Source organism: Hyaena hyaena, unplaced genomic scaffold (genome assembly GCF_003009895.1).
Source record: "Hyaena hyaena isolate Hyena2069 unplaced genomic scaffold, ASM300989v1 scaffold_285, whole genome shotgun sequence".
Classification (NCBI taxonomy): domain Eukaryota; kingdom Metazoa; phylum Chordata; class Mammalia; order Carnivora; family Hyaenidae; genus Hyaena; species Hyaena hyaena.
The window spans coordinates 63,666-188,870 of record NW_024080917.1 but is presented as its reverse complement, the minus strand read 5'-3'; the positions used below and the strand labels follow the sequence as shown (position 1 = coordinate 188,870).

At 57.2% G+C, this 125,205-nt stretch overlaps 12 protein-coding genes across 24 annotated transcripts in view; 8 read left to right on the top strand and 4 right to left on the bottom strand.

Annotated features, from left to right (window-relative positions):
• The first annotated feature begins 7,145 nt into the window (after positions 1-7,145).
• On the top strand, positions 7,146-18,081 carry LOC120241541 (glycine-rich protein DOT1-like). The gene is made up of 26 exons (XM_039246757.1): positions 7,146-7,212; positions 7,419-7,451; positions 8,275-8,304; positions 8,416-8,445; positions 9,064-9,099; positions 9,429-9,461; positions 10,050-10,103; positions 10,752-10,793; positions 11,172-11,231; positions 11,994-12,023; positions 12,097-12,129; positions 12,734-12,769; positions 13,410-13,439; positions 13,533-13,565; positions 14,425-14,460; positions 14,630-14,662; positions 14,741-14,776; positions 16,036-16,077; positions 16,193-16,225; positions 16,668-16,727; positions 16,812-16,841; positions 16,919-16,978; positions 17,131-17,235; positions 17,488-17,532; positions 17,631-17,684; positions 17,929-18,081. Exons 1-26 carry the CDS (start codon positions 7,146-7,148, stop codon positions 17,952-17,954), a joined length of 1,107 nt encoding a protein of 368 aa, XP_039102688.1. The 3' UTR covers positions 17,955-18,081.
• Positions 18,082-27,418: 9,337 nt separating this feature from the next.
• CLDN9 (claudin 9) lies at positions 27,419-29,296 on the top strand. Its single transcript, XM_039246808.1, has 2 exons — positions 27,419-27,484; positions 27,781-29,296. Exon 2 carries the CDS (start codon positions 28,267-28,269, stop codon positions 28,918-28,920), a length of 654 nt encoding a protein of 217 aa, XP_039102739.1. The 5' UTR covers positions 27,419-27,484; positions 27,781-28,266; the 3' UTR covers positions 28,921-29,296.
• A 536-nt stretch (positions 29,297-29,832) lies between these two features.
• CLDN6 (claudin 6) lies at positions 29,833-32,879 on the bottom strand. Of its 3 annotated transcripts, none has more exons than XM_039246647.1 (2): positions 32,563-32,879; positions 29,833-30,887 (listed from the first exon to the last, which is right to left on the bottom strand). In XM_039246647.1, the coding sequence occupies exon 2, from the start codon at positions 30,857-30,859 to the stop codon at positions 30,194-30,196; it is 666 nt and encodes a 221-aa protein (XP_039102578.1). In that variant the 5' UTR covers positions 30,860-30,887; positions 32,563-32,879; the 3' UTR covers positions 29,833-30,193. The 3 variants fall into 3 exon arrangements, with proteins under 3 accessions (XP_039102578.1, XP_039102575.1, XP_039102576.1); XM_039246644.1 differs by lacking the exon at positions 32,563-32,879 and adding an exon at positions 31,785-32,025; XM_039246645.1 differs by lacking the exon at positions 32,563-32,879 and adding an exon at positions 31,647-31,754.
• A 451-nt stretch (positions 32,880-33,330) lies between these two features.
• Positions 33,331-35,353, top strand: TNFRSF12A (TNF receptor superfamily member 12A). Its single transcript, XM_039246821.1, has 4 exons — positions 33,331-33,459; positions 34,227-34,331; positions 34,576-34,710; positions 34,796-35,353. Exons 1-4 carry the CDS (start codon positions 33,366-33,368, stop codon positions 34,849-34,851), a joined length of 390 nt encoding a protein of 129 aa, XP_039102752.1. The 5' UTR covers positions 33,331-33,365; the 3' UTR covers positions 34,852-35,353.
• A 276-nt stretch (positions 35,354-35,629) lies between these two features.
• Positions 35,630-37,125, bottom strand: HCFC1R1 (host cell factor C1 regulator 1). 3 transcript variants are annotated; one of them, XM_039246834.1, is made up of 4 exons: positions 36,847-37,125; positions 36,490-36,546; positions 36,251-36,376; positions 35,630-36,010 (listed from the first exon to the last, which is right to left on the bottom strand). In XM_039246834.1, the coding sequence occupies exons 1-4, from the start codon at positions 36,939-36,941 to the stop codon at positions 35,875-35,877; spliced, it is 414 nt and encodes a 137-aa protein (XP_039102765.1). In that variant the 5' UTR covers positions 36,942-37,125; the 3' UTR covers positions 35,630-35,874. The 3 variants fall into 3 exon arrangements, with proteins under 3 accessions (XP_039102765.1, XP_039102764.1, XP_039102766.1); XM_039246833.1 differs by lacking the exon at positions 36,490-36,546 and having other exon boundaries at positions 36,251-36,439; XM_039246835.1 differs by lacking the exon at positions 36,490-36,546.
• Positions 37,126-37,304: 179 nt separating this feature from the next.
• Positions 37,305-40,633, top strand: THOC6 (THO complex 6). Of its 4 annotated transcripts, none has more exons than XM_039246828.1 (13): positions 37,305-37,384; positions 38,518-38,633; positions 38,738-38,802; positions 38,894-38,997; positions 39,082-39,119; positions 39,203-39,251; positions 39,375-39,446; positions 39,537-39,639; positions 39,723-39,772; positions 39,863-39,925; positions 40,030-40,140; positions 40,231-40,365; positions 40,448-40,633. In XM_039246828.1, the coding sequence occupies exons 1-13, from the start codon at positions 37,346-37,348 to the stop codon at positions 40,526-40,528; spliced, it is 1,026 nt and encodes a 341-aa protein (XP_039102759.1). In that variant the 5' UTR covers positions 37,305-37,345; the 3' UTR covers positions 40,529-40,633. The 4 variants fall into 4 exon arrangements, with proteins under 4 accessions (XP_039102759.1, XP_039102761.1, XP_039102760.1 ...); XM_039246830.1 differs by lacking the exon at positions 37,305-37,384 and adding an exon at positions 37,478-37,627; XM_039246829.1 differs by lacking the exon at positions 37,305-37,384 and adding an exon at positions 38,105-38,124.
• Positions 40,634-40,705: 72 nt separating this feature from the next.
• BICDL2 (BICD family like cargo adaptor 2) lies at positions 40,706-48,824 on the bottom strand. Its single transcript, XM_039246827.1, has 10 exons — positions 48,758-48,824; positions 46,898-47,193; positions 44,100-44,315; positions 43,867-43,983; positions 43,645-43,791; positions 42,385-42,576; positions 42,144-42,293; positions 41,570-41,700; positions 41,228-41,348; positions 40,706-41,139 (listed from the first exon to the last, which is right to left on the bottom strand). Exons 2-10 carry the CDS (start codon positions 47,177-47,179, stop codon positions 40,975-40,977), a joined length of 1,521 nt encoding a protein of 506 aa, XP_039102758.1. The 5' UTR covers positions 47,180-47,193; positions 48,758-48,824; the 3' UTR covers positions 40,706-40,974.
• On the top strand, positions 47,963-57,042 carry LOC120241540 (vegetative cell wall protein gp1-like). Its single transcript, XM_039246756.1, has 3 exons — positions 47,963-48,037; positions 48,362-48,841; positions 56,986-57,042. The coding sequence occupies exons 1-3, from the start codon at positions 47,963-47,965 to the stop codon at positions 57,040-57,042; spliced, it is 612 nt and encodes a 203-aa protein (XP_039102687.1).
• Positions 57,043-65,307: 8,265 nt separating this feature from the next.
• On the top strand, positions 65,308-74,851 carry MMP25 (matrix metallopeptidase 25). The gene is made up of 10 exons (XM_039246845.1): positions 65,308-65,704; positions 66,092-66,224; positions 67,863-68,007; positions 68,086-68,378; positions 72,593-72,769; positions 72,880-72,964; positions 73,126-73,208; positions 73,944-74,096; positions 74,173-74,430; positions 74,580-74,851. The coding sequence occupies exons 1-10, from the start codon at positions 65,432-65,434 to the stop codon at positions 74,849-74,851; spliced, it is 1,872 nt and encodes a 623-aa protein (XP_039102776.1). The 5' UTR covers positions 65,308-65,431.
• A 4,841-nt stretch (positions 74,852-79,692) lies between these two features.
• Positions 79,693-82,991, top strand: IL32 (interleukin 32). 3 transcript variants are annotated; one of them, XM_039246611.1, is made up of 7 exons: positions 79,693-79,778; positions 79,871-79,913; positions 81,278-81,316; positions 81,460-81,516; positions 81,895-81,915; positions 82,076-82,135; positions 82,441-82,991. In XM_039246611.1, exons 2-7 carry the CDS (start codon positions 79,899-79,901, stop codon positions 82,771-82,773), a joined length of 525 nt encoding a protein of 174 aa, XP_039102542.1. In that variant the 5' UTR covers positions 79,693-79,778; positions 79,871-79,898; the 3' UTR covers positions 82,774-82,991. The 3 variants fall into 3 exon arrangements, with proteins under 3 accessions (XP_039102542.1, XP_039102544.1, XP_039102543.1); XM_039246612.1 differs by lacking the exon at positions 79,693-79,778 and adding an exon at positions 81,113-81,197 and having other exon boundaries at positions 79,891-79,913; XM_039246613.1 differs by lacking the exon at positions 81,278-81,316.
• A 3,809-nt stretch (positions 82,992-86,800) lies between these two features.
• Positions 86,801-90,484, bottom strand: ZSCAN10 (zinc finger and SCAN domain containing 10). The gene is made up of 5 exons (XM_039246632.1): positions 90,254-90,484; positions 89,749-90,016; positions 89,479-89,543; positions 89,236-89,293; positions 86,801-88,498 (listed from the first exon to the last, which is right to left on the bottom strand). The coding sequence occupies exons 1-5, from the start codon at positions 90,482-90,484 to the stop codon at positions 86,943-86,945; spliced, it is 2,178 nt and encodes a 725-aa protein (XP_039102563.1). The 3' UTR covers positions 86,801-86,942.
• A 5,493-nt stretch (positions 90,485-95,977) lies between these two features.
• The window catches only part of LOC120241539 (zinc finger protein 213-like), a 33,029-nt gene continuing 3,801 nt past the window's right edge, over positions 95,978-125,205 (top strand). The window contains exons 1-8 of one of the 4 annotated variants that reach the window (XM_039246753.1): positions 104,430-104,555; positions 104,937-105,062; positions 108,173-108,307; positions 111,044-111,257; positions 111,537-111,628; positions 112,010-112,130; positions 113,648-113,746; positions 114,014-114,658. In XM_039246753.1, coding sequence (XP_039102684.1) covers positions 108,251-108,307; positions 111,044-111,257; positions 111,537-111,628; positions 112,010-112,130; positions 113,648-113,746; positions 114,014-114,654 — 1,224 coding nt within the window. In that variant the 5' untranslated portion in view covers positions 104,430-104,555; positions 104,937-105,062; positions 108,173-108,250 and the 3' untranslated portion in view covers positions 114,655-114,658. Of the gene's footprint in view, positions 96,186-104,429; positions 104,556-104,936; positions 105,063-107,450; positions 107,557-108,172; positions 108,308-111,043; positions 111,258-111,536; positions 111,629-112,009; positions 112,131-113,647; positions 113,747-114,013; positions 114,659-123,820; positions 124,075-125,205 lie in introns of those variants that run through there. The other 3 variants (XM_039246754.1, XM_039246755.1, XM_039246752.1) reach the window with 3 other exon arrangements.

Genomic DNA, 125,205 nt, shown 5'->3' with positions numbered 1-125,205 from the left:
TCTCTCTCTCTCCTAGAAATAAATAAAACATTAAAAAAAAAAAATAAGTAAAATATAGTAATGATCTGAGCAGTCTGAAAGAACACACAAAGTGCAGTAGTCCCAAGGTGGTGTGCTGGGAGAGAGAGGGCTGTGGTGTTGCTATAATACAATAAATGTGATATAATATATAACAGAATATTATAATATATATTATATAATGTATAACATATATATATAATAGTAACAAAACCAAGAAAACAAAAGAGGAGGAATCCAATGTTGAGAGGAAGCCACAGTGTATCAAAAGATGCAGGGAGTGAGGGGCGCCTGGGTGGCTTAGTCGGTTAAGCATCCGACTTTCGACTTTCACTTAGGTCATGATCTCGCGGTTCGTCGGTTCGAGCCCCGCGTCGGGCTCTGTGCTGACTGCCAGCTCAGAGCCTGGAGCCTGTTGTTTCAGAGTCTGTGTCTCCCTGTCTCTCTGACCCTCCCCTGCTCACGCTGTCCCTCTCTCTCTCTCTCTCCTAGAAATAAATAAAACATTAAAAAAAAAAAAAAGATGCAGGGAGTGAATAAGTAACAGAAACCTGAGGGAACGCCAGTCCTCTGAAGTGCGCCCTTCAGTCCCTGGGGCAGTGAGGGGATAGGGAAGGGACCCCCAAATGACCACCTGACATCCCCTGGGGACCCTTCCTCTGCCGGTATTCACCCCAGCATTCCCATCTCCAGGGCTTCTCAAAGTGCAGAACAAAGGTGTCAGAACCCCCTGCTGGTTAGAAGTTCAGCCTCCAGGCCCAGTCTAGCATATTTGGGACACCCAGCACCTGCGTCTTTTTTTAAGTGTTATTAAAAAAAAATTTTTAATGGAGGGACACTTGGGTGGCTACGTCGGTTAAGCATCTGACCAACTCATGGTTCATGAGTTCGAGCCCCACGGCAGGCTCTATGCTCAGTGCAGAGCCCACTTTGGAACCTCTGTCCCCGCCTCTCTCTACCCCTCCCCTGCGGTTGCGCTCTCAAAATAATAAACACATTTTTCAATGTTTATTTATTATTTTGATAGAGAGAAAGCACGAGCAGGACAGGAGCAGAGAGGGAGACACAGAATCTGGAGCAGGCTCCAGGCTCCCAGCTGTCAGCACACAGCTGGGTCCCGGTAGCGGGACTCCAACCCGCCAACTGTGAGATCTGGACCTGAGTCAAAGTCAGGCACCTGAGGCAGGGAGCCGCCCAGGCGCCCCTCCAGACGCGCATCTTAAACCATTCTCGGGCCACCCCGATATCACTAAGATTCTAGTACCAGCGGCCTGGCCACACGGCTTTGGGGATGATGGGACGGGGAGGGGGAATCCAGCGTGGCCCTGACCAGGCCAGGCCTGGACGGCCTCTGGAGCGTTCAGGGGCCTCACCCGCTCACTGGGCCGCTCACACCGCTGACCACGGTCCGCCGCGCTAGACTGTGAGATCCTCCGGGGCAGGGCCACAGCTGATTCACCTCGGCGGACGGGGGCCAAGCCCGGCGAACAGTTGAACAGGCCGGCTGTCACGGGGGAGGGGCTGCCGATGAAAGGTGGGCCGGGCTTTTCCCGGGGAGGGACCGGTAAGGCGTGGGGGCGGGGGCAGTCACCGGGGAAGGCCGGGAGGGCTGTGGCAGTCCCCAGGAGCCGCGGCGGGGGCAGGGGGCGGGGCCGGCCCGGTGGGACGGGGAGGGGTCGAGGCCGGGTGGCTGAGGCGGGGAGCGGGGGAGGCTGACCGCGGCAGGGGCTGTCAGGGGGGCAAGGGCTGCCGGGAGGAAGTGCCGACCGAGGGCCCTCGGGACCGGTTCTGGGCTCACCTGGACGGGTGGGAGGGACGCGGTCCAGCAAGGTCCGAGATTCCGGGTCCGCAGAGGCCGCGGAAGCCCCCGGAGCAGTCAGGCAGGCGGGTGGGTCTGCGGTCGACGGCTCCCTACGTCTGACTGGAGGTCTCTCGGAGGGGAACGGCCCGTGAACGCGCGCAGAGCCGACTCGCGCCAAAAATTCCAAACCGGCCTCGAGGCCCCGCCCAGGAACGCCCAATTCCCCGCCCCCTCCCTGATGCAGCCCATCAGAGGCTCCCAGGCCGCCGGGGGCTCCGCCCCCGACGTCCCAGCGTGCGCGTCCCCGTGCCCTCGCCAGCTCCTCAGGTCGTGCCCTCTCATTGCGCAGGCGCGACGTCTCGCCGGTGGCCAGGGAACCTGTGGCGCGGTGAGGCCTCACTGCTGAGGCGTGGCGCGAGGTGTGAGCTGGGGAGTGGGCTTGTCCCGTTCGGTTCCCAGGATGGGGACACACCTCCGGACCCCAGTCCCGCACCCACGGCCGTCACTGAGCTGGCTTAGTTTTCTAGACTCTAAAAGAGGCGGTCTCTGCGGTTTGCCTCAGAGGTGCCTCAGGAGGCGGTCACTCCGGACAGGACGAGCCTGCGGGTCCCAGCGGGGTGGAGCGCCCTGGGCTCGCTGGCTCCCTGCTGCCTGCCGTGCACCGCACCGGGATGCTGGACGTTGTCCCCACCCCCGGGAAGCCCTCCAGGCAGGCCTCAGCCACCTCCGAGGCAACCCTAAATATTCTTTGGATTTGAGATTTGAGCTCAACTCCACCCTGCCTCCGCCCCTTCGTGGCCGGACAACCTTGGGGACCTACGGGGCCTTTCTCCTGCAAAAACTGAGCAGTGAAGCTTCCCGCACGGAGCTAGAGGTTTAAACCCGATGATCCCCTTCAAGTTCTTAGCAGGGAGCCCGGCGGAGCAAGCGCCGGTCCCTAACAATAGCGCGGCTCGGGGGTGCGCCTTCGTGGAGGGGAGTCACACTTCCAGGCCACCCTCTCTAGAACGTTCCCCAGCGCGTCGCGTCTCCTTTCCCACCTGAGTTTCGTGCTGCTCTTCCCTCTATCTGGAAGTCTCTCCTCTAGTTATTGGTATACTTGTTGACCACCCCCATTTTTCGGACAGGCTAGGGGTCCCAGCCCGCTGGGGTGGCTTCAGCGAACGCTCCAGTTTGTGGCCCAGCAGAGGAGGGCCTGGCCTCCCGGATTAGGTCCTTAGACCTAGAGCTTCTCTAGGGGCTGCACCCCCACCCACCTTCCATGCACCCTTCCTTTGTATTTGCGTCTCTGGCAGCCACAGCCCCTGTGACTCAGGCTGGATCCTTGTTAAAGGCCCCCAGCTTGTCCCCAGGAGGCCTGGGGAAGCAAGCAGGCCCCTCTCCAGCTGCCAGCCCCTCCTGCAGGAGCCTGGGCCCCAGGGCTTCTTCCAGCTGCCCAGTCTCCAAAGCCTAATCTGCAATGCCCTAAAAATAAATATTTTTTTAATTTGAAAATATACTTCCAATGGATATTTCACTCTGTGGAGGGACTATAACATGAAGTTAAGTACAGAGAATTGGTAAGAGCGTGGGCAGTGAAATAAGGAAAACTAGGGCTGTATCCTGCTTTGCCGCTCGAGCTGTGCTGTAATAAGCAAGTTGCTTTATGTCTCTGGATCTCTTTCCATGTGGAGAGATTAGTTCCTACCTCCTAGGGCAGGAGCACTAAATAAGAAAACGAATGTGAGGGGCACCTGGGTGGCTCAGTCAGTTAAGAATGGATTTCGGCTCAGGTCATGATCTAACGGTTGGTGAATTTGAGCCCTGTGTCAGGCTCCTTGCTGATGGTGCAGAGCCTGCTTGGGATTCCCTCTCTCTCTCTCTCTTTCTCTCTCTCAAAAAAAAAAATTTTTTTTAAAAGAAAGAAAATGAATATGAACAGCTTACCTCAAGGCTGAGCAAGTATACAGTAGGAGTTTACTCATTGTTTCATAATAACAGTAACATTCTGTCAACTGTATAGTGTTTTAGATTTCACAACGGCTGCCTGGGCCAAAGGGAAGTTCCTGGTGGAGAGGGACCACAAGTTTTCAGACCAAAGAACTTGGCTGGGGCTCCGGCCTGAGGAAGCCCTCCAACCCGTGCGCCCAGGGGTGGATTCCCCGCGTCCGGCCCAAATTCAGGTGAGTGCCGGCTTGAGCCCTGCGCCCCCGTGTGTCCCTTCGCCGCAACAGCATCGTCACCCAGACTCGCAGGGAAGAGTCACCCCTTGTCTGGGAAGCCACCTCAGAGATGGGGCCACAAAACAGGAATAACAACGTGACTTAAGAAAAGCAAGGAAATGATGGCCCCACGAGCAAACACGGCTACCCTAATGGAGAAGAGATTACGAGGGTGCTTCTGGGGAGGTGGCTACGTTGTTTCTTGATCTTGGTGCCAGCAGCAGTAGCTGGATTTTGTTTAAGTTTATGTATTTATTTTGGGAGAGAGAGCAGTTAGCAGAGGAGGGGCAGAGAGAGAGAATCCCAACAAGGTCCACGCTGTCACTGCAGACACCGACACAGGGGCTCAATCCCACAAATTGTGAGATCATGACTTGAGCCAAAATCGACATTCGGACCTTCAACCGACTGAGCCCCTCAGGCACTCCAGTAGCTGTTTGTTTTATGAGTATTTGTTATATGTATCTGTCCGCTGCACGCTAGGGTTTGCCCTACTTCACACTGGTATAGCTTTTAATAAACTGGCAGGTGAGTGGAGAGAGGGGGTTAACAGAGGTCAGCTTTGCACTGTGCAAGTGCCTAGGGGTGCCTGCAAAGGTGTCCTAGAGGGAGCCAGCGCAGGGATCCAGGCTAAAGGGCTGTCAGGTGGGGGGGCCGAGAGGGTGCCCTGAGGGGACTTCAGCACAGACGCGGGTTCAGAAGGAGCCTGCCCCCACCTCCAGCTGTCCTCCACAAAGTCCTACCCCGGCAGGTGCTGCTTTGAGCAGCTGGCTGCGGTCTATTGACAGGCTTTGCCATTTTAGGCGATACACTTCCTGGGCCTCTGCCTTGCACTTTCAACACCCAGCTGTCACCTTGCTCTGGGCCCTTAGCCCTGACGCCTGGAAGTTGTTCTTCTGCATAGAAGCTGGACTGCCATGTCCCCTCACATCTAGGAGCAAAGGTTACCCGAGGCTCGGGCTCCATCAGGGGCTCTCTCGGTCCCCGAGTGGTCCATTTGCTCTCAGGCCAGCCTGGCCTGGGTGGGGCTGGGGTGACTTGAGGGAACTGGATGCCTGGGGTGGGGGTAGCGGCATTGCCAGGGCCACGGGATGCCCAACTGGGTTCAGCCCTGGCACTGAGCAGCATCAAGCTGGCGCAAGGCCCCAGGCTGGCTGGCATTTTCCATGGGCCCATGCCAGCACGCAGGCAGCCTGGCAGTGGCTGTGGGTACCGGCATTCCCTTTGGCAGTAGCCCAGCGGGCACTCAGCCTGTACCTCCTGCACGGCCCCTCCTGGCCTGTGTCTACCTCATCCTGGGCCAAGCTCCCCTGGCACCCTATGGGGCGAGCCTTGTGCCTGGGTCAGTGTAGGGGCCCTTAGCTATACGGGCTCTGAAGCAGACACCTTGGGCCTAGACCGGCATAGGGCAGACAGAGCAATGCAGTGTCTGGGGTATGTGGGTCTGCTGCCCACCCAGCAGCGTGTGCTGTGACGGAGTGGAGGACTGGACCCAAGGAGGCCTGCAGACTGCCAGGCTTCGAATCACGGGGCCACTGCTTAGGAGTTATAGGATCTGGGCTAAATCCCTTCTCTCTGCCCATTTCCCCACTTGTAAAATGGGGAAGTAGCTCCCCTCAATTGCCCTGACATGGTGGAACCTTTCCTTTTAGAGGAGAGAGAACAGACTCAGGGAGATTGGAGTCTTGCTCCAGCTCCCCGGCTGTACCGGGGCACTGGGCTGCAGGGACCCCGTGGGAACAGAGGGGCCTTGTGCGTGTGGAGGGGGGAAGTGGGTGCCAGGGGCATGGCCATATGTGTGCATGGGAGCATGTGGGCAGGAGAGAAGGCAAAGAGGAAGGTGAGGCACAGGCACATCTCAGTGCTGGGGGTACTCCAGGGGTGTACCTCGTAAAAGCCCCGCCGTCCACTGAGGCTGGAGCTGGCTCCAGTGTGTATAGTGGTCTCAAAAGCCTTACAGCAAAAAGACCACTGTGTTTCCCGCTCCCCACTGCAGCCCCTCTCTGGGCCCCCACCCTGGCCCACTGTCCTCCTTAGCCAGAGGTGCCAAAAGGGACTGGCTGGGCAGGGGCCAGACCTTCAGACAGACAGGGTGTGGGGCCTTCTGGACTAGGACCCAGGGGGCCTGAGTCACTGCTGTCCCCAGCCAGCTCAGTGGGGTTCACTCCTGGCACTTCCCAGGTCTGTCTGTCCTGTCTTCCTGTGCTTGGCTCCCCACCAGGTCCACACATCCCAGCCTGGGCTCCACCCCAGGCCCACTCCCTAGAAACAGAGCGCTAACTGGCCCCTGGCACCCTTCTGGCGGTCCTGTGCCCATTCCACCTCAAGCAGTGTCCCCCACCCCTGTCAGCACCCCCAGGGGTGGAGTCATGGCTGCTGGAGCTGGCCAGGAGACAGGGGTGAAGCTGAGAGGGCCTCGTGCAGCGGGTGGGCCCCCACTGGGCCTTCAAGGAACAGTGAGGATCCCTGGACAGACTCCCTGGGTATCACTACCTCCTGTAGAAGGGAGGCAGCCTCTGGTGCCTTGTATGTGCAGCCTCTCGTGGAGACCAAGGGCCACCTCCTGCTGCGGTCCCCGAGTCTCCAGGGTTAGACAGGCAAAGGGCCTGGCTCGCCCTGTGGGCAAGCGGGCTGTCCTAGTCCCTGCACTGTTGCCTCTCCACACGCCTCGGGAACGCTGTGGTCTCTGCCCCCAGCTCTGTGCAGCACAGTAACTCATGCGGAGTCTCCCCTGCCTGCCACCCCCACATTTCTGGGCCTGGCTTTCCCTCCTCTCTCTGCCTGTATTAGGGCTAGGCCGGGGGTGCCTGCCTGCCCCTCGCCAGCTGCTGGGTGGGAATCTGAACCCCGGAGGCCTGGCGCCGGGGCCCGACCCTGACGGGTGGTGGAGCCCCAGGGGCCAGGTGGGGCCTGTCCTGGCTGTCAGCACCCATGATGGATGAGGGGTGGGGCAGGGAGAAGGCGAGGGCTTGGAGTCATGCCACAGAGAGCGGTGGGAGCTCGCCCCCTGGGGTCTGTCAGCAGAGCCTCTGCCACGCACAGCTGGGGGGCCTGGGTGAGAGCCCCACCCAGCAGGCATGTTTAAAGGCCCAAAGAATGTGTGCCCTCCTATTCCACTCGGCATCATGGGCACCTGGGCCTTCCCCGCAGCCCTTTTCCTGCTCTGCCTGACTTCTGAAAGCCTGCAAGGCGGTGAGGGTGGAAGATGGGCAGCTGAGGTCGCTGAGCTTGGGTTTGGGGGGCCTAGGCACAGTCCTGGGCCAGTGCTGGGGCTCCGGAGAGGGAGGTCTGAGTGGGTGAAGTCTGTCCTGGGCAGGGTTCAGGGATAGATGCCTGGGTCCTGTTCTTTCTCCATCTCTCGAGTCCGCACCCTGAGTCAGCACCTCCTTGCTCCCCAGGGCTACCTCCATTGTCTCCGGGCCTAGGGAAAGGTAAGTGGTCCCTCCTGGCATGGGGATCAAGGAAGAGGGCCTGGGTCTCTCCTCCAGGGGTCTCGGAGCTCTCTGGTGGGGGGAGAGCCCTAGATGTTCCCTACCTAGTTCTGAGATCCAGATGTGGGCCCCAAGAGGGCACACAGTCCCTCCCTGTCTTCATAGCACAGTCTTGTCCATGGTCAGCTCAAGTGCATGGAGCCAAGACACCCCACACCTTTGGAACAGGAATGAGATGGGGCGTGAGAACATCCCAGAGAAGGGGCTTGGAACCAGGTCTTCAAGGGGGGCAAGCTGGGACAGGGAAGTGGAAGCACAGCCTGGCAGTAAGACAGGCCAGAGGCCTGGAGGTGGGGTGAGGGGAGAAGACAAAGGGGCCCAGGGACTGTGGGAGAAGGGGAGGCAGAGTGTCACGGAAGGGTTTTCACTCCAGGGACCTGTGGGGTCTTAAGGGTGGGAGAAGGGGCTCCCTGCTGAGACCAGATGCACCTGAGATGCAGGATGGGAAGACAAGGAAGTGGGGCACCAAGAGCATGAGATTTCCAGGAAGGGAGGCATCCAGAGACTTCAGAGTCCGAATGGAGGGTAGAGGCGGACATGCCCCTGCGAAAGGTGCAGGGGATCTGCCCCCAGGGGTACAGCCCGAATACCTCCCTCCATGCCCCTGCTGCTGGCTCCTCACCTGGCTCTGTCCTTGCCCCTCCCTCAGAAGGGAAACTGAGGCTGAGAGAGGTTCCACTCTTGCTTGCAGAGCGGGAGGCTTGGCGTTCAGGTTCAGACCTTTTCCCCCTCCTAAGTTCACCCCCTTCTCCTCAACCCACAGGCTTAGGGAGCCCCAATGGCTACAGATCAGGTAAAGCTGGCTGAGAGGGTGGGCAGGGTGGGAGCAGCTATGTCCTCTGAACAAGCTCTTGGCCCCTCCTGGCCCCCCCCCCAGGCTCAACTTCTTATTTCCCCCACTCAGGCTACGGTCCCCCCAGTGGCCTGGGAGCAGGTGAGAGATGAACAAGTGGGATTTTGGGGGGAGAAGCAGCTGCCTCAAAATATGTGGGAACAGTTCTAACCCCCACCCTCACCCCAGGTAGAGAAGCAAACCAGGAACCCCTTGTGGCAGGTGTAGGGCTCCTCCTTTCCCTCCTGCATACATTTCCCCCCCAGGAATCCATCAAGACTGCTCTGGTGCCATCTCACCCGTGGACCCTGCCCTGGGCGCCCCCAGTCTTTCCTCTCCCTGCGTGTTCATGCTGCCCCCGCTGAGCTCCACTCCGGGGCGAGCAAGCCTGGCTCACTGCGTGTCCTCTGGGCCAGCTGGGAGTGGGAAGAGGGGAGTGGGCTCCAAGGCCCCCTTCCTGTGCACCAGCGATGCTGTCCACCCTCTCTGGGTTGGACTGACTGGAGCTGAGTTCCCATAGGCCTGCTCAGAATGACTGGTCGGAGGGAGCAGGGGCCCTGGGAGACCCTGAGGAAGAGGATCCTGGGTCCCTCATCTGTGCCCTGGGTCACCCCTGGCTTCAGTGGGGATGTTCAGCCTCGGAAGCCGGTGGGCCCTCACCAGCCCCAGCTGTGTCTCCCCACCTTTGTCTCACACCCGTGTCTCCATCTGTCCCTCCAGGATTTGGGAACGGGAATGGCCTGGGAGCCCAGCCAGGTGAGACTGCTGGGTTCACGGGGATTGGTTTTCTCTGCCTCCCTACTCGGCCCTGGGGGAAGGGCCAGGATTTTTTAAGGATTGAGGGGGCAGATAGGGAGCCTTCTGATTTGCTGTTTCTGGCTGGATCTCAGGGCCTTGTACCCCTACCCCAGCTAGGGCCCAACCTCCCCAGTTCATCCCTCCCTCTCCTGATGGGCCCTCCAGCTAAGAATGGCTACAGAAAAGGTAGAGGTGGGCCCAGCGTGATTGGGAGCCAGGGGCAGGATTCTAGAGGCACTCCTGAAATGGGATCCGAGAGCCTCACTTGATCGCCATCTCTGTCCCAGGCATTGGAGGGGGTGTGAAACCCCAGAAGCCAGGTGAGCCCCCCACCCTGTCTCTCCCCATTTCTGCCTTGCCCCCCCCGCCCAATTATTCCCTTATTTATTCCTGACCCCCTCCTGCCCTGTCTCCTCAGGGTTTGGGAACGGAAATGGGCTGGCAGCAGGGGCCTTTCCAGGTGTGGTCGCCCAGCCAGGTATGGGGGAGAAGAGGGATAGGGCTGATATGGGGTTGATGAGGCTGGGTCACCATCAGGAGTGTCTTCTCCCTGGGTCCCCCAAGCAGAAGTGGTGACTTACTGGAGGTGGAGGAGGACCATAGAGTTTCTGATGTCTGGCTTGGGGAGGGGACAAGGGCACTCTTGCTTCACCCCCACCTCAGCTGGGACCCCAGAAGCCCCTGCCTCCCCCGCAGCTCAGCATAGCTATGGAGCCCCAGGAAGAGGCTGGGTCGCTGGGATCCTCTCATCTACCACATCTTTCTCCCCAGGTTTTGGAGGTGGTGTGAAACCCCAGAAGCCAGGTGAGACACCCCTCCCCCCATGCCCACCCTTTTGTCCACATGGCTCTCTGTCTGGCTCCCTTTGAAGCCCAGTCCCCTCATTCCATCTGGCTCTGTGTCCCCAGCATATGGAAATGGACTGGTTGCTGGTGCCTTCCTGGGGCTCGGAGCCCAGCCAGGTGAGGACGGAGCCCTGGGAGGGAAAGGGGGCACAGGTAGAGCTGGAACCGGGGAATGAGTAGGGGAGAAAGTTGTGGGGAGAGGCTCAGCCTCTGTCTCTCCCCAGGCCTGTGAGGGGGATGCAACCTCAGAAGCCAGGGGAGGGGAGAGTAGCCCTCTCTACATGTCCCCAGCTTGGGCGCTGTCACCCTCTTAGGGGCTGCGCCCCTCACTGGGCTGCTGCTGCCACTCCTGTGGCATGAGCCGTGGTCTCGGGGAAGGCCTTTCAGACTTCCAGGCCCTTCTCAGGGCATGCTTCCTGCAAAGAACAATTGAGGGACACAGAGGTCCTGGGTGAGGGCAGCATAGAAGGCGGTGAGCCCACCCCCAGCAGCCACACTGGCCCAGCTCCAGCCCTGCCCTCCCTCTCTCCACAGGCCCTGTGGTTCAGGGACCAGGTAGGGGTGGGGGCCGGGAGCATATGTGTGTGTGTGGGGGGTGTGGTTCAAGGGAGCTCCAGGCTCCTTCACCTGGTCCCTGACCCTTTCTCAGGAGTTGGAGGGGGTGTGAAACCACAAAAGCCAGGTGAGCTGCACCGTGTCCCTATGTTCCAGTCTCCTTTCACCTGGCCTCCCAGCATCCCCTCACTCCCTCTTGCTCCTTCCTAGGGTTCGGCACTGGGAATGGGATGGGAGTTGGAGCCCAGCCAGGTGAGGGCGCCTGGGCTAAGCTGAGGCACTGAGGAAGAGCTAGGGGAGGTCAGGGGGGGGGGGGGGGGGGGGGGGGGGGGGGGGGCAGAAAATTGATTGCTGGGGGAAGAATGGGGTGGAGTGACGTCCATATGTGGCTCCAAGGCTCCAAATCGATCTCGCAGCTCAGAGTGGCTTTGGGCCTGGGATAGTGAGACGGGAGAGGTTGAAGCTGGGAGCCGGGGCTGGGCTTCTGGGTCCCTCATCTGCTAGCCTCTCCCCCAGGCTTTGGCGGGGGCAGAAAACCACAGAAGCCAGGTGAGCCCTGGTTTGTCTCCCTGTCAGGTAGCTCTGTCACGTTCCACATCCTTCTTACCCCCTCTTGTTCTGTCTCCCCAGGGTTCGGGAATGGGAATGGGCTGGGAGGCGGTGCCTTCCCAGGAGCAGGAGCACAACCAGGTGAGGGCCTGGAGCCATGAGTGTGGGGGTCCCTGAGGTGGCCCAGCCGTAGTTATGATTCGGGGGCCTGACCCTCATTCTGATGGAGGAGGAGGGGTCAGGCAGACACACAGACAGCCCCCCCCAATCTTCCCCATGCCCAGGGTAGGGGATGGCAGGGGGACTAAAGCCACAGAACCCACATGAGACCCACATGCCACCACCTCCCCCAGCCAGTGTGGCAGACAGCCAGGGGCTAGCCACGTGGGGGACAGGCCCCTCCAGAGCCTGAGCTGTGCTGGGAGAGGACCAGAAAGGAGCATCAATGCAACAGAGGCCAGGGTGCCCACCGGCAGGGAACCCGGAGCATTTGGGGAAGACGAGGCAAAGGCCAGGGAGAAGACTGCTGGCTGGGGCCTACTGAAACTTGTGGGTGCTTGAGCTGGGGCCTCCAGGAGGGGATGAGAGAGGTACAGGCCGTGGGGACAGCTCACAGGGCCAGGCAGCAGGAACGCACACTGAACGCCTGTGCTTTGGTGAGAGGAAGCGCTGTCAGAGTACCTTCCTGGCTGGTTAACGCACATGGTGGCAGTGATGCCCAACCAGATGGGACCCAAGCAGTGGGGTGACATTCAGGCTCCCCAGGAGGTTGGGCCCCAAGGGGAGGTCAGGGACTCAACGGGGTGGGTGTGGCAGTGAATTTAGAGCCACAGGGGACAGGCTTAGGGTGCGGGGGAGCCACAGAGGAGAGGTTATACCCAGAGCCCTCTTGCTTTCCACCAGGCCCTGCAACTCAAAACGGCTATGGACCAGGTAAGGGCGTCCCAGGCTCTGGGGACACCCAGAGACGGGGACTGGGCCCTCATCTGCTCCCTGTCTCCACCAGGCTTTGGAGGGGGTGTGAAGCCCCAGAAGCCAGGTGAGTCCTGCTCTGGTCTTCTCTGTATCCATGAACCCCCTGAAGCCAGAGCATCCCCCTACACCCTAACCACTCTCTGGATCTGGGAATGGCTGGGAGGCAGGGCTTCCCAGGGGTCTGGGGGAGAGAGGAGGGCAGGGGGCTGAGTTCCAGGTGCTGGGAGATGGAGAGATGAACTGTGACTGAGAAAGGCACGAAACCTCAGAGGCCCCGTGACGGGGAGAGGTGACCTCCCACCCCTTGCTTTGTCTCTGAGGCTGCCCCAGCTCTGTCCTGCCTCCTCCTGCACCCCTCCAAACACTGCCCCTCATCCCTACCCAGCTTTCCTGTCCCCGCCCCCCAGCACTTACGGCAGCCAGGAACCCAGGGAAGGCAGCCAGGTCTGGGTCCTGCGGGTTGGGAGAAAAGCAGGAGCTGGGGATGCATGGGGAGCATGAAGAGAGGTCTGGCGGGTCCACATCAGCCTCTGCCTCTCCAGGCCTAAGTGGGGGGGCGGTAAATCCCAGAAGCCAGGTGAACCTCACCCCTTCCTGTCTCTCTCCACCTCCCCCAAACCCTGGGCTCCCTGCCACCATTCATGCCCCCTGTCCATCGGTCTCCCCAGGATTCAGGAACGGCAACGGGCTGGGAGGCCAGCCAGGTGAGACTGGTAGGGCCCGGGGGGCGCAAGTCTGGGCGTCCTCTCCCGCCTCTCAGGGCCGGCAGGGCTGGGGACCGTTTAAGAGCAGTGGGGAGGGGGGGCGCCTGGGTGGCTTAGTCGGTTAAGCGTCCGACTTTCGCTTGGGTCATGATCTCGCGGTTTGTGGGTTCGAGCCCCGCGTTGGGCTCTGTGCTGACTGCCAGCTCAGAGCCTGGAGCCTGTTTCAGTCTGTGACTCCCTCTCTCTCTGACCCTCCCCTGCTCACGCTGTCTCTCTCTCTCTCNTCTCTGACCCTCCCCTGCTCACGCTGTCTCTCTCTCTCTCTCCTAGAAATAAATAAAAAATATTTAAAAAAAAAAAAAAAAAAAAAAAGAGCAGTGGGGAGGGGGGTTCCATCTTAGCCCAACCCCGGCCCTTCGCTCACCCCTCTAGTTGCAAGGGGTACAGAGCAGGTGAGGAGAGGAGGGCATGGGGGGCAGAGCTGCTCCTCACCCAGGCCCCATTCGGGGGCAGGGGTCCCGCCAGACTAGGAGAGGGGGGAGCTGACGATTGCATAGCAGTAGCAGGAGGCCGAGGAGGCCCAGGTTTCTGGCTTGGCCCCTGGCCCTTTTCCATGCCTGAGCCTCTCCCGTTCACACAGGCCCTGCAGTTCCCATCAGCTATGGACCAGGTAGGGAGGTGGCACTGGGGCGGACGCCCGGGCTGTGGAGGAGACGCCGGAGATGGCGAGTCGGTGGCTCACCTGGCCCCATCTCTTCTTCAGGCGCTGGTGAGGGCGGGAAGCAGCAGAAGCCAGGTAAAGCCTTTCTCTGCCCCGGCCTGGTGACACTGGGACTTACAGTAAGAAATAACTGGTTGCTCTCCGGTTCTGGCACAGAGCTCCTAAAAGCCTAGGATTTTCCTAAATGCCAAGAGCCTCGGAGGTGTTCTTTTGTTATTTTAACGAGTCACTCGGGGTGGGGGGGCCGGCTGCCAGGGGATCCCACTCTGTGATTGGGTCCCACTTTCAGTCCCACCCTTTGAGGTCTGGGGAGGAGGCCGGCCTGAAGATTGACAGTCGGTGATTTAACCCACCGGGCCTTTGTAAGGAAGCCTCCGTAAAAACCCAAAAGGCCGGGTCGGGAGAGCTTCTGGGTTGGTGACTACACGGAGGTGGGGGAGACTGGGGTGCTTGGAAAAGGTAGAAGCCCCCCAGGTCCCCCCACATGCCCTCAGCATCTCTTCCCTGCGCTGGTCCTGAGCTCTAGCCTTTCTAATAAGCCTGCACTCTAGAAAGTAAAACATTTTTCTGAGTTCTGTGAGCTGCTCTAGCAAATTAGACCCCAAGAGTTCGCTTTCTAGCCAATGGGCAGAAGCACAGGTGACCCCCTGGACTGGGGATGGTTCCTGAAATGGGGGGTGGGGCACTGAGCCCTTAACCTGTGGGATCTGACCCCATCTGCTGACACGTCTGCTGGCACTGGCTTCAGGACTGAGTCACACCCATACCGTCAGACACCCCGCTGGTGTTGGGAGAATTGTTTGGTGCTGGGGGGACACTCCAGAAAGAATTGGGACTGGGGTCAGAATCGGGCCCGCACCCCCCTCTATCCCCAGAAACTGTCCACTCCCCCGACTGCCCCATTCCCCCTCGAGACCTACATCCTGTCTCTCAGTTTACAGGAACGGGCTGGGAGCCAGAGTCTTCCCAGGTGAGGGGGCCCAGCCTGGTGAGGGAGCCAGGGGCAGGCCCCCGAGTGTTGACAGGGGCCAGGGGGGATGGAGGCAGGGGAGGAGGGGGCACAGGGCCCCGTGGGCTGCGGAAGAGAAGGAGCGGGGTGGGGCCCACCTGTCACTCAGCCTGTTTCTGTCTCTCCCCAGGCCTGGGAAGGGGCGTGAGCCTTCTGAAGCCAGGTGAGCCCAGCCCTGCCCCTCCTTGCCCGGGAGTCTGTGCACCCCAGCCCCTGCCCTCATACCTGCCTTTCCTCCCAGGATACGCTCCAGAGCCCGGCCTGCAGCTTCCAGCAGGTGAGTGCAGTGGGGCCTCAGGAGGGGGAGACAGGGCTCCTTCTTAGGAACCTGAGGTCTCAGGCCTCCTGTCTCTCCTGCAGCTCTGGGAGGGGGTCTGAAACCTCCGAAGCCAGGCAAGTGAGAGACCCCCCCCATCTCTATCCTGCACCTCTTCCTGCCTCCTTCCACAACCCTCCCCTACCCCAAAATTACTGCCCCTCACATCCCTGCTTTTTCTCTCCAGGATATGGCAATGGGATTGGGGTGGGGGCGCAGCCAGGTGAGGCTCCCAGGGCGGGGCTGGGGGTGCAGGGAGGTGCACGAGGAGGGAGGACGGAGGGATGTTGCTGGAAGGCAGAGGGTCTGGTGGGCCGACAACAGATGCCATGTTAGATGGCTGGACCACTTTGCCCCCTTAGCACTGCCGGAGCAGGGTTTTTCTGGCCTAGCCAGAGGCCTCCCCTTGAAAGCTGTGTCTGCTCTAGAAGTCACTGAAGGCTGGTGGCTTGGCCAGGCTGAGGCCAGGAGAGCAGCCTGGGATAGGTGCCATCTTGGGCTCACTGCCCTCCCCCCCCCCCCCCCCCCGCCCCATCTAGGACCCTGCAATGGGAGGGTCCCTCCACTGCTGCTCCCCAGGCCTCCCACTTCGGGCCCCAAATCTCAGCCCCCTCCCCCAGGGCAGAATGGCAAGTTCCCAGGTCAGTGTGGAGTGGGGTCTGGGGGGCACCAGGGGACACCTGGTCCCAGGAGGGGCTGGGTCTAGCTGGGCTGCTCACAAGCACCCTGCCCATTCTCCAGCTGAGCCCGAGCCCATCACAGACAACCACCTGCGGGAAAGCCTAAACTCTGGCCCTGAGACCCCATTATGGCAGCCCCACCCCCAGCCCTTGCACCAAGGGCAGGCCACCCACCGCATTCCTGACCCTCCCTGCCCTAAGCTCATTCCTGTCCCTTGGCTTTCTTCCTAGCACCAACTCCGGCCATCCAGTGGGGAATGAAACCTCAGAAAGCAGGTGCAAGTCTGTCTGCCCCGTGCCCGTGCCACTCAGGGTCACTCCATCATCCTTGTGCCCCAGGCTGCCTCAGCTGTTCAAGGCTCCTTAGGGAAAGAAGGTCCCTCCCAGAGTCTAAACGCTCAGTTTCTCTTGCTGCTTTCTAAGCCCATTTCTTCTGGGAGTAACTCTTCCTCCTCTTGAGAGCCCCTAAGGTCCATATTTGGCCTCCAGAGAGTTAGGGGAAATCTGGGTAGTCTCTTCTGATGTCCGTTCTCCTCACAGGATACCAGTCCCCGAATGGCTATGGAGCAGGAAGAGAACTGGGTGAGAAGGCCCTTCCCCTTCCTGCCCCTCCTGTCCCTAACTCAGGAAGAGTGGAGTCAAGAGACTTTGGCTGTCTCTGACCCCGCATCTCTACCCCCCACTTCCTCTCCCCCAGGCTTTGGCGGTGGCCTCAAGCCTCAGAAAGTCGGTGAGCCCTCCCCCGCCCCCACCCCGGTCCCCTGGGTGCAAGCCGATGCCTTCCTACGGCAAGCCCTCCTTGTTCCTGCCTCTTGCCACATCTGACTCTTTCCTGATCTCACCAGTGCACATTTACTCTGCACTAGGCCACAATTATGGCCAGAAGCAGGTGCCACCCTGTCTCTGGTGAGGGCAGAGTGGCAGACTGAGGCACAGTCCTGGGGTGGAAAGGGAAGCTGCCCAGGGCGAGGTCAGGAGAGGTTGCCAGAAGGTGGGACACCTGGGGTAGCACAGGGCTAGCTGGCTGGGGGTGGGGAGAGTGTGTGAGGCCCTCCCTGAGCTGCTTCTGAGTCAGTCTGTCTGTCTGCTGCCTCCTGTCTCTCCATGAGCTGGTTATCCTGGCCCCCTACTCCCAACACTCACCCAGTCTTTCTCCAACTTCTGTCTTGCAGGGTTTGGTTACGGGAATGGTCTGGGAGCTGGGGTCTTCCCCGAGGCGCACCCGCAGCCAGGTGCCTGGGGGTGCCGGGGTGGGGTAGGCTGGGGAGCGCTGGACTCGGGGGCCACTCCTGTCTCTGACCTTCTCCTTCCTTCAGGGTTCCCCACAGCCAATGGCTTTAGGAATGGTGAGTCTGTGGCAGAGTGCAGGTGACGGGGAGGGGAGACCCAGGGGCTGGGCAGGAATCACTCGGATCTCTTGCAGGGTATGGGGAAGAAGCACCAGTGTACCCCAAAGCAGCAGCTCCAGGCCCTGAAGGAAATGGTAGGAAATGAGTGTTTCGGGGGTGAACCCTGGCAAAGGCCATGGGGACGGCGCCAGGTGCGCAGGGGCGTCCGAGGCCCTGGGAGGCCTGCGGCATTCTGGATGTCCTGCCCTGCCGGGGACAGGTGCCCACAGCAGCTCCCCTTCTACAGGTCAGGCCGGGGCCCTCGGGGGCTCTTCTTGGCCCTCCATCCAGCCCTGGGCACTTGCCCTGAAGCCTGGATATGGCGCATACCCAGAGGTCAGGAGCCAGCCAGGTAATGGGAGCTGTGGAAGAGCATTGTGGGGTTGTCCCGGTGGCTGTAGGGAGCTGCGCCCTGGGCCAGGCCCACCCACAGCTCTGGAGAGAGGGAACAGGACAGGCCCGGGGGGATTAGGCAGGAACGGATGGGGCTGGAGGAGAGGCAGGTGGAGTAAGGGACCCTGAGCATGAACCTGGATGAAGTGACAGACTCCAAGTGAGGGTCACTGGGGACTCAGTGCTCCCACCTTCTGTCGTTTCCCCGCAGGAGCATACGGACAGCTGAGGCCAGGGCTAGGCCCTGGACCCTTCGGTGAGTGGCAGTCTCCCAGGGCCTGGGGTGAACCCGGGAGGGCAAGAGGGCTCTGAATTCCTCTGGTGACCTGGTGTCCTGGCTTGTCTGTGCCTCAGGCAGCCCCGAGGTGAAGAGAGGTGGCAGTGGCCCGCTGGGAAATGGCTATGAAGGTGAGAGGCATCACAATGGTCCTGGCCCCCACTCATCCTATGCCACCATTGTTGCCCCTCCAGACTGGCCTGGGGCTGTCGCTGGGACTGTGCCAGCCCTTGAGAGGGATGGCAGCCTCTCAGGTCACCTGGAGGTATCTGCTGAGCAACTGATCTTAGACACCAGAGGAGGAAGAGAGCTCAAGTCCCCTGGGAGGTGAGGAGGGAGGGATCCAGACCTCACCAGGGCCCTGCCTCCTCCCAGGCCACTGTTCCCTTGGAAAATGCTGAGCACCGAGGCCCTTCCACCGCCCATCCTGAGCGCCTCAGAACCACAGCCCGGTGTGGGTGAGGACGACCAGACGCTGGGGCTCGGCTTCTGGCCCGGGGTCTCCCGCGGGCTGAAAGTATCAATAAAGATGACGTGCTTCCCTGTTTGCCTCTCTGTGCCATGGTAGTGGGAATCACTGGCTGCGCTGGGGCGGCCCCGGCCAGCACCTCATTCAACCAACTCGTGAGCGGGACATCACTTTGTCACAGTTGAGCGAGGGGGGCCACCATCAAGTTAGGGGAGGTGTGCATTCTTTTTGTCTAAATTTATAGTCCATTTATTAGGTTTTTTTAATTGTTTTTATTTATTTCTGAGAGAGAGAGACCGCATGAACAGGGGAGGGTCAGAGAGAGAGACACACACAGAATCTGAAGCAGGCTCCAGGCTCTGAGCTGGCTGTCAGCACAGAGCCCGACACAGGGCTCGAACCCACAAATTGTGAGATCATGACCTGAGCTGAAGTTGGACGCTTAGCCCACTGAGGCGCCCCTAAAAATCTTAACCCTTGGCTTGCTTCTCAATGTTATTGTACTGATTAATTTTATAATTTGGATGTAAAACTCACTTCCACATTCTTTGACTGATGCTCAGGTTAAATTATGAATTTGACAGATCTGCCTTCCCCCTGAATATTTAGCATGCCTTACAAACCTGATGACCTCAATTCCCTTATATACTTTGATTTACGCACATAATCTCCTTGATCTACAAATCCAACCAATAACTTCTTCCTAAACTCTTGGAAATGAACAGATCAGACAGTTGATATCTCAGATTACTGAACGCTTTCAAACATCTTAAAAAGCCAGTTACTAATCCAGTATCAGTATTAGTGCTACTGGATTGTCTCTTTTTCTTATCGCACGATTACAAATTTTCTTGCGCAGAAATGCGGAAGCTAAGTACTCTTTTTGCCGGGCTCCAGAATGGAGGCTGCACAACTGGGGATTGACCTGCTATGCCGAACTGAACTTTTACTCAGAGGCAGGCCAGGCCCATCTCTCTGAGCCTCTGGGTCATGACGTTTTCCCCTTCTAAGCCCACACCTCTTGCAACCTGGTGAAGTTTTATCTGGACAATTCGAATTTCATGGGATTTGGCAACTTAGGAGGAATTATCATCTTTTCATGGCCTGATTTCCAAGAATGGGGTGTAGGTACAAACCAAAACTTGACTGCAGTACAAATAAGGCCTAAGGTTGATCAGCTTTTAGGAATTTCTGTAAACACTGGAATTCCAGCTTGATTTTTCTTAGCTAACCTCCTCTGATTTACTCTATTTGGGAATCCTAGACTTTTCCTTTTTCACAGAACTACTAATTTTTTAAAAATACCCAAATGGGGGGGCGGGGGAGGCAACTAGGTGTCTCAGTCAGTTAAGTGTCCAACTTCAACTCAGGTCATGACCTCACAGTTTCTGAGTTCGAGCCCTGCATCGGGCTCTAAGCTGACAGCATGGAGACTGCCTAGGATTCCCCCCCCCCTTCCCCTTCCCCTCCTCATGCTTTCTCTCTCTCTCTCTCTCAAATAAACATTAAAATAAAATATCCAAATAGTCTCCTCTTTCTCTACCCCAAGGTATAGACTAAATCACATCTTTTTACTTGTGTTCGAAAACCACAAGCTAAAAATGGAGCCACTTAGGCCAAGGCCCCAAAGGGGAGCTTGGTACCTTACCTAACTGCAGTTCCAACCTCCCCCAGAAACGTAGTCCTAACCGTCAGCCAGGGATTTTCTGGTCAGCACCACTGAGATAATGTCACATGGGCCCTCACCATCCCACCCAAAGGAAGATGAGGTAATCTACCTACTTCTCCCCCCTCTCCCCTCTAAGAGAAGGTGACCTTGCTGTTACAATATTTTCTTCTGCTAAACTCCTTTGCCTCACCCTCCTTCCTGTAGAACCCGTCCATTCTGCCCAACTCCTTTCAGACCCCTTGTACTGGGTGGATGGGATGGTGTCCAATTCATGAATCGTGTGAAGCCAGTTAGATCTTCAAAATTACTTGGTTGAATTTTTGTTTTTTTAACAGTAACACAGGATTAGAAGCTAACACCTGGGCCCAGGGGCGGCCCAGCAGACTCTCTGTGAAGGGAATGAGACAATCCTAACTCACCTAGGGATGTTTTTAAATATGATTTGCTTTTGTTTATTTTGAGAGAGAGTGAGCACGAGTGGGCGAGGGACAGGGGGAAGAGAGAGAGAATCTCAAGCAGGCTCCATGTTCAGCCAGGACCCATGAAGCTGAGATCATGACTCAAATGAAAAGTCAGTCAATCAACTGAGCCACTCAGGCGCCCTCTATATTCCAGCTTTAAAGAGAGTGACCATCCTCTTTTCTGATTGTCACCCATCTGTCATTCATACCATTTGTTGACAATACCGTAAATGCTACATGTCATCAAATTTCGTTTTTTAAAAAGTTTTAAAATATATTTATTTTGACAGAAAGAGAGAATTTCAAGCCGATTGCGTGGTCAGCACAAAGTTCCGCTCAGAATTCCCATCTCACCACCTGGGGACAGTATGACCTGAGCCAAAATCAAGAGTGAGACGCTTGAACAGCTGAGCCACTAGGCCACCCCTAAATTTTGGGTTTGAATTCTCTTTTCTTCAAGATAATTGAATGGAAATCTGCACTGGTCTTGACCCACGTCCAGGCGCCTCACTCTGGGACCGCTAAGTGCAAACTCCAAATCAGGGGAGCCAGTCTCGCCTCACTGGCCGCCCCGGGGTTGCGGCGGCTCAGCGGCTGCGAAGGCCAGGTGGGGGCGCCAACTGCGCGTGTGCAGCGCCTGGTCTCGGGGTGGGGCCAAGGGCACCGCGGGACACCGTGATTGGTTGAGACCGTGGGCGGGCTGGGAGAAGACGCCGACAGAGAGCGCTGCCGCCTCTGATTGGCTGCCAGGACTAGCTCGTTCCAGCCGGCGGGACGGACGCGAAGGCGGCCAGCGCACTGTCCCGCGATAGGCCGGGCGGCGCCCCGCGCGGTGCGTGGCCGCCCCGGGGGAGGGACGAGGTCGCTGCGGCGCAGCAACTGCCAAACTGGCGGCGCGGCTCCCCCGCTCCCGCTCGACCCCGCGGCTCGTCCGCGCCCGCGCCCACTCGCGGCTGGGCAGGTCCCGCACGTCGCTGTCGCTGACCCCGCCGCCCGTGCCGTCCCTGCCGCACCCGCCGCTGCCGGGCCTGCCGCCCGGCCTGAGCCCCACGCCGCCGCCGCCGCCCTCGGCGCTCGCCCTGGCGGAGCTGCCGCCTCTGCCCGCGCTTCCGCTGCGGCCCGAGCCGCTGGCCCCCTGGGGCCCCGGCGCGCACCTGGCGCTGCCGGAGCTGCCTCCCGAGGCCTGCGTGCCCGCGCCGCCCGCCGCCGCGCTCGCGCTGCAGCACCTGCCGCGCCTGCCCGCGCCCGCGCCGCCGCCCGCGCACCTGCCGCTGCCGCCGCTGCCCGAGGCCGCAGTCGCAGCCACGCCGGGGCCTGTAGGCGCGCGCGGCCGCCCGCCCCTGGTCGCCGAGCCGCCCCCGCCCCCGCTGCCGCCTCTGCCCGCGCGGCCTTCGCCCGCCAACCTGCTGGCGCCGCCCGCGCCCCCCGCCCCCTGGCTGCTGCCCGCCTTCCCCCCGCCGCCGCCGCCGCCGCCGCCGCGGACCCCGCCGCCCTACCTCTTCCTGTCGCCTCCCTGCTGATGGCCTGGCCTTTGCGAGGCCGTGGACCCCGAGGGGCTGCGGGCGGGTGAGTAGGCCGCCCTGCCTGGACACCAGGGCTGGACGCCCTTACCGCCGTCCCCGCTGGCGAATACGGGAAGCGTCGGTCAGAGCCTGGACCCGGGAAGCGCCAGGCAGGGTCAGAAGAGACACCCGGGTTTGGGGTGGAAGGAGCAAGTCTAAAAATAAATTTGTTTTAAGAATAGGGGCTCTGTTCCATTTCCCCTACGGCCCTGCAGCAAGCCTCTTGCCTGGTTATTTGAGAATGTAACTCATCCCTTGTGCAGATAAGTTGGCTGCTTATCACAGCCGGTGGGGATAAGGGGCACACAGCCCTTGGCCTGAGGAAATGGAAACAAGACTTTAAATCGTTCTGACTGGGTTTGCAACATGTCTCATTTTCCCTTATTAAACGAAGGGTTTGGGGCGCCTGGGTGGCTCAGTCGGTTAAGCGTCCGACTTCGGCTCAGGTCATGATCTCGGGGTTCCTGGGTTCGAGCCCCGCGCCGGGCTCTGTGCTGACAGCTCAGAGCCTGGAGCCTGCTTCAGATTCTGTGTCTCCCTCTCTCTCTGCCCCTCCCCTTCTCATTCTCTCTCTCTCTCAGAAATAAAACATTTAAAAAATAAATAAACGAAGGGTTTGGATGCCATCACTAGGGCCCTGACCCTCTGCATGCATGGGGCTTCTGGGAAACTTGCTGCCTTGCAAGTTTTGAGTCAAACGTTCTCTTATTTTTCAAATGTTTGTTTTTGAGAGACAGAGCATGAGGAGGGGAGGGGGAGGGAGAGAGAGGGAGACACAGAGTCGGAAGCAGCTCCAGGCTCTGAGCTGTCAGCAAGAGCCCCACGTGGGGCTTGAACCCACCAACAGTGAAATCATGACCTGAGCTGAAGTCTGATGCTTAGCTGACCCGTCCTTTGGGTCAAACTTTGGACCCCAATAGATGCAAGGCTTCTGCAGGCCTGGGTGCACCAGAATAGCAGTGGTGCTGATGGGCAGCCGATACTGGGCCCTGGAGCAGGGCATCACATGCAAGGGCTGGGTCATCCCCAGGGACAGGAATGCTCCCATGGTGAGTCATGAAAGGAAGCCCCTATTCTCTCCCCGTTTTACTTGCCCTCCCTCCACGCTGCCAGGTCCTCCCCAGCGTGTACAAGAGTTCCCTTTGTTATTCGGGCGGCTTGGGCTCAGGTAACCTGGCAGATGTCCTATCTCAATGGGCTCTTCTACAGCAGCTCAAGAGTGGTATCAGGAAGCCAACTTGACCTTGGGGGACCTCTGAGAGCCTGGAACCCGCTAGCAAGAAAGGGAGTATATGAATTGCCTGTGACTGCTTTAGCAAGTCACCACAAACCGAATGGCTTAAAATAAAAGGAATTTACCATAAGTTCAAAATCAAGGTATGGCAGGAGCCCTGCCAAGGCTCCAGGGAAGGGTCCTTCCTTGCCTCTCCGAGCTGCGGGTGGTCCCTGGTGTTCCTTGGTTTGTGGGCACATCCCTCCGGCCTCAGCCTCTGTCTTCACATGGCCTTATCGTGTGTCTGTGTCTTAAATCTTCCTCTTTTGACACCTGTCATTGGATGTAGGCCCATCATGAATACAGAATGATCTCATCTTGAGGTTTTTAATATTTTAATCACAGCTGCAAAGGCCTTTTTTTTTTTGAGTTTATTTATTTTGAGGGAAAGAGAATTCCAAGCAGGCTCTGTGCAGTCAGCACAGAGCCCGGCATGGGGCTCGATCTCAGGACTGTGAGATCATGACCAGAACCAAAATCAAGAGTTGGACACTTAACCGGCTGAGCCACCCAGGTGCCCCAAGACACTTTTTTCAAATAAGGCCAAATCCAGAGGTTCCAGGACTTAAGACCTGGACATGGTGTTGGGGGCCACCATGCAATCCATACAGGTGACATCGTCTTGCTGGGACGGCTGGCCCACCTCCAGAGCTGTCTTCCCAGCTTCCCTTATACTGTATTTGAAACCCTGTTTCTTGCTTGAGACTTGGTTTCCCTTGGAGTCCTGGGGCAGGAGCCAAAGTCACTGGTACCTTAATAATGACTCCCTTTCCCTTTCCCTGAATTCTGGCCGAGTTCCCGTGCCTGCTGGTTTCTCTCCACCCCCTTCACATCCTGGAGCCCTGCTCTCCCCTCCGCTGAGGATCGGATGGGAAGGACAAGACGGAATGTCCACTCTTTAAGAACACAGCAGTGAGGTGACGAGCAGCCCGTCCCTCAGAACTCCAGATGGATAACCGCTGACCGTTAGGACAGATAATAAAGTTAATTGCTACCCAATCCATGCAGTCCCACCAGGTTTACAAGGGAAACCGCCATGATGCTGTTCACAAAATACTCTCGTCCCAAGTCAGTGCCTACAGTGGTCCCCAGGGTGTGTGGGGTGCTGGCTGCCCGGGCGAATTCTTGTGGTGACCCTGGAGGCGGGCAAGGCAGGTTTCTTCCTTCATTTTACAGCCAGGAGAGCCCCCGGAGTTCACTGCAGTTGTGACTTGCCCATCGAGGTCTGCCCCGAGTTCGTTAAGCTGCCCCCAGCAGGTGATGAGCAACTGGTGCCTTCTCCCGGGACAGACACAGCGAAGGTGCCGCCGCGGGTGGAGGGTGGCTCCGGGGACAATCACACCCAGATGCGGTTCTCCACGCTTCTCCGCAGAGACTTCCCGGCACAGGGTACCTGCAGGAATGGGGAGAGGAGGCAGGGAGGACCTGGGCAGGGTGTGGGTGGGAGGGGGCGGGGGTGCTGCTGTGCTGCCTGGCTCAGCCTCCAGCACTGTGCTCTGGGATAGGAGCTGAGCCTTGGAGTTAGAGTCTGGGCTCCTTCGGGTTTGTCTTGTTTCTCTCAAGTACATGTGGCCAAGTTCTCATACCCCCCTCCCCCCTTGTTTCCAGGTCTGTAAAATGGGGGTAGTCACCCAGCGAGAACGACTATGGGACCTCGGGCTTCATCTGCGCCTTTTTGGTTCAGGGGCCAGTGGATCTGGCCTTTCCACGAACGAAGTCTGGGACCTTGGGCACCTCCCAGAGGTTGATGCTGCCCTTGGAGCCGTACATCCCCCGTGCCCACCCCCCTACTCTTCTTGGCACCAGGATGGCCCTCTGACCTTTAGTTCCCATCTTTGTCTTTGGGCCACACTTTTCCTCCAAAAGCCTGGGGCAGGTTAGGATTGAAGGTAGCCCACCCCCGCCCTTCCCCCATCTAACCCACCTGAGCGGCCCCACCCCGCCGCCCTCCCGGAGAACAATGATCGGGTCCAATTCTATGCCCCCAGAAGCAGTGAGCACTGGAGGCCACCCTCGTGCCTCAGTTTCCCTCCACAGTAGTATATTGGGGCAGTTTTCCCTCCCCCACCTCTTTCTCGGGTGGAGGCGAGGCGGTGGGGGTGGGGATTCCGGTGGCGGACTCGTTAAAGTGCCTTTGAGATGGTAACCAGGCCGAGGGAGTCCCCACCTCTCCATATCAATGGCATTCCGGCCCAGCTACAGTCCCTGCTGGGCCCCAACTTTAACCCTTTGGTTCCCAGATCCAACAGAGTCCGGGTGGACCTGGGGACCCAAGACCAGGCCTGAGTAAGGGCTGACGGTGGGGAGCGCCTTCCTACCAGGGTGCCCCCGGAATCGGAATCGTTCTTGCTGCTCACCCCTCTTGCAGGCGGTTCCCTCCGATCACCTCTGGTTGCCTTTCCCTGTTCTCGGACAGACCGTCCCACTTTTAACCTCCCCAAAAGCCTTGTGGGGGAGGTGCATTGTCTTCTAAAAAGCCAGGAGAGAGACTTAGGTGGGAGGAAGCTGAAGCTACCCTGGACCCCCAACACGGGTCTGGTTCTGTCCGATTGGTCTGGGGATGTCTTCAGCCTCTGAGCACTCACCTCCCATGCGTACGGGGCTTCTCTTTGCCTGACCTTTGACGTGTTGAGCCCAAGGAGAATTGGGGTTTAAAACAATTAGGGTCCTCAGTGCCACCTCCGGGCACATTGTGTGCAGCATCCCCCCCCCCCCCGCCCCCGCCTTCCGGCCATCAGGGGTTTAAAGCTGCCTGTGCAGCTGAGGGGGTCCTTGAGGCCAGGGCTGAATGCAGGCCGACCCGGCTCTCCAGGCAAACCAGCATGAGCAGGTCTCATTAAGTGACTTTCTCCGTTCCTAGAGAGAGGAAGGACCCCAGGCTCGGGCTGCCCAGGATGGAGGTGCGCGGGTGGCTGCTGGGCCCCTCAGATGCCTGGGCCCCTCTGCTACCTGGGCTCGCTGCGGCCTCCTGACACCTGCTTGAACCTGTGTGGCTGGATTCCTCAGGCCCTGAATGCTTGCCTCTATTTGTCCTTCTCAGCCACCCCTCCCCCTCCCCTTCTTACCTGCCACCCCTCCCCCCACACCCTGTGAAATCTAGGGCCCCAGGGCGGGATGAGCTGGACTGACAGCTCCACGATTCCCCAGGCCCATCGCAGCCAGCAGGGGGCTCTGGCCACTTGCACCCCCCAACTGCCCACCGTGTCCACTGGGCCACCAGGTAGGCCCCTCACAGGGGAGACCCTCCCGCCCCCGCCAAGCTGGCCCTGTGGGGAGGCACAGGGTGGAGGAAATCCTCGTCACCAGCATCTACCTTTCAGACCCCACTCATCGGGTGCTGGCCTCAGTCTCCATCTTAGGGGGAGGGGCTCTCAACCTTTTTTTGTTCACTGACCGTTTTGCAAATCTGATGAAAGTATAAACCTCTCTTCTAAAAAGTGCTAAAACCCATTCCCAGAAGAATGCACCCACTGGAAGTTAAAATCCGTTGTAAACGAAGTCCCACTGAACAGGTGAAGAGGCACCTACCTTTTGCCACTGCCAGGTGTGCGTGGGGGCCTCCCAGGTCCCCCCCCCCGTGGCCCTGCCAGCTCCAGCCTGGTCCCAGCACCCCCACCACGGGCGGTCAAGGGGTGCCCTCCCACGGGGCAGACCGGAGACGTGGAGGTGACAGGCCGCTCCAGGTGAGGGCCCAGCGCCACCTTGTAGGGTCCTCCCAGGCCCCAGGAAAGGGGGTGAAGGAAGGAATTTTCATCAGCGGCCCCCACGAGTTCCTAGCACTCTGGAAGAGGCTTGAAGGAGTTCATGGCCAACCCCCCCCCCCAAAACGAGGAGCTCTTGTTAGTGGGTCCCACGAGGTTTCTCACAGGGGTCTTTGTCCTAAGGAGGTTAAGGACCTTGACCTCCTATAATCTGCTCTAGTTGGGGGCAGGATTTGAACTGCAGTCTGTGGCTCCCAGGCTGCTTCCCACAAGAGGAATCACAGGCACTGAGGGAGGGGTCGTCATCCCTGCAGATGGTGAGCAGGGCTCACCTGGGCTTTGTCCCCTCGCCCTCCTCTGTGGTGTCTCCGACCGAGCGGTCACCTAGTCCTCACAGGAGAGACTCGGGTCCTGGGGCTTCACCCCCCATCCAGGGCTCCTGTCTCGGCTGCTCTTACCCCTTCACCCCACAGACCCCTGCATGCCCCTCCCCAACTTCCACAACAGATTCTTTCTTCTTTGCCACTAGAGACCTTCAGCAGCTCAGCTCGGCCCTCAGTTTCAGTATCGGGGGTGGGAAGGGCGCACCTGAGCTGAGGTAGAAGTGGGGGGGGGCGGTTTCTAGGCCGTTGCCTGGGCGATGCCACCTGAGCTGGGCGCCAGGCACCTGTTGCCCAGGGAACAGTGCGGGCGGGGCCCCTCCCTTGGGAGCAGCCAGGGCCACTGGGCTGAGACTGGAGACAGATCGGATTCCTGAAAGTCCCCGGCGGGCAGGGGGACAGGGGCGGGCTTAGGGGTGCACGATACTGGGGGATCTGGGTGTGTTTGCTACAGAAAATGAAACAGGGTCACAGAGAGCAAAGACAACGAGAAGGGGTGGCTGAGGGAGGAAGGCGGCTCAGGAAGGGCCGAACCGGTTACGTTTATTGCCCCTCCCCCGTTCCTTACTCCCCAGCTGGTCCTCAGTCTCCCCTTCCCTTTGGCCCTGTGTTCCCACGGCCCGGATGTTCTTTCCTCCCCCGCTCCTGGTCGCGGCCCCCTCCCCCCCCGCCAGGCTCCCCATCCCACCCCCGCCCCACCTTCTCCCTGTAGCTCCGGCTTCCCCAGTCTCAGCCCTGCTTCCCCTCCCCTGCCTCCGCCTCAAAACCCCGCCTGCATCTGGGAGCCGGCCGAGTCCCCAGCTGACACCCACAGCCGGTGTGCTGCTCGCTGTGAACCTGTGCTGCCTGCTGGAGGGACGAGGCTCTCCTCAGCCTGAAGGTGGGTCAGACGGGCGGCAGCGGGGCCGCCGGGCCGGGCCTGCAGGGTGGCACCTGATGGGCAGCGGGCCCCTCGAAGGGACGCTGCTACTCAGCTGAGCGGGACTGTGAGGCTGCCTTGTGCTTGTCGGGGTTGGATCCGCACCTGTGAGGGGCTCAGAGACGTGCTTTGCAAGAGGCCCACGGATGTGAGGACTGGCCCGGCCCGAGGACACGGACTTCCCCGCGTGCTGGGCGTCGAGACCCCCACCCAGCAGCACCTGGCGCACCCTTGTGAGTCAACCAGGCCGTCTAGGGTTAAGAAGACCTCTGGGGACAGATGGCTTCAGCCGGCCTTGAACTCCTGGGCATGACCCTGGCCGTGCTGGGCTGGCTGGGCACCCTGGTGTCCTGCGCCCTGCCCCTGTGGAAGGTGACCGCCTTCATCGGCAACAGCATCGTGGTGGCCCAGGTGGTGTGGGAGGGGCTGTGGATGTCCTGCGTGGTGCAGAGCACGGGCCAGATGCAGTGCAAGGTGTACGACTCGCTGCTGGCGCTGCCCCAGGACCTGCAGGCTGCCCGCGCCCTCTGCGTCATCGCCCTCCTGCTGGCCCTGCTCGCGCTGCTGGTGGCCATCACGGGGGCCCAGTGCACCACCTGCGTGGAAGACGAAGGTGCCAAGGCCCGCATCGTGCTCACCGCAGGGGCCCTCCTCCTCCTCTCGGGCGTCCTGGTGCTCATCCCCGTCTGCTGGACCGCGCATGCGATCATCCAGGACTTCTACAACCCCCTGGTGGCCGAGGCCCTCAAGCGGGAGCTGGGGGCCTCCCTCTACGTGGGCTGGGCCGCCGCTGCTCTGCTCATGCTGGGTGGGGGGCTGCTCTGCTGCACATGCCCCCCGCCCCAGATCGACCGGCCCCGAGGACCCAGGCTGGGTTACTCCATCCCCTCCCGCTCGGGTGCGTCTGGGCTGGACAAGAGGGACTATGTATGAGGCGGAAAGCCCGCTGCTCAGAGCCTTGACCTTGTGCTGGATGTCTGCGGTAACCCTTGCCCCCAAATGTCTACCCCTTCCCTGGGTGAAACCTGCTTCCCAGAAGCTCCAATCAGGCCTGGCCTGAGCTGGGGCCAGCTGGCCTGAGTCCAGACCCTCTTCACTGGGCGGGGAGGGGTCCCCACAGGCTCTTCCCCTTCCCCCACTCAGGCAGAGCCAGAGCTGATAAGCAGCCGGCCTGTCCCCGCCCCCCCCTCAACATATTGCTTTCTTTGTGGTCCACGACCTAGGCCACCCCTGTCCCAGGAGCCTGGCCTTCACCCAAAGGGCAGCAGCTCCTGGTTTCCACAATGAGGGAATCCCTGCCCTGGAGTGGGTCCCCTCCAGCTGGCCACTACCTGCACCCAGAAGTTCAGGCCCATCACCCCACCCCCTACTCCCACCTGCCAGTCAGTAATAAACAGCATTTGTACCTTGGCCTCTTCTGATCTGTAGTCAGGGAAGACCAGGTGGTCTTTCCTGGGACTGTCAGTCCAGGGTCCGCTCCAGGACCTGTCCGGTGGGTATCTTCACTTGCACAAGGGTAAGAAAGATGAGCCACTTGTGCCCGCCTCCTCCCCATCAGTCAGGCTGGCGCTCAGCAGCCCCCCCAGCAACACCCAAGGCCAGCAACAAAATAAGACAAGCTTTATTAGCAAAAACTGGTGCGTGTGTGTGGGAGGCATGGCAGAGGTGTGCAGGGGCTGAAGGTGAGCGAGAGGGTCCGGGGTCTACAGCCCAGCTGGGGTGGGACTCAGGGTAGAGGAGCCAGAGGTCAGAACACTTGGAGGTAGGTGGTTCTTTGGTAACTTGTCACCTACTCTTCTTGCCCCTGGGGTTTCAGAGCCCTGACCGCTATGGAGGGACTCTTGGGGACAGGCTGAGAGCATCTGAAATGCAGGCAGCCTTCACACTGGCCCACAGCTGCAGGTTGGCCTCCAAGATGGAGATGTCCAGGGTGGAGAAAGACCTAGAAACGGTGAAGCATCACTTCCTTGGCTCCATCATCCAAAGGTGAGAAACACCAGCAGCAGAGCCCAAGAGAGATTGTGAGTTTCTTGGTTAGGTTTACCAAATGAATTTTAAAAATACCACTCCCCCAAAAAAGGAAAAATAACAAAAACAAAAAAAGATTAAAAAAACAACCGCAAAGCTGTCTGGATCACCATCTCCATGTCTCCAGCTCAGGGGGTTAGACTCCACTGTCAAAGGAGTACCCACTGCCCTACCAGAATTAGACATAATTCTTAGTGGGGTATTCAGAGGGACCCTGAGACATGGCATGGGCGGCAGACGCTGAGTATCGGGCCATATAATGGTTTGAGCCCCGGGACCCCCCAGAGGGGCAGGTGCAGCACAGCAGCCCCCCACCCAGCAATAAAAGGCCAGAGGCTGCCCAGCTCAGGTAGAGGGAAGCCCCCAGCTCCCGCTTTTGGGCCTCGGCCACCAGGGGGTTGTAGAAGTCCCGGATGATGGTGTGGGCCGTCCAGCAGACAGGGATAAGGGTCAGGACCCCTGAGATGACAAAGATGATCCCAGAGACGAGCACCAGACGGGCCTTGGAGTCCTTGTCCTCCACGCAGGTGGTGCACTTGGCTCCCGCGAGGTAGACCAGCAGCGCGAGCAGGGCCAGCAGGAGGGCGATGACGCAGAGGGCGCGGGCAGCCTGCAGGTCCTGGGGCAGCGCCAGCAGTGAGTCGTACACCTTGCACTGCATCTGGCCCGTGCTCTGCACCACGCAGGACATCCACAGCCCCTCCCACACCACCTGGGCCACCACGATGCTGTTGCCGATGAAGGCGGTCACCTTCCACAGGGGCAGGGCGCAGGACACCAGGGCATTCACCCAGCCGAGCAGCGCCAGGCTGATGCCCAGGATCTGCAGACCAGCCGAAGCCATGGCAAGGTTGAGGCTGAGCGGAGCTGCACTGGGAGACGGAAGGAGACTGACGTTAGGACAGGCAGGCCCAGGCCCTTCGTTCCCAATGAGTGCTACCTCTTCATGCCACGTGCCGTGGCCACCAGGAGCAGGAACTCTGGGAGTCAGTAAACCAGGGGCAAGGCATACTCGCCGAGTGTCATCTTCTCTTGGGCAAAAGGAACACTTAATGCTTTAGCATCAATTCCCCGCCCAGCTTTGTGACTGCCAATGACTTGCAAGAGTGAGTAAGCAAGTAACCCAGTTCGGCTGTTTTGAGGGCAAATGATACATAAAGCTCACACCAGTGCTAGTCCACGGCCCCAGCCACTTTTTGTACATTTTATTAGACAGCAAAGTAGTAGCAAAAAAATAAAGAGTAATTTGCAGGCCGTTTGCTTGGGGCACACAGATGGTGGGTTGGTGCTAGCCATGAGTTTCAGGTTCAAAACCTGTAAGTTTCAACATCAAGATTAGAGATCCAAGCCTCCTCCCAGCCACCCAACAGCAGTATACAAACTCCTCACCCCAGCCTGGTTCTATACCCTGAGGCAGGCGGTCATGTTTGTGGCTCAGGTGGCCCCCCCTTCCTGGCCTTTCCTGCTCCTGCGTGGCCCGGTCCAGCCCCAGTCAAACCTCAGACAGGCGGGAGAAATGGGGAAAAACAAAAAACAACCCACCCTCTCACCCAAAAGCCTTTCTTCCCCAAGGCTACTGCTGCCTCCCTAGTCGGCTCTTCCGCCCTCCCCTACGGGTTACAAGAGCATACCTCCAAGGCTGAGGACATTTTGTTGTGCGTTCTTGCGCCAAATGCCATCGTCTTAGGACTCAACTTCCCTAAAACGACCTGAAATCCTCGAGGCTGTCCAGTGAACCAGCTCCCCTACCGCAGCCCTGGCCCCCTCACCTGTCTCCCCTCACACCTCACTTTGTGTCGAGGCTCGCTGCGGGGATCACTTCTGATCACGGTCCTGTTCTGGCTCTGCGTCACCCAAAGTTCCCGGGCACAGTTTGGACCTAAACAGCAGCGGTCCCAGCAGTGTGGCCAGAGGACAGGCTGTCCACTCCTCATTCGCATCGCCATCCCCAGCCACACCCGGGCGCGCTAACGACCTCGAGGGAGACCAGACGGGGCGGCCCGGGCGGCCCATTCCCATTCCCACCCAGGGGTTGGGAGGGTAACCCAGCAAGACCTTAGGCGCCTAAGGCTGCCTTCAACCCATTCTCTTTCCGCACACTACAGGCTCGGTTTGGTCCGAGGGCGTCCGCAGCCGCTCTCGACCCCTAGCTCCCTTCTGAATCCAGCCCGAGGAAGGGTCGCCAGGCCCCCAGTCTGGGATGCGCGCTGAGGGGAGGGTTTAATGGCGGCGGGAGCAGCAGGGTCGGCTCCGGTGGGTGAGGGGGAGGGGAGCCCCGCCCCAGAGAGCCGCGCAGGTGGGGGAGGGGCGCCCGGGTTTCGGTGCCTTTGTCCCGGGGGAGGGGGAGGGGCGTTTAACCCTTCCGCGGCTGCAGAAGGACCTGATCAGTTCCGCGGCTTCCGTACAGATCCGCGGCCCCGGTGGCCGCCACCAAATCAGTCCAGGTTGTCTACACGCACGCCCATCCACGCCACCGCGCCCTCTGCACCCCACTCCTCGAGGATTCCGCCTCCTCCCCTCCAGCGCGCGGACTTCCCCCAGGCTCACCTGCAAAGTAGCCCACCGGGATTCGTAGGAGTCGCCGAGTGTGCGGATGGGGGCGGAGGCGGGGGTCTTAAAGAGGCAGTGACGTCACCGGACCACCGCCCCGGGGAGGGGCAGAGACCCCATTCCGGACCGCCGCGGGCTTGAGAATCCCAACCTCGGCAGTCGGGGTTGCTCGAGCCGGGGGCCGCTGCACCCGCGTCCGGCTCGGGGTGCGGGGACCTCAGCTCGCTAACTTCGCGGCGGGTCAGGGCACAGGCCGTGGAGTCAAACGGAGCGTGGCTCTTGGCTCCGCTACTTACGAGCGCTGTGACCCGGGAACTCACCTAACTCTTCCAAGCTCCAGTTTCCTACTAGGTAAAAAGGAGGCAAGAAGCCCACGTTTTACTGTGTAACTACGTCCTAAGGTAGAAATTAAAGCCATGTTATTATTACTTTGTTGTTTTGCTGTTGTTGTTGCTGTTATGTTGCTGTCATCATACCCCGGGGACCTGAAAGCTGCAGCTATCTCTGCGGCGGGCTGTTCGGTGTCTGATTCCCCCAGCGCACTTCTCGCGGACTCCCGCTTCAGAGGGCAGGGCCCGGGCTGCGTCCCTGCGGGGTCCCGGCCTCTCGCGCACGGAGGAGGTGTTTGTTGAGCGAATGACTGAACGTAGCCGCCCGGGCGGGGCGGGGCGTCCAGGAGCCGACCGCGGAGGGCGGGCCGAGCCCAGGGTACCGCCCCGGAAGGCGGGGGCGGGGTGGCTGCTGTCCGCCCCGGCCCGCGCGCCACTGGCACAGACGGCCGCGGCCGCCGGACGCGCACCATGGCTCCCGGCCTGCTGCGTCCGCTGCCGCGGCTCCTCGTGCTGGGGCTCGGGCTGGCGCTGCTGGGCGCCGTGGCCGGGGAGCGAGTGCCAGGTACGCCGGGCGCGGGGCCCGGGCTGTGCGGGAGGCCGGGGGCGAGCCTCCCGCCCGGGATAAGGGAGCCGGCATTGGGGACCCAGAGAACGGGGCCGATCTGGGGGTACTAGGCGGACACGGGGATCCCGGTCAGGTGGTCTCCGGACAGCGGGCTCCTGGCTAGGAGAGATTCATGCCCCTCCGAGCTTCATCCGCAGTCCAGGCCTCAGTTTACCCCCGATCAGCTGGGGCGGGGGTGGGAGTGGGGGGGGCCTCTGTCCTAAAAAGTCCAGACTCCGAAGTGGAGGGAGAAAGAAAGTTTGAGGGCGGGTTGTTCGGTTCTGTGGGAAGGCACGCCCCTAGCCTGTTCAATACCTGGTCTGTCTAGCCCCAGTGACCGAAGAGTCGGGGGGGGGGGATGGTACCGAGGGCACGGGGGTCTGTACCCCCTATACCATGTGGGGTGCCTCCTTCCATCCGGTGACTTCAGTGCCCAACTATGTGGGGGGAGGGACCGGGGTCGGGCCCCGTGCCCAGGAGTGAGTCACCCGCTGGCTGCGGGGGGGGGGCGGCTGGTGTGGGGACCTGACCCCCCCCATAAGCGTCCCGCGCTATGCCCCCCTTTCCCCCGCGCTGCCGAGTCCCGGTCGGGCCGTGCGGTCACCTGTGAGGAATGCGAGGGGAGGGCGCCTGTGACTCACGTTATTCGAGCCGACCGACCCTGACCTCAGCCCCCAGAATAGCCGTGCCCCGCCCCAGCCTCTGACCCGCGGCCCCCTCCCCAGGCACCACCCCCTGCTCTCGCGGCAGCTCCTGGAGCGCGGACCTCGACAAGTGCATGGACTGCGCGTCGTGCCCGGCGCGACCGCACAGCGACTTCTGTCTGGGCTGTGAGTGGGGGGCGGGGCCCAGAGGCGAGCGGACCGCAGACTGGGAGAGAGGGCTGCCCGGGGGGAGGGGGGTGCAGGGCTTCAGAGCCGAGGAATTAATCGGGAAGGAGGATGGGAGGTGGGGTGGGAAAACGGTCGGTTCTGGGCAGGGGCCAAGGTGGTGCGAAGGCTTGAGGCTCCTACCTAGGGGGCGGGGCTGGTACCGAGGGGGGCGAGGTCTGACTTCCCAGAGTTCCGCCCCCAGGCGCTGCATCCCCTCCAGCCTCCTTCCCACTACTCTGGCCCATCTTGGGGGGCGCTCTGAGCCTAGCCCTCGTACTGGGACTGCTTTCTGGCTTCTTGGTCTGGAGACGGTGCCGAAGGAGAGAGAAGTTTACTAGTAAGTGTGCCGGGCCCGCCCGCCCACTCCCGGTCGCTCCTCCACATCGCCCCCGCTCTTGACCACCCCTCTTCTTATTTTGCAGCCCCCATTGAGGAGACCGGCGGGGAGGGCTGTCCTGGAGTGGCACTGATCCAGTGACAGTGAGAGCCCCTGCCAGCAGGAGGCCCCACCCACTCATCATTCATCCATTCATTCATTCATTTTGGAGCCAGCCCCTCAGCCGGGACACAGCCAGAGCCAGACTCTTCCAACCACAGGGGTGTGGAGGGATGGGGGACTGGTGAATCACCTCTCCGAGGCCTGGGCCCAAGCTTCCGAGGAGGCTTCCAAGGTGTCTGACTGCCCTGGCTCTGGCTCCAGGACAGGAAAGGAGACCCATGCTGGGTCACACCAGACAGCTGACGCTGAGGAACCGCAGCATTTGCACAAAGGGTCCCTCCCTCCACCCCCAGAGCCTGAGGGCCAGGCCCCACCAACTCAGATGTACTGAAATTCCACCACAGGGTCTCTGGGGGGTTAGGGACCTGTTGCTAACACTAGGGGGCTGGCCCTCTAGGGGGGGCTGGCCCTAAGACACTGTCCCCCCCACCCCCGAAGAGGGGGGGAATATTTATTTTGGGGAGAGAGTTTGGAGGGGAGGGAGAATTTATTAATAAAAGAATCTATAACTTTAAATGGTTCGGAGAGTGGCATGATCCCCAGCCCCGACTTCCCAGAGCTGGAGGGAGGAGTGAGTCAGCCGCGGGGGCGGGGGTGAGGCTCTGACTCACACATTCTCAATGCCTGAGCCCAGCCTGCCAGGACCTGGCCGGGCCGTGACCGTTTTTCCAGGGAAGATTTCGAGAAACCCTTAGCATCCAGCACCCCAGCCTTCCCACCTTCCTTCCCAAAGGGCCCAGGGTTCCAGACTGAAGCCTTCACTTGCTCAGCAATCTTTATTCGGTTCTCCTGAGAGGAATGCCTCCCTTCCCATGCTCCTGTCCCCCCGCTGGCCCTCCCACCCCCGGGCTCGGTGGGGTTCAGTGTCCTCAGGCGGGGGTGGGTCCGGTGGCCCGGCGGCCTGGTCTGGAGAATAAGCAGGACAGCTGGTCCCTGGTGGGGATGCGGGTCTTCTCGGTTGCGAGGAAGACGGAAGATGGGCAGGGACATTCCCACCAGCACTCAGAGCTCCATTATCTCCCCAGCGGGGCTCGCAGGGTAGTGGGGGGCGGGGGCGTCCCCTAGCCTCAGCAGCCGGAGTGCCTCGGGGATCAGGTTCCCAGGGTAGCGCCAGAGAAGCAGCTCAGAGCAAGGGCTCCTGGAAAAGGAAATAGCAGCACGGGGATGAGGCTGGTCTGGGAGAACCACCTCCCACCAGGTCCAGGTCCCCAGGAGCTTGTGAGCTGCCAGCACCTTCCAAGGAGCCAAGATGGGAAACAACAGAGGTTGTTGGCTAGAAGCTAAAAATAGCAGGATGAGGCAGGGCCTAGAGATTGGCTCCAAAGACCGGGTGTGATCCTCCAGAAGGCCTAGGCGGTGCACGGTGGATGGTGCCTACCTTTGTGGGGGCAGAGATGGCAAAGCCATGGGGGGGCTGCAGTACGGGTGGTCATTGTGTAGGCTGAGGCGAGAGAAGTGGGTGGCCATGTTCTCTTCAGAAAGGAACTGTTTGCGCAGGGGCTCCCTGGGGAGAGACGGGGAGACAGGCAGGCTGGGATATTCACAGGAGCAGCAGTCTGATGGGGACCTAAGATGACAGAGGTCATGTTGGGAGTCCCTCCCTGCCCCCAAACTCACTGCTCCTCCTCCAGGCGCCGCTTGGTGCTCATGGGCACAGCTCCTCGGAGAGGGGAGCTGGGAAAAAAAGAAAGCCAGGTGCACCCCACCCTCCTGGCCCCATCGCCAGGATCTGCTCTGCTGTGCCTGCAGTGTAAGCCAGGAGCCCCCAGCCCACCTCTGTCTCGGCTGACACCTAAGTCACCCCCTGTCCCAGGCCATCCAGCAGCCTGCCTCAGAACTCTCAGCCCCAGTCTCAGCTCACGCCCAAGCCCTGACGACTCGTCCCACCGCCTGTCATCCTGCAGACCAGTCCTGAGACTCCAGCCAAAGCTCCTGAGCCCCTGGGCCTGGCCCACCCAGTGCCCCTACACACACCTCATGTCCTGGCCTCGGGGCGTCCCCGACGCGGCCCGTGGGTCGCGCTGGGCCCGACCTGGGGGGCCTCGCTCCAGGGGCTGCTGTAGGATCATTTGGGTTCGGGGTCCTGCGGGCGGAGGGTGGGATCCGGGCGACAGGGCGGAGCCTCAGAGGGCGTGGTCCAGCACGAGGGGCGTGGCTTTAGGCGCGCGCAGCGGCAAGGTTCCGCGCAGGCGCGGAGGACGAGCGACGCGCTGTTGGAAGGCGGGTCGGCTCAGCGGGGTGGGGGAGGGGACCTGGCGTAGCGGGGCTGCTGTGGGCGCCACTTAAGTGTTGGCGATCTTCGTGGCGGTCTCTGGGCTCCTGGGGCTCGGGGTAATACGCGGCGGCCGCCTTCGCGCCGGGCCGGCGAACGGGGTTGAAGCTGTGCTACGCCGCGAGGGGGAACCGCTCGCGGGGACGTCCGGACTCGTGGAGCTGCGTCGCGCGGAGCGCTCTGGGATTTGTAGTTCTCGAGATGGAGCGAGCTATGCCACACGCAGTACCTCTGGGTCAGGTGAGGCGGACGCGATGCGCGGTGCCTTCTGGGGTGTGTAGTCCATACCCAGTTCGGAAGGGGCAGGCAAGGCGTGGTGCCCATAGCCCTGTTTTGCGCACGATTCAGACCCAGGGTTGAGAGGGTAACCCAGCAAGGCCTTAGGCGCCTAACATTAAAGTCAGAGAGTTGTGATGGGCGCCTGACTGGCGCAGTCGGTCAAGCATCCCACTTGCGCTCAGGTTGTGATCTCAGAGGTTGTTGGTGAGTTCAAGCCCCGCGTCAGGCTTTATGCTGACAGCTCAGAGCCTGGAGCGTGCTTCGGATTCTGTGTCTCCCTCTCTCTCTGCTCTTACTCCTCTCGTGCTCTGTCTCTCTCTCAAAAATAAACATTAAAAAAAAGAAAAAAGAGGAGCGCCTGGGTGGCTTAGTCGGTTAAGCGTCCGACTTTCGCTTAGGTCATGATCTCGTGGTTCGTGGGTTCGAGCCCCCTCGAGCTCTGTGCTGAGGGCTCAGAGCATGGAGCCTATTTCCGATTCTGTATCTCCCTCTCTCTCTGACCCTCCCCTGGTCACGCTGTCTCTCCCTCTCTCCCTCTCCCTCTCCCTCTCTCTTCCCCCTAGAAATAGGAAGGAAGGGAGGGAGGGAGGGAGGGAAAGGAAAGGAAAGGAAGAAAAAGAAAGAAAAAGAAAGAAAGAAAGAGAAAGAGAAAGAAAAAGAAAGGAAGGAAGGAAGAAAGAAAGAAAGAAGAAAGTCAGAGGGTAGGGATTAGAAACCAGTATGTTTTTCTGTGTTGGGACAATGGAGCCACTTTTTAAGTGCTTTTAATGAGGCAGCGCTATGCGAAGCTGTAGATGCGGTAGCTCAGACCGTTGTGACGTCTCCCGTGAGCTCCATTTGACAGTTGAGGAACCTTGGAAGCCACGCTGGGTGCTTACTCAAGGTACTGGTAGACGTCCCCCCTCGACTGCACACTTGCTCATCCTCTTGGAGCAGCCCCTGGGAGTATATGGGCAGGCGCCCACCTGTGACCCGCCTCAGAGGGTTCAGAAATCTGGGCAGTGGGAGGCCGGCAGGTGGCAGGAGCAGCAGGAAGGAGTTGGAGTCACAGGCCTTCGTGTCCCAGGGGGCCTTCATCCAGCCTCTCTCTGCAGATGGAAGTGTTTCAGGCGCTGCAGCGGCTGCACATGACCATTTTCTCCCAGAGTGTCTCACCCTGCGGGAAGTTCCTGGCAGCGGGCAACAATTATGGGCAGATAGCCATCTTCAGGTACTCTCACCCCCGCTTCCACCACCCGGATGCTCTAGCACTTGTACCCCCCAAGACTGGTGCCCCCTGCCTCTGACCCTCAGGCCCCCTCCCCCTCCCTTCAGTCTGTCTGCGGCTTTGAGCTCCGAGGCCAAAGAGGAAAGTAAGAAGCCCGTGGTGACATTCCAAGGTGGGTGCGGCCATTGAGTCTGGCTTAGAGAACCCCCGGGATGGAGGAGGGGAACGGGACCGTGTCACTCACGGTCTGCATTTCCATCTAGCCCACGAGGGGCCCGTCTACTGCATGGTCTCCACTGATCGACATCTGCTCAGTGCTGGGGATGGGGAGGTGAAGGCCTGGCTCTGGGCAGAGATCCTCAAGAAGGTAAGGAGTGTGGAGCTGGGGAAAGGGCTGCGTTGCCCACTCCCAGAGAGCCTTTGACATCTTACAGTGTTTCCCTCCATGAAGGGCTGTAAGGAGCTGTGGCGGCGGCAGCCTCCATACAGGTGAGCTAGGGCCGCGTGGGCAGAAGGTACTTGGGGGCCAAGGTTCTGCCTCACCAGAGCTGACCTCGCTTTCTCTCTCGCAGGACCAGCCTAGAAGTGCCCGAGATCAATGCTTTGCTCCTCGTCCCCAAGGTCTGAGCCCTTTGTGACTGCAGCCCTACCTTGCCCTGTTCTCAGCCCAGACTTTAAGCCTTTTCCCTCTCCCTGTCCTGATCCAACTTGGACTTGCAATTGCCCCCCTGCCTTCTTCTGCAGGAGAATTCTCTCATCCTGGCAGGGGGAGACTGTCAGTTGCACACCATGGACCTCGAGACTGGGACCTTCACAGTGAGCGGGCCAGGGAGCTGGGGTGGTCAGGGCTGGATGGTAGTCGGGCTGCTCTTCCTGGATCTCCTGACACTGGGCCTCTCCCTGCAGCGGGCCCTGCGGGGCCACACAGACTATATCCACTGCCTGGCGCTACGGGAGCGGAGCCCTGAGGTATTGTCAGGTGGTGAGGATGGAGCCGTGCGACTTTGGGGTAAGTTAGTGTCAGGTGGGAGGGACAGATGGGGGCTAGCAGGGTGTTTCTCAGCAGGGTGTTTTCATAGTCTTCCCCCACAGATCTCCGCTCAGCCAAGGAAGTCCAGACCATCGAGGTTTATAAGCATGAGGTGAGGGCACGCCCCACGCCCTGTCCTCCGCCCCCCCCCCCCGGGCATCCCATGTGTCTTCATCTCCTCCTCCCTTCTCCCCCCTCCTAGGAGTGCTCCAGGCCCCACAATGGGCGTTGGATCGGATGTTTGGCAACTGACTCAGACTGGATGGTGAGCAGGGCAAAGTCCAGAAGGGGGTGACAGCTCCGGGCCCTGCCAGCAGAGGGCCTATGGCTCACAGTGGCTGGGGCCACCCGCCCCCCCCTTCTGCTCAGGTCTGTGGAGGAGGCCCGGCACTCACCCTCTGGCACCTGCGATCCTCCACACCCACCACCGTTTTCCCCATGCGGGCGCCACAGAAACACGTCACCTTCTACCAGGACCTGGTGAGGCCCTCTGTCTTGCTTCTGCCACCTGTGCCCGGTTCCCCTCTCCCATCCTGACCCCCGCCCGACTCCCCTCGCTGCCCTCCACAGATTCTGTCAGCGGGCCAGGGCCGCTGCGTCAACCAGTGGCAGCTGAGTGGGGAGCTCAAGGCCCAGGTGCCTGGCTCCTCCCCAGGGCTGCTCAGCCTTAGTCTCAACCAGCAGCCCGCAGCACCCGAGTGCAAGGTGGGTCCTGCAGGGGGCTGTGGGGGCCCTGGGGGATGGGACACACGTGTGGACAGGCCAGTCACCCCCCTCTTGCCTCCAGGTCCTGACAGCCGCAGGTAACAGCTGCCGGGTGGATGTCTTCACCAATCTGGGCTACCGCGCCTTCTCCCTGTCTTTCTGACCTCTGGCAACACCTCCTCCGCCCCAGGGGTTTGGAGTGGTTTTTTTCCTTTTTTTTTTTAACAAATAAAATTTTAGGCTATTCTTTGATGCACTTTCTTCCCAAGAATGGAGGTCAAGTCAGTGTAATGATTTTTATATATTACTCTGATCTTGATACATAAATACCACCCCCATCCCTGCCCTGGAACATGCCAGGCCCAGAGTGTTTAGAAAATATAGACCTATATGTATAGATTCAAAACTCAGCTCTGCCTCCCCTGCTCCGCCACCCACCTGGGGCCCCTGGCCCCCAAAGCTGGCTCCTGCTCCCAGTGAGCGTTTGCCCAGCGTCCCTGGGTAGGGAGGGCCCCAGCACCCTCTGGAAGACAATCAGGGCCTTGTCGCTATGTTGCCCAGAAAAGGAAAGCGAGCCAAACGGCACGGGCGGCCCGCTCGGCCCGGCCTTCAGGTCCTTCGGAAGAGGCTGCTCAGGAAGCCGCCGGCGGGCCCAGGGCCCAGGCGCAGGGAGAGGCGCGGCGCGGCGCGGCGCGGGGCGGACTGGGCCGCGGCAGTCAGCTCTCTCTGGCGTTGCGAGCGCAGCTGCTGGCCGATCACCACCTGCATGTCGTCCTGCGGGCAGGGCAGCCGGGCGGGAGGGGTCAGCGGGCTGGGGCCGCCCCCGCAGGCCCCGCCCCGCCCCGCAGGCCCCGCCCCTCACCTGCCAGGCCTCCAGCTCTTGCGTCAGCGCCACCTTCTGGCGGATAGTGCGAAGCAGCTCCCGGGAGAGCGAGTCCCGCTCCAGAGAGACGCGGCTGAGCTCTCGGGACAGTTCCAGGGCCCTGCAAGCAAAAGGGGCAGTGAGCAGATCGAGGGCGCCGGGGCCTCAGGGAGCAGGGGCGGTGGGCCCGGGCTGGGGTGGTGCCGCTAACACCGAAAACAGTCAGTAGGAGGGCCCCTGGAGGGTGTGGGAATAATTCGATCACCGTGGGGGGGGGGGGGCGAAGGCCCAGGGTGCCCTGTAGCCTCACTGGGGCCGTGGTGGATGGCGGCGGAGGCTCACTTGCTCACGGCTTCATCCCGATCCGAGAGGGCGCCTCTAAGGGCCTCCTCGGGGTCCTCGTGTGTCCGCAGCTCCTTCTGCCTTCGCAGCTCCAGCTGAAGGGACTGTAACTCCGCCCTCTGCAGCGTGATCTGGGGCAGGGAAGGGTGGAGAGGCAGGTAGGCCCCTGGATCTCCCAGGTACCGCTCTTCAGCAGCCAAGGTTCAGTTCTCTGGGCCCTCCTCCCGTGCCTGCTCCACAAACACTCCAGGCAGCTGTGGGCTGTGCTGGAGATGAATCTTCTGAGCGCCCCCGGGCTGGTGCGGGAGGGGTGGAGCAGGGCTGGTTGGGTGGTATAAGCCTGCAGGAGGGATGCTGGGAGGTGGGAGTGAGGGGGAAATGCAGTCCAAGAAGTCTTCCCGGAGGGGCTGGCTCTTGAAGCATGAGTGCAAGTTTGTGGAGATCAAGATCAAACCCGGTAGAGGGGTATTTGCCGGTAAAGGCCCAGAGGGGTAGATGGGCAAGAGAAACTGGCATTGGGAGGGGCTTTGTATGCTCCCACCCCCACACCTTATCTATGCCCCCACCCCCACACCTCATCCTGCAGCCGGGCCACTTCGGCCTCCTTTTCCTCTAGTATCTCCCCTGGGCTCAGGGATGCTCGCTTCTTGGGAGGCTCCAGGGTCTCTTCTTGGGGCGAAGACTGGTGGCTGAGCGCCTCTCGGATCCCAGGGCCCAGGGTGTTCTGTTTGCCAAAGGAATCAGTGAGGCGTCAGATCTGGGTAGGGGGGGCAGAGTCTGCGTGCAGCGCGGGGGCTAGGAGACGGCGGGCTCACCTGCGCGTCTCTGTGGCCGTCTGCCTTCTGGTCCTGGTCGCTGTCGAGGCTACGAGCAAGCTCTGACTGCAGTGACGCTCCCGACGCGTCGGGGTCCTGCAGGCGCGACTCCTCCTCCAGCTCGGAGACTCGCCTCTGCAGCCTCCGCAGCGTGCTCAGTGCCTCCCCGGCCTCGGAGCGCGCGCGTTCCAGCTGAGGACCGACCGACAGAAGGGGGTCGCCCAGGTGCGCCCGGGGCCCGGGGCCCCGAGCCCGCCGCCGGCCAATAGGGGGCGCCGGTGCGCCGCCGGAAGCCAGGCAGCCCGCGCGTCGGAGCGCTCCCGCCGCAAGATCCGGATCCCGCGCCCGGATCGCCGGGCGGCCTTGGGCCGCTCAGTTCCCCTCGGCAGATACCAACTTCCTCATCTATAAAGCAGGGCGCGGACAGGCGCCCCGGCGTTAAAGTTTCTCATCACCCTCCCTCCAGCCCCACCTCGTCAGGTCACCTCGCAGAGCCCCGCCCCCTTCCCCGACCAGTCTACCTTCTAACTCCTTACTGCCGTCATCCAACAAAGTGTATTTAAGTTTGTTTGGTTTTGTTTTTAGTGTTTTATAATTTGTTTCTGAGAGAGAGCGAGAGCAGGGGAGGGTCAGAGAGAGGGAGATACAGAGTCTGAAGCAGGCTCCAGGCCCTGAGCTGTCAGCACAGAGTCCGACGCGGGGCTCCAATCCACCAACGGTGAGATCATGACCCGAGCCGAAGTCAGACACTTAAGTGACTGAGCCACCCAGGCGCCCCCAACAAAGTTTATTGATCTTTTTAAGCAGGTGCTGTGCTGAGCGCCTCACCGTCAGGGCAGCTCTCTGCTATAACCATCTCATCTTACAGACAAGCAAACTGAGGCTGGGCAGCCCACAATAGTAAAAAGGGATCTTGGGCTAAGAGCCTACGTTTTTTGGATCACAAAGTGTAAACTTCTAAGATCTCAAATAGGAGGCCATACTGCCTCTTTTCCATTCCTTCATCCATCTCCACTGCCCCAGACCTGAACGAACTCCCCATCATCTCTGGCCTCAGTGCCCGCCCTGGTCTCCCAGCCGCCAGGCTCCGATGCCTTCTAGAAGCATAGCAGCCTTGCTCAATACTCTTCCAAGGCTCCCGGTTGCCCGTAGGGTAATGCCCAGGCTGTCCTGGCCCAGCTTCTGGAGCTCCCAGGAAGCCCCCAGGCGGTGGCCAGTGCCCCAGCGGATGCACCCCCCCACCCCAGCCCCCCTGGTCACCTCCAGGCTATGCTCCCGCCTCTCACGCCGCAGTACCAGCAGCTCCTCGTGGGTGGCCTGCAGCCGGCGCCGGCCCGCGTCCGCCTCGTCCCGCAGGCCTCGGATCTGGGCCTCCAGGTCCTGTCGGCGGCTCTGCAGCATCTGGTTCTGGGGAGAGACCTCAGGGCTGGAGAGGAGGTGCGGGCCAGCCCCAGGCAGCCCCCAGCCCCAGCTGGCACTCACCTCCCCCTGCAGACTCTCCAGCCGTGTCCTCAGCTCTGCTCCCGCCAGGACCTGAGACTGGTACTGTCCCCGAAGGGCGTCCAGCTCTCTCTGAAGCTCTTGCTCGGTGTGGGAGGCCTGGGGGCAGAAGGCAGCGGAGCCCTCAGCGGGGCCAGGCCTCACCTCCAAGCTCAACGCCCCCGCGCCCATCCCGCCCTCACCCCGCCTGGGGACGTGGCCGGGGGTCCCCCCACCTGGGCCAGCTGCTGGCTCAGCCGGAGGTTCTGCTCCCCGAGTTCGCGGAGGGCCTGCGCGCGTTCGCGCCCGCTGTCCTGCTGCTCCGAGCGCTGCTCCCCAAGCTGGGCCCGCAGCGCCTCCACGTCCCCTTCCAGCTCCACCGCCCGGGCCTCCCATTCGGCCCCGCGCACTGCCAGACCCCGGCGGAGCTCATGATTCTCCTGCTGCAGCCGCTGTGGGGCCGGGACACAGGCAGGTGAGCCCCGGATGGACGCAGAGCCGGGGGGGGGGGGCGGGGGGGGCGGGGGGCAGGGGGGTTGTCAGAGCGCGGAGGCGAGAGGGAGAAGCAGGCAGGGTGAAAACCAGAGCCTGGGCAGGGAGGGAGGAGAGGTGGAGGGGATCTCAGGCCAGGTTGGAGGAGCTGGGCTGGGCCTGGGGTGGAGTGGGGCTCCCCGGTGCCCGCTCACCTCTGGCTGCTGTCTGCGCTTCTGGACCCGAGGTCGCAGACGCCGTTTCTGGCGCCTGAGTCTGGCAGAATTTAAGCCCCGGCCCATGACCTCGCACACCAATGTTCTGGGGGCCGTGGAGGCTCAGCCTCTGCCCAGCCTCCGCTCAGCCCCTCTCCCCCAGCTCCCTCTAATTAACCCCGGCCGGCCCCGCCTGGGCCCCATGCCTCTGCGTGCCCTTCCCCAAACCTGTCCAACCAGCAAGGGGACGCTCTTGGCGCACTGGGTGCCCAGCGTGGGGAGGCAGGTAGACGGGGCGGCCGGCCTCTGGTCCCCACTCTATAAACTCTCAAAGCAGGAAGGTGATGCTACCCGTACAGCTGCTGCAATTATTAGCGGCTCTCCTGCCTGCCAGGGCCTGTGCTAGCACGTTCCTGGCACTTTTCATTTCATCAGCTAGAGGCAGAATTGTTCACGTACTGATTTTGTATACGAGGAACCTGGGGCTCGGAGAGACGAAATGCCTTCTCCAAGGACACACAGTAAAGTAGTGAGGCAAGGATTCCAACCCAGGCAACCAGGCCCTTAGCGAAATGCCATGGGGGCTACACAGCTCCAGGATTAAGTCCCCGGCTCCAGGGCCCGGCTGTCCTGCCTGGTGCCCGGCTCTGCTGCTGCTCTGTGGTCACACAGGTCCCTTCACCTCTCCAAGTGCCAGCCAAGCAGCCACCTGTCCAGTATTTGCTGAGCGCCTCCTGTCGTGGGGTCTGGCTATCTACGGGCAGCAAGACCACCCAGTTCCCCGCCTCCAGCACCATAGAGTCTAGAGAGGCACAGGCAAATGGACACGCTCTTGAACTGGGTAATTTCAGAGGGACCATGAGGACTGTAAAGAAAGAAACCCTGAAGAGAAAGAGTTGGGTGGGCGGGGGGTTCCTTGACAAGTGATGTTTGAATGGACACCCAAAGGGCAAGAGGGAAGAGGGCTGCCACCAGTGCAAAGGCCCTGAGGGCACACGCGTGGGTTACTCAAGAAACTGAGAAGGGCCCCGTGGCAGGAGGGCGGCGCGCCCAGCAAGCTGAGGCCCACATGCCTGCATGTGGGGACGGGCAGGCCTGGCGGGGACTTTCAGCGTCACCGCAAGTGTGATGGGGACCTGTTGGGAGATTTTGGGTAAGGACTGAAATGATCCGATTCACAGTTTAAAGACTCTCTGGCAGGGGCGCCTGGGTGGCTTAGTCGGTTGAACGTCCGACTTTCGCTTAGGTCATGATCTCGCGGTTTGTGGGTTCGAGCCCCGAGTCGGGCTCTGTGCTGACTGCCAGCTCAGAGCCTGGAGCCTGTTTCAGAGTCTGTGACTCCCTTTCTCTCTGACCCTCCCCTGCTCACGCTGTCTCTCTCTCTCTCCTAGAAATAAATAAAACATTAAAAAAAAAAAAAGATTTGAAGACCCCTCTGCCTACCCCCAGAGTGGAGTGCTGAGAATGGGCGCCAGGGGGCAAGGGCGGAAGCTGGGGACGAGTGAGGGGGCAGCTGCGTGGCTGGGGCAGCTTGGAGGCTACAGAGACGATGGGAAGTAGGTGGATTCAGAATCCAGCTGAGAGGAAAAAGTCAACAGGGCTTGCACAGGTAGGAGGAGAGAGGGCGTGAGAGGCTCAGGCCCTGGTCCTGAGACAGGAAGCGGGAGGAAGACCACGGGGGACGGAGTCACAGAGTCAAGAGTGCCAGTTATGTTGATGCTGAGTTGCCCGTTAGGTGGCCCGGGGAGGAGGGAGCACCATAAGTGCCCCAGGCCCATCTTAGGGCAGTGGCTGGGCTACATGGCTGCTGGAGTCAGTGGCGTCCAGGGCACGTAGTGGGCCAGGTGTGACCCCCCCCAGAACGAGAGTGCGGGGAAGGGCAGCCTGGGCAGAGGGTGGAAACTGTTCCTGCCTCACAGGATCCACTGAGAAGGGACCAAGACAACCCACAGAAAGTGCTTCTCCCAGAGCCCGGCAGGGAGGGGCCTCACGGAGGCTGCTGGCTGGGGGGTGGGGGTGGGGGTGGGGGGGGGGGTTGCGCCCTCCTGCTGAGAAGCCAGACCCAAGACTCAGAGAGTCTTGCCCTGGGCTTGCCTGGGGTCACACAGCGAAGCACAGGTCTGAACCCAGATCTTGACTAGTTCAGAGCCCACGGTCCTCGCCACTGGAGAGTCGCACCAGGGACCCTGGGCTCAGCAGTGAAGCGCTGTTCCAGAGGTGGCCCCTTGTCCGGCTTTCCTTCCCCCCCCCCCCCGCCTGTCTGCCACCCGCCCATCTGCCTGTCCTCCACGGCTCACCCTTGACCCTGCCCGCTGTGGGCCCACCCCTGCCCCCTGCTGCCAGCTCACTTCCTCACGCTCTGAGTGCTGGGCGCTCAATGTCTCCAGCTGCCGCTGTAGCTCCTCGTTGCGTTCCAGAAGCATCTTGCCGAGCTCTGCGGCCAGCAGCAAGTCCTTCTCCTTCTGCTGCAGCTGCAGGGCCAGGTCCTCGGGCTCCTCGGGCCCCGGGCCCCCTCCCAGGAACGAGTCCCGCCGTTCCAGCACGAAGGGGAAGAAGCCTTCATCGCCATTTGGGGAGGCGCCCCCTGAGAGCAGCCCCGATGGGAAGCTTGGCCCTTCCGGGGAGCTCATGGTGCCTTCAGCATCTGTGAGCACAGGTGGATCAGCAGGGACAGGTGGGTCAGTGGGCACAGGTGCGTCAGTGGGGACAGGTGGGTCAGCGGGCACAGGTGGGTCAGTGGGGACAGGTGGGTCAGCGGGGACAGGTGGGTCAGTGGGGACAGGTGCGTCAGTAGGGACAGGTCGGTCAGTGGGCACAGGTGCGTCAGTGGGGACAGGTGGGTCAGCGGGGACAGGTGGGTCAGCGGGCACAGGTGCGTCAGCAGGGACAGGTGCAGGACACTCCACAACGCAGCCTGATGGCGCCTGCCCCCTGCTGGTCAAGGTCTAGCCCTCTCAATCCTGCACCCAGGGCTTCCTGGGCCATGAAGGGTTAATGATCTGTGTCTTGGCCACCCAGCTCCGTTAATGTCCCCAGGGTAAACTGAGGCAGGAAGCACAAGGAAACGAGCTGCCTTTGGCTGACATCCTCTACCCCCAGGTGTCCATTCCCCCCGTGTCACCCTGAGTCACTGCCCCCCTCTTCCCAGACCTTAGCTCTTCTGTCTCCCAGCACCCCACTGGCAAGGAACCTCTTCCCAGAAACCAAGTTCTCAGTGACTCAGGACTCAAGGCCGAGTTCTGCCCCTTCCCCTCCCAAGAATACAGGGCCTTGGGAATTAAGGTCTCCTGACCACTTTGCCCCAAGAGACCCAGTCCCCTCCTCTTCTAGAAGCCCAGGTCCCCAGCCCCTACCCCCCTAGGTATCCTGGCCTCGTTTTCCTATTTTCTCCAGATCCAGGTGCTTTGGTCCCCATGCCTGGGAACCCAGCTGCCCAGGCCCGGTGCCCCCATTCTGGAGTGCTGGCCGCAGCTTCCCAGGGCGTGGGGGTCAGGCCCAGGGCAGGGCAAGGTAACAAGTTGTGCAGGCCGACTGAGGCCCTGCTCGCCAGGTTTCTGTTTACTTCCCGGCCCGCCCCTGGGGATGGGAGCCTGGTGGCGCCCTCCGAGGGCGGGCGGCCCGGGCAGGCGGTTCAGGGGCTCCGGGGAAAGGCCCGCCAGGCTTCGGAGGCGCCCTCTCCACCTCTAGCCTTCTGGGGGCCCCCCTCCCTACACACAGACACACACACGCACACACAGACACGCACACACAGACACACACGCACACACACACGCACACACAGACACACACATGCACACTTCTGTCCTCTCCAGGTGTCCAAGCCCGGCCCTACCCGCGGGACTCTAGTCGCGGCCTCCCAGCCCAGCGACCCCCGGGGACCAAGAGTCTCCGTGAGGAGGCCCCTGTGGGCCGACCCCGCTCTGGAGACCCGGGAGCGGCGCGCCTCCTCCCGCCTCCTCGCACTGAGCTGCTCTCTAGCACCTCGGCCCCCGGGCGTTTGGGACCCCGGCTCCTCGACGCCCCACCCCCCACCCCGGCCCCAGGCGTCCACTGTCGTCCCTGCCGACGCCTCCCCCGCCCCCCACCCCCGCCCGGCCGACCCCAGGCGGCAGCCCCCGCCACCCCACCCCCCGCGGCGCCCACTCGCCCCGACCCTGTCCTGCCAGAAGCTCGAAGGGCCCCCGCCCCCGGAGCCCCTAGGCTCTTACCCGCCGACGCCGGGCTCCCTCCTAGGTCCCCGCGGTCCCGGATCCCCTCTTCCGGAGGCGGCGCCAGGTGCCGGGCCCGCACAGGTGAGGGGGCGGTGCCGCGGGCGGGCCTGGGGCGCCCCCTGGTGGCCGGAATGGCCGGGCGGGGCTGAAGGAGAGTCCCCCCCACCCAGGTCTGAGGCACCGACTCATCTTGGCAGAAACGACAGGCCCCATTAATGGAGCACCTGCTGTATGCAGATGCCAGGCTGAGCACGGACGTCAGCTCCTTTCCCCTCACAACCGCCCTGCGGGACAGGGCATTACCAAGACTGGTAACAAGGACAAATCTAACATAGAGAACGCTCTGCTAAGTAAGCTCCTTTATAGGCACAACTTGTTTACTTTTATGACTCCCTGATGAGACACGAACTACTATTAGCCTCCTTTTACAGATGAGGAAACTGAGGCTGAGGGAGGCTCTAGTTCGCATGGGTTCACACCGACGGAGCTTGAGTGCGAGCCACGGAAGTGTGACTTGAGGGTGTGAGCTCCTGCCCTGCCTCCGGCGCTGAGACCTTCCCCGTGTGGCTGGAACTCGGGGCTCTCCTTCTCGAGGTTGCACAGGCCGGGGCCAGAGGCCTCGGTATGGAGACCAGGAGGATCCAGGGCCGGCCCCGCCCAAGCGCAGCCTGAGCATGTGGGCGATGCCCCCTCAGGCGCCCAGGAGGCTCCTGGCCTGGTGAGCAGGCCCCCCGGGGGGACGGAAGAGCGCTGTGCCCGGAGCTACTCAACAGCAGGCTTTCTGGGGGAATGGAAAGCCCCAGACTGTTGCACTTGGCAATTTCTGAGGGAGAAGTGCTCCCTCCGTGACTGATTCCAAGCTACTGACATGACATTCTTGAATGTGAAGTGGGGCAGAGATGTGCATTATTGGCGTTTATCAGCTGGGCCGAGCCGGGTCCCACACACTCTGGCTGGCGGTCAGGACTCCTGTGTCTTGGGGACTGGATCCTAGAGAAATAAGAGGAAGGTGACTTGTGGGAAGACGGGGGCAAGGACTCGTGGGAAGGGTGGTCCAGGGGCTGGGGCTCCTGAGTCCCGGGAGGGCTGGGACAAGGTTTCCAGCCAACACAGAGTAGGGGAGCCAACTTCCTTTGCGAAGAGGTCTGAGGGCTGCATGGCCTCGTAAGGCCACCATGTTTCCCCACGGCACCTGTGGTGACAGCCCGGTGGACCTCGGAGACGCCTCCGTCTCCCCTTGGTGCCACCAGCTGACCCCCTCCAAATGGCACGGTCACACTGAGCACGAGCCACACCCATATGTAGCACACCTTCTCTGGGGCGCCCTCTGCCACGTGGGGGGGTGGGCTCACCCGGTGATGAAGTGGTCAAGGCCTTGCTCCCAGGAGGTTCACAGGCCACCCAGGAGCTGGGAGAGGATAGACCTGGACCCCAGAAACGCACCAGGAAAGCAATACAACAAAGGAGCTTGGCTCACGGGCCCTGGCATCACAGGGCTTCAGGCCAAATCCCAGATTGGCCACAAAGTAGCTGTGCACACCTGTGTCATCTTGCCCATTAACCTCTGCAGCCCTCGCTCTTCCCATCTGTAAAATGAGGATGATAACAGTGCCTAGCTTATAGAGAGGCTTAAATAAGGGTCAAGTGCCAGCACTTAGCCCTGCTAGTGGCCCTCTGCGTGGCCATAGCCGGGCACGGAAGTGACTTGCCACACGCGTTCCAGTACTTCCTCCTCACAGCCACCCCGTGGCGCCGTATCATTCACAGACCAGAAGCCAGCTCAGGGAGGCCCCTCGTCCCAGCGTGCCTGGCTCCCAGTCCCAGCCCTCGTCACTCTATGGACGTCTGAATCGGTCCCCTGCCTCCTCTGGACCCAGGAACTCCGGCCTCCAGCTGTCCTGATGGACCCGAGCGCTGACATCACAGCCCCTTCTGGCCCCCAGCTCCCCTCCCCTAGCCTCCATGCTGTTTCGAGCAGGAAAATGGGTAGGAGGGACAGAGGGGTCCCAGGGAAACCCCAGCCAGCGGGAGACCTACCCAGTTAAGGGAGGAGAAGACAATTCGGCCCTCAAACAAGCCAGTTTCCTGGAACCTCCAGGCCCACTCTCACCCTAGAACTTTCTCCCCCACCTTCCCAATAGCAGGTGGGCCCTGCAGTGCCAAGTCTTGGCTCCAGGGTCTCCTCCCTGTGAGTTTCGCAGAACTCACAGAGCTGTGGGCCGTCCACGCTGGTGTCCAGAGGCCCGAAGAACACCCCCCGCCACAGGGGTAACCCCGTGGGAATGGCGCCGGCCCAGACCAAGCCGCCCCCAGGCTTTTACGACATATACAAAGTCTACAAACAATAAGTAGTATTGTTCGGGGCACTTTAAACCTCTCTATAAAATATTGCACACTCAACGCATTCTTCTGCAGTTTGCTTTTTCCATTTAACCCCAAAGTTTCCAAGTTTCTTCCCATCTTAAAAAACCAAAAAACAAAACCAAAAAGCCAAAAAAATTCAGCTTCCTTGAAGGAGGTATTTGTTTCTTAAAGCTGCTGTAACAAATTACTGACTACCGACTGGGCGGTTTAAACAACAAAATTTATTGTCTCATCGCTCTGGGGGCCAGAAGTCCAAAGTCAAAGTGGGGAAAGCGATGGTTCCTTGCGGAGGCTCTGAGGACGATATCTTTTCCAGGCCTGCCTCCTAGCTCCTGCTGGCTGCCAAAGCTCCTTGCAGCTCCCCGGCTTGGATCGATCAGTGTCCCCCTGCCTCTTCGCATGGCCTCCCCTGCAGGGTCTTCGCTGTGTCCCTAGGTCTCAGGTCTCTCTCTGCTTTCTCTTATAAGGACACCACTCAGGGAAGTGAAGCCCACTTACAACTGGGAAAACTATTTGCAAGAAGTAGCACTTCCCCGGGCGGACCTCTGTTGTTTGGAGAAACAACACAGCCCTCTAAGAGGAATGATTTTTACACAATAAAATTCACCCAGTTTTTTTTTTTTAAATTTTTTTTCAAGTTTTTTTTAATTTATTTCTAGAGAGAGAGAGAGAGAGCGTGAGCAGGGGAGGGTCAGAGAGAGAGGGAGTCACAGACTGAAACAGGCTCCAGGCTCTGAGCTGGCAGTCAGCACAGAGCCCGACGCGGGGCTCGAACCCACGAACCGTGAGATCATGACCTAAGCGAAAGTCGGACGCTTAACCGACTAAGCCACCCAGGCGCCCCAAAATTCACCCAGTTTAAGTGTTTCATTTGATGAGCTTAAATTTTTTTTCTTGATGTTTATTTATTTTGACAGAGAGAGTGAGCAAGCATGAGTGAGGGAGGGGCAGAGAGTGAGTAGAGACAGGGTCCCTAGGGGCTCCACGCTGACTGCAGAGAGCCCAATGCGGGGCTCAAACTCACAAACCAGGAGATCACGACCTGACCTGCAATCAGATGCTTAACCGCCCTTACCACCCGGGCGTCCCTCATTTGGTGAGTTTTTAACAAAAGCATGTGGTAGCGTAACTTCTCCCACAGTCATGGGACAGAGCACTTTGGCGCCCCCAAGGTGCCCCAAGCCCCTTTGCAGTCTCTCTCCCACCTCCAGCCCCCGGCGATCACTGATGGGCTTTGTGTCACTATCATTTTGTCTTTTCCAGAATGCTTCCTCCATGGAATCATGTGTAGCACATGGTCTCTTGGGCCTGGCTTCCTTGACTTCACATAATGCTTCTGAGACGCATCCAGGCTGTAGGTATCCGTAGAATCAATGGAAAATTTTCAAACCTAAGCCGAGTTGCAGGGATAATATAATAAATACCTTTCATGCAGGTTCACAATTGTGAACCTTTGCCACGCATGCCTCCTCTCTCTTACACTATGCTTGCCCGCACACATCTTGCTAAACCATTGACTACCTCGGCCCGAATATACTGAGGGTGCAGACACTCTCCTCTGTAATCACAGACCTGTGACAAACTGAACAGTGATAAAATGCACAAAATAATCTTACCCAGTACACAGCTCCTGTTCGAATGTTCCAGTAATGCCCTGGTGAGATGATTTTTTCTTTCATCCAGGATGAAATCAAGGATGCATATTGCATTTAGCTGTCTTTCTCGAGTCTCCTTCAATGTAAAGTAGCCCACTTGTTGGGGTGCCTGCCTGGCTCAGTCGGTGGAGGCTGTGACTCTTGATCTTGGGGTGGTGGGCTCGAGCCCCACATTGGATGTAGGCCTATTTAAAAAAAAAAAAGTAGGGGCTCCCAGGTGGCTCTGTCAATTAAGCATCCAACTTTGGCTCTGGTCATGATCTCACGGTTTGTGGGTTTGAGCCCCGTGTCGGGCTCTGTGTTGACAGCTCAGAGCCTGGAGCCTGCTTCAGATTCTGTCTCTCTCTCTCTCTCTCTCTGCCCCTCCCCTGCTCGCACTCTGTCTCTTTCTCAAAAATAACATACATTAAAATTTTTTTAAAATTTTTTAATGTTTTATTTATTTCTGAGAGAGAGAGACAGCGTGAGCAGGGGAGGGTCAGAGAGAGAGGAAGGCACATAGTCTGAAGCAGGGTCCAGGCTCTGAGCTAGCTGCCAGCACAGAGCCCGACACGGGGCTCAAACCCATGAACTATGAGATCGTGACCTGAGCTGAAGTCGGACACTTAACTGACTGAGCCACTCAGGTGCCCCTAAAAAAATTTTTTTAAGTAAAATAGTCTGCTTATCTTCTTATGTGTCTCTCAGGACATCGATTTTTTGGTTTGATTTTTGTTTTTTTCTTCAGGACTCCATGGAGTGCGTGGTTGGCTCAGTCGGTGAAGCATGTGATTCTTGATCTCAGGGTTATAAGTTCAAGCCCCAGGCTGGGTGTAGAGATTACTTAAAAATAAAATCATTAGGAAAAAAAAAAGACTCCAGGAAGGGGGGGTCTGGCTAGCCTAATCAGTAGAGTATCTGACTCTTCCCCCCCCCACCCCCCGCCAATTTTAAGCTCTAGTTAGTTAACTTATAGTGTAATTGGTTTCTGGAGTAGAATTTAGTGATTCATCACTTACATATAACACCCAGTGCTCACCATGACAAGTGCCCTCCTTAAATGCCCCTCACCCATTTAGCCCCTCCCCCTGGGCATCCAGTTTTTGTTCTTGGGATTGTGAGTTTGAGCCCCGTGATGAGAGTGGAGATTAGTTACAAATTTAAAAAAAATCTTAAGAAAACCCACAAAACTCCAGGCAGCTGTTTTCCAGAATGTTTCTGAGATTTATCCCCATGATGTGTTTGGATTTAGTTTGTTAACAGCTGTATGGTATTTCATCCAATGTTTATGCCCCGATTTATTTCTCTCCTATCGATGAAGAACTTCGTCTCTTGGTGCTTTTCCAGTGTTATAAACAACATGCTAATGCACATCCTTGTACACAGACCTTCGCGGACACGTGGGTGGGAATCTCATGCTGGGATCCATCCAGAAGTGGAATCAGTGTGTGTGTGGGGGGGGGAGGGTTGTTGCAGCTTTCTTCTGCATAATGATCATCCCACAACTTAGAAGGCTTGAAACAATTGTTTTCTGTTCCCTATTCTTTTTTTTTTTTAAATATTTTTATTTTTATTTCTAGGAGAGAGAGAGACAGCATGAGCAGGGGAGGGTCAGAGAGAGAGGGAGATACAGACTCTGAAACAGGCTCCAGGCTCTGAGCTGGCAGTCGGCACAGAGCCCGACGCTGGGCTCGAACCCACGAATCGCGAGATCGTGACCTGAGCCAAAGTCGGACGCTTAACCGACTGAGCCACCCAGGCGCCCCTCTGTTCCCTACTCTTAACAGTGGGCTAGGTTCTGCCGCTGAGCAGCAAGTTCACGTAGTCGCAGGTACACAGTGGCCGGGACTGGGTCATCAGAAGTCTTCGCTCCTGAATCTGGCGCCAGGGCTGAATGGCTGGATCATGGGACCAGCCAGGGTGGGACAGCATTCTGTCACCAGTGGCCCTCTGCCTGTGACCTGCATGCTTGTCCTGACAGTGTGGCTGTCTGGGACAGCCACACGGAGCTGACTTCCCCCCACGCAAGGTTCCAGGAGGCCTGGGCACAGGCTGCAAGTCTTCTTAAGACTCAGCCTTGAAGGTTGAGAACCTCAGGTGGATGAACATTGCCTCTGTGGCAGTCTATTGATCAAGTGAGTCACTGGGCCCAACCCAGTCTCCAGGAGAGAGGATTTGATTCCACCTCTCAACGGGAGGAGTAGCAAAGAATTTGCAGCCATCTTTTATCTACACAAAGGGTATGCTCTTTGGCCTTATTAAATATTGCCAAACTAGTTTGCAAAGTGTAGGTATTAATTTACACTCCATAATAAAGAGCCTGACTCCAATTTGATGTTTGATGGTTGACAGCCTTAAAGCCTCATACCTTCCTCTTCCCCTTGGGCTCCACCTCTGGGCAAGCTGATAGTAAGGCTCTCTCTCTCTCTCTGGCCCTGGAGGGATATTTAAATCAGGAAGCCCGTGGCCAGGGTGGAGGGGCCCTAGGCTCAGCCTCTTGCGCTCACCACATTGAAAGTCCCTCCTTGCTCTCTCAAGCCCTTTCAGACCAGCTTGGGACCTGGCCCTGTCCCCCTTAGGAAACCTCATTATGTGAGTAATCAATCTTGTCACCTTCTCTTATGTGACCTTATCAGTCTTCACATCTGAACCAAGTTTTTTTTTAAATTTTAGTGTTTATATATCAGAGAGACAGAGAGAGAGAACATGAAGGGGGCAGAGGCAGAGAGAGAGGGAGACATAGAATCTGAAGCATCCTCCAGGCTGCACGCTGTCAGCCCAGAGACCAACGTGGGGCTTGAACCTACAGATTTCGAGATCATGACCTGAGCTGAAGTCAGACACTTAACTGACTGAGCCACCAGGTGCCCCACACCTGAACCTGAATCTTTATGTGAAGATTTGATCCCATAATGAATTTCACCTGCCTCACACCTGGCTACAACTTGGCATTATCAGACTTTTAAATTTCTGCCAGTCCAACGGCAAATATGGCATGAAATATATATACCCCTAGTTGCTGTAACAAAGCTCCTAAAACCTTTTTTTATTTTATTTACATTGTTAAATGTTTATTTACTTTTGAGAGAGAGGGACAGAGAGAGAAAGAGCAGAGGAAGGGCAGAAAGAGAGACACAGACTCCGAAGCAGGTTCCAGGCTCTGAGCTGTCAGCACCGAGCCCGATGAACACAAAAGATCTTGACCTGAGTTGGATGCTTAACCAACTGAGCCTCCCAGGCGCCCTCTAAAACCATTGTAAAGAAAGGCGCTAGGGACTCGAGGTTTTCATTACAGCTGGTGTCGGTGAAGTGGGATTTGCTAGAACAGCCCTGACTCACAGAAACAGAAACGTGGTCCATGGGGGAGAAGAAGGGGGGAAATGGTGGGGGAGAGGGAGAGAGGCAAACCATGAGAGACTCTTGAATGCTGAGAACAAACTGAGGAGTGATGGGTGCAGGAGTGGGGGGGTGATGGGCATGGAGGAGGGCACCTGTGGGGATGAGCACTGGGTGTTATATGGAAACCAACTTGACAATAAACGGAAACGTGGTTTGGGAAGAGAAAGACAGAAAGGGTGGGGGGAAGAGAAGCCTCTGAATCCCAGCGTCTGGGTGCTCCCTCGCAGTGTAGAGCCGGGGTCGGCCCACAGTTACTGGAGGTAAAAGTTACCGATGGAATCTGGAGACTCCCCAAGAGCTGCTTGACTGGCTGCAGAAGGAAATGCAAACCACTAAGAAAAAGGCAAAATATTCAATCCCTTGATTATCTGTAACAGTTAAATTGCAGGGGGCGCCTGGGAGGCTCAAGTCAGTTGAGCGTCTGAGTCTTGATTTCCGCTCAGGTCATGAGCTCAGAGTCGTGGAATCGAGCCCTGTGTGGGGCTCTGTGCTGGGCGAGGAAGCCTGCTTGAGACTGTCTCTCTCTCTGTCCTTCTGCCCCATCTCTCTCTTTCTCAAAAATAAAGTTAAAAACTTTGAGAAAATAGCTAAAATGCAGTTAAAAGGTCTGGGTCAGACCTAGCTGCTAGACCAAGCTTGGATTTGGGTGAGTCTAAGCTCTGGCCACTGGCATAAAGGCCCCTCCCCAAGGGAGAAGTTATACGGGCGACAAAAGAAGGTACCCCTTAGACCTCTGCTCACCAAGGAGGTCATCAGCATTGGAGACAGGATACCAAGAAGCCACTGGAATCCGGGACCACAGTGCAAAGGCGTTGTTTCATTTTGTAGATCTCTATCATCGGCTTCCTGGAGAGCCTCAGCGACACGGATTTTGAGAGTGATTGATGTGGGGGCTGTGGCTGTGGCCAGGGGTGCCGCGCAGCACATTTGGGTTGAGTCAGGACCCACGGCTCCCTATTCAACACCCACAGACGGTCGCACGGGATCCCTCAGGAGTAGCACACGGAGGTTACCCCTGCGGAAGCAGCGGCCTGGCACATGGGGTGAAATCCCCTGGGGGGTGGGGTGGGGTGGGAGAAAGCCCCTGTAGGGTCCATTTACCCCCGGGAGGAGGGCTGTCTCTTTGTCCTATAAATGCCAGGTGGAGCGCCCCAGGTGAGACAGCTTGGGTATAAGCCGTGTGGGACCCGCTTCAAGATGCCTGGGTGTTCCGCGCCCGGGTCACAGTAAATGTTGTGGTTAAAGGATGCCCTTTTGCTTGGGGATCCCCACAGAACCTTCTGCCGCAAAGCCGAAGGGCAGTTTGGGAAGTCTTCCTGCATTTGATGTCTCTGCTTCCTCTCCTGGGTCTTAGTAAGAACAAAAATGTGGGGCATTCGGCTGCCTCGGTCCGTAGAGCATGAGACTCTTGATCTCGGGGTTGTGAGTTCCAGCCCTGTGTTGGACATAGACATTATATGAAATTTAAAAAAAAATTTTTTTTCTTAATATTAGGTTAATTTAATGAGAAAATGAGGAAAACCAGAGGGGAGAATTGAGAGGCTGACAAGGTGGAAAATGTAAACAGTTATTAAGGAATAAGATGAATAGGGACACCAGGGGGCTCAGTCGGTTAAGCCTTGACTTCAGCTCAGGATATGATCTCTCAGTTGGTGAGTTTGAGCCCCACCTCAGACTCTGTGCTGACAGCTCAGAGCCCGGAGCCTGCTTCGGATTCTGTGTCTCCCTCTCTCTCTCTCTCTCTGCCCCTCCCCTACTCCCGCTCCATGTCTCTCTCTCTCAAAAATAAATATTTTTAAAAAATTAAAAGAAACATAAAGCATATGATTTGGTATGCTTTGCTCCTAAAATCATGGTACCCATCGCCTCCGCGCCCCCTAGCCCTGCCCAGGCAACTTCTGATGATCAGTAGAGATTAGATCGCACTTACAATACCAGCGGAACCGGAGAGTCTGATCTGTTCTGGGGCCTGGCTTTTTGTGTGTGTTTTTCGCACAGATCTTCTTCCTGGGGTAGGATACACACACATCTCGCCCCTCTTCGGTGGTATTAACTACAATCCCATTGCTGCACAACCCTCAACACCATCACCCCCAGAACCTCCCCATCTTGGCAAACCAAGCCTCTGACTCCATTAAACAGTGACTCCCCACCTCCTGTCCCTTGGCCCCTGGCATCCACCATCTGCTGTCTCTCTCTGTGGTTTTGATGACACTTGAGCACCTCACAGAAGTAGAATCTGATAGTGTTTCTCTGCCATCAGGTCGTTTTTGGGTACAGTTTCTGTTGATTTATATATTTTTTACTTTGGGTGGAGCATACTTTCCTTTGCCTTGTATGTGTCTTATGATTTTTTTTTTTTTTAAGTGACCTCTGTGGGGCGCCTGGGTGGCTCAGTCAGTTAAGCATCCGACTTTGGCTCAGGTCATGATTTCATGGTTCGTGGGTTTGAGCCCTGCATTGGGCTCTGTGCTGACAGCCAGCTCAGAGCCTGGAGCCTGTTTCAGATTCTGTATCTCCCTCTCTCTCTGACCCTCCCTTGCTCACACTGTCTCTCTTTCTCTCAGAAATAAAGTAAAAAAAAAAAAATTTTTTTTAAGTAATCTGTGTGTCCAGCGCCCAGCATGGGGCTAGAGCTCACGACCCTGAGATCAGGGGCACCATGCTCTACCAACTGAGCCAGACAGCCTTGTGCTCTTTTGGTGGAACACTAGACATTTGAGTATAATAATGTCAGCTCTGGGCACCAGATTCTCCTTTCCCCCTTGTTTTGTGTTTGTTGATTGTTGTTGATTTTGGGAATGTTGTGGGTGGTCTCTGTGGGTCTCTGTGAGGGAGCAGCTTTTGTGGGGGGGGGGGCGGGTAAACGTACTGTCTCCCCAGGTCTCGTCTGAGCCCTTTCTTGGACATGTGCCCTCACTTTCTCACTTTCCCTGTATAGTTTTTTTTTTTTTATTGTGTTTTTTGGGGGGTGTGGGAGTACTGCTTGTTTGTTTAAAATTTTTTAGAGAGAGAGCTCATGAGTGGGGCAGAGGGAGAGAATCTTAGTTTTTTATTCTAAATTTTTTTAACATTTATTTATTTATGAGAGAGTGAGCAGGGGAGGGGCAAAGAGAGAGGGAGACACAGAATCTGAAACAGGCTCCAGGCTCTGAGCTGTCAGGACAGAGCCCGACGCGGGGCTTGAACCCACGAACCGTGAGATCATGACCTGAGCCGAAGTCTGACACTTAACCTACTGAATCACCCAGGCGCCCCTAGAGAGAAAATCTTAAGCAGGCACCACACTCAGCATGGAGTCTGATGTAGGGCTCCATCCCACAACCCTGGGATCAAGACCTAAGCCAAAATCAAAGAGTCAGGTGCTCAACCAACTGAGCCACTCAGGTGCCTCTAGTTTTTTGTTTAATGTTTATTTATTTTTGAGACTAATTTTTTTTTTAATTTTGAAGTTTACAATACAGGATTATTGACCATATTCCTGTCCTGGGCTTTAGAACTTCAGGGCTTATGTATGTTCTAGTTGCAAGTTTGTGACCTTAAACGACATCTCCCCAGTTCCCCTACAACCCAGCCCCTGGTAACCAACATTCTACTCTCTTCTCTGTTTCTATTATATGCAGTTGCTCTCTAGTGTTTAGTGTCTGGCTCCTGCAAACAGAAAAGTAAAAAATGAAGAGGGGGTAGAAGAGCCAGCCCTTTGACTCCCCTGGAAGTCACACCGGCCAGAGAGATGGGGATGTGAGACAGTGTGGGAGGGGCACCAGTGGCCACCCACTTCTTTGCACCCCCGTGTTGAGATTCCTGATTTCCTGATACTTGGAGGGCAGGGTCATTACCGCTCCCCTGGACCCCCTGGTTCGGGCAAGCTGTTTGCAGGCTCTGCCAAGAGCCGAGCTCTGTGGTGGTTTGCCCTCCAGAGCCTCTCCTGCAACTTGTAAGCCTCCAACAGGAGCCTGAAATCCCAAAACAGTTCCTGTGGAGAAATTCTATCAGTGCAGGTGTTGTCCAGGTGGGGAGACAATTTCCAGTGCTTCCTACACCACCGTCTTTCCAGAATCTTCTCTGATGCAAGGCCTTTTGCATGAATGATCAAGGCCGGAGGAGACAAGCTTCCTGGACTCGTTGACATAGGAGCCCCATGCACGGCGGCACCAAATCCCATCGGTGAATCCCTGAGCTGGGCCACAATCAGGCAGAAGGTGGAAATGTAAGCGCGGGTCAGATTGTGGACACGGGGACGTGTGGGCAGGCGTGACGGAAAGAGGTCGTCTCCTTTGCCTCGTGTTTTATGCAAATGGATGTTATGCCACACTGGGAACCACCCCCCAACTTAGAATTGTACCTGAACGGAGGTTACCGGGGATTGAGGGTGGAGGGAATCAGGGCAAAAGCGGAGAATGGGTCTGTTGGAACGGGCGTTGTGTGACGTGGTCGATCTCTTTTACCAGATTGTAATCTGGGGACAGGGACAGACCCGGAGTCTGACTGAGAGATCTTTCCTCTACCTACTGCTGCAAGAAGGCCTCAGGGTGAGTAGGAACACAGGCCAGCCAGTGTGGAGGGGAGGCTGGAGCCCGGGAGGGGACAATTTCTAGGCGTCATGCAAAAGCCTGTGAGCGCCCCCACCCCCACCCCAGCCGGCCACTGGGAGTTTGGACTAGAGAATTTCCATATGAGGGGCGCTCCCACAAAGCTCAGAGACTCCGGAAGTGCGGACTGCTGAGTTTTGTGCTCACTTGCTCAGTCCCCCCCACCCCGCCCCCACCCAAACCGCTCTCCACTGGCCAACAAAGAGCCGCCTGCTCCGTGGATGGCACCTCCCAAGCAAACGGAGGACATCCTGTTTGGAAGGCCACCGCTCCGATCAAAGAAGGTCCAAACAAGTCAGTTCCGTGGGCTGAACTGCGAGCTGTTTCTCCAGCTGTGAAGGAAGGCTTGAACAGTAAAGGCCCTTATGTTGTGGTTCCTACTGACTCCTAGGCGGGAGGGCTCTGGAAGCCCAGCCCGTGCGGGGCTCAGTCCTGGGGAGACCCCTGTGGGAATTCAAGGGTGCATTAAACAAAGCGGGACATGCCGATGCCCATGAAGAACTGCCGTCCCGGTTTGGAAGGTGACTGCAATCGACAAGCTGAAAGTGGCCGCCTGGGTCCAGGAAATGGGCCGAATCCACACATAGTCCCTTGTGGCCTCTAAGGCCCAAAATGCCAGGAGGAGCTGTTCTGTCTTCCGGCAGGAGACGGAGGGTGCGGGTGGCCAGGTGGCAGGTTCCCTATGCCGGCATGTCACACTGACGCAGGGAATCCTGGAGGCTACAGGTGGGTCCTGACCGGAAGGGGCTCTGGATGGGGCTCTGCTGCCCCAGTGCTGGACGCGAATGCTCCGAGGGCCCAGAAGGGAGAAGAGTGCACCGCCAGCCGCCGTTTCTGCGGACCAAGGACCACCGTTTACAGCCCAAAATGTCCAACAAGGGGCAGAGAGCCATCCTCCTCCGAGACTAGTCTGATAGAGACTAGGAACAGGCAATTAAAACGTTGGTTGTCTAAAACAGGGAGATATAGGGGCCCCTGGGTGGCTCAGTCTGTTAAGGCATCCAACTTCTGCCCCAGCCACGATCTCACAGTTCTTGAGTTCGAGCCCTGCATCAGGCTCTCTGCTATCAGTACAGAGCCCCCTTCACATCCTCTGGCCCCCTCTCTCTCTCTGCCCCCCCCCTTGTGATGTCTCTCTCAAAAATAAATAAAATTAAGAAAAATAAAATGGGGGAATATCAAGGCTGGGAGGGCTGGCTTACACACCTCCATGGGTACGTGCTCACGTGCACCGTGGACACAAGTGGGTAAAGGAGTGCCCTCTCTGGGCAGATTTCTCTGGTTTTCTTGTGGACCTGGGGAAGGTACAAGTGTCCCCATATCACCCACCTGCTTTTCTGTTTCTACCTGATGCAGCGTTCATAAGACCAGGGCTGCCATTACGGGGACCGGAAACATCCAGCAACTGCAAGTGTGTTTTAAACCTTATGTTGGAATTCCCAGGGGCCTGACAGCAGGGTGTGCCTGCTCTGTCGTCCCCTCTGACGACATCCGTGTTAACACTAGAAGCAGCTGTGTCGCCTGGTGGTGACAAGAGCCCCCTGGTTCTGCACCTGTGTGACCTTACTCACCCTACACGGATGGCAGTGGATGCAGGGGAAGCCCTTGCTAGGCCAGTACTGCTGCCTGCAGTGTAGACCAGCACGGCAGCCCAACCTACTGTCCCTTCCAAAGGCAGAAGCGTTCGGCTCTACATGCGGCGGGTGAAGTAATGAGTACGTGAGTTACGTCCTAAGGGAGATGCACTATTACATGAATACCTCAAAAGAGGTTCAAAGCAAGATGATATTGTCTCCTGGCTCAATTCTACCAGACACCGTGTGTTTGCTGAGATCAATCCTGCGTTTGGACCCTGACGAGATCGAATGGAAGCCTGCAAACCTCAGCGGCCTTGCCCTGAGACATTTTCATGCAATATGATGATCGACCGGAATGATTACTAATGACTGTGTGAGATACTGGTGATGTGCCCGTGCCTGAGCTGTATTGTCATTTTGCTGCAAGGGATCCTGTGGCCAGAGACTGGGTATGGGGTGTGAAATAATAGAAGAAAATACATATTTTGGTTGCAGTCCCTGGGTCCTGGCATAGAGCCCCTCAATCCCTTGGAATTTCCTGGGTGATAGGAGTGTCTTTTTTTTTTTTATTTTAATGTTTATTTATTTACTTTTGATAGAGAAAGCACAAGCGGGGGAAGGACAGAGAGAGAGAGACACCGAAACTGGCTCCAGGCTCTGAGATGTCCGTGCAGAGCCTGACGCGGGGCTCGAACTCACAATCTGAGAGTTCATGTCCTGAGCTGAGGTCAGATAGTTAACCAATTGAGCCACCCAGGCATATCTCTCATTCTAATAAGGCAACTCTTGGTGAGCCTCTCAACAGCTCCTACACAGAGGCTGAAAGACCAATCCCTGATTAATTTTTTAAATGTTTATTTATTCTTAAAAGAGAGAGACAGAGTGTGAGCGGGAGAGGGACAGAGAGAGAGGGAAACACAGAACCCGAGGCAGGCTCCAGGCTCTGAGCTGTTGGAAATGTCAACCCCATCTCCCATCATCCAAGAAGGGGGGTGAGGCCAGAGACTGTGTTATGAATTGATCAGTTATCAACTGATCATGCCCATGTGATAAGGCTCCATAAAACTCCCCAAAGTATGGGGTCTGGAGAGCTTCCAGGTTGGTAACGGCTCCAGGCTGGGAGGGTGGAACACCCACCTCCACAGGCCAGAAGCTCCAGCGCTCAGGACCCTCCCAGACCTTACCTGATGGACCTCTTTGTCTCTTTTGTGATATCTTCTACTCTGTAATAAACTGGTAAGCTTGTTTCTCCAAGTTCTGTGAGCTGTTCTAGCAAATAATTGAATTGGGGTGGAGAGGGGCTCATGGGAACCTACAATTTGGAGCCAAGGTGGCAGAAATTGTGGGTAACCTGGGGACCTACTATTTATGATTGGCATCCGAAGTTGGGGGGGGGGGGTCTAGAGGGACTGAGCCCTTGCCCTGTGGGGTCTGTGATAACTGCAGACAGTGTCAGAATTGAACTGAGGGGCACCTGGGTGGCCCAGTCGGTTAAGCGTCTGACTCTTGGTTTTAGCTCAGGTCACGATCTCCGGCTTCCGTTCAGTTGGTGATTTGAACCCCGAGTTGAGTCGGGCTCTGCGCTGACGGCAGAGAGCCTGCTTGGGATTCTCTCTCTCTCTGCTCTTCGTCTGCTCACACTCTTTGTCTCTCTCTTTCAATATAAATAAATAAACTTACAAATTTTGAATTGAAATGCAGGACACTCAGCGCGTGTCCCAAATAATTGCTTGCTGTGGGGGAAACCCCACACACATCTGGTGTCGCAATTGTTGCCGGGGCGCCCGAGTGGCTCAGAGCTTGAGCATCCGAGTTCAGCTCAGGTCACCACCTCAGGCTTGGTGGGTTCGAGCCCTGCATCAGGCTCTGTGCCCACAGCTCTGAGCCTGCTTCAGATTCGGTGCCTCCCTCGCTCTCTGCCCCTCCCCCACTCTGTCTCTCGGGAGGGGGAGGGCAGGCGTCTGTGGGGTCCCCAAGTGCTAGTCCAAGTCCCGGTCCCCGGGACCTCAGACGGTGACCGTGTTTAGAGTCAGGGACTTCACTGAGGGTGGCCTACATCCTCACAGAGGAGAAGCGGACACACAGAGGCGGGAGGGGCGCGGGGCTCCGGCTGCAAGCCCCGGAGGGGGGTGGAAGCGGCCGCCCGGGCCCCGCACAACCAGCCTCCGGACGCCGACGAGCACGAGTCTGTTGTGTCCGGCCGCCGGCGTGTGTTTTGTCGGCGCAGCTGGGCTGGACGAATACAGGATTTCACTGTTTTAGTTTGCGTCTCCCGCTCGCTAATCCTGCTCCTTATTTATTTTGTCTAAAACGCGTGGGGCCCCATCGCTGCGCGGCTCCAGAGACAGAGCTGTTTCCCTTGCGCGCCCCTCGCCCCTCGCGGGGAGGCCCAGCCCACCCCCACCCCCATTTCGCCCCGGGAAGGGAAGGGGTGAGGCGTGGCCCTGCGGATCCCGAAGCCTCTGCCGGACCTGCCCCCGGTCACCCCCTCCCGGTCCCAGGCGCCCGGATCCTAAACGTCTGGCACGTGCGGCGAGGGGGGCGCGGCCCGCGCGGCCGGGGGAGGAGCGCCCCGGGCGCCCGCAGAGCCGGGACCCCGCGGCGGAGGGAAGCGTCCCCGCCGCCCGCCGCTGGGGCTCCGGGCAGGGCGGGGGGGGGGGGGGTAGGGCCGCCGCGGAGCGCCCCTCCCCCCGCCCCCCGGCCGCGCCGCGCGGAGAAAGGAGAAACGCGCCGCGCCCGGGAGAGTCCCAGCGGAGCCGGCTTCTGGGAAGAGAAACTTGCGGCCGCGGCCGGGAGAGGAGGGACGGGGGGCGCTCGGCACGGGCTCCTCGCCGCCACCCCCACCCGCGCCGCCCGCACTCTCGGAAGCGCGGGGAGGAGGGTCTCGGGGGTCCGGCTCCTGGCTGCTCGCGGGACGTCGGAAGACGGGGCTCAGTCGCTGCGGCAGCCCCGCCCCGCCCGGGAGGAGGGGCCGCGGGCGCCGTGCGGGGTTGACGCCGGGCCGGGCGCGGACCCAGAGGCCGGCGCCGCGCCCCGGGAGGCTGCACCTCCGCCCCCCTCCCGCGCCCTCTCCGCCCTCTGGGACCCGCAGCGACCCCGGCCCCCATGGGCCCTCGTCTGGACGCCTCCGTGTCCCCCGCGTCGGGCTTCCCAGGGTCCCGGCCCCCAGTCCTCCTGCCCGGCCCTCCTACCTCGCGCAGGGTTCCCCGGGCCTCCGCGGGCCCCCGCCCCCCTCCCCCGGGTCCCCAGAGCGGCCCCCGCCGTCAGGGGCCCCCGAGCCCCGCGGGCATGCTCCGGGTCCTGGCGCTGCTGCCGCTGCTGCTGCCGCCGCCCGCGGCCGCCGAGGAGCCCTCCGCGCAGGACGTGAGCCTGGGAGTGGTGAGTGCCGCGCTCTGCGGGCCCCTGGGGCGCGCGGGGTGCGCGACGGGGGCCAGGACTCCTGGGTCCGGAGGAGGCTGGGGCTGACTCAAGGTCAGAGTGACGGGGGATGGCGTCTGGGGACCCAGATTCTTGGACCCATGGGGTTGGGGGCTGGGATTTGAAGATCCGTAAAGGGGTTGATGGAGACGAGGACTGATGGGTCTGGACAACACCCAGGGCTGGAGAGACCGGACTTCGAGAGGAACAGCAGGCAGTCGTCCGGGTTGGGACCCCTGGGCTCCGGATGCCGGGATGCCTGGCGAGGGGTGGGGCTTCCAGGACGGTGACGGGAAGGGGGATTCTCTCCCGCTCTTCCCCCTTCACCTGTCCCTTCCTGTGGTCTAGGACTGGCTGACCCGCTATGGCTACCTGCCACCACCCCACCCTGCCCAAGCCCAGCTGCAGAGCCCTGCAAAGCTGAGGGATGCTATCAAGGTCATGCAGAGGTTTGCCGGGCTGCCTGAGACAGGCGTCCTGGGTAGGTAGACCCCCTCCCCCTTCCCAGCCCTGCCCCAGCACCCAGCAGTTTCTCAACCTCAGCACACACCTGAATCCCAGGAGCTATGAAAATGCTGATCCCGGGGCCCAACCCAGGGGTCCTGAGGCATTCCTTCTCCGGTAAATATTTACTAAAAATCTCTAACGCGTAAGACCATTTCTGGCTCTAATGGTACAGTGATGAACAAAGCAGAAAGGGTCCCTGCTCTCATTCTTCTACAGAGAGACACACAGATCAAGGATAGAAATATGCAAGATAATTTCAGATGGCGATTCGTGTTTTGACAAAAATAAAATGCTGGTCAGGGAAGATCCCTCTGAAAGGGGTCTTGAGCTGAAGGGAGCTCATATGACACAAAGAACACATAAGACACACATAGGAGGAGCCAACCATGGGAAGATGGAGAAGAGTGTCCCAGGCAAGTGCAAAGGGCCTGCCGTAGGGACAAGCTGGTGTGCCTTTAATGAGAAGAGGATTGAAAAGCTAAACAAAAGCCTGATTGGGAATGGGTGGTGGTGGTGGTGATGCTTGAAAGGTGTTGGGTTTGATTACAAGCATGGTAAGAAACCACCAGAGGGAGTGAAGAAGAGAGACAACCGGACTGAATTTACAGTTGTAAGCTCCCTCTGGTTGCTGGTGGAGAATGGAGGGTGGGAATGGAAGGAGGCAGTTGAATTCAGGGTGCATACTTTTTTTTTTTTAATTTTTAAATGTTTTTATTTATTTGTGAGAGAGAGAGAGAGAGAGAGAGAGAGACAGCGTGAGCAGGGGAGGGTCAGAGAGACAGGGAGACACAGAATCTGAAGCAGGCTCCAGGCTCTGAGCTGGCTGTCAGCACAGAGCCTGATGCAGGGCTCGAACCCATGAACTGTGAGATCATGACCTGAGCCAGAGTCGGATGCTTAACCAACTGAGCCAGCCAGGCGCCCCAAGGGTGCATACTTTGGAGGTAGAGCTGAGAGGCTCATCTGTTGGATAAAATAGGGAAGCAGGAAACTGAGCGGTGGTGACTGGCTACAGGAGGACATAGGACCTCTGTCTATCCTGTCCACTGCCGAGTAGTGTCTACCATCTGTAGTGTGTGCGTGCTCGATTCCTCTTTGTCACCTCAACCAATGGTGAGCTTTGACCTTCACTTGAAGACAAAGAAACAGCTGGGAAGGGAGCCGACCTAGGACAGGGGATTCCAGGCAGATCTGACCTGGGAGACCGGAGACCCAGCCGCCCTGGGGACTTTGGACTTTGCCTGGATGTGGTGAGGACTGGGGACCTACGGTGTCAGGTGTGGGAACCACCTAGGGGGCTCCAGCCTCAGGCAGGTCCACACGGCACCTCCTCGGCTCCTTTATCCGAGGTCCAATCACCAGGACTCAGGGAAACAGGACCCCCGGATCCCAAATCCAAGCACCCCATAGAGGCAGCCAGTCCATCCAGGGCCAAGTGCAGGGCGTCGTCATTTAGGATGAGCCGGCTTCCAGAACTGGACAGCCCGTGTTCAAATCCAAGCAGCAAGTGGTTCAGCCTCTCTGAGCCTGTTTGTGCAGAAAGTTGGCTGCGTCTGTGATTAGAGCAGGCTGTCCTCCTGCTGAGCCCCGGCCCCCACAACCTCTCCCACAGACCCCGCGACGATGGCCACCATGCACAGGCCCCGCTGCTCCCTGCCTGACGTGCTGGGGGCGGCCGAGCTGGTGAGGCGCCGCCGTCGCCGCCGGCGGTACGCCCTGAGCGGCAGCGTGTGGAAGAAGCGAACCCTGACGTGGAGGTAGGTGAGGGGGCCCGGCCCACGGCGGCCTGCCGGCCGCGCCCAGCTCAAACAAACGGCTGCCTTCTGTCTCCCCAGGGTACACTCCTTCCCCAAGAGCTCGGCCCTGAGCCAGGAGATGGTGCGGACCCTCATGCACCATGCCTTGACCACGTGGGGCGTTGAGTCGGGCCTCAAATTCCAGGAGGTGGGCTCCCAGAGCCCGGCAGAGCCCGACATCATCATTGACTTCGCCCGGGCGTACCACCAGGACAGCTACCCCTTCGACGGGCAGGGGGGGACCCTGGCCCACGCCTTCTTCCCCGGGGAACACTCCATCTCTGGGGACACTCACTTCGACGACGAGGAGGTCTGGACTTATGGGTCAAAAGGTACAACCCCCCCCTCTACTGAGGCGTCCTCTCCCTAGGTCTGTCTGTCCTTATGAAGTCACATGGGTCGATGGAGGCTGTGTCCGTTGGGCTTCTCCAGAGCCTCAGAACCAGTAGGAAGCCTGTGTGTGTGTGTGTGTGTGTGTGTAAAGTGATTTATTTTAAGGAACTGGCTTATAGGATGGTGGAGGCTGGCAAGCCTAAAATCCGCAGGGCAGGCCCGCCGGCGGGCGGCTCCACTGAGACTTGATGGTGTAGTCCTGAGCTGATGTCCGCAGGGCAGGCCAGCTCACACGAAACCCAGGCGGGAGTTCCATGTTGCAGTCTTGGGGCAGAATTCCTTTCTCTCTGGGAAGCCTCAGGTTTTGCTCTTAAGGGCCTTCACCTGATCGGACAAGACCCACCCACATGCGGAACACGATCTGCTGTGTCTACTTTGCTTACAGTCAACTGATCGTAGATGCAGATCCTCTCTACAAAATAACCCAAACAGCCACACGTAGGCTGGTGCTCAGCTACACAAAATTACCATCACAGCCGCCTCTCAGGTGTCCGGCCCCACGCCGGGGCTGAGGCTGAGTGATGTGAAAGCGGCCGCGGGCACGCAGCAGCTGAGTCAGAAGAGTAACCGGCAGTTGCCACACATGGTGACGCAGCTGCGGGGAATCACAGCAGAGGAAGCCCCGGAGCACCACAGGCTCGAGCAAAGGCCTGCGCAGGGCCTTCGATGGACGGGGCTTTCTAGAAGTGCCTTTGTTCATGCCACACACGTGTACCGAGCGCCAACTAGTCCACCGGGGCCCGCCCCCCCAGAGTACGTGGGGGCGCGGGGAGGACGCAGAGGAAAGAACGCGAGCCAGTGAGCTGGCTGACGCAGGGTAGTCAGGGCTCGCAGCCCCGGGGGACAGCTGGGGCAGGAAGGCAGAAATAGGGTATCAGGAGAGAGACCGTCGACGACCCCGAAGGCTGGTACGCCCCGTGACACAGAGGGCCTTGGAAGCGGGGCGAGGGAACGGGAGGGAAGGAAGGTGTCACGTTCTGGAAATACCACTGGCTGCGGTGGGGGGCACGATGGAGGCAGGGAGGCAGGAAGCTGCGGCCAGGTCCAGGAGAGAGGTGGCTGGAGCAGGCTGTTCAGTCAGGATGGCCAGAGGCTGGGATCCTGGTGGCAGAGGGGATGGAGAGGAAGGGGTCTTGTGAAAGGCAGCGGGAGGTGCCGGAGGACGAAGAGCAGGCCCTTGGGGCGCAGCGGGGAGTTCAGGTTGGCCACTGGTTTGCACTGCTCGTGGGCCGCTCCGTGCAGGCGGCGCATGAGCGGTTCAGTGTCTTCCTCTAGACACTTGGACTTCTCTGACTTAGGTCAGGTTCCCCAGAAGTGGAGCTCGAAGCGAAAGTTCTTGTGCAAGCAGTTTCTCAGGGTTTGCTCTCTGGGGAAAGGGAAGCCAGAGAGGGCTGGGGAGACAAGCTCAGCCGGACGCGGGCTCAGCTGAGAGGAGCCAGAGCCGGAGCCGCAGGAGCCGGAGCTCCGAGCATAAATAGCCCACAGGCTTGGTCCCACCGGGGGCTAAGGTTCCAGCTCTTCCAGTCTTAGCCATCAGCTGTGAGCGACCCGCAGCGGGGAGGCTGGCGGAGGGGGGCCGTCAGGACGGGCGCGCAGGCTCTGTAGAGGATTTGGGCGAGGTGCCCACACTATGCACAAAGTGAGGCTGTGGTAACGCAGCTTTTAAGCGTGCCGGCTTGAAACAAAACTCAGGCCAGGCTCCTCTGCTTGCTGTGTGTATAAGTTACTTGGCCTCGAGGTGCTCAGTTTCCTCATCTGAGAAATGGGCATGCAGTAGAGGTCTGCTCATTGCCGGCTTCTGTGAGCTGGCAGTATTGAGTCAGTGGTACTCAGGGGTTGGTAAGGTTCCAGGAGGAAAGTGAAGAATGTGGGGCTGTGGAGAGCCCCGCAGTTAAGGGGAGGGTAGAGGGGAGGAGGGCTCAAAGGAAATGGAGAAAGAACGGGCCCCCAGGTGACCAAGAACAGGAGCAAAGAAGGAAGCGGTCGGCAGCGGGCAGGCAGCAAGCCAGTGCAGTACGTTACGTGGGCCTAGATCTGATCATCTGAGGACAAAGTGACCTTGGCGCCTGCAGGCTTGGCAGGTGGGGGAGGAGTCCCAGCCACAGTGAGGTTAGCTGTGAGAGGGGCTGAGGAAGTCAGCTCAGAGTTTAGACCACTGACCACAGAACTTGCTGGGGAAGGAGATGGGTGTGGACGGGGGCACAGAGGTATTGCGGTGGCTTCGGATGAGGGTCTTAAGCACTTGGTGATGTTGGACGCACCAACAGAAAGGGGTGGGGGATGGTTGGAAGGATGGATATATGAATGGCCAGAAAGATGGATGAATGGACAGATGACGGATGGGTGGATGGATGAATGGACAGATGGATGGACAGACGGACGCACACAAGGGATGGACGGGCTGGGTTCTTGTCCTTCAGGAAGTGAGCGAAGCAGGGGCCTTGTGCAGGGCAGGGCGGGAGGTAGGAGGTGAGCACCGGGGTGATGCAGCTATGTGCCCGGGGGCGCAGGAAGTTACAGATTACAGAGGTTGGCCGGTCTTGATGAAACAGGAAACACATCTGACATACTTGTCATCTTAAGAGTTGAGGGCTGGAGCTGGGGAGCATCTTGAGGGGCTGTGGGTTTGGAACTGAGGCTAGTGAGAGCGCAGGGGCCCTGCCTGTTGCGGTCTAGAGCGGGACTGGGAGCAGGTGCCCAGGACCCCCGGAGGCCGAGGACCCCCGGAGGCCCGCCACCAGGAATCTCGTGAGCTGGGGCTGCGGCTGTGGTTGCGCAATTCCCCCAGCTGCATAGCGTGAGGAGGGCGAGGAGGGTGCAGTGAAGGGTGTGGCCAAGGGGGGGTAATTCAGGGAAGGAGGGGGAGAGAGATCTACTTCATGTAGACACCGAACTTCCTCCGGTTTCTCAGAAAAGGGATTCAGAGCAGTAAGAAAACCCACAGTCAACATGGAGATCTGTCAATACGTGTGCATGAACCAAAGTCATGTGAAGTCACTGCTGAAAGGCACTAGTTGGCTGTCCTGTCGTTTAACTAGGTCTCTCTGTGTCTCAGTTTCCCACCTGTAAAAGGAAGTTAGAGGGAAGAGATTTATGAGACATAAAGGACCGCTTCTGAAGACTTGCTCACCCCTTTCACACTCACATTCTCGTCCAACAGCCTTTAGGGGCTGAGTGAAATTTGCTTTCCAGTTCACCAGGTCACTTCCAATAAGCCCACTTTGAACCCCGCTGACCCTAGTTAGAGATGTCCATGCAGTGGGTCAGCCTGTGGGCAGCTGCTCGCCTCTCTTGCTGCCTCGCTCTCTTGCCCCCTCGGCGGCTGGGGTAGGGGCCGGCAGGCGGCGGCTGGGTCGATGAGCTGGGATTTGGCCGGCAGCTGACAGCTGGCAGAGGCCCACCCCTGGCGCCCAGGCTGGGTCCCCGAGGAAGAGCCTGTGGTCAGAGCGGGTGGGAACAAGGCCGGCCGCCAGCGCCAGCAGGCTGTGGTCTGAGAGAGGCCGCCTGAGGAGATGGATGGCATGGGTGATGCCGCAGAGGCGGGAGGCAGGGACCGGGGGAGGCTCCCGGAAGGGTAGATGGGCGTGTGGGCACTCGAGGGGCGTGCATGGGAGGAGGGAGCGGAGCACCCTGAGGGTGGCAGTGGGGTGACCATCTTGGGAACCCGGGCCAAGGAGACTGAGCAGCATTCCTTCCGACTCCAGACCACAGCTGGAAAGAAGGAGACTCCCAGGGCCGGTGCTCCCTCCAGAGACTTGCACGCATCCCAGCTTCCAGGCCCCCCCCGCCCCCCGCCAGTGTTTCCATGTGCACAGACTTCCCTCCCTGCGGCCCAGCACTGCGGCAGGAAGGCCACCCCTTCCTCTGCCCCGGGCCACCTCCTCCTGCCCCTTCCCTGGCCTGTTCTGCGGGTCTCTAGCCCTGTCCCCAAGTGTCCAGAACTACCAAACAAGGCTACTAGAAAAAAATCTGCGGAAGAAGTGATCGCACCCAGGAAGGACAGTGACTCAGGGAGAAGGGTGATGTCTCTGGAGGGTCCCTGGCTGTCCAGCTGCTCCGGCTGCCAGCAGGCCCCGCCAGGGGCTTCCTGGCTGCCGCCTCTTCTGGTGTGGGGCAGGGGTGGAGCTCCAGCCTAGTCTCCCTCCTTCCCCAGATGGTGAGGGGACCGACCTGTTTGCCGTGGCTGTTCATGAGTTCGGCCACGCCTTGGGCCTGGGCCACTCCTCAGCACCCGACTCAATCATGAGGCCCTTCTACCAGGGCCCGGTGGGCGACCCCCACAAGTACCGCCTCTCCCAGGACGACCGGGAAGGCCTGCAGCAGCTCTACGGTACGGGGGGGCTGGGGGGGAACGGGGGGCGGGGGCTGCGGGCTGGTGGCCCACCTGCAGCGTCTTCAGCAGCGTCAGGGACTCACGCCTCTCTGGCTCTCTCTCCACAGGAAAGGTGCCCCAAACCCCATATGATAAGCCCACAAGGAAACCCCTGGCTCCTCCTCCCCCACCCCCTGCCCTGCCCCCGGACAGGTGAGTCCCTCTCCAGCTGTGTGAGGGGGGTCACCTCCCTCCCTCAGTGTGGTTCTTGGGGAGGTGGGCCCGGTTAGAGTCCCTACCTCACGGGACTGTTCTAACGGTTAAGAGACTAGGAGCCCCGACCCCTCTCTGCTCACCTGTGCTTTCCATCTTAGCCCCTCTCTCCCCACCCCTGATCGATGTGAAGGCAACTTTGATGCTATCGCTAACATCCGCGGCGAAACCTTTTTCTTCAAAGGTGAGTCATCGTAGATCTTCCCTGGCCCAACGTAGTTGGCTTCCTACCCGCTTAGGACGCCCCACCAATCCTGTGGGGTTTCCTGGGATGCGGGACTCTCAGTGCTAAAAAAAAGAAAAAAAGAAGAAGAAAAAGGAAAGTGCTGGGGCCGCCTGGGCCGCTCAGTCTGTTAGGCATCAGACTCTTGGTTTTGGCTCAGGCCACGGTCTAACTCACGGTTGGTGAGTTCAGGCCCCACATGGGGACTCTGTGCTGCCGGTTTGGAGCCTGGAGCCAGCCTGCTTGGGATCCTCTCTCTGTCTCCTCTCTCTTCTTCCCTCCCCTGCTCGCACTCTCTCTCTCAAAACAAAATAAACAAGCTTTTAAAAAAAAAAGGACTTCAAAAGAAGGAAAGTCCTGGGAAAGCTGGTCCCTGCAGAGCCACTGCACCCCTGAAATCCTCACCCGCTGCCAGAGGGAGCCCCAGTGCCCACTCTGAGGGAGAAGCCCTTTTAAATAAAGGAGCACTTCTCCATTTTTAAAGATGTTTATTTATTTGAGAGAGAGCGAGAGAGCAAGGGAGGGGCAGAGAGAGAGGGAGACCGTATCCGAAGCAGCCTCCTCCGTCAGAGCGCGGAGCCGGTGCGGGGCTCGATCCCACCAACCCCGAGATCAGGACCTGAGCCACCCAGGCGCCCCCTGAGGGAGAAGACTCTTATCATCTCAGGCCCCCACGTCCACCCCTTCCCCACCCAGGCCCCTGGTTCTGGCGCGTTCAGCCCTCGGGACAGCTGGTGTCCCCCCGACCTGCCCGGCTCCACCGCTTCTGGGAGGGGCTGCCCGCCCGGGTGAGGGTCGTCCAGGCCGCCTACGCCCGGCCCTCAGACGGCTGCATCCTCCTCTTCAGCGGTGAGTGGGGGCGGGGGGGGGGACGCGGGCCGGCGCGGGGAGGGGGCGCACCTGCTCACCTGCGGCTCCCCCGCAGGCCCCCAGTTCTGGGTGTTCCGGGACCGGCAGCTAGAGGGCGCCCCGCGGCCGCTCACGGAGCTGGGGCTGCCGGCCGGGGAGGAGGTGGACGCCGTGTTCTCGTGGCCGCAGAACGGGAAGACCTACCTGATCCGGGGCCGCCGCTACTGGCGCTACGACGACGCGGCCAGGCGCCCGGACCCCGGCTACCCCCGCGACCTGAGTCTTTGGGAAGGGGCGCCTCCCGCCCCCGACGATGTCACCGTCGGCAACACAGGTGGGAGAGTGCGCGGGGAGCGGCTGGGGGTCCCCCGGGACGCGGAGAGGGGCCCTCCTGGGGGGTTCGGGGAGCCCTCAGGAGTGATGCGGCGCAGCGGGAGGGGAAGCCTGGACCGGCCCCCGAAGTGTCTCCTCCCTGACCCGCAGGTGACACCTACTTCTTCAAGGGCGCCCACTACTGGCGCTTTCTCAAGGGCAGCGTCAAGGCGGAGTCCGACTCCCCTCAACCCATGGGTCACAAGTGGCTGGACTGCCCGGCCCCCAGCGCTGGCCCCCACGCCCCCAGGCCCCCCAAAGCGACCCTCAAGCCTGGAACCTGCGATTGTCAGTGCGAGATCAATCAGGCCTCAGGGCGGCCACCGCTGCCCTTCCTGCTGTCCCTTCTACCCCTGCTGGTGGGGGGCGTCGCCTCCAGCTGAGGGGGAACGTCCTGCGGGGGGGCCTCTGCGGGACGCATGCGGGGGGAGCTTAGCCCTGCAGACGCGGACAAAAGGCCAGCCCTTAGGCCACGCGCCGCCCCTGCAGGAAGCTCCTTTTCCCAGAAGAGCTGGTGTTTTTAAGAAAGCGGCCCCACCCGGCAGTTGCAGCTCCCCATGCCGGCTCCCGGCCGTCTGGGACGTTACAGGACTGGACTGATTGGGGGAACTGAACCCCAGCCCCTCTCTCCACCGCTGCTCCCAATTTCCCAGATGTGTCCCACGGCCCTGCTTCCACAGTGTCCCTGGTCAATGTCACATGGATGGGGCCCCAGACTCAGCCCTTAAGCTACCCCTGAGCACCGCTGTGCCATGTCCTGGGTGACGTCAGCGGCCACCCAGATGACCCTCCACAACCGAGGCCCCTGAGGACCTCCTTTCTGGCCACCAGCTTGGACCCAGAACAGTCCCGGTTCAACAGTCCCCCCTCCAATTCCTAAGACCCTCTCAGTCCCTCCACACTGGAGTGTGTACCGCTGCCCTTGGGGAGAACTCCTGGGTTCTCCGATGCTCGGCGCTGTGTAGACGGTGGACTGAGTTCCCTCTCATCCTGGGGTCGCTGCTTCCTCAGGACCCCTGGGTGATGAGTGGACAGGCCACCTCATTCACCTCCCACTCCCCACAGAATTCAGGATCTACAGCAGTGCCTCTGGAACTATACTTCTGGAATATTCCACATCAGAATCACCTAGGGAGCTTAAAAAGGCAGATTCCATACCCTCACCCTGAATCACTGGAGGGTTGGGGCCAGCAGTCTGCCTTTGAGTAAGCTTGGGGGGGAGCCGCCCTGGTGGGCGAGGGGGCTAGGACGGCGGCTGTCATCTCTGTCTGGTGGTTTTTCTGTCTCTCAAGTGTTCACCCTCCCAGGGACCAATCTCTGCACATTCTCTGTAGAGTCACGTTTATGGCTTTACTTGAGTGGGGTCTATCCCCTATGGGTGCAGCCACTTAGGGGCCACTTCGTGGGTTGCCGCCCACAGCGCTGCCTGGGGCCAAGCCCCCCCCCCCAACAAGCTGACCAGTAGGAGGGCAGTAGCCAGGTGTCTTCAGCCATCCATGACCTGAAAATTCCAAGCCACCAGGAAACCAGAAATCTGGGTGTCTGTCAGGATCCTTTCAAAATATATGGAGGAGGAAACTTGTATTTTAAAAGCTTATGAGCCCCACACAGGAAGACAATGAAAGTGACCAGAGAGAAAGCCCTTCATTTCTCCGGAGCACAGATGGGTCCCGGGGGAGTTTGGGGGCAGGAACTTGACAGGCCTGGATTGCTCTGTTTTGTAGAGACCGTGGGATTCAGAGCTGATGGGCAGTGGGGTGATGGATGCAAAGAGAATGAGTGGGAGGAGGGAACAGAGAGAAACTCAAAAAGCCAGCTAGGGGAGCTCAGAGGAGGGGCGTCCAATGTGAAATCTGTGGCTTCTTTCATTGCTACATGGAAACTTCTCCAGGCTTTAAAAACATATTAAGGGTGCCTGACTGGCTCAGTCAGTACAGCATGTGACTCTTGGTCTCAGAGTTGTGGGTTTGGGTTTGAGCCCCACCTTGGGCATGGTGCCTCCTTTAAAAACAAAACACTTCTGGGGCGCCTGGGTGGCTTAGTCGGTTAAGCGTCCAACTTTCGCTTAGGTCATGATCTCGCGGTTCGTGGGTTCGAGCCCCGCGTCGGGCTCTGTGCTGACTGCCAGCTCGGAGCCTGGAGCCTGTTTCAGTCTGTGACTCCCTCTGTCTCTGACCCTCCCCTGCTCACACTGTCTCTCTCTCTCTCTCTCTCTCTCCTAGAAAAAAAAAAAAATTAAAACCAAAAAACTTCCTGGGGCACCTAGCTGGTTCAGTCGCTGGAGCCTGTGGGTATTGATCTCAGAGCTGTGAGTTGCAGCCCACAATGAGTGTAGAGATTACTTAGAAGTAAATCTTTATATATATGTATATACACATATATGTATGTATATATACACATATGTATACATATACGTATATGTATATATACGTATATGTATATGTATATATAGGGGTGCCTGGGTGGCTCAGTTGGTTAAGCATCCGACTTTGGCTCAGGTCATGATCTCACAGTTCATGGGTTCGAACCCCGAATCGGGCTCTGTGCTCACAGCTAGCTCAGAGCCTGGAGCCTGTTTCAGATTCTGTCTCTCCCTCTCTCTCTGACCCTCCCCTGTTCATGCTGTGTCTCTCTCTCTCAGAAATAAATTAAACAAAAAAAATTTTAAAAGTATATATATACATATATATGTAAATATATATTTTTATTAAGTATACTATAGAAAAATGCCATGTCAGATTGATTACTTTTATTTTTAAAACAGTCCCATAATCAAAATGCAAAACATTTGTGCTTCAAAGGACAGCATTAAAAAATGAAAAGACCACCCACAAAATAGGAGAAAATATTTGCAAAGGACATATCTGATAAGAGACTTGTACCCAGAATATATAAAATACTCTTACAACTTCATAAGCAGAAGACAAATGACCCAACTTAAACATGGGCAAAGGATCAGAATGTACATTCCTCTGGGGTGGGGGGCAGTGTACAAGTGGTCAGTAAGCCCATGAGAACATGCTGTCGACATCATGAGTCCTAAAGGGTGTGAAAAATCAAAACCACACCGGGATATTATCTCATACCTGGCGGGGAGGCTCGGCTCAGAAACATCATAGTAAGTGTTGGTGGGGATGTGGAGAAACTGGAACCGTCCCGCTCTGCTGCTGGGATAGCAGATGTGCAGCAACTGTGGAAAATAGTCTGGAGGTTCCTCCAAAAGTTGAAGACCGGTACCAGAAGAGCTGGCAGTTCCCCTCCTAGGTGTGAACCCAAGAGAAATAAAAACGTACGTCCACACAGAAATCTGTACAAGGATGGTCACAACCGTGTGATTCATGGTCGCCCAAAGGTGGAAACAACCTGAATGTCCATCGATAGATGAGCGGACACACGAAGTGGAGAATTCATTCTGCAAAGTGTTATTCAGCCATCGAAAGGAGTGAAGTCCCGATTCGGGCTGCAACCCTGATGCATCGGAAACCCTGTGCTAAGTGCAAAAGGCAAACACAAAAGGTCATACAGTGTGACCACGTTTGTGTGATTCCATTTATTTGAAATGTCCAGACCCAGGAAACTCCAGAGACAGTAGATGAGTGGCTGCCTGGGACTAGGGGGTGGGGCTTTGGGACTGGGGGGTGCTGGCTCACCTTTTTGAAAAGTTGACGAAAAGGTTCTGAAATTGGCTGTGGCAGTTGCACGGTTCTGTGCATTGAATCATACACTTTGATGGGTGAGTTGTGTGTGAACTGTTTCTCACCAAAGCTATAAAGAAAATGGTACAGGCTGCCCTGATGCAGAATGCCTGCTGATGGTGGTCTTTGACAGTCGTGGAAGGGCCACGCGTCTCATGGGGTCAGGGAGCCCTGCTTCCCGAGAGAAGAACCCCGGGAGTGTTACTTGCCGTTGCAAGCTCCTTTCTCCCCACCTGGACTATAAAGATGGTTCAGGGAGGGATCTGGACTCCTAGATGTGTGCAGAGAGCTTCAGACCATTGATGGGCTCCTAAGGGGCCTGAGACGCCTGCTGGGGTCTGGTTAACGCAAGTGAGACTTTGACCAAGGAAACAGGCTTTATAGTCCTGTCCTGGTGGCCCCGCAGGAGCCCAGGTCCTCTTTGAGGGTGAAAGGGGCTCAGTTGTGCCCCAACTCATGTGTTCAAGTCCTAATCCCCAGGACCACAGACTGTGACCTCGTTTGGAGATAGGATCTTTATAGATGGAATCAAGGTAATGAGGTCATTGGATGGGCCCTAATCCAATAAGACTGGTGTCCCTATAAAAATGGGGAGTTAGCAGACAGACACGCATATTAGGAGAATGACATGAGCATGAAGATGAGCATCCACAGGCCTGGGAGAGAGGCTGGAACAGACCCTTCTCCCAAGGCTCTCCAAGCAGCCATCCTGCCGAGGCCTTGATTGGTTTAGGCACCCAGTCCGTGCAACCCCAGGGCACCCGTATAGACGACAGACTCAGCTGTGCTGGACCCGGAGGGCTCTGGGCCAGAGTAGGGTAAGGGAGGAGTAGAGTAAGTTCCAGGTGACCCCAGAACTGCACAGGGCTGGCCAGGACCTGGGAGGCCGCTAACAGGTGCCTGAGGATCGCAGGGCCTCGGCCCCTGGGGGGCTCAGGATAGTCTGGTCACCTGAGCCTAGGTCAGTCGTCCTCAGGCCCTCCTGAGGGCTTTACTCTGTCCCATGGCAGACAGACATTGCCTCCAGCCACCCCTGCAGGGGCCCACGGGGCAGGCTGCTTAGGCCCCAGCCCTGCTGGGCCCACCTCAGGGGTCTCGCCATCCTGCTATGCCCTGGGCCAGGAGGTGCTTGGAACGCTCTCTGGACTTTGGATCTGGGGTGTGCTCCATTCCAAGTGACTTAGTCAGCGTTCCCCAGTGTCTTGCTTGACCTTTGACTGGATGACTTCATTTTCCAGGACCCTGGAGTACCCCGATCTGCTTTCGCAAGTCTGGACTTTACCTGTCTTTTCCTTCTCATGCTAATAAGGCTGGGGAAGAGGCTTGTCAATGGGCTCTGAAATTCCCCACCCCAGCTCAGAGAGTGGAGGGGGCACAGCCAGAAGCCTTGCCCCCCCCCCGCCCCGTCTTCTGTCTCGCCGTCTCTCTCTCTCTCTCTCTTTCTCTCTCTCTCTCACACACACACACACACACACACACACACACACACACACACACACAGAGTCTCACATCCTGCCCCCAGGCCAGGCTCCACCCTCCGCAGCCTCTCCCTCCTCTCTCCTCCCTCTTAAATCAGAGGCTCTCAGGAGCAGAAAGGGCTGGGATAATCTGTGAGGTGACGGACTCTGTGGAGGGCTGGGGAGGAGCGGGTGGCAGGGAGGCTGCTTTCCCTGAACCCCCGAACTCACACCTGTTCCTCCCTGCCAGGCCACAGCCTTCGGACACCTGAGCAACCATGTGCTACTCCAAGGTGAGTGAGAGCAATTGGAGGGGTGGGGGGCCCCAGATACCATTTCCCCACTGTGGGTCTCCCTCCCCCGCCCGCGCTGGCCCCCAGACCCCCTGATCTCTCCACGTGCACCTGGCTCTGTCCCATGCTCCTAGGCCAATGGGGGAGTCCACTGGGGAAGCAGGGGGTCAGAGGCATGTGACCCGTGCGTTCAACAGGGCCCCAGCTCATAACGACCCCAAGTTTACTTTGTTGAATGCTCATCCTGAAATTCTGAATAATTATTGACAAATAGCCTCACAATTTCATTTTGCTCTGAGTCCTTCACTTTGTACAGTAGGTCCTGGTTGTGGGGCCAGATTTCCTGTCTGGGGGTAAACTACAGGGAGCAGTTCTGTGAGTGTGCGTGTGTGTGTGTGTGTGTGTGTGTGTGTGTGTGTGTGTCCGTCCCTCGGGTTTTGAGGAACTATGTGTGGTTTGGGGGCAGGACGGTTGCTGTAGGAGTCAGACCGGCGTGTTTGTGGGGCAGCTGGAGAATGGAGGGTCTCGAGGGCGAGAAGCACCGAGCTGAGTAGACCCCTCCAGATACGGGGGGGTGGGGGGTGGGGGGAGGCAGTGCCTTCCTGCAAAGTTTTAAAATTCCTCTCTGGCTGGACCCGCAGCCGAGGACCTGCATCAGCCTTGGTGTTTGGATTCCTCCCTTTGGGGATTACCCGTCACCTGCCCCACCCTACCAGCCCCCCACCCCAGTTGTGAGGTTGGCCAGATGCCCGGGCCCAATGGACTAGGGAGTGACTCCTGACCCCGGGCTCAGTGGCCACGCCCAGTTTGGGAGCCAGAGTTGGGAGAGCAAATTGTTCCCTCTGGCCAGTGCCACCAAATTTATTTTGCCCCGATATCACGCGACATTGGGCTGACAGGATGGTGCCATCAGGGACCCAAAAAGTGTGTAGACGGGTACCTCACAAAAGGTATTTGCCCAGAGCCATGGACATTCTGCGTGTGGCACCAACTGCCCAGCGACAGGGGAGCCGGTACCAGATTTGGGCCTAAGGTGGAGACGGGTGAGGACGTGTCTGGGGTACCCTGCACTTCTGTGGGGCAAGCTGAGGGTCCCAGAAGGGGGAGGGGTCTGCAGAGTCAGCAGTCAGGAGCTGCGTGTCTGTCACTGCCTCTGAGAGCAGCAGCCACGGTCAGTCTGTCCCTTGGCCAACTTTCAGCCGGTACAGAGAGGAGCAGGTGGTTGGTAACAGTGGATCCTGAATAGTCGGGGACAGTGTTCATACATGCACGTCTGCAGGCATGGTGAGTGTATGTGTGTGTGTACAGCAAGTGTGGGGGGTGGCAAGGTCACATGGGTCTGAGTATCACTCTTGCCCCAACAGGCAGCCAGATCTTCTGTGGAGTTTATGAGGGAGCACATGGTAAACTCTTCCCAATGTGTGTCTGGGGGAGTGAGGGGGGCCTGGGTTCTGCTGTGTGGATCTGAGAATGTTCTGGGCCACCCAGGGTCCCGGGAGGGGGAAGGAGGAGGCCTCGCTCACTTCCACCTCTTGTGTCTGCACAGCACCAGTTGGTGGACGAGTGCTGTGATAATTATCAACACCAACCCCAAGGAGAAAAGGTGGGTCGTCAAGCCCCCATCCCCATGCTCTCTACAGTTTGGGGCAGGTGGGTGGTTTCACAATGATGATGGTGATGGTGATGAAGATGAAGATGCGACCTTGGGTTTGCTCTTTCCTTACACTGGGCAGATCCTTGCAAAACCTCCCAGTTCACACCTGTGTGGCAGGTGAGGGCACAGGTGAGGGAGGCTTAGGAAGGTGTCTAAGTCACTGGGCATATTGATGACAGAGCAGGGATGCCAGACACCTGCTCCCCAGGCCCCTGGGCTGAACCCCATTATGAGGGCCTGGGGAGCAGAGGACAGGCAGGGGATTGGGCATAAGACTGAGGGTGGGAGAGGCTGGGAGGAATTTAAAGCAAGTAATTCTCTCCCCAGAAAATACTGGAAGAGCTGGAGGTGAGTCTTGGCATTGGCGCCCCTGCCAAAGCTCAGTCCCCAGGGCTGCGCTCAGCCGGGGTTTTGGGTCCCGAATCCTGGCTCCCTGAGGCTCACCTGGACCCATGGAGGCCACAGGCCGGAGCAGGTCTAGAGCCTCCGAACCCTCCCCTCTCCCCAGAATGGCTTCAATGAGGTCATGCTCGAGGCCGTGGACCTTCACTATCAGAACAACAATCAGGTGAGCGTGAGCCACCATTCCCCTTCCCCACCTGTTCTGTGTTGACTGTGGTGCTCCCTGAGCGGAGGGCGGGGGTGCCTCCGTGGCTGAGGGGCCGCGCAGGCCAGTGAGCGAACACGCAGGCACAAGCATGCTTGTCTCTGCCGGTGGGGAGGGACTGAGGGGCTGAGTCTCTGGGAGCTGTGGGCGGGAAACCCGGGCTTCTGGCTCCCCGATTCTCCCAAAGGTTGGGAGGCCTCAGCCGGGGCCAGGACCTGGGCTGCGACCCCCGGGGGGGACCCTGAACGGCACCCGCATCCTTGCAGGAGACCAGTCCGTTACTTCTCGAAGTGCAGCAGGAGTTACGTTTGAGAATCTGCAAGCCGTCGGAAGAGGAGGAGGACCCAGGGGCCCAGGAGACGGAGGAGGACCCAGGGGCCCAGGAGACGGAGGAGGGCTTCTGTGACAGAGTCCTGAGGCTGTTTAAAAAGCTGCTCCTCCAGCTGCAGGAGAAGTGGCAGGCCGCGCTGGCCTGGGTGAAGCAGAAGGTGGCCGCCGGCCTGCAGGCCTTCAGCGAGGCGGTGGAGGCCATCTGGAGCGCACTTAAGAGTTTCTGCGCCTCTGTGGCTCGTGTGTCCCTGAGCTGCATCCAGGCCTAGCCCAGCCCTCTGGGGCCGCCCTCCCTCCCCAGGTCCGGACCCCTGCTCCGGCTGTGAGCTCTTAATAAAAGCTGGTTGCAGGCACTTGGGGGGGCTCAGTCAGCTGAGCGTCTGTCTTCCATCTTTGATCTTGCAATGTGTTGTCAGCTCAGACCCTGCTTTGGATCCTCTGTCCCCTTCTCTCTCTGCAGCTCCCCCACTCGCACTCTCGAGATCTCTCTCTCTCTCTCTCTCAAAAATAAATAAACATTTAAGAAAAAAGTTGGTTGAATCAAACTGAATGCCTGTTGGACGGGAGACAGGGGCCCGCAGTAGCTGGGGAGGGAGAGAACATGTGTCACATGGACCCAGGTCAGGTCCACCTGACCTCAATAATCTGTACACGGCACAAGGGTTACAACTGGTCACAGACCTGTGGTGACAGCAGGAAGTTTTCTGGCCTGTGTGTTGCCTGACGTGGGGGTGGCAGGGAGCTCAGGCCTCAGGCCCCGTCATGTGTTCTTTTGACCTGGGTCTTCATGCTTCCCCAGGCCACAGAAGCTCTTTGGTCCTCCCTGCAAGATCAGTGGCCTTGAGGTTGGGGCAGAGGAGGGTGCCCCCCCACCCCCAACCTGGACCAGGGAGAAGGGCAGCCTAGGGCAGAACTGAGACTCAGATCTCTGCCCTGGGCCTGCTGTGGGCCTGTAAATACAGAGACTGGCGGAAGCCAGGAGCACGGCCCGGGCAGGAGGGGCTGAGCCCAGCTCACCACTTTTGAGGCCGTTTCCCTCCCCTGAAGCTCCCCTACCCTGACTTCCTGCTTTCCTGTGGCTGCACACAGAGTTTTACATGGGGGTGTCTGGCAGTAAACAGCAGCTGCTGAGATAGAGCTGAGGGGGTTCGGGGCCCCTGACCTGAGGACAGAGCAGGAAAGGGGACAGGAAATGAGCCGGGCGGAGCGGGGAAACACACCTGCAAAGGAAAGGCTCCCGAACAGGGAGGTGTGCTGAGGTGTGAGGGATGTGGGGAGGCGGTGGGAGCCAGGAGGCCTCGAGCCCTGGGGGCACTGGTGTCAGTGTCCCACTCACTCTCTGGCAGTTTCTTTGTTTTTTTCTTTTTCTTTTTTTAATGTTTATTTTTGAGAGAGAGACAGACGAGCAAGCAGGGGAGAGTCAGAGAGAGAGGGAGACACAGAATCTGAAGCAGTCTCCAGTCTCTGAGCTGTCGGCACAGAGCCTGACGCAGGGCTTGAAGTCATGAACTGAGAGATCATGACCTGAGCCAAAGTCAGTTGCCCAACCGACTGAGCCACCCAGGCTCACCCCCCCGCCCCACCAGTTTCTTAAAGACCCTTTTGGATCATAGGAATGAACTCTTGATTCTTAGAAAATCCGCCTTCCTGGGGGCCAGCTGTGAATCTGCCAGGAGGGGGTAATGGCTAAGCCATACCCTAATACTAGCTTCTTGGTGGCCCTGTGGTAGGGTCCCCTCCCTAAAGAAAAAAAAAAAAAAAGAACATCTCAAGGCAACCTTGCTATTCGTGTACGTGACGACATCCCTCACGACCTTGTAACATGAGACCACATAAATCAGACTGCATGTTTGTGTGTTACCATATATGGGAGACTAAGAAGTGAAAAAACATATAAAAAACCACACCCTGTGGTGTTTGGAGCTCAGTTCTTTGAGTACGAACCCAACTAAGCGCTGTCGGTTGGCACAAAGTTGCTTCCTGGAAAGAAAAGCCCCGGTGTCACGACTCTGTGCCAGAGTCCTGCTACAGCCCTGGGCACCTGGAGGGGCCCCGCTTGCCCACAGCCCCTGCCCTGCGAGGGAGGGCACCACGGGGGACGCATCATCCTTCCTCTGGCCCTGGCCTTCTCTTCCTGAGGCAGGAGGCAACCCAATGGGGGCTCCTTTCTGCAGAGCCCATGCCGCCCCCATCCGGCTCCACTCGCTTCACCCCCAGGGGATCCTTCTGATGGCCTTTTAGGCCCATCTCAGGCCTGAGTCCTCAGCTCCAACGGGCCATCCGCTGCCTGATCCAGCTCTCGCTTCCCCGTGGCCGCCCCTGAGAAAACCCCCCTGCTGTGCTGAAGCCAGCAGGGACTTTCATGACCCCACAGCCCCGTAGAGGGGGCTCACCATCCCAAGCCTAGACAACTGTGATGCTCTTCTAGTTGGTCTCCCTGGCCTTGCCCCTTTCAAGCCGAATCTATCCAGTGCCAAGGTCAAATCAATGTCATTGCAAAGTGAAGTCACTCCCTGCTTAACACCATCCCATCTTCCCGTCATAAATACACTCTGACCGTCATAAATACACTCTGACCGGGGCCTATGCGGCCCCCGTCTGTGTGGTCACACTCCTAAAGGGCTGCCTCAGGCACAGTATTCTCCACTCAGGGACTTTGCATCTGCTGTTCCCTCCGATGGGGATGCCCTTCCCCCACTTCTTCTGAGGATGTCCCCTTCTATTTCAGGCCTTGTTCTCCTCAATAGCCCAGCACATTCCCTGGCACATAGTAGGTGCTCAAGAAATAAAGCCTTCAAATGCTGTGGGTTCTTGCAACTCCTTACTCTCATTCTTAGTTGATCAAGAAAATTTCCTTCCTGAAAATTTCTTCTCTGGGGTCCCCCATGACTCCAATTTGTTCTGGGACATGTGGTGACTCTCTGTACCCCACCTCATCTCCCTCCCAACCCCCCAAAAGCACAGACCTTCCCCAGGCTCAGAGCTTTGTGCCCAAGAACCATCTCCTTTCCCCAGATCTGGGGACAGATCTCCTCCAAGTCCCTTGAGCCCTGGTTGACAAGTTCACTTTATGTCCACAAGCATTTGCTGAAGAGCAGTCATGAGTGTCGGGCTGGTGGAGGGACAGAGACAACTTGAAAAGTTGTGCCCCTGACTACACTGGGAAGTGGCTGTGTGCATGCTCTAGGGCTGGGTGGGCTGTTTTCTTCCTTGCAGTATTACCAGAAGTCACATGATTTTAAAACCTGCCCACAAGACCGAGAGAAAAAGAAACCTGTCCTCTAGATTGCCCAGACTGCCTGGGAGGTGGGGGAAGGCGGGGCACTGTGTCAAACCAGCTTTGGGTTTACAGGATTATGGGTTTTGTCGGGGGTCCCAGCCCACAACCCCACTTGCCCATCAGGCAGGCTTCATTTTATCTGCCAGCATCTTCGATTTGGATCAGTTACCCCACATTCCAAAAACAAGGTTTCCTGTAATAACCCAGAATCTGGGATTTTAAATTATATTCCATTTTAACTAATTTTCTTAAGTTTTTATTTATTGATTTTAAGAGACAGAGAATGCAGGGGAGAGACAGAGAGAGGGGGAGAATCCCAGGCAGGCTTTGGGCTGTCAGCACAAAACCTGAAGCAGGGCTGGAACTCCCCAACCTGGAAATCATAACCTGAGCCAAAGTCCGACACCCAAGTGACTGAGCCCCCCAGGCGCCCTACCACTTAAATTAATTTAAACAGCCACCTATGGCTAGAGGGTACTGTTTTGGACAGCACAGATTAGGGGGCAGACTCCAGAGAATTCCAGGATGAGATTCCTGGGCCTTACAGCTGACAGGGACAGATGGCATCCTCTGTCACGCTCCCAACCCTGGCTCTTTCCGGGGTGTGCTGGGGGCAGGAGGCCCTTTCCTGGGCCTGCTCCCATCTAGCCTGCTATGGAAGGTGCTGGGGAAGGGAAGGGGGGAAGGGGAGGGGAAGGGAGGAGGGGAGGCGAGGAGGGAGGGAAGAAGGGAAGGAAGGGGGAGGGGGGGAGGGGAGGAGGGGAGGGGGGAGGGAAGGGGGGAGGAGGGAAGGGAAGAGTCATTTTCAAGGAAGTTGTTNTCTGCCCAGCACCGCCACCGCCTGCCACACGGTGAGTCACGGTGCCAGCTCCCATCGCCTGCCTCTATTTTTATATCAGCGCCTGCTCATATCTGACTCGTTAAATAAGCCTCCCAACTGGGGGGGGGGGGGGGGGGGGGGGGGGGGGAGGGGGGAGGGGAGGGAAAGGAAGGGAAGGGAAGGGAAGAGTCATTTTCAAGGAAGTTGTTTTCCATTAGGCATTTTGAGATCCATCCCTGAGGCCAGGCAGAGACGCCTCCGGCGTAGGGGGGAACTAACCGCGGGTGTAGCCACCGGGACACGGAGGCCGGGGCGGGCCCGACGGAACCCTCGCGAGGCTAGTACAAGGTCTCGCGGGCGTGGGTTCTCAGGTGGCGCAGCAGGTGCGAGTTGCGGCTGAAGCTGCGGCCGCACTGCGCGCACGAGAAGGGCCTGGCGCCGGTGTGCACCAGCATGTGGCGCAGCAGGTTACAGCTGCGGCTGAAGCTCTTGCCGCACTCCCGGCACTCCTGCGGGGGCTCGGCCGGCCGGGCCGCGGCCTCGGTCCCCGTGTGCGTGGCCAGGTGCCGCTGCAGGTGCGCGTTGCGCCGGAAGCTCCGGCCGCAGGTCTGGCAGGCGTAGGGCCGCTCGCCGGTGTGGCTGCGGCGGTGCCGGGCCAGGTTGGAGCTGTTGCGGAAGCGGTAGCCGCAGGTGTCGCAGGCGTGGGGCTTCTCCCCGGTGTGGATGCGCTGGTGGCGCGCCAGGTGGGCGCTCTGGCTGAAGCCCTCGCCGCACTCGCTGCAGCGGCACGGTTTCTCGCCCGTGTGGCTGCGCCGGTGGCGGGCGAGGTCCTGCGTCTGGCTGAAGGTCTTGCCGCACTGGGCGCAGTGGTGGGGCCGCGGGCCGCCGTGGGTCAGGAGGTGGCGGGCGAGCCCCGCCCGCCGCACGAAGCGCTTCCCGCAGTGCGGGCAGCTGTAGGGCTTCTCGCCCGTGTGCACCCGCTGGTGGCAGACCAGCTGCGAGCTCTGGCTGAAGCTGCGGCCGCAGACCTGGCACGAGAAGGGCCGCTCGCCCGTGTGCACGCGCCGGTGGGCCCCCAGGTGCTCGCTGCGCCGGAACGCCTTGCCGCAGTCGCCGCACACGTACGGCCTGCGCTCGGGGCCCGGGCGCAGGCTGCCCGAGCACTCGGAGCACTGGTGGCCCTTGTCCTTGGCGTGGATCCGCAGGTGGCGCTTGAGGCTGGAGCGGCGCTGGAAGGTCTGGCCGCAGTGGGAGCACAGGACCACGGCCAGCTCGCGCGCTGCGGGCCGGGTCTCGGGGACGCACGAGGGCTGCTGGCCTTCGGCGTGCGCCAGCAGGTGCTGCATGAGGCTGGCCCGGCGCTGGAAGCCCTGGCCGCACTCGGCGCACAGGAAGGCGGGCTCCGAGGAGTGAGTCTGCAGGTGCTTGTTCAGGTGTGAGCTCTGGCGGAAGCGGTGGCCGCAGAGGTGGCAGGCGTGGGGCCGCTCGTCCGTGTGCGTGCGCATGTGCAGCTTGAGGATGGAACTGCGGCCGAAGCTCTTGCCGCAGCGCTCGCACGGGAAGGCCCGGGCGCTCGGGTGAGACCGCAGCTGGTGCGCCTCCAGGCGGCCCAGCTGTCGGAAAGTCACCCCGCAGTCTGCGCAGATGAATTCCATCTCTGGCTCCGACCTGGGGGTCCCCTCGGCCACTTTGACCTCCAGAATGTCACTGCTGCCGAGAGGGGACCCTCCTCCGCCCGTGCCACTCGCTTCGGGGCCTGGCCCCGGCACCTGGGCATGGGGCTCTTCTGCCACCTGGGGACTATCTGCCTGAGGCTCTGTTGAGGGGACAGCTGGCCAGGCAACGGCTTTGGGCTCTTCTTTGAACTCCTCATCTGGGGTTCTACTTCCAGGTCCTGAGAAAGAAGGAGAAAAGGGGGGGGGGATGGGCAGGCCTGTCCCTCGAGGTTCCCAGGAATTGCCAGAGCCTCATTGCCTCAAAGCGGGAAGAAACCCAGGATCCCCCAAAGCCGGGAGGTGGGTAGAGGTGACGGTAAAAAGCAAACACAGAATTTACCATAGTAAACATTTTAAAGGGTCCAGTTCAGGTCCGTCAGGAACGTTCCCAGTGTTGTGCAACTGTCACCACTGTCCATTAGTGTCAGAACTCTGTCACACCCCCAGATGCAAGCCCCATACCCACTCATAAGCACTCCCATGACCACCCATTTTAAAAGCTCAAAGTTGACGGGGTGGATGGTTACATCAGACACAGTGAGCCTTTAAAATAAGTAAAAGAGGGGCGCCTGGGTGGCTCAGTTGGTTGAGCATCAGACTTCAGCTCAGGTCATGATCTAGCCCCACATCGGGGTCTCTACGTTAGTGCAGAGCCTGCTTCGGATCTCCTGTCCCCCTCTCTCTGCCCCTTCCCCAATCCCGCTTTCTCTCTCTCAAACAATAAATGAACATTTTTTAAAAAAAAGTATAAATTAAGTAATGAATGAACAAAGGAAGGAAGGAAGGAATCCTTGTCAGAATAGCCCATTTTTAGCCAAAGAGGCCAAAAAGTCAGGTAGGGTCTGGGGCTTCAGAGACCACCCTGGAAACACAAAGAAAGAGCCTTCAGTGGTCGCAAGCAGCAAGGGCCTCTTACCCAGAGGGTGAACAGGCCAAGCCTTCTTTGCTGGAACATCTTCAAAGGTCAGGGACTCCTGTAACAAAAGGGTGAGCCGAGACCCTTGGTGAGAGAGGAATGGGGCTCTGTGACCTGAGGGGGATGATGAAAACCTCTGAAGGATTAAATTAAGGAAGACACGGGCTTGCCATCCACAGCAGTGGGGGCAGAGGACATCCGGGGCCCGAGGACAGTCTGGATGGAGGGGCCGGGCCAGCTCACCAGCACGGCTGCCAGCTCCTGATCTCGGGAGTCTTCCTCCAGCCACAGCACAGGGCCCTGGGGGGCTGGCAGCGTTGGGGGAGAAAGAGAGCCATTAGAAGGCCGACTTCCCCCCATCCGAGCCTACAGGGGGCGCACCCATGGTCGGGGCCCTGAGAGAGACATAGCAGCTCTCTTCCATCCCCGTCAAAGAAGGAGGCTGCCTCCTTCTCACCCCACCCTCGCATACCGTCTTCCTGGCTCCCACCTTCCCGAGTACCAGCTCCTCACCACACTCTTGCAGGGCTTGGAAGGCCCCCGTGGGGCCTGGGCTCAGTGGCTGCTTTGAACTTGGGGGGTGTCTCCAGGTGCCCAGCTCAGCAAGCTTGGAGGGCCCCGGCTGGGATAGTGGGGGTTCCTTTGGTGGCTCCAGGGCCGGAGGTCCTTCGGAGGGCACTTCCTTTTTGGGGCTGTGACTGGAGACCTGGGAAGAGCCCCCCTGTTCCCCCGAAGTGACGTCTGCACGGGGACCGTTCTTGCCAGTATTAAAACTAAAATCCTGTTCAAAATACACGTGTATTAGGTGACGGCCAGGGCAGGGGGATAATCCGCGTCCTACTGACTCCTAAGGGGACGGGGACCACGGACGGGTGAGGGTCAGAGGAGTCAGGACGTTAGGAAGGAACGGTGTGTGTGTGTGGGGGGGGAATGGAGCGTGTGGTGACTTCTTCACGGGGCGCGCAAGTCCCTGGCTCCCCGCCTGCCGTCTGGCCCGCCTGGCCGCCCGCACTCTCACCAGCGGCCCCACGGTGCTGGCCTCCCTCTGGACGCCCTCCAGCAGCAGCACCACCTCCTCGCCGTCCCGGAGCGGCTGGCCCTGCAGCCGGGCCAGCAGGTGCGCGGGCAGCACGCTCAGGAACTGCTCGAGCACCAGCAGCTCCAGGATCTGCTTCTTGGTGTGCAGCTCGGGCCGCAGCCAGCGGCAGCACAGCTCCCGGAGCCGGCTCAGGGACGCCCTGGGCCCCATGTCCTCCTGGTACTGGAAGCATCTGAAGAGCTGGTGAGCCACCTCGGGCCGGGGCCTGGCCTCAGCGTGCCTGACGTCCTCCTGACTCGCAGCCTCCTCCTCCTCCAGCTTGACGGCTCCGAGCTGCTCGGGCTCTCGGGCGGCCGGGACGGGTTCCTCAAGCATCCTTCAGCCGGGGGGTGGCTCGCTGCAGCGGGTCCCACGTCAGCTCTCTCCCTTTCGGCTCCCACACCTGTGGTGTTAAGAATCGCCTAAAGATGTGGCTTCCAGAGGAGTCGTTTCTCTCACTGGGCATAGGCAGTGGCTCAGCAGGACAGCCCAGAACAGGAAGAGGCAGAGGGAAGGGACAGTTCTGCACTTTCACCCACCCCTGCGGCATTTAGAACTTCACATCCTTTACCCCAGGGATCAAAATTGGCACCTCTGAGACAGGACCGCCTGCTTTCCCTGCCTCCTGCGGCGGTGCCACAGGGAGTACACGGCACCACCAAAGCGGGGTTCTTGTCGAAAATGTCCCATTGCAATACGATCCAGGCTTTAGACCCAACTCCACCGCCCGAAGAAGAGCGGGTGGTAGGTGGGGGTGCGGTGGATGAGAGCGACAGTGTTGAAGGGGACAAACTTGCAACTCGTAGTGACTAATCCCCTGAGATCTAATGCACAGTATAATGGGTATAGACAATACTGTTGTAGTACAGTTATGTGATTCGGTAAGGTAAATATCACTACATCGGCAATCATATTACAATGTACAAAGGTATCAAAGTAACATACTGCACACCTTTAAATTAAACAATGTTACACGTCAGATTTGTTCTCGGTTAAAAAAAAAAAAAAAAAAAAGACCAGTGAAATGATCCCTCAAGGAAACAATGGAACAAATTACAGACTATTCTCGAAAACTGGCCCGGGTCCTTCAGCATTATTTTAAAAAGCACCTGTAGGCAGGCACCCTGCTCTAGAGAAAATGAAGAACCACACAGCCAAATGAAGGAATCTTGACTGGAGCTCGACATTTTTAAAGAGGGGAGGGGGTTAGGTGGAGGGGGGAGTAGGGATGCTCTAAAAGATATTCTGGGGTCAGCTGGGGAAATTGGAATATGGATGGGACACTAGATGACAATGGAGATGACCATTAATTTCCGAGAAAGACTCCAGTTTTGCGGTTTGTGGGAAATGTATTTTTAGGAGATGTTGAACGGTTTGGAAGTAAAGGGTCCTGAGGGTTCAGCCATATTTATGGATAGAAAAGACAAATGGGGCAAAGTAAAAGAACTGATGAATCTGGGAGATGGGTGTGTGATGTCCACTGTGTTCTCTCAGAGTCTCTGGAAGTTTGACAGTTTTAAAGATGAAAGGGGGGTGGGGGCAGATAGGGGATTCATGCATTTGATTTCTCCTTGACCAGACATCTTGACTCTCACTTTATGACTCTGGACGTGGCTCTCAGCAGTCAAGGCCAAGGCCACCCAGCTGATCAGTTCAGGGCTGAGCACCCACCTGGTGTACCAGTGGGTACCTCATCTCCCAGGTTCCACCAGACACTGAGGCCAGGATGATCCAGAGAACTGAGATGGGTGCGTGGGTCTCCAAATGAGAGACTAAGGCTTACAACGTGCAGAGATTTGTGACAGGTGTGTCTGCAAGGCTAATCAACAGGGCTCTGTCCGCTTCCGAGACCTCTAGTGGGTACACCCTTGGGACCTGGGTGATGGGCAGGAGAGGCGATCATTTCTCTTTCTTTCCTATTTTATTTTATTTTAAATTCTGGATTCTTCCTTGGTCTACCCTTGGAGAAGGGATCCATCCCCAAGTAGCAATAAAAAGTGGCTTTAACTGGCCACCAGGGGGCACCGGCTCCACATGACTGACAACCTCCCCACCTCTCCCTCTCAGGCTCTCTGTAGGGCCACCCACTCTTTCCTTTTAGGGTCACCCATCTCTACCAACAGGGAGATGCCTCAAGCTCAGCCTCGCCCACAGAGGACTCGCTTCGGTCCTTCAGCACAGCCCCGAAGGCTTTCACTGTTCTGCATAGACCAGCACTTCAGCTCCAAGGTTCTGCAGCACTTTTCTATTTTAGTTTGGGCTGAGATTATTTTATGGATACAAAAGCCCAGTTCCAAGATCTGTCTGCCCTCTGTGTCCTCTGACCTTAGGGCTACCAATGAACTCCCAAACCTGTCCCCTGAGCCCCACCCAGGGAGACCCCAGGCAGGGACACCGCTCCCCAGCACCTAAAGACAGCAGAGCAGTGCCGACGCCCGGTAGACAACGCGCAGTGGGTGCGCGGGAGCGCTAGCAGCTGCTTTTCTCACTATTGCTGAGCAAAAGCACAAACGACCACGCCTAAGTCGGTCCCATCGCTGACGCATCGTATGGCTGAGAACACGAGGCAGACATTTGCCCGGCCTTGGCAATGCAGCCGGGGAGAAGTCAGCCTGCCAAGAGCGTTGGGCGGTTGGTTGAGCCCCCTGTCGCAGGGCTGAGGGCGGAGGGTTCTCTGAACCTCCTGTTCTGGTGGAGGGAGCGAGGCTGGTGTGGCAGGACAGAGGAAAACTGGGTTTTAAACCAGGCCGGAGCACCTCCCACCTCAGGGCAGGAGGGGACGGGGATGCCAAAACAAAGGCCCAGGCTTGCGTCCTGGCCACAGGAACCCGGCGGCTGCGCCAGCCTCTCTCCGGCCCCCCTCCCCCTTCCTGCGTCCCAGCGGCGGCACCTCCAGTCTTTCCCGCAGTTGGGCATCTGACCCCACAGGGCGCCTTCCCTTCGGGGCCCCCGCACCGCACCAGCAACCTGCCCTCCCCGTGCGCGCTCACGCTGGGCCGGTCATGGCTGAGGACCTCGCTCCCCTCGGCCTGCGAGTGGGAGCTGCGACTCGCTCATAGCTGTTCACGCCGCGCTCGAAGCGGCTTCGGTGTTTGTTAGTAGCAATAACAACGAGGACAATGGCTGCCTGGCAGTCGTACTTACTGAGGAAAGCAGGCACAACTGTCTGGTGCGGGAAAAGTCTCTGATGAGTTGTTCAAGAGAACGGGCTTTTGTTTCATTCTGTTCGGTCAGCAGGAGTGAAATGATAGAACCGGTCACACGAATCAGCAGCCTTGTGATAATAGCCAGCAGGTACTGATGCCCACTTGGAGGGGCCCTCAACTCGGGGCTGCCTGATCCACCCCCAGCCCACGTGGTAACTTATAATTTCTCCCTCTGACGAGCGCAGAGACGACAGTGGGAGAGGAAGGGTGACTTGCTCAAGGTCATACCAGGTGGAGCCAAGATTTTCTTTAAGGTGAGAACACTGATCTTGACCAGTGGGCAAAAGCTCAGAAACAGAAAAGGACCCTTTTCCCTTCTTTCCCTGAGCAATTTGCCTAGTTTTAGCCAGAATATCACAGCGCAGATTCAGAAAAAATATGGAGATTTCAAATTCTAGCCTTCAGGCCTACACACAGGCAGGGGTGCCCGGAACCTTCAGGTGAGGTGGAAAGATTTGAAAGAGGAGGAATTTAAGGGAATTTGGCTTCAGAGTCTCTCCTTCCCACCCCCCAGTCTCCAGGACAAAAGCTCTGTTCATATGCACATCTGTGGGGGGTGAGAGCTCTTCAGCCACCCTCCAATATCCGACCAGCTTAATCTGGAGCCCAGAAAGATGGGGAGGCAATGGCTGGACCTGCCTGGGGTGGTGGTGCCGCCGCAAGGCCCACCCAGACAACGGGAGAGCCCAGAGCCAGGATCCTTGCCCAGGGACCCCACCCCCACCCCAGGTGGCGGGCTGAGTAGGGGAGGCCAGCCCGTACCTGGGGGCACATAGAGCCTGCCTTCCCCTCCCCAGTGGGTAGAGTAAGCCCATGTTACAGAAGTCCCACCACCCTCCTTGATGGCCCCTCAGAGCTGGCTGCCCTGGGCTCCCCAATATAGACCCCCCCCATCCTTCCAAGTCTTTTTTCCAGCTTCCTAATCCCCTATCCCATCGCTGAGGCCCGAGTCCCCCTTTTCCCTCCGAGCTTCTATGAACCCCTGTGTCTGTCCTGGCAGCCTGCACCCCAGGCTTCCTTGCAACTCACCACTCGGGGTTCCCACTCCAGAGGGGGGTGCTAGGGGTTCTCTGAGGGCCCCAGGGCCAGAGTCAGCCTCAGCCAGACTGGGAAAGGACTCCGGGAAAATTAAACAGGAAGTTCCTTGCTCTGGTCCCATCCAGGTAATGAGGGGGCTTCCTAGAGTTAACCCTTAACCTCCCAGTTTGGGAGTGGGGAGGGGAGAGGGAGGGGCCAGAGAAATGAGGATTCAGCGGCTAATTCAGAGTGCATCCTAGGTCTGAGTAGGAGAGTCTAACCACTCGTCGAGGTAAGACCTGCCCCCCTTACCCATCAGGACTGGTCCTATTCTTCTTGGAGGGGAGTCTGTCATCCTGTACTTTCTGGGGGACCAGAGATGCCATTTTATTTTTATTTTTTAAATTTTTAATGTATATTTATCTTTGAGAGAAAGAGAGCACGAGTGGGGGAGGGACAGAGAGGGGGGACAGAGGATCCCAAGCGGGCTCTGCACGGACAGCGGAGAGGTGGATGCAGGGCTGGAACTCACCAACCGTGAGCTCATGACCTGAGCCAGCAGACTGAGCCACTTAGGCTTCCCCAGAGCTGCCATGTTAAAATGCCAACTTGTGTGGGGGGCTCTTTGCTAGGCATTTCATTCATGCCGCAGATGTTTGCCAAGGTCCTGTTTTGTGCCACGCACAGTTGCAGGGAGGGGTTGGGGTAAACAGGAGCAAGCCCTGACTTCAGAGGGCGTACTAGCCGGTGCGCCGAGCAGTCCCGGGCCAAGAAAAAGAGAACAGGACCACGTGACGGGGGAAGGAAGGGCGCCACCAACACCCGCAAAGATCTTCGCAAGAATCTTGCGGGTGGCTTTTCTCCCAGGTTTCCCAAGGACGACGAAGCGGGGGCTTCCGGGAAGGGAAGTGACCTCACCACTGGCCTTGAGCCCAACTCGACCTCCAAAGTCAAGCCTTTGCATTTGCTCAAAGGTGTCTTTTTGGGTCGTGATCTTGGGCCGCGGCCCGGAGGGCGCTTTCCTCGTAGGAGCCTGCGGTTCAGAGCCCGCGGGCACTCTAGCGGCACCACCTGTCTTGGGGACCCGGGGACACCCGAGCTCGCTCTGGCTCCTCAGCCAGGTCGTTGTCTTCCTGCACTTAACACCTGGGATTCATCTTGTTCCTTTATTTTCACTGTCTAGTGTGGGCCTCACTGGACCACAAGCTCCCTGCGGACAGTGGTGTTTCCATTATGTGCTCCGCGTCCTCTACACCTAGACGGAGCTGGCCTGTGTCCAAACCGACGAAACGGCTCCGCGGCGGGCCGCGACACCCACGGCGCGCAGAAGTGCGCATGCGCCCAGCCCGGGCCCGCCACCGCAGCCCGCCTCCTGGGCGGAGCCGGGAAACCCCACCCCAGGGAGGAGCTTGGAAGCTCCGCCTCCTGGGCGGGGCCGCAGAAACCAAACCCCGGGCGGAGGCGCCGGCCGCACACCCAGATCTGGACCCCTCCCGGCAGGCCCAGCCCTCGCCCCTTCCCCCAAGACTGACCTGCTTCCCTGTGGCTGTGGCTTTCGAGGACCTGGCCACGTCTGAGCCCCGAAGGTGGGGGCAGCGGGGCCTGTACGGATATGATGGGGAAGAAGTGCTGGAACGTGGCCTCCGCGGGTAAGGATCAGAGCCCGCAGGGAGGGCCTGGGGGAGCTGGCTGGGAGCGCAGCCGAAGGGCTCGGTGGTCGCTGTTAGCACTGACTTTCAGTCCTCCGACTCAGACGTGATACCTGTCCTGGAAATAATGTCAGAGAAGTGCAGACCAGCTCCATTTCTAAACCGAGCATGGGCTTGGCCAATAACCCTGTTTGTTGCTGGCCCATCGTGTGAGTGCACCCTTCCTTCCTTCCCTCCCTTCTTCCTTCCCTCCTTCCTTCTTCCTTCCTTGTACTGTCCTTGACCCCAGGGACCCTGTGCTGAGTGAAACAGACAAGTACAGACGAGTGTTACCCCCATGAGGCTTACAGTCTGTGCAATGCCAGGTCACCGAAGCTGGGATTCCTTTTGATTTCTTTTATTATTAACTACAGTTTTGCAGGAAAAAAGGGCTTATTTTTGAACGTTGAAGTCTCTTACACTCTTCTCTCCCAGCATTACTCACTAACAGACGAAAATTCTTGTGAAGGTGCTGGGTTGTTATTTAGTTCCACTTAGTGATAAACATACCTCCAAAGGAGAGATTTTAATAAAAATATACCTATTTGGGGTATATTTCAATATCTCCTAAAATTATCTTGAAAATGCACACTTATAAACGATTCTAGTTGTTACCTTAGAATTTTTTTTAAAGTTCACACCAAATTACATTCTTTTTTTTTTAAATTTTTTTTTTAAATTTCTGAGAGAGAGAGAGAGAGGGAGAGAGAGACAGCGTGAGCAGGGGAGGGTCAGAGAGAGAGGGAGACACAGAATCTGAAACAGGCTCCAGGCTCTGAGCTGGCTGTCAGCACAGAACCCAGTGCGGGGCTCGAACCCACAAACTGTGAGATCATGACCTGAGCTGAAGTCAGATGCTTTACCGACTGAGCCACCCAGGCACTCCCAAATTACATTCTTTTAAAAAAAAATATTTATTTACTTTAGGAGAGAGGAGAGCACAAGTGGGGGAGGGGTGGTCAGAGGATCCCAGGCAGGCTTTTCACTGACAAGTTGACAGCAGCGACCCCGATATGGGGCTTGAACTCATTAACGAGGAGATCATGACCTGAGCTGAAGTCAACTCAACCCACTGAGCCACCCAGGTGTCCCAGAATTTTTTTTAAGTAGTTCGTGTCTAAAACAAAAACACAGGCAAAATCCAACTTTACTTATTTTTGGTTTTGTTTTATGATATAATAATTTTTAACTTTATTTATTTATTTTAAGAGAGAGATCAAGGGCACGTAAGAGGGGGCAGAGAAAGAGGGAGAGAGAGAGAATCCCAAGCAGGCTCTGTACGGTCAGTGCAGAGTCCCATGTGGGGTTCGAACTCATGAACCATGAGATCGTGACCTGAGCAGAAATGAAGAGTTGGATGCTCAACCAACTGAGCCACCCAGATGCTCCTAATCATTCTTTCAAAAAAAAAATTTTTTTAACATTTATTTATTATTGAGAAACAGAGAGAGACAGAGCATGAGCAGGGGAGGAGCGGAGAGAGATGGAGACACAGAATCTGAAGCAGGCTCCAGGCTCTGAATTGTCAGCACAGAGCCTGACATAGGGCTCGAACCCACAAACTGTGAGATCATGACCTGAGCCCAAGTCAGATGCTTAATCGACTGAGCCACCCAGGTGCCCCCCAATAATTCTTTTTTAACTGTGTTTTATTTTTTATTTATTTAAAAAACTTGTTAAATGTTTTATTTATTTGTGAGAGAGGGAGACAGCGTGAGCAGGGGAGGGTCAGAGAGAGAGGGAGACACAGAATCTGAAGCAGGCTCCAGGCTCTGAGCTGTCAGCACAGAACCCGACGCGGGGCTCAAACCCACGAACTGTGAGATCATGACCTGAGCCCAAGTCAGACGCTTAACTGACTGAGCCACCCAGGCCCCCTTTAACTACGTTTTTAAGTTTCAATTCTGACATAGTTAACATGCAGAATTATATTAGTTTCAGGTGTACAACTTTTTTTATTAAATGTGAAAAAAAAAATTCAGGTCGAGTATCAGCCAGGCCAGCAAGAGTGTCTGACTGATGGAATCTTCCTTTCTCATCTTTTAAGAGGCTGCAGGAGCACCTGGGTGGCCCAGATGGTTGAGCATCTGACTCCTGATTTTGGCTCAGGTCATGGTCTCATGGTTTGTGGATTTGAGCCCCACTGACCGCGCAGAGCCTCTTTGGGATTCTGGTTCCTATTCTCTCTCTGCCCCTCCCCCACTCGCTTGCTCTCTCAAAAATAAATACACATTTGAAAAAAGAGAGATTGCAAAAGAAAGATTTTCTATTTCCTGTATTTTCTATTTCTATAGGATTCCCCCATTTAGAATAATTCAGGGCAAAGTGGAGAAATCCTCCTCCAGCTCTGGGAAAGATGACTATTAAAATCTCCATTACCTGTTATTAAATAGCCTCTGGTTATTCCAGCAGCTTCAATGCCTGGGTCTAAACCGAATTAAGTAGCGTCTTTACCCATAGCCATAACCCCACCGTTTTCCTCCTGCAGCTGCAGTGAAGGGTTGCAGGGTGTTGTCGAGAACACGAGGTGTTCTTTTTGGTGTCCGTGAATTTGAGGGCTCCCAAGCCTCTTTGCTTGTTTGTCTCACTGGCCCCAGAGGCCTGAGCTGCACCCTCAGGCCCGCCATTTGCCACCATCTGTGTGACTTCAGCATCACTTATGGAATGCTTTCTCTGCTGCTCGAAGCTCTCCCCCGGCTTCCTTCCTGTAGACACCTCTGTCTGGGCGCCCGTCCACAGCCCCTTCTTACCGCGGTCACATCTTCTGCCCTCTTCTCCTTTGCCTGCCCGTTCCTGAACACACCACTCGATCCCACCTCGCCACCCTGGCCTGGAAAGATCCTCTCACCCTCACCCTTTGTCTGCTCCTCTTCATTCTTAATCGTCCATCTCCTTATGGAAACTGCTCGAGTCCACCCTTGTTAAAGCGTCTTGGTCCCTTCCCGGCACTTGCTGCAGACTGTGATTCACTTGCTGCTGTTCTGTCTGCTTGGCTTTCGCCTGTCCCCGCACGGGACTGTCAGCCACAGAGCCTGTCTCAGCAGGTCTCTGGCTCCCAGTTGATCTCTCAGTGGATTTGACATTCTATCTTCCTATCTCCTGTTTTCTCTGTTTCTCCCATTGTCTTCTCTCAACCTTCTTCACCAGCTTCGCTCTGTTTGCCTGAGTGTGAAATATGGGCACTCTGCTCGGCTCCAGTCTAGGGGCCTCCAGTGAACTTGGCTCTGGTTCGTCGCACCCTGTGTAATCCACTGCCTGGGGGGGAGAGGGGCTGGATTTAGTGATTCCCTTTTAGGAAACAGAATCCAGGGGCGCCTGGGTGGCTCAGTCGGTTAAGCGTCCAACTTCAGCTCAGGTCATGATCTTGTGGTTCATGAGTTTGAGCCTCATGTCAGGCTCTGTGCTGACAGCTGAGAGCCTGGAGCCTGCTTCAGATTCTGTGTCTTTCCTCTCTGACCCTCCTGCTTGCACCCTGTTTCTCTCTCAAAAATAAAAAAACATTAAAATATAAAAATAGAGGGGCGCCTGGGTGGCTCAGTGGGTTAAGCATCTGACTTCGGCTCAGGTCATGACCTCACAGTTCGTGGGTTTGAGCCCCACATTGGGCTCTGTGCTGACAGCTCAGAGCCTGGAGCCTGCTTCAGATTCTGTGTCTCCCTCTCTCTGACCCTCCCCTGCTCACACTGTCTGTCTCTCTCAGAAATAAATAAAACAAAAAAAAATTTAAAAAACATATAAAAATAAAAAGAATTAAAAGACAGAATCCAGCAGGAAGAAGGGGTGTCATTTCTGAGATTATATTGTAAGCAGACTGTGGCTTCGTTTTGGGGGCCCTCCGATGCACTCTCTCTCAATCTCTTGCTTGCTTACCCAGGGGCAGCCATGTCTCAGGAGAGGCCCGTGTGGTGAGGGGCCACAGCCGGTCACATTGGACCTTCTCCCCACAGTCAAGCAGATAGCTTGACTTTAGCTATTGACCTGGAGCTAGAGGCACCCAGTTAAGCCCTGTAGGGTACAGAAACCATGGGATGATGAGTATTTATTTTAAGCTACCATTTTTGGGCATCATTTGTTACACAGAAGTAACTAACTAATATACCTCCCTTCTTCCCTTCTCAGTTTCATAGCCGCTGTGGCCTCAATAACCATTCTCAATGTCAATATCCTTGTATTTATATTTTATTTCTCAACTCTTTGAATGTCTCATAAATGCCCCCAAAGTCTTCATTTTCAAAGCCAAGCTCCCACAGCCACTGAAACACAAGCTCCATGACAGTGACTTTGTTGTCATTCATCACTGCATCCCCAGTGCCTGGCACATAGTAAACCCTCACTAAACTTAGATCCAATGAGTCTTCCACATCAGATCTCGGTGTTTCTGGTATTCTCTATTTCAGTAAACATAGTACAATGCATTCAGTCAGTCAACCCACGAATTGGGATTTATCCCGGATCCCCTTGCTTTACCTCATTCAGACATCTCATCTGCCTCCAAGTTCTATAAGGCTGATATCCTAAATATTTTCCAAATCTGCCTGTTTCTTTACTTCTGCTGCTGTCATCCGAGTCCAAGCCTCCACTGTCACTTGCCTGGACCATAACAATGGGCTAACTGATTTCACCTCATTTACTTTTTTTTAAGCCTTTTTTTTTTACTGTTTATTTATTATTGAGAGACAGAGACGGAGTGTGAGCAGGAAGGGGGCAGGGAGAGAGGGAGACACAGAATCCAAAGCAGGCTCCAGGCTCTGAGCTGTCAGCACAGAGCCTGACACGGGGCTCAAACTCATGGACCATGAGGTCATGACCTGAGCTGAAGTCAAATGCTGAACTGACTGATCCACCCCGGTGCCCCTACTTTTTTTTTTTTAATGTTTATTTATTTTTGAGGGAGAGAAATGGATGAAAGACCTAAAGGTAAGACAGGAAGCCATCAAAATCCTAGAGGAGAAAACAGGCAACAACCTCTTTGACCTCGGCTGCAGCAACTTCTTACTTGACATGTCTCCAGAGGCAAGGGAAACAAAAGCAAAAATGAACTATTGGGACCTCATCAAGATAAAAAACTTCTGCACAGTGAAGGAAACAATCAGCAGAACTCAAAGGCAACCGACAGAATGGGAAAAGATACTTGCAAATGACATTTCAGATAAAGGGTTAATATCTAAAATCTATAAAGAAATTATCCAACTCAACACGCAAAATACAAATACTCCCGTGAAGAAATGGGCAAAAGACATGAACAGACACTTTTCCCAAGAAGACATCCAGATGGCCAACAGATATATGAAAAAATGCTCAATATCACTCAACATCAGGGAAATACATACTAAAACCATAATGAGACACCACCTCATTCCTGTCAGGATGGCTAAAATGAATAACTTAGGCAACAACAGACATTGGTGAGGATGTGGAGAAAGAGAAACCCCTTTGCACTGCTGTTGGGAATGCAAACTGGTGCAGCCACTCTGGAAACCAGTATGGAGGCATCTCAAAAAACTTTAAATAGAGCTACCCTATGGCCCAGCAACTGTACTATTAGATATTTATCCAAAGGATACAGGAGTGCTTATTCAAAGGGGCACATGGACCCCAATGTTTATAGCAGTGCTATTGACAATAGCCAAAGAATGGAAAGAACTCAAATGTCCATGGACTGATGAATGGATAAAGAAGATGCGGTATATATGTGCAATGGAATGTTACTTGGCAGTCAAAAAGAATGAAATCTTGCCATTTGCAACAATGTGGATGGAGCTGGAATGTATTATGCTAAGTGAAATAAGTCAGAGAAAGACAAATATATGATTTCACTCATAGGTGGAATTTAAGATACAGAACAGAAGAACATTAGGGAAGGGAAGCAAAAATAAGAAAAATGAGAAGACAAACCATAAGAGACTCTTAAATAAAACAGAGAACAAACTGAGGGTTGCCAGAGGGGTGTTGGGTGGGGGGAAAAGAGCTAAAGGGGTGGGGGCATTAAGGAGGATGGTTGTTGGGATGAGCCCTGGGCGTTACATGTAAGTGATGAGTCGCTACCTTCTATTCCTGAAACTATTATTACACTATATGTTAACTAAGTTGGATTTGAATTAAAATAAAGCATTCACAAAAATTGAATTTTTAAAAGGATGAGATCAAGTAAGAACAAATGGAAGCTCTACATTTTTTTCATACCCAGTGAAGTAAAAAGAATGTAAAAGATTCTGTGCAAGGACCACGTGACATACATTAGAGGGAGTCTGAGGGGTGGGAAGTGAGAGAGGGAGACCGCAGCAGGATGAAGGGCTGTAAATACCAGCAGAAAAGGCCATCGAGGGTGGGCGCTTGGGTGCCATTGCCCTTTGCTCCCGTGAGGGAGCTCCGCGAAGGGTTCTGTGATGCTGAGCCGGGCAGAATGCCTCCTGAGTGCCCCTGTGCCCTCCTGCTTCAGGGTCATAGGCTTGTGTGGGCGAGTTCACCCTGAAAGTCTACCCGAGACTGGGGGAGGGGGCACTTGAGGCACGAGATGGTAGGAGGTAGCAGGTGCAGCAACATAGGGTCCTTTGGGATGATGACACTCCTGGTTTCCTAAAAACGCACCTGTCTCTAAAGAAAAAGCTACTTAATTTACTCTAATTTCCACCCCAAAGGGCCAGCTGGAGTAAGTCTTGAGATATTGAACTTAGTTTCACTAGGCCATCCCCTCCGTGCGTGTAGTGTGAGCTGTCTTTAGCTCCCAGGTAGAAAATGTTCTGGAAGTTGGGATGTGGGTGCTTGGGGGAATATATCTAGCTGATCCTTTTATTATTGTTTTAAAAAATATTTATCATTTATTTTTGAGAGACAGAGTGCAAGCAGGGGAGGGGCAAGAGAGAGGGAGGCACAGAATCAGAAGCAGGCTCCAGGCTCCGAGCTGTCAGCACAGAGACCAACCTGGGGCTCAAACCACAAACGGTGAGGTCATGACCTGAGCCAAAGTCGGATGCTCAACGGACTGAGCCACCCAGGCGCCCCTAGCCTCATAAGTTTAGGGGGAGAGGTTCTGGCCTTGAGGTCCACGGCTTGCCTGGCTGAGGCTGAAGCTGCTGGTCTTGAGAATCCTGGAAAGAAGCACATGGTGTTGCTGCCCAGGAAGGAGCCTCTTTTCCTTTTCTGGAGCTTGCCCCGGGCAGGAAAAGGCCGTTTCTGTTGCCCTGATGTGCAGGCTCCCCGGTCAGCCATACAACGGAATGTGCCATGGCTAAAGTACAGCAAGGCATTGCTTGAGATTTCCAGAACTCTCCGCACATAACCCTTCCCACTAAACCGGCACTGAGAGACTTGACCAGACTCTAGAATGGCTTCTAGCAGCATACGGCTGGGATGACCCCAGTCCATTAAAACATCTGCCTGAGAAAGCTCAGTGTTGCCGGGAGAAAGGCCTGAGAGCCTTTCCTTTAGAATGTTCTCGTCAGGAAGGACATGGCCTAAGGACATGGCCTCTGTCTCCCCTCTCCCAGGGAGGACAGACTCAGGTCTTCCATACCTGCCAGCGAACACACCTGGCCTAGTCACACCCACACTGACCTGCTCTCTGCGACCGTTCACTTCCCTGCCCCTAGGGAGCCCTGCTCTCCCCGCCCTCGTTCTCCGTTTGAAACCCTGGTCATTCGGCACAAATCCGAGGGAGCTCAGCTCTTTCCCCGCTGTCAGCAGTTACCGAGTAAATCGGCTTCCCCTGCTTGGACGAACGGTTGTTTGGTGCTAATGTGCTGCATGTTTTCTTTATATGGTTTTATATTTAACAAGATACGTGTCACACAGAGGGAGCAGGGCAGCAGCAAGAGCCCGCGCGCAGACGGACTCAGTTTCTCCACAGCGGACGCCGTGTGCGTCCCGCCCCCGCGCGAGGTGCCCAGAGGCGGGCGCCAGCAGAGAGCCGGGAAACCGGAAGTTGAGATGGAGCAGCCGGACGGGAAATGCTGGCACACCGGCCAGGGGCAGGCGGCACCAGGGTGACCCTCCCCCTCGACAGGGCAGTCCCTCGGGGGCGCGGACGGGAGCGCGCAGGTAAGGCGGCGGGGCGGAGCCCTGGAGAGTCGAATGGGCGGGGCCACAGGGAACCAACCAATCACCGGTGTCTCCCGCGGGCGCGTGGGCGGGGCGACGTGGTTGCCTCGGCGACCGGCTCCCGGCGTCCGTGTTCCACAGACTACTGGGTTCCTGGGCCTCCCGCAGGTCGGGACGCGTGCTCCTGAGGTCGCCTCGCGTCCAGGAAATGGGGCCACTGGCTAGCGCGGCCCTCCCAGGGTAGAGAGGGCCGCTGGCCGCGTGAGCGCCCACGCCCAGCTCTCAGTGGCTCTGGTGGTTCTTAGTTATTTTCTTCTTTAAAGTATTTTTACTCCTGGGGCTCCACCTATCTGGTTTCCTTTTCTTCTTTTTCAGTGGTTAACATTTGCTATACTGTTTACTCGATGATTCCTGTTTTTCTTGGCCTTTTCTCACTTTCCTTTATTTCCCCTAATCTTCCAAAGGCTAGATCTCTCCATTACCCTGTCTCCAGCCTGGCTTAACAGCCTTAATTAGTACAAGCCTTTTTTTTTCCCTCCCTCCTTCTTTTAAAAGTTTTCCTTCTTACTTGAGATGCTTCCTTTTTCTAGTTTTTATTATTCTGAGTGTTTTTGTAAGACCCGAGTTAATTCTCAGGCCAGTCTCTGAAGGTCGATCATGATTTATTTGCTGAAGGTGACTTCTTCCTAAGCTCAGTGAAACCACCAGACACTGGAGTTGGCATTCTTTGAGTGTTCTCTCTGTCTGAAGCTCAGATAAGCACTTCCATCCATGGTAGTTATCCTTGTGACAGGCTCCTAGGTGAGTACATCTCTAAACTGTTGCCCAGTGAACTGGACAGCAGGTGTTTGCTGGGGTTGTACAGAGCTCTTAAATTTTTTATTTTAATCATCAACACTTAAAAGTCGGGACATTTCACATAGAAATCTAATTCTTTCCTGGCTTCTCTTAAAAAGTCTTCAAGCATTGTCAATACCAAGCGTCCAACTGCCCCCTTTGAATAAAATATGATTTCTTGAGGCCCCGACTGCCATTTTACAATTGAGCCACTGGTCATATGCTGTGCTGCCTGCTTGCTGGAGGCATTTAGAGTTTTGCTCTCTGTGTTGCTTATTGACTCACCTTTCCCTGGTGCCTTTCTGAAGTCTTTTAGGGACTTTAGTCAGTTCCCACACAGCAAATGTGACATTTGCTTCATCCTAGACCTGCTCAGTCCTAGAACCTAGACCCTGGAAGCATTTCCTCTCTAGTCCAAGAAGGGGCTAATGTCTGTCATATAGTAGGTGCTCAATAAATATTTTCTGAACCGTTAAATAAGTGTTCATTTATTTAGACTTCATTTGGTCTAGTTTAGGTGGTCCCGTGGTAGCATCCAAACCGCTGGGCTTCCCAGCATCCCTGAAGTGGCCCCTTTTGTCTGGTAGAGAAACATTTGGCCAAGAGTCAGGACACATCCACATTTTTGGGACTCAGGGCACTGTTGAGACTGCCTTGGGTTGACATGGCCTCAGGAGTGAAGTCCCTTACTCTGGATGCTTGTCTGGCTCCTATTTGATGGAGAAATATTCACAGACTGAGTAGTTCATCTTTTTCACAGGCCCCTGTCACTTCCCAGTTTATAGCTCGCTGGCTTGAAAATAGTAATTTTTTAAAGTTTATTTATTTTGAGAGAGAGAGAGAGAGAGGGAGAGGGAGGGAGAGAGAGTGCATATGCATGTGAGAAGGGAAGGGGCAGAGAGAGAATTCCAAGCAGGCTCCGCTCTGGCAGCAGACATCCTAGTGTGGGGCTTATTCTCACAAACTGGGAAATCGTGACCCGAGCCGAAGTCGGACGTTTAACCAACTGAGCCACCCAGGTGGCCCTGGCTTGAAAATACTATAGACCTTTGCTACAACTTTGTATATCCTTCTTTACCTTGAAGATTAAAACACCTGGAAATAATGACCAGAGACAAACCCGAGGGGTTTTGTTCATTTTTTGTTCATCAGAGCAACAGCAGAATAGATCAGGATCCTAAGACACATTTAACTCCAAAAGCAGAGTTGCAAATTCAAAATGCTGCGGGGACAGGGTGGGGATGAAGTGCAGCCACGTGATTGCAGGCCCTCAAGTGAGGGTGGGGGGGTGATATGAGTCCAGGGTTGCCTGATGTTCTGCTTTTTTCAAGAAAATAGATTTCATGAGAATTCTAGTCATTTTTAAATGTTGGAAACCAGGTTTTAAGTCAAATAAACCCGTGATCCCACAGCACACCCACAGGCTGGTTCAGGGGCCAGTTGTGCCTGGTGCTGGATGAAATGTATGCGTCTCAGAGGACTCTGATGACTGCAAGCCACGGGCATGGGAATGTTTCCTGGAATCCGACCCCAGAGGTGGTCCCACGCCTTTCCTCTGACCCATCCCCTGTGTCCTCCTCAGGGGAGAGATAGGTTCTTCACCCTAGAAAGAGAAGCACCATCTCTTCCTCCATTTTTTTTTTTTGGGGGGGGGAGGGCTTAGTTCTCAGGTCTAAAGGAAAATGAAGACTGAGAGGTGGAGGATGCAGTCTGGGACCCTATCGATATAGCTGGGTCAGACCCTTTTACCCCCGCTCTCTGTAGCCTTGAGAGGGAGCTGGGGGAGAGGAGATCTAAAAAAATCAGATTGGTCCTAGATCTTTTCAAGGTGTGGGGCATGGATAGGGGTGTGTAGAGCAGGTTCCCGGGCCTCTCTGTTTCCTAAGTTTGCTCTGAGGGAGAGAGAACTCCATGCCAGTCTCGGGGAGAGCCCAGAGGACATGCTCACCGGCCTGGGGGCTTAAGTGAAATCCAGGAAGGTGTCCATGGAGACACCACAAGACCTTCAGAAGCCCTGTGTGTTGCAAAGGACCATCGTGCCCCTCTATCCGGAAAAGTGCCCTCACTCCTGTAAGGACAGCTGCAGTGCCTTCTTTGAAATGTCACATATCAAAGTCCTTCTACAGAATTTGTTTTCCCATTTTGGCATCCTGCTTTGCTGGTATCACAAGAATGCACCAGAGAAAGCGATCGTGAGCTGGCAGTGCAGATCACCTCCCCACCAGCGCAGGTGCAGCCCAGCTCCGGACCCCAGACCCGGAACCCTCGAAGCTGGGAACCCTGTAGGGCTGCAGCTGTGTGGGGAACGGGATCTGGGAGGGACTTCCTGTTGTCCCTAATCCCAGTCTCCACCCGGCTCCCTGGCCCGGTGCAGGCTGTGGAGTCTCCCTTCCCGGGGGAGGGGACCCCCACCGCCCGAGGCGCTGGGGAGGGCGCCTGGATCCCGAGATCCACGCAGGTGGCCAGCTGGCAGGAGGGGACGGGGTCAAAGGGGGAAGGCTTCAGGCTGGTGGGGAGAGGAGGGGGCCCGGACCCAGGTTCGGGAAGGGGAAGGACAAGGTCCGTCCAGGCCCGTGAGCAGGATGGACTCTCGTTCCTGCCGGGTGGTTACTGCTGCAGGGAGGGCTGCGGAGAGCAGGCAGCTCAGTGTCTGGATCCCAGGCGGAGCGAGTCAGGCTGAGCGCTGGCTGTGCGTGTCCTGCGCCTGGGAGACCGTGGGGCCTAGATTCCTCAGCTGAGCTGGCTGTGATGGGTGGGGTCACACCCAGCACCTGTTTTGTACAGTCTCTGCTGACCTTTCGGCTCCTGATGACAGGACATACAGATTCTGAGGCAGCCCTGGCTTTCCTTAACTGGGTTGCTCTGAGAGGCAGAGTTATGGCTTCAGCGACAAAGGGGACCATACAGAATAGCACTCTGTCAAGTGAGGGACCAAAAAACACCAGAGAGAGTGAGGCCACTGGAGGGCACCCGGGAGGCTTCATTTCTGATTGGGACCACGGATGGGTCTGGGCCTGCGTGGGGATTTTCAGGGTCCAGGAGACACCGGCTGATTTACATTTCTGCTCTTGCAGGCTCCCGGCCAGAAGCTGGAGGGGGCTTGGCCAGTACAGAGCAACAACTGAGCTGTGCTTTGAGCCCCTGAGACAGAAATGTCTGCAGACGCCAGAGCTGCCCGGACTACCCGGGACAAGGAGAGAGCCCGAGAGGTATGGACGGGGTGCCCGGTAAGGGACGCGTGCCCCGGAAGGAATTGGAGCGGGAGGGGGTTTTCAAGGTAGGGTGTCTCCGCCAATGGAAGAGTCGGACTCGCTGGGCTGGGGTGGGGGTGACGGGAGGGGTTGGAAAGACGGTGCTGTAACAGGAACGTCCTTCCGCTGGGAACTGCCGGCCAGCTGGGAGCTGATCTGCTCTGCCTGCTGAGGTCAGTAGTCTGGCAGCCAAAGGCTACTTGAAATAGCAGGGAGCCTGTGTGGGGGGTCCTACTGGTGAGGTGGTGCCCAGCGCACACGGGGAAGCCTCAGTTTACCCTCCGCTCCCTTCTGCCTAGGACCCCATCTCCTCTCTCTCTGGGTCTGAGCGCCTAGTCCTTCCTGCACCTGTTGCCCATGTGTGTAATTACAAGCCGTGGGAGGACCAGGGCCCCCGAGCTTGGCATCAAAGGACTATGAGTCAGCTGCAGCCAGGTGTGTGACCTTGGGCAAGTCCCCTGGCCTCTGGGAACCAGGTGTGTCATCTAAAACGCATATCCTGTGCCTGCCGCTCCCACCTGTCCAGATCATTATCGTAACGTATAAAGTAAGAACACCCCCAGCACTGGAACCAGGTCAGAGAAGCAGATCGCCTCAACTCGCAGGTGTAAGTACAAGTAGAAATCGAGCGCAGGTCTCCGACGGCTCACCTCGGGTTACAGCCTGATCAACCCGCTGTAGGTTGAAGATATTATTAAGTGGACAATGCACTTAATACACGAGAACCTGCTGAGTATCAGAGCCTCATCTCACTTACCTTATACGTGCTCAGAACACTCAGAGCAGCCTACATTGGGCAAAACCACCAAACACAAAGCCGACCTCACTGAACACTGCACTGAAGGAGGAAACCAGAATGGCTGTCAGTTTGTTGGTCATTTACACGGGTGACCACGCGGCAGACTGGGGGCTGTGGCTCCCGCTGCCTGGCATCCAGAGCGAGGACCATACTACACGTTGCTAGCCCAGGGAAAGGTGCAAATTCAAACTTGGAAGCACTGTTTGTTTCCACCCAATGTGCGTCGCATCAGTACCATCATAGAGGGGAAAACTCATTAGGCTGAGCCGTCGTGAGTCAGGGAACACCTGTGTTAGCTCTCCCGCTTTCATGCCGTAGAAGGTACAAACACGTGTGGCCACCACTTGCGTTCCCTTCCACGATGCCCTTGTAACACCCAGTGGGCCTCGCACGTCCCTGACCTTCTCTGCTGCTGTTGGGTTCTGTCAGCTCACACAGTAGAGTGATAATAATTCTTTCTGGCACCACTCTGTGTTTATCCAGAATGATCCAGAGTGGGCAGCTCTTTCTCACAGGTGATCTGTGCATGAGGCAGAGTAGCTGAGTCTTGGAGGCTGCCTGCCTCCTGTGGCTCCCAGGCCTTCCGACTGCTGGCCTCAGGGTCTTCCTTGTGAGACCCTAACATATACAGAGGTGGGGGTAGGGCGGGGGAGAGGCCTGAGTTCCCAGAAGCCTGTGCTGTGGGCAGTGATGAGGCCTCACCAGGGGCCTCCCAATGCAAAGGAAGTGACTTTCTCAAAGCTCTTGAGAGTTGTGGGAAGGTGGTGCCCACTCAGGGTTGAGCAGCGAGTGAGGGGCTGGTCTGGATCGAGCCCTGGTTGCCTGACCTTCCAGCCGAGGCTGCTGTGAGGAAGGGGTGAGCTAGGAGGACCCTAGGGAACCCTGAACCAGTGTGGTGGGTGGTGCTGCAGGGGTGAGCCGGGAGGAGGTTTCCTTCCGTCAGACTAAGGTGGGCATAGGCTTTGGCACAGTTAGCAGTACCCTTGGGCTTTTTTCTCCAAACTGAAAAACTCCAACTTCTGTGTCCAAATTCAGTCAGGCTGGAAATGGCCCAAGGCCACATAACACCTCCCTGTCATTTTCAGGAAATGGTGGCTCTGGGGTTGACTTCTGAGTCAGATATACCTTGAGTTCAAGTCCTGGCCAGCCAGTCACGGGCTCTGTGATCTTGGGCCGTGGTCTGATCTCCAAGCCTGGGTGTGTTAGTTTCCGGTGTCTGTGTAACAAACTGGGTGGCATAAAACAGGCAGAATTTGTCCTCTTGGCTCTGGAGGCCGGAAACCCCAATCAGCGCTTCGGCAGGGCTCCCTCCCAAGGCTCTAGGAGAGGATCCTTCTGCCTCCCAGAATCTGGTGGCCCCAGGTGTCCCTTGGCTTCACCCCAGCTCTGCCTCCACCTTCATGTGGCTTTCTCTGTGTGTCTGTGTCTTCTTCTTATAAGAACGCCCTTCATTGGATTTAGGGCCCAGCCTAAGTGCAGAATGTTGATTACATCAGCCAAGACCTTTTTTCCAAATAAGGTCACATTCTGAGGTTCCGAGCAGACACGAAATCTGGGGGGACACCATTCAAACCACTGCACGTGGTGTCCCCATACACGAAAGAGAAACAGCCCCCACTGCTGCGGGAGGTAGAGGCTGGAGCAGGGAAGAGGCACCTACGTGCTCGGTGGGCACCTGGCCAGCCCGTCCCTGGCTCGGCCTCGAGCCTCCATTCCTTTCCGTGCTGGCCCGGCCTTGTGGGGGTGAACCAGACATGTGTGGGGCCCCCGGGCCCGGGGAAGGAAGCAAGGCCAGCGGTGAACTGCATTTGGGTGCGTTTGGCCACCTGGGCGCTGGCCGCTGCCAGGACCCTCAGGTGCGGGGCCCGGCTGCTGACAGGGACTGTCGTTTCTAGGTTTCTGGTCGCGGGCATCCTTGTCAAGAAATGCTTTCTGAGTCAGAGGAGACGGTGCCTGTGGGAGCTGCTCAGGAGTCACCCCACATCAAGACAGAGCCTGAAGAGCCGCAGCCTGATGGGCCAGCGCAGGGGGACGGGGCCCGAGGAGCGCAGGGCTGGGTGTCCCTAAGCCAGGACTCTAAGGAAAAAGCTCTTTTCCTGCCTGGAGGAGGTGAGGAGAGGGGTGGAGAGGGGCGCAGAGAAGGGCACTTTCTCGGTGGCAGCTGTGGGGAGAGGTGGAGGCTCACAGCAGGGGCGGGGAGGGCAGGAGCTCGCCCGCCATGGAGATGCTGGGATGTCCCCCGCCTGCCCCTCAGGCATCCCTCCCGCACAGCCTCAGAGCCTACTGACCCTCTTCTTGGGTCAGGTCGGGGTGCAGTTTGAGGCAGCGGTGGGTGCCCCTGGTAGGCGGGGTGAGGCGGCCGCCCTGAGCACCTCTGTCCTCTCTCAGCCCTCCCCTCCCCCCAGATCCCTGTGCTCTCTCGCGAGGGGAGGACCAGAGACCGGCAGATGGCTGCGGCGCTCCTCACCGCCTGGTCCCAGGTGAGTGTCCCCATCCAAGTCCAAGACTGGAGGAAAAGCAGAGGGATGCAGAGGGACAGCATCTCTGACTGTGACTCTTCCCCTGGAAGCGAGCGCCACACTCGAGGGCGGGGGCCGGAGGGGACGTGCGTGGAGAGCCTGAGCTTTGGCTGCGGTGCCCGAAAAGGAGGCCCATTTCTGTCTCTTGTGTTGTACACGGCTGCCTCGTTCTTGCCGCCGCGAAGCCACCCTCACGCGGCCATCCTGCTTCACCAGCAGACGTGAGGGCAGGGCTCACTCCGGGCCGTGGGCAGGGAGCCAGTCGCCCTCCTCTGGGAGCCATCGTGTCCCTCCAGGGGGTCCTGGTGTGTCCTGAAGAGTGGGCCTCTTGTGTTGTTTCAGATGCCAGTGACCTTCGAGGACGTGGCCCTGTACCTCTCCCGGGAGGAGTGGGGGCGGCTGGACCATGCGCAGCAGAGCTTCTACAGGGACGTCCTGCAGAAGAGGAATGGGCTGTCCTTGGGTAAGGGCCGGGGTCGCGCCCCAGGTGGGGCCCATCCCCCCTTACCTCCTCCTCCCCTTCCAGGGCTCACAGTCTTTCTCGCGGTTCCTCTGGACTGCGAGCTGTTCTCTAGCACCTTCCTGGTGAAGGACGTGCGCTCCAGCTGTGCTGACGGGGCAGTCACGGCCCCCCGCCACATGTGGCTGCTCAGCACGAGAAATGTGGCTGCAGCTACAGACTTTTTATTTATTTATTAATGTCACTTTAATCAGCTCAAATTCGAATTGCGATAGCCCCACGTGGCTAGGGGCCGCCATGGGGCAGGACTGACCCGGGAGCGGGGTTCTGCTCCTGGCTCTTCTGAAGTGCTCCCTCCTCTGCCCCACCTTCCTGCTCCTCCCAGCTCGTGTGCAAAGTGTCTGCGCAGGAAGCTGGGCTCTGGCTCAGGGCTGCTGGCGGAGGGTGGGGCAGGTCATGGTCAGCTCCTCTCTCCAGGTCCCCAGGCCCTGAACTCTCTCACATCCACCCTGAGGGGCTTGTCCTCTTTGAGCAGGGCCTTGGCTCCCTCATTTTTTCTCACGGTAAGTGAGGTTTTTTTCAAACTCTGGTTTTCTTGGCAGATTTCTATGAGGTCTGACGGACCTCATTCATTCATTCATTCATTCATTGTTATTCATTCGTTCATCCAGTGTGTCTGTCACACGTCAGTCACACACTTGCTAGACCGATGGAGCCAGGGGGCTTGGGGATTCCCCCCCTGACTCTGAGGTTAGGCCTCAGGGTTGGGGCAGCTCAGTGCTTTAATTATCTCAGGCTTGCTCACACCCACTGTTAACCACCCCCAAGGCATGGAGCAGCAGACCCAGGCAAGTGCTGGGAGATCACAGGGAACTGAGCACCCATCTGCAGCCCGAGAACAAGCCTCACAAATGCCCTAAACCCACTGGTTGGTCCAACGCATTCCTTCCCTGGCGCAGGGCTTGGATCGGGGCGTCGAGGCTGGGCTTCTCCACTCTCTTACTGATTTGAGCGGAATCCCCAGGCTCTCGCCCCAGGGGACTTGGCCAGTGCGCCTTTGGTCGCTGACTTTTGGGTGGTCAGCACTGCTGGCCTCTTCTCCCAGGCCTCCCACTTGGCTTCCTTTCCCCCAGCGCCCCTCCGCCAGGAGCCCTTTCTGCCCAGGGTCTGGGAAGGTGCTGGAGCGGGAGACATTGCTCGCCAATGCCGGGGGCCCGTGTGCCAAAAGGGGGGTGTCGGCAGCTGGCTTCACACAGCCCCTCCCGTTACTCTGGGTGCTCCTTCAGGGAAACCAGATGGAGCCCAGCTCAGCCCTGAGAAGGGCGTGGCTGGCAGTTACCCCGGAATGTGCTTCCTAGAGACAGGTGGACGCCTGACCCTGAGTGATGTTTGAGCTCACTTAGTTTTACCCCGAGTGTGCAGAGCTGCCTCCTCACTTGCCAGGTGGGGGCAGGGAGGGGGTGTCCCCTGCTGTGTGGCCTGATGACTGAGCGCAGCGTCTCTTCTCTCTTTTTGGCCAGGGTTTCCCTTCAGCAGACCCTTCTGGGCCTCCCAAGGACAGGGCAAGGGTGAGGCCTCAAGTTCGTGCCGGCAGATGGGAGACGAGGAGGAGAAGACAGGTGCGTGCAGGGGTGGCCGGTGGGTGGGTGCCACGGCGTGGGGCGGTGGGGGTCACTGCTGTCATTCCCAGGTTCCCCTCTCAGCGTGGGCTCTCTGTTACCCCTGGGGTCCAGACACATGGCCCCTCCAGGGGCAGGGCGGCCAGCTCCCCGTCCTCCCCAGGGGGTGGCTTTCACTTCCAGGATCCCTGCTCTTACCTCCATCTCCAGAGTCCCCCTGGGTCCCTCCTGAAAGTCTCTCTCTCGCTGGAAACCCTCTTTCTCCAGGAGCCATTGAGGTGGGGAAGGAGGAGCCGGCCCCGGCAGCCCTCAGGGACGCGAAGTCGTCCAGAAGTCGGGTGGGGAGAGCGCAGGGGGACGGCCTGCCGCGCGGGCAGCAAGTGGGCAGCGGCCAGAGCCCAGGGGCAGCCAGAGACGATGCGCAGCCGGGCGCCCCCGACGCGAGGCCGGCGACACCCGCCCCGCCTGACGCCAGCCTCGCGAAGGCTCCGGAGGGCCGCCTCCCCGAGAAACCCAGAGAGGGGCGGACGGGCACCCCCGAGAGCGGCGAGGAGGGCCTGGCCCCCGACGGGGACGCGGGCAAGAAGACGTACGCGTGCGAGCAGTGCGGCAAGGCCTTCAGCTGGCACTCGCACCTGGTGACGCACCGACGCACGCACACGGGCGAGAAGCCCTACCACTGCCTCGACTGCGGCAAGAGCTTCAGCCACAGCTCGCACCTCACCGCCCACCAGCGCACCCACCGCGGCGTCCGGCCCTACTCCTGCCCCCTCTGCGGCAAGAGCTTCAGCCGCCGCTCCAACCTGCACCGGCACGAGAAGATTCACACCACGGGGCCCAAGGCCCTGGCCGTGCTGATGCTGGGGGCGGCGGGGGCCCTGGCGGCACCCCCGCCTGCTCCCACTTAGGGGGCGGGGGGGGTAGGGGGTGGCGGTGGGCGAGGTGCAGGGGCTGCGTGAGAAGGGGCTGTGGGCAGGGAGTGGGAGGTGCTGGCATGGGGGCGGGGCATGACCATCCAGGGGAGCTGGGACGAGGCGCAGGCACGCTAGCTGCGAATTAAAGGCCTTGGAGTTCCAGCCACCGCTTATGCTCTGTCTCGTGGGGCCCTGGTGGTGAGACCGACTGGGGGGGGGGGGAAGGGGGGCTCCTGGGTCAGCCACGTTGGTGTGGCTGAGGCATCCCGGAGTCCTCGGTGTGGGGCTTGGGTACTCGCCTCCCCAACCTTGACCTGGCTTGGGGCCGTTCCAGAGCATCAGGACCGTAAGTCTAGGAGTAAAGGCTTCCGGGCACAGAGAGGTTTCCAAAGCTGAAGGCAACCGGCCACTTCTGAGACCACCCCCCCCCCCCCCCCCCCACCCCACCCCCGCCGCCGCCGCGGTACGCTGCCGCTGCCATCACTCTTGTCCCAGAGACCCTGCCTGCTCCACCCTGGACCCTCCCCGGGCTCTTTGGGAGCCGGAGCGGGGCTCCGCCAGCCTGCAGACTCCTGCCCCTTGTCTGCTGCTCTGTCTCCTGTCTCAGGCACTGTGGGCCTGCTTTGTGACTGAACATTTTCCATCTGCCTCCACTGGGGCCCAGCGGTAATCCAGTGAGGATTCCTCCCCTAGCAGGGACCACTGGCCCTCCTGGTGCCTTCCAAGGCTGCCACCGGCATCCTCTACCACTTTTCACCTCCTTGGCCTCTTCGTACATGCCCTTTATAATTTGTCCTACCTGCCTGTGTCTGGCTCTTTTACTCTGGCCCTTCTGGGTTTTGACCTCTGTAGCTTGTATTTCCCATTCTTTATCTTTTTTTCCCTGGGGAGGAGTGAGCTCAGCCTGCTTATTATCCAAGATTTGCAGCTTGGCTCCCAAGATAACATTCAATTCTGACATCAGCTGACCTTGAGGACCTCTGCATGAGGGAGGCTGTTGAGTCTCCACCTGCTCCCGTGCATCAAGCTCTAGAGGAGCTGGAACAGGAGACTGCACTGAGAGTAGTAGAGCTGCCAGCTGAGCAGCTGCCCGGCCAGGCGTGGGGCCAAGTGCCATGTAGATGCCACTTCTACGCTGCATAACTCTGAGTAGTGGATTCCATCCCATTTCTATAGATGAGGAAACCGAGGTCGAGAGAGAAGCCCAGTAACTTAGCCAACAACCAGTGAGCTGGAATCTGGGGTTCAGGTCCATGAATTTTACTGTGTAAAGAGTACTCTTTTCCATGCACCCCAGCAACTGTTGACTGTCTAGTGCATGTTATGAGGTAGGGCTGTCTAAAAAGAGTAAGACCACAGACTGTAAACTTAACCTTCAGGGGTGCTGGGCCCAGCTAGAGATGGCAAGTGGAGGGGTATGTAATCAGCTAGATGCCAGGTAGCTGCTGACTAGTTTGGGGCCCAGGCAGAACTTGGTTGTATCTGGGAGGTCTCAGTGGGATCTAGGGCTGGGTTGCTGCAGGACTGGTTGAATTAGGTGGCTCCTGCTTGAAGAGGTGACAAAGGTGTTTCCTCCGTTCAGCTTGTCTTCATGGCTATGGTCACTCAGAAATGGGATTTGTCTGCCTGGCTCAGTGTAAGGGGCTAGGGGGACTTGTACCCATAAAGCAGGCTTGCTGCTCCCAGTAGCTTGTTTTCTGACGAGAGAGAGAGAGGCAGGAAGGACACTTACTACAACGATATAGAGAGCATTGGTCACTCGGTGCAAGCTTAGCACAGACTGTGTATTCATTTGCTTCTATGGGCTTCATGACCAGTGTTCCAGGACTTGAACCACTCAGATCTGTCGAGTGAGCCAGAAGGCCATTTAAAGACTTCACTCTGGCCTCTGAGGAACTCCGAGACCACGGTCTCCAGGAGAAACCGTTTCCCCTTTTCATAGAACCATGTAGAGGGTCATGATACCAAGGGCCCCGGGGGTCTCAGTCCACTTCTCCCTAGAGACCCATCCAGAGGCCACCATTCTGGGACAAAGCTGGCGAGAACATTTTAAGGGTGGAACTTGGAGATTTAGAAAACATTTGACAAGAGCAACTAAGACGGCAGAGGTAGCTGAGGTGTCTTGGAAGGGCCTAGAATGTCAGACCAAAGGGTGTTCATGATTTGGTCGGGGAGAGGTAGCTGGCCGGGAGGAGGCATGCCAGGGAAGGGCCTTCATGTCTATGGGTATGCGCTCGGATGCGGCCTGCTTCCTCCTGGCTTCTCACTCCTGACCTCCCTGAGGCTCGGCTCGGAAGAGCCCCACTTGGGGGCTCACCGTTCACCTGCGCCTGCGCGGTCAAAAGAAGTGGGAGGGCGGAGGCGGGGAAAATTCTCTGTGGGCTGCGCCGCCCACCCGCTCCCTGTGCGGCCCGAAGGCAAAGCCCAGTGCTTGTTGAAGGGACTCAAGGCCCAGCTGGCCCAGCTGCCCTGCTCGGTTCGGGGGCATTTCATCGCGTGGTGGGGTGACTCCGCGGGGTTACGAGGCCGGGACGTGTGCTGGGGTTCTCGTAATCGGGACAACCCCACCGAGACGGAACACCACAAGGAAGATGGGTTCCGGAAGGAACCGCCCCCAGCTTTCCCCTTAGCCAATCAGATGTCTGGGCGGGGCTAGAGGCGGGCACCAGCGGAACCCGCCAATCACGACCCTTTCTCTCACCCCTCAATTCCACCAGCGGCAAGGTTGCCCGGCAATAGCCGAAAATCTCCGCTTTGACCATTTCTCTTTCCCTCCCTGCCACGCGTCGGGCTCAGAAGAGACCAAAGACTGGGTGCTGGATTCCTGGCTTCACCAACCCCCGAGGCTCCTGCGGTCCGAGATAGGACGCGGGCGGAGGGGCTGAGGGCCAGAGCCACCTCCGGCTTCGCGCGCTCAGCCCCCTCATATGGTTGCAGGCTGGAGACTCCGGGAGCCCGAACCCAGCAGCAACCCACGGCCCCTGCACTGGAGCTCGGCGGGCGCTTGCACGCCTCCCGCCGGCGCTCTAGCCTTCCGAGCCTCGGAGCAGGGCTTGCGTGCTGCCAGGGAGAGCCGGGTGCGGGTGCGGGAATGGCCTGGAAGGAGAGCGCAGTCCTCTTCCCTAGGGAGTCGCGGAGACTGAGGTGCCCAGGGCGGGGGATGTCGGGGTTGGCTCTGGGTGGTGTGTGGAGGGAGGTAAAGGGCGGGGAAACGTTAAATTAGGGGCTTTACTGCGATCACTCATGCATTTTTCCAACACGAAATGAATGCCTGCGTTCCAGGTTCTTTGCTAAACGTTGAGGAATAAGCGGTGAAAGGGCCAGATAAGATCCCTGCCCTCTCGAGGTTCCGATCTGGTGAGGGAGACCGACAAGCAGATAAGTGAAACAAACATTAATTTCAAGTAGTGACAAATACCAGGAAGAAAGAAACGGGTGAAGCCCTGGAGGATGTTAGGAACGGAGTGTCAGGAAGGGCCTCTTCAAGGAGGGAAGTTTTAACCTGAGACTTGCAGAAGACAAGAAGCCATTTTATAGTATTTGGAGCAGAACTTTCCACGCATGGGGAACAGAACGAATAAAAAGCCTGGCCATGACGAAGAGACTACCGTTCGGAGAGCTGAAATCACACCTCTGGTGGGAGGGAAGGTGGGAGGTGACTGCAGGAGGGGAGGCTAGAAGGTGACACTGCCCAGGGCTGTGGGCTGAGGTTTCTCCTTGCTGTGGCGAAGAGGGTGGAGAAAGGAAGTTATTAGGATGATTCAGCCTTCCTGGTCCCCACGCTCCCCTGCTGGCCTGTGGCGTGTGGTCAGGCAGGCTCCCTTGCCTGCGCTGCAAAGACAGCACTCTGTGGCCTGCACCTCTGTCACCTCCTAGAGCACCCGTTTATCTGTTCTCAACTAACAAAGTTCTAGGCTGCTCGTGAAGATTAATACTACAACCTCCTCCCCCCTTCCCTACCCAGGCCACTGACCAGAACAAGCTCGGCTCAAATCTTCAGGAGAAAATGGAAAAAATGCCTGGAGGGCCTAAATCCTGCAGCCTCTTATGTACCCCCCACTCCTGTGGGCCTGCCCAGGACACAGGTTCCTGGCCGATGCATAAGTCCCTGGGACTAACCACTCTTTATTGAGCACTTCCTGTGTGTTAAAACTTAGTGCTGGGGTAAGTGGTCTTATGTGTATTATGTGTATTCTCTTACTTATTTAATCCCTGTCACAATCATATGAAGTAGTGAATCAGTTAGAATTCAGTTCAACTCCAAAATAGCAGAATCTTAACCAAGATGGACCGTGTATTTCTCCAGACAACATGTGCAGGTGGGCTGGAGGCAGACGGCCTCCATCGGGACTGGTGTGGCCTACGGAGTCAACACGGCCCCTCCTCGCCTGCTGCCGCTCCACCACCAGTCAAGTGCCCTCTCACGATCCCAAAACAAGCAGTAGGATTTAACCATACATGCTGATTTCTAATGTTTTATTTATTATTTTGAAGGACAGAGAGCACATGTGCGGGTCGGACAGAGAGGGAGGGAGACAGGGGAACCGAAGTGGGCTCTGCGCTGATAGCAGAGAGACTGATGCCAGGCTTGAAACCAGGAACCGTGAGATCATGACCTGAGCTGGAGGCAGACAACTGATTGAGGCACCCAGGTGGCCCAATATATGCTAATTAATTTTTTTTTTATCAAATGGGAATACTATGTACAACTTTATCTTAATAAATTTGAAATCGTAGATGAAAGGAACAATTTCCTAGAAAAATTTTTTTAAAAACTGTCAAAATTTAGGCAGGAAAACATGGAAATTCTGAATATCCAATATCCTATAGGGGAAATAATAGAAATATTTTTATTTTTATCATCTTTTTAACAAAATTTTTGTGTGCTTATTTTTGAGAGGGAGGGAGGGGGAGAGAGAGAGAGAGAGAGAGAAACACAATCTGAAGCAGGCTCCAGGGTCCAAGCTGTCAGCCTAGAGCCTGTCATGGGGCTTCAACTCTTGAGATCAAGATCTGAGCCGAAGTCAGACACTCAACCGACTGAGCCACCCAGGAGCTCCTTTATCATCTATCTTTAATGAAAACAAAAAACAGAAAACCTCTTAGTAGGCAATAATGGTAGTCAGGGTATACATTCTGGTTGTAACAGAGGTCCAAAATGCAGTGGGTTAAACACTGTATCTGTTTCTTTCTCATGTCACGGCCTGGGTGTAAATCTAGGGCAAATTTGGGGGCTCCATAATCATCAGGAATCCAGACACTTTCCATCTTATTGCTTTGATACCTCTGGGTGTTACTTGCCTCCGCATGGCCCATGCCACTAGGTCCAAATTTCTGCTAGCAGCTGGGGAAAATAGGAAGACATGACCCATCCCTTTTGAGTAAGATACATGCATCACGTCTGCTCACATCTCATTGCCTTCAGTTTAACTACGCGGCCATACTTAGCTGCAGGGGAGGCTGGGAAGATATATTCCTTACTCTGAATGGCCATGTCCCTATTGAAAACTTGTTTAAAATTCTTTTAATGCTTACTTATTTTTGAAAGAGAGACAGAATGCAAGCAGGGGAGGGACAGAGAGAGAGGGAGACACAGAATCTGAAGCAGGCTCTGGGCTCTGAGCTGTCAGACACAGCACCCGAGGCAGGGGTCCAACTCACAAACTGCAAGACCATGACCTGAGCCGGTCAGATGGTTAACGGAGCCACCCAGACACTCCCCAAAATTCTTACTGTAGAAGAAAACTGATATTGGGGAACAGCTAGTAGTTTTTTTGCTGAGAATGAGAATAGATGCTCCTTGGGGCGCCTGGGTGGCTGTCGGTTAAGCGTCCGATTTCGGCTCAGGTCATGATCTCACGGTTCATGGGTTTGAGCCCCGCGTTGGGCTCTGTGCTGACAGCTAGCTCAGAGCCTGGAACCTGCTTCGGATTCTGTGTCTCCCTCTCTCTCTGACCCTCCTCTGCTCACGCTGTCTCTCTCAGAAATTAATTTAAAAAAAAAAACATTAAAAAAAAGAGAATAGATGCTCCTTAATATAGAATGGATATATATCAGAGGCAAACAATGAACAATTGTAAATCACCAAGAGTATGTTCATTAACTAAGACAATGATGCCTACTGTTCTCAATTTTTAATTGTTTAGAGAGTTCTGGACTAAGACTGAGAAAATAATGAGTATAAATTCTGTTAATGAATACAAATTTTCTGGAAAGAAAAATTTTCAGTTTTTAATTATTTATAGATTATATTTCCTAGCTAGAAAAATAAACTAAAATTACTTTAGGAAGAAAAAGAAGTGCTACTGGGTGGTTAATTTCAGTATAATTGTATACAAATAACTTGTCATCTATCAGCAATGCCCAATAACATATATGGTAAAAGTGCCAGTTATTTATTGTTTCTCAGCCCCATTTTGTCACGCTTTGTGATAGTAGAGGCTATAGGAATGCTAGCCAACTTGATGTTAGTCCTTGCCAGTAGAGGGCGATGGAAGAACACTGTTAAGTCCACACCTAGAAAAGGGGACTGTCAAGGTTCTTTTCCCCTGGGCAGTTTTCCACCGGGCGGGGACCCACAGGGCAGTGGGCAGTGGGAGGAAGCACCCCACCAACTACTTCAGCAGTCTTCACAGGGCAGGCTTGGTTCATGCCCTCCAGCAAGTTGTTCAAGCCAAGGGTGGAAGGTGGGTGTTTGCCTTAACGATGTGAAAACACAGAAAAACGGAAAAATTCTAATTGCCCAAGAGGAAGCGATTTTATTTTCTCTCTTTTTTTTTATATAAATAGTTTGTCAAGTTGCTTTCCAACAACACCCAGTGCTCATCCCCACAAGTGCCTTCCTCCATGCCCATCTTCCCCCTCTCCCCCCACACCCATCAGTCCTCAGTTTGTTCCCAGCATTCAAGAGTCTCATGGTTTGCCTCCCTCCCTCTCCCCCACTATTTCCCCCCTTCTCCCCCACGGTCCTTCGTTAAGTTCCTCCTAATCCTCCTATACGTGCAAACATATGGTATCTGTCCTTCTCTGCCTGACTTATTTCGCTCAGCATAACACCCTCAAGGTCCATCCATGTTGCTACACATGGCCAGATTTCATTGTTTCTCATTGCCATGTAGTATTCCATGGTATAGATAAACCACATCTTCTTGATCCATTCATCTGTTGATGGACACTTAGGCTCTTTCCATGTTTTAGCTATTGTGGAGAGTGCTGCTATGAACATTGGGGTACATGTGCTCCTATGCCTCAGCATTTCTGTATCCCTTGGGTAAATTCCTAGCAGTGCTATTGCTGGGTCATAGGGGAGTTCTATTGTTAGTTTCCTGAGGAACCTCCACACTGTTTTCCAGAGGGGCTGTACCAGTTTACATTCCCACCAACAGTGCAGGAGGGTGCCCGTTTCTCCACATCCTCGCCAGCATCTAGAGTTCTCTGATTTGCTCATTTTAGCCACTCTGACTGGCGTGAGGTGGTATCTCAGTGTGGTTTTGATTTGTATTTCCCTGATGAGGAGGGATGCTGAGCATCGTTTCATGTGTCTGTTGGCCATCTGGATGTCCTCTTTGGAGAAGTGTCTGTTCATAGCTTCTGCCCATTTCTTCACTGGGTTGTTTGTTTTTTGGGTGTGGAGTTTGGTGAGTTCCTTATAGATTTTGGATATTAACCCTTTATCTGATATGTCGTTTGCAACTATCTTTTAAGAGGATGAGATTTTAAATAAAATATGGAACTCCCCTGCTATGGAATACTATGCAGTCTGCAAAACAGATGCATTTTATTTGTATATGGTGATATGGAAAGATATCCTTGATAGACTTTTGAGTCAACCAACGTTACTTACATGTAATGATTCCAGATTTCAGTACAGGTATTCACAGATCTATAAGAACAGGTTAAAATATTAATAATGCTCACTTGTGAATGGCTTTATTAGGAATATTTTTTCACCTTCACTCATCTTTGCCTTCAACAAATTCAACAAATATTGTTACTCAACAGATATCGTGACAGGCACAAATCCAGGTGGGAGCAGGGCAGTGGAAACTGATCTCACAGAGCTTATACTCGAGTACTGGGAGACAAATATCACATAGGTCTGTCAAGCAGTGATAAAAACAAGGCAGAGCAGAAGCATGGCGGGGTGCTGTTTACACAGGGTTAGGGAAAGCCACTTGGAGGAAGTGACATTTGAGCAGATTGAGGGAGCTAGCCTTGTGGATACAGATAACTTTATAATTTTTCATACTTTCTTAATTTTCTTTTCTACACTAAGTATGCAATACTTGCGTAATCAAATCAAAACAAGAGAGCTCTGTATTTCCGGAAAAAGACCTGGAGCCTCAGATCTCCAGGTAGAGAAGCGGAGTGTGGGAGCAGGTACAAATACATGGAAAGTACCCAGCGCTCCCTGCCCCGAGAACCCCGCCGCCCCGCAGACGAAGCTGCCGGTGGGAAAGACAGGCGGGGCTCCCCAGGGTGAGCGTCCCCGCCTGCAGCGTCCCGCGACACGACCCGGGCCCGACGCTCGGGGACGGAGTTGCCGCAGGAGGCTCCGCGGCCCTCACTGGACTGCATTTCCCAGGAAGCCCCACGCCTCTCTAGGGGCGGCTAAAGACTGAGGCGAGGGCGGGACTCAAGAGGCTGGAAATGAGTCTCCCGGGGCCGAGCTCCAGTTCCTGGGTCGCGCGCGGGCTTTCGGCCCTCCGTTCTCGACTGACTCAAGGAGGGCGGAAGGAAGAGTTCGTCCTCAGGGCATCCCTTCCGGCGGTTCAGCAGCTCTAGTCGTGGCTGGGCCAGACGTCGTCTCGGGCACCAGACCAGCCTTGTCTTTCCCTTTTCGCCGTTTAGTGGCCAGAAAGGGAGAGAGATCTGTCTGAAAGGACGAATCTAGACACAGGTCTCAGTCTGGGGGCTTAGATGTTGACGCTCAGGGCGACGCTGCCTGGTGATTGGCCAACTCTGGAAATTCTCCCCGTTCATTGGCTATCCATCGGGGAGAAGGCGGACTCAATGGGCGAACGGCCTCCTGAGGCGTGTACTGCAAGTGCTTGCTGCGGCGCATGCGCCATGTTGTTTCCCGACGAGCCCCGCGCAAACTTCCGGCGCAGGGACCTGGCGGCGGAACTAGGAACCTTGGGCGGTTGTGGGCGGCGTGTATCCCGGGGGCGGGACCGGCGACGCGGGCCGCGGAGCTCAGACGTCGACTGCGGGGATCCGAGCGGTCGGGGTCGGCGCCCCGAGACTGAGGCCGAAGGGGGCGCGCGCCGCTGGGAAGTGCCGGGTTTGGGGGCGCGCCTGCATCGCTGGCCGCCCAGTGCCTCTCAGTTGCGCACAGGCAGAGCCGCCGGGGTCGGAGCGCAGGGCTCCGGCCAGGTCCGCCTTCTCGCCCGCCGCGTCCTGCGAGCGACCCTGGTGAGTCCCTGACCCTCTGCGAGCGCAGCCTTCTCCTTGGTCACTGGAGGATGAGAATGGAGCGCGTACCTTTCAGGGGTGTTGCGAGGAGTGGAAGCAGAAAGTAAATAAAGTGCTTAGCGTGTAGTAGGAGAGGACAGGAAACCACCTGAATGCCTTACTCGGGTAACTTGTGAAATTGGAGCTTATCCATGCCGTAGACTCTCCCAGAGCGGCTAGTGAAGAAGCATCGTTAGGTGGAAAAGCAAGTTGCAAAATAGTATGTGCAGTAAGACCTGATATATGTAGACACATACACACATTTGGTTTTCCCCGTTTCTGTAGATTCATTTTAAGGAGATGGGCGGAAAAGTCTGGGAGATCATATGTCATGCTGTTCATGGGAGGGTGCAACTGAATTACGGAAGGGAGTTTCTGTTTTGTGTGTTTCTGTATTGTTTAAATCCCCCCGTTTTATTACAGTGGTCTGTGTCACTTTTTTTTTGTTAAAAGAGCAATTAAGGAAAATTTCCAAATCCATACTTTACAGGAGTATCGTAAAGAGGAGCAACGTAAGGTGAAAATACGTGTCCTTCGTTCATATGTACCTGTGGATAAATGGCTTAGACAGGTTCTGTGAGCTCTTTCTTGGTGCCCAAGGTCCAAGATGTGTTTTGGAATTCAGAAGTTTTCAAATTTGAGGACGATAATACAGTACACATGGTATATCAAGTCACTCCACCAGTCCAATCTGCAGCAATACTCAATAATCGAAACTATTAATTTTTTAATCACAGTGTGGTGCACATATAGAAATACACATGGTACATACAGCTTGATGAATATTTACAAACTGAGTAAATACAAAGATGTTTTTGCTGTAAAATATATGAACGTTTATATTAAGTGAGATAAATGGGGATTCTAAATATGCTTTTATCAGTAGGCTGGGGAGTAAAAACCTGGGAGTTTGGGATTTCAGAGCTGAGGATATGGAGCTGTGGATCTGTTTTGGTAGAAAAAAGTCACATGAGCAAGGCATTAGAGGACAGCCTAAAAAAGATAAAAAAAAGATATCTGGGCCAACAAAGGCCAGGAGCAGGCTGGTGTTTGCTCATGTACTCCCGCCGCCCCCCCCCCCCCCCCCCCCCC

Coding starts and splice junctions, on each gene's coding strand:
- ZSCAN10 (XM_039246632.1), bottom strand. CDS start 90,484: ATGGGGCCCAGGGCGTCCCTGAGCCGGCTCCGGGAGCTGTGCTGCCGC. Junction 89,544..89,748: donor CCAAGCCCTGCAAGAGTGTG/GTGAGGAGCTGG, acceptor CAACGCTGCCAG/CCCCCCAGGGCCCTGTGCTG. Junction 89,294..89,478: donor AGGAGCTGGCAGCCGTGCTG/GTGAGCTGGCCC, acceptor CTTTTGTTACAG/GAGTCCCTGACCTTTGAAGA.
- LOC120241541 (XM_039246757.1), top strand. CDS start 7,146: ATGGGCACCTGGGCCTTCCCCGCAGCCCTTTTCCTGCTCTGCCTGACT. Junction 9,100..9,428: donor TGGCCTGGGAGCCCAGCCAG/GTGAGACTGCTG, acceptor TCTCTGTCCCAG/GCATTGGAGGGGGTGTGAAA. Junction 16,842..16,918: donor AGCCAATGGCTTTAGGAATG/GTGAGTCTGTGG, acceptor GATCTCTTGCAG/GGTATGGGGAAGAAGCACCA.
- LOC120241540 (XM_039246756.1), top strand. CDS start 47,963: ATGCCTGGGAACCCAGCTGCCCAGGCCCGGTGCCCCCATTCTGGAGTG. Junction 48,038..48,361: donor CAGCTTCCCAGGGCGTGGGG/GTCAGGCCCAGG, acceptor TGTCCTCTCCAG/GTGTCCAAGCCCGGCCCTAC. Junction 48,842..56,985: donor CAGGTGCCGGGCCCGCACAG/GTGAGGGGGCGG, acceptor TTCATTTTGTAG/ATCTCTATCATCGGCTTCCT.
- CLDN9 (XM_039246808.1), top strand. CDS start 28,267: ATGGCTTCAGCCGGCCTTGAACTCCTGGGCATGACCCTGGCCGTGCTG.
- IL32 (XM_039246611.1), top strand. Junction 81,317..81,459: donor AGTTTATGAGGGAGCACATG/GTAAACTCTTCC, acceptor GTGTCTGCACAG/CACCAGTTGGTGGACGAGTG. Junction 82,136..82,440: donor ACTATCAGAACAACAATCAG/GTGAGCGTGAGC, acceptor GCATCCTTGCAG/GAGACCAGTCCGTTACTTCT.
- BICDL2 (XM_039246827.1), bottom strand. CDS start 47,179: ATGAGCTCCCCGGAAGGGCCAAGCTTCCCATCGGGGCTGCTCTCAGGG. Junction 43,792..43,866: donor TGGAGAGTCTGCAGGGGGAG/GTGAGTGCCAGC, acceptor GTCTCTCCCCAG/AACCAGATGCTGCAGAGCCG. Junction 41,701..42,143: donor TGGCCCGGCTGCAGGATGAG/GTGTGGGGGTGG, acceptor TCCCTGCCCCAG/ATCACGCTGCAGAGGGCGGA.
- MMP25 (XM_039246845.1), top strand. CDS start 65,432: ATGGGCCCTCGTCTGGACGCCTCCGTGTCCCCCGCGTCGGGCTTCCCA. Junction 66,225..67,862: donor GCCTGAGACAGGCGTCCTGG/GTAGGTAGACCC, acceptor CCTCTCCCACAG/ACCCCGCGACGATGGCCACC. Junction 74,431..74,579: donor TGTCACCGTCGGCAACACAG/GTGGGAGAGTGC, acceptor CCTGACCCGCAG/GTGACACCTACTTCTTCAAG.
- CLDN6 (XM_039246647.1), bottom strand. CDS start 30,859: ATGGCTTCGGCTGGTCTGCAGATCCTGGGCATCAGCCTGGCGCTGCTC.
- THOC6 (XM_039246828.1), top strand. CDS start 37,346: ATGGAGCGAGCTATGCCACACGCAGTACCTCTGGGTCAG. Junction 38,634..38,737: donor GGGCAGATAGCCATCTTCAG/GTACTCTCACCC, acceptor CCCTCCCTTCAG/TCTGTCTGCGGCTTTGAGCT. Junction 39,926..40,029: donor CAACTGACTCAGACTGGATG/GTGAGCAGGGCA, acceptor CCTTCTGCTCAG/GTCTGTGGAGGAGGCCCGGC.
- HCFC1R1 (XM_039246833.1), bottom strand. CDS start 36,941: ATGATCCTACAGCAGCCCCTGGAGCGAGGCCCCCCAGGTCGGGCCCAG. Junction 36,440..36,846: donor CCCCGAGGCCAGGACATGAG/GTGTGTGTAGGG, acceptor CTGTCATCTTAG/GTCCCCATCAGACTGCTGCT. Junction 36,011..36,250: donor CCATCTCTGCCCCCACAAAG/GTAGGCACCATC, acceptor TTCCTTTTCCAG/GAGCCCTTGCTCTGAGCTGC.
- TNFRSF12A (XM_039246821.1), top strand. CDS start 33,366: ATGGCTCCCGGCCTGCTGCGTCCGCTGCCGCGGCTCCTCGTGCTGGGG. Junction 33,460..34,226: donor GGCCGGGGAGCGAGTGCCAG/GTACGCCGGGCG, acceptor CCCCCTCCCCAG/GCACCACCCCCTGCTCTCGC. Junction 34,332..34,575: donor CAGCGACTTCTGTCTGGGCT/GTGAGTGGGGGG, acceptor TTCCGCCCCCAG/GCGCTGCATCCCCTCCAGCC.